Consider the following 129,199-nt stretch of genomic DNA (forward strand, 5'->3'; position numbering starts at 1 on the left):
AATACTAAATAGTCCAGTTTGGCTGGAGTGTCAATAAAGTTCATGATGAGGAGTTGTGTGATGAATATGATGTTGGCTTTTCTGCTTCTTCTATCATACAGGCTTCTGCCCAAAAAAGGACACTCAATCTCTTCTTCCATTATAGTAAACTGGTCTGTTTGATTTCCTTTTGCAGTGATGTGGAAGCTTGAATTTACAGTATTTCTTCAGTCTGTACTGAAATGTCCCATTACTTTAGGCTGCGGTACAACAGCTACTACTCATGTCTGCCTTAATAATGAAACCTGACATTTATAAAGTGTTTAGAGTTTAAAGCTTCTTACTTAGATTTACTTTTATTTATTATTTATTTGTTATTATTATTTATATATTACTTACTTTATTACTTATGAGGAAAGTGGATAGGACAAGGCAAGAGTCATTATTCCCATTTTAAATGAACTGTTATGGCTGTTGTCTGGGCTCGGAACTAGTTAAATTTGGAGGGGTGCAGCAGGAAGTTAGATCTTCCTTATTTCAAATCCAGCCTCATACACTTACTACATGTGTGACCCTGGGCAAGTCATTAAACAAACTGGCCTTAGTTTTTTATCTGTAAAACAAACTGGAGAAGGAAATGGCTAACCACTCTAGTATCTTTGCCAAGAAAACCCTAAATGGAGTCATGACTGAAAAGGACTGAACACAGAGAGAAATTTCTTCTGAATTAGCTACCTAATTCTTGGATCAATCTTTCAAGAAGCCTTTATTAAGCACCTGCTATGTTCTAGGTACTATGTTCAGTCCTGTAGATAAAAGTACAGCTGATGAAACAATTCTTACCCTCAAGCAATTTATATTCTAATAAATGCTAAGGAAGTAAAGAAAAAATTTAGATATGAGTTCTCATAATCATAACCACAGAACTTAGGAGTCGCAGATAACTCAGGGAGCTTCAAATGACTGCTTCAACCCATACACAAATGGGAGCCTCACTATAAAATATACAAGCTATCATATATTTTGAAGATTTCCAAGAAAGACCTCTAACCTCTGAAAGCAGCCCTTCAGATATTTAAAGACAGCTATCACATCTCTTCTGCGTCTTTTCTCCAGGCTAAACATGTTCTACCCTCACTTCATGGCCTCAAGACCCCCAGTATTCTAGCTGCCCTCCTCTGGACACTGTCCAGTATGAAACTATGCCACCAGTTTCTGGGGGTGTTCATTTGATAGATTTTGGAACTTCTGTTCTGGATCTTAGTTGTTGTGTTGGTTGGTGAATTAGTGCAAACTCGTCTAGGCCACTGTGTTTAGCCAGCCAGATGAGACCATCTTTCCTATCTCATCTATCTTTTGTTCTGTCCAGAAATCCTGAGGGTCATCTCCTCCCATATTGATTTTTTTTTTTGAGTTGGCAAACTGGGCTATCTTTTGCCTCATTTCTTATTCAGCTCTAAATTACTGAATGGATGTTGCCTCAGACAAAAGGAGACTTGGGAAAGACTGTAGTTTAAAAAGGCCAAAGACTCGTACTGAGTCTGGGGCCATCAGCAGTCCCGCTAATCTATGTCTTGCCATTGGACTCAGATAACTCTGGAGGAGACAGTGAGGCTGACTTGGCACAGCCCTGCTTCACTCAAATCCAATTCACTTGCAAGTCAAGACATCACCCCCTGATATCATTGGTCCTCTTCCGGAACAAAGAGAGAAGAAAAAACAACATCCATCCACATCATCTATCTTTGCCATTGGCCCAACTGACATAACCTAACACCTTAAGGTATAAGGAACACATTGCTTTGAACATATTAATCAAAATAAATACTAGAATTGCTTGGGAAAGAGTGCATCATCTTAGATGAACACATCATCCCTGTGACTCTCCAGACCAAAACTCCCTTGCCTGGTCACCTCTTTTTTTTTAACATCTTGTCTTCCACATATTAGAATGCAGAGGGAGAGACTGTCTCACTTTTGTACTTAGGTTGCTAGCACTCAGCAGAGTCTCCTACGAAGCGAGATGTGTGTGTATGCATACAGGGACAAAATCATTCACTGAGTACACTTTTCCAAAGTTCACAGAAATGAAACAGACTTTTGAGGCGTCATCGAGTCTAACCTTCCATTAAAGTGTTCAGGCGAGTCAAGGGACAAACTGCCCAAGGCCACAACCACAATCAGCAAATAGAACCTGGATAAGAACCTGGATTCCAAATTTGTTACTCCTTCCACTGCACCAAATTATTTTCTTCATATTGTGTGATTTCGCCCATAAAGGATGAGACTGGATAAACAGTGACCCTATTTGAGTTTTGTTTTGTTTTGTTTTTGCAAAGATACTGGAGTGATTTGCCATTTCCTTCTCCAGCTCCTTTTACAGAGAAGGAAACTGAGGCCAACAAGGTTAAGTGACTTGCCCAGGGTCCCACAACTAGTAAGTGTCTGTGGCCACATTTGAACTCAGGTCTTCCTGACTCTGGGCCCAGCCCGTACCCACTGAACTACCTAGGCACAGAGTAGTTAAGTGACTTGCCCAGGGTTACACTGATAATAAATACAGAAAGATGAATTATAATGTAGATCTTACCGACTCTAAGTCCAGGGCTCTCTATTCACATGAGAGTAGGAAACCAGTCTGCTACCTTGGAATTACCTAAAACCTTATTTTTGTTTAAATTTTCATAGTACTCTCCCCTAAAAATCAAAAATCTCTACCACAAAACAAACAGGAAGAATGCCTCGCCACGACAAATAAGGAATCTGGTGACCCTTAATCCCTGATGCCTTAAAGTCAACAGAAGGAATTCAGAACGCTGCTTAGCATGGAATGGAAGGCGGTCCAAAAGGCTTAGTTCAGTTTTAAGCTATTAAAGCTTAAAGACCCCTGAGCGCCCAGAATGGAACAGTGTGAACCTTTAACTGCTATTGCTTTTGACTTTTAACATGGCCGAGGCAGGAATATTGATCGAATTTACTGTAAAAGGGAGCCGTGAAAACTCCCCAGAGCGCTCTCAAGAATGCACCAGGGTTCCAAACCCTATCGGAAGTTATCAGTCTCCTCAACACATGCCCGCAACACACACACACACACACACAGACACATAGACACACACAGACACACAGACACACACACCAGACACATACGCACATAGACACACACACACACACACACCACAGACACAGACACACACAGACACACACAGACACACATAGACACACACACACACACACACCACAGACACAGACACACACAGACACACATAGACACACATAGACACACACACACACACACCACAGACACACACACCAGCCACATACGCACATAGACACACACACACAGACACACACACACACACAGACACACACACGCCCCAACAAGCGGGGCACCACAAAGTTGAGGCTCCAACGCCGACAAAAGCTTATTTCCCGGGGCTCACAGACGCGCCTCTGGGGGTCTCGTGTAGCCCCCTCCCCCACGCACACCAAGAGCCCCGAGGGCTGCGGAGGAGTAGGAAGGCCGGCCGAGGGCCAGCGGCCACAGGGGGGATCAGGAACCCTGGCGCTGCCCGGGGGCGTCCCGAGGGCCCGCGCCCCCCGCGCCGTCTCCCCCCGCCCACTTCCAGCCCGCCCCTAGGAGCTTTCTCCCGCATCCACGGTGCGCACGTCCCCAGGGCCGAGCCGGCCCACAGCCCCGCCAGGTAGGCCCGCACCCCCAAGGCCGCCCGGGGGCAGGGGGCCATCCCTCTCCGCAGCCGGAGTCGGAGCCGGAGGCTCGCTCGGGCCTGCGCCTCCGGCCGCCCCGCCCTGCCCGCCGGCCCGCCCGCAGCGGCGCGCTGACGTCACGCGCCGCCTGGAAGGCGGAAGCGCGAGCGCGGGCGCGGCTGCGGTGGCGGCGCGAGCTGCGGCAGGATCTGTTCCCTCCCAGAGAGAGGCGCTCGGGGCACCGAGAAGGATGCGCCCGGCCCCTGCCCCCGAGCCGGCGCCCGGCTTCTAGCGCTGCCCGCTGCGCCTCGGCTCGCCTCGCCTCGCCTCGCCGGGGTGGGAGAGGGGGGCGGCCGTGGACTCGATCCTCTCCGCCTCCGCCCTCAGTGGACCTCGGCGGGGCGCGATGAGCGGCTCCGGGGACAGGGCTCCGGGGGGAGACGCTGCCTCCCAGGCCGCGGGGGATCCCGGCGCCACCGCCGCCAAGTCTCCGGCCGGGGAGCCCCCGCCCGCGGTGCTGAGCGTGGACGTGCCGGGGCTGTGCGCGCAGTTCGCCCGCAGCTTCGTGCTGCTCTTCCCGGTGTACGTGCTGGGCTACCTGGGGCTGAGCTTCCTGTGGATACTGCTGGGGCTGCTGCTGCTCTTCTGGTGCCGGAGGAACAAGGGCCACAAGACGTCCCGCTTCTACCGGGCGCTGGCCTTCCTGGAGAACGAGGAGCAGGCGGTGCGGCTGAGCATCTGCACCTCCGACCTGCCCGCCTGGGTGAGCCTCGGCCGCCCCCCACCCCCCGGCCTCCCCGGGCCCGCTTATGTAAGCCGCTGTGCCCCCCTGAGCGGCTGATCCTCGCTGGCATCCAGCCCCATCCCCTTATCTGCCCGCTGCGAAGAAAGCGCCGCGTCCTTGGGGCACAGCCCTGGGCTCGGGCCCCTTTCTCTGGGCAGAAGGAGCGCACCTCGGCAGACCCAGATCTGCTGCGTGCGTTGTTGTGGCCGGCCGCATCCTGAGCGTAGGGCCAGAAAATCCGAGTTCTTCCTTTGACAGGATCCCGAGCTTGTCGGCCTCTGGGGAATGCCTGCCCCTCCTGGCTCGTTGGGCGCTGAGCCAGCCGGGATGCCACCCTCGCCCCCCAGGGCCTCAGCCCCATAGAACCGTAATGACTTCAGGCAGTCCTCCTTCTTCCTTTCCCCAAAACAGGATAATGTATTTCTTTTTGATCAGATCCTGCCCTGTCAATCTCCCCCCTCCTGACTTGAAATGGATCCGATTCCGCCCAATTCTATAGCTAGCGCTGCCTGCAGGACCTCAGAGATTCAAAGTTGGCAAGTCAGCCCTTTTTGAGTAACATTGTGACGCTTTGGTTTGTACAATCAGGGATAGAATTTCGAACTTAGTTTAAACTTGAATCTAGTGGGAAGTTTTTCAAAACATATGGGTGAATGAACTTAAAAATCCTGTTGACTGGATTTCATTGTATTTTCTGTGATTCTCTTCTGAGTTTATCTGATGTGGTTTTCACTTCTGCTTCGATGTAGGTCTTCCTCCAGTATGTAAAGAGCCAGAATTTTAAACTGCGGTGAATACAGTTCGACTTCGTCATAACACAAATGATAGGTGGATTTGAATTGAATTGGAAGAGAATTTTATTTCATAAGATTGCTCACATTCAGTGAATTTTAGGAGGGTCATTTGCCATTTGAAAAGAAAGGGAGTTGGATCATAAGGAGCTTTGTGAAGTAGGGGAAAGTAAAGAGAAAGGGGTAGCAGAAGCATTTTGAGAAGGTGTTTGTGCATTCATGAGAGAACTTAATGTGTAGTAAGTAGCAGGATGCATAAAGTGTATTAAAAAGGAGCTGACTAGAATTTGAATTTTGGAAAAGACACCGCCATAGTCCAAGGAAGGAACGATATTTTGGAGATTCAAGAGGGGAACTGATTTGTTTTCTTTATCTGAACAGGAAAGATTGGGGGAAATTAGAGAACAGGAAGTTGGAATAATCACGGTGGAAAATAGCAGGAACACATGTGCGTTTGGGAAGTGCAAAAGAATGAGTGAATTTTAAAAATCGAATCTTGTCCTCTGGTTATCCCAGGTAACATAAGATTAGAAAGATGGGCAACTATGGACATTGTTGTATTTGTAGAAAGTATTGTAAGGATGGTGATGACTTCCGATAGACGTATTAATTTAATAGCTATAGAAGACTCAGCGATTAAGATTTGGGTGCTCTCTTGACTTCCTGAAATGTATAGTCGCTTGAGTTTGTTGCTATGTTGAACAGCTGAAATGAAGCAAAACCAAGGAATTATAAAGAAAAGACTTGGAAAGGGCCTTCGAGATTATCTAGTTCAACCAGACACTCTTAATTATCATCCCATAGAACTCTCTTCCAAAATCTTCACAGTTTTATTTTGAAGTCTTGGGTATTGAATGTTCTGTTAGGCTGCTTGGCTTTGCATTGCAGTGTACAGGAGACATTCCTAGGTGTGTGCCATAGTGGAGGGATCTGAATGGGAGATCTGAACAAAAGGCCATTTTAAAGTTAAAAGAAAACAGTATTGCTTCTTGCCTATCAGCATTTACTTAATAAAGCATTCTTCCTAAGTACCCTCTCAGGTTTAGAGATGTTCATTGTTCACCTCTGCTTGTGATTCTGAATAGAGCTGAGGCATGGAAAACATGAACTGAATTTCCTGTATTTTGAACTTTGGATTTGTATACAGTCTTGTTCAAGCTATAATATGGAAGCTAATGTCAAGGAATGGAAGTAGACTAGTTGCCTAAGATTAATTCTTTTGAAAACATGTAAACTTAACTTTAAGTGGTTAAAAAAAAGAAGGAAAAGATACAGACTGTCACTTAACATGACAGTACTTAAATTTTTGCATATTTTTGTTTTTTAATAAAAATCTTAAAGATATTCTTATACCTGTGATTTTATTGGTGTAGAACAGTGGTGTCAAACTTAAATAGAAATAGGCTACTAAACCATACTAAGCACCCCTTGAGGGCCTCTTATTGACTTAGGAAACTGCATGTTAATATTGTGCAAGTTCTGTTGTCCTTTTATTTATTTGGTTCAATATTTCCCAATTACCTTTTCATCTAGTTTGGGCTGGCCTCCAGACTGTTGCCATGCAGTATATTTAACACCTTTGGCATAGAGACCTCTGGGTAAGGAAACTTCCTCTATCAGTGCAGATAGGCAGGCACCTGTTCAACAACTCAGATTCTTAGCAAGTTACCTGAAGCATTGAGAAATTGTGACTTAACCTGGGTTCCATGCCAAGATGTGTCACTTGCAGTATTTGAACCTAACTGTTTTGACTGGCCAGCTCTATTCATGAGGCTGAGGTAATTCCTCTCTCTCCGATGGATGAGACTTGGTATATAGATGATTTTGGAATTTAATACCAATACAGCCATGGAAAATTAAGGCCCACTATCTTTGTTCACTGCTTTAAGGGACGTATGAATTCTAGATATTTTAGCTTTCAGAGTCTTTAATGAAATGTAGACTTTGGTACATTAGACAGAAAATGACAGCTGAAGAACTGGGGATGAGAGTGGATTTTTTATTACTGACACTTTTATCTGTAAGATGCAGTTTTGTGGTTATTATAGCTGAGGGGAGCAATAGGGAGCCTCTGACTCAACCTGCTTGCCCCATTTAAAAATCTAGGTAAATGCTGAATTTTGGGCCTCCACAGTATTGGTCAGTCTTTTCAGTCAGTGGTTTCTTAGATGATTTTGAGATGGAAAATTTAATTCTGTCATGCTGTGGATATATTAAAAAATATGACTATAGCTTAACAAGTTCATTATATTATTTTATTCCATCTTGTTTAAGTCATTGAAGTTTTTCTCTAGAAAGAGCTGGGTTTTTTTTAACCTCAATATTAGGTTCTGTAGTTCTAGCTGTGGTTGCATATTGAGTCTATAAAGCCAAATGAACAAAAGCAAGAAGCAGTTTTGCTTTGACCACGTGTAAAAGGAAGGGCAAACATTTGTTTTTTTACCTAATGTGTGACTCATTGAGTTATACTTGACTAATCAGTTTTTGGAAGACCCTGTTAAGCCCAAAACAAAACAAAAAACAGCTAAAGTTCTGCAACTTTCCAGCTGTAATTGTAACCAATAATCAAGTTTCAATTTTAATGACTTTTTTGAACCAAAATTAGCTATTAAAATTTCATTACTAGTTTAACACTTAAATCTCAGTGTAGGTAAAATAGTAACTAAATTTCCATCATTTTTTAGACAAGAAACATGCTGCATTTTGGTATGTGATTATAAATATTAAATCACTGTCTTATTAAGCTAAATATACTACTGTTAAGTTAACAACAAATGGGCAGAACATTACTCAGTATAAGGCAGCAAATTCGGTTTTAAATTTGCCTAGGAACTAATACTATGTTATAGTTACACTTTGTATTTATTGGGCATCAGGTGTGCCAGGTTCCCATCTACTGGTTTATTTCAGTAAATACCATCCTTACTTGACTGCTTGGAGTTTGTGGGACAGTGAGAGGTGATTGGAAAAATACAGCACTTTCCATACAGTAGTTCCGGTTTTAAATCTGGAAGGGACTTCAAAAGTCATCTAGTTCGGTCCCCTCAGAAACTGAGGCTGAGAGAAATTTAAGTGTACTTGACTATTTCATCAGTATGCTTTGTGATGTACCACATGCCGCTTTCACTGGATCTCAAAACTGAGAGTCTGTGGGTGGGTGGGAAGAGGGGAATTTGCAGAAATTTGCGCCAATATTTCAATATTTAAAAGAACTGTGATTTTGTTGGTATGAGTACGTCCACCATTGAAGCGTGTCACAGTTCCTGTAGATAGTTTTTGGGAATTGCTGTGTCCAAAAAAAAAAAAAAAAAATCACCAGAAAGCAAGCAGTTCTTTACTGTTCGCATTTAGTCACCCTCTTAATTTTTAACTCTTTGTTAATTTTTGTCTTGTGAAGTATAGGTGATAGTACGATCATTAAAATTGTAAAATGAGGTTATTCACATATGAGGATCTACCTGGGTCCCTTTATGGTTCTAGTTAAAAGTTTTTGATACTATGGTACTTGTAAATTCAATCTTAGTACTCTTAGGATATTTTTGACAGGATTGAGATGGAAAACTAACTCTGGATATAGATTGATTTTTATTCTGAAGTTTTAATAAAACATTTCAGATGTTTTGAGGAATAGAAACCATAGAGACTGGACCTGTGATTCTGTTGGACAGGGAGCTTCCAGGTGAGGAAATCTCCCCCTCTCTGTACAGGCAGGTAAATGCCGTTCTGCACTGTCATAGGTTAGTTTATTTGCTCAGGTTCACATAGTTAGCATATGTCAGAGGCTGGACTATTAAAACCACACATTGTAAAGAATACACTTTGCACACCTGAAGGTTCTCTGACCTAGTTATAAATGTACAGGTTTTCATCAGAAGCAGACACAAATCTTATTGCTAACAATATTGTATCCTATCTGTTTTCTAAGTCTTAGGCAGGATGAATAGGAACCTTGAATGAGATTTGGATTGTGAATTTTTGTATTTGTGTTCCAAAAGGAAATATCAATAACCTGATGTTGTGGAAAATCTGTTTCAAGTCTCAGAAGGTGTTTGGATCTTTGATTACATAAACTAAAAAGTAAAGTAAATCTTTATTAGGGTATTAAAGGTCTAAATTGACCTGTCTAAAATCATAGTATTTAGAATAAATCTGTATTTGCTAAGGCAACAACACCCACTTTTTGATATCTGTCCAGATAAGCACTAAAGTGAAATTGCTAAGTTGTTTTTGAAATTGCTCATAATTAAGATCCTCAGATGTGAAAAAAACCCAACATACTTCTTTTTTTCTTTGAAACAACTCCTTGATCTCAATGGCCCATCAGGGGGTTCACAGGAAACCTTTTATAGATGGATCAGCAAATCAGTGCATAATATATGCCTGTCCTACTTGTTTGGGTCAGTAACATCTTTAAGAACAGTGGCATTTTTAAACTGGAAGTTAGTTTTGTAATGGGAACTATTGTATGTATATATGCATATATATATATATAATTATATAATTACACATAAAATACAGGGACAGCTGGTGCAGTGGATAGAGTGCTGGGCCTGGAATCAGGAAGTATCATCTTCTTGAGTTCAAATCTGGCCTCAGATGCTTACTAGGTGTCACTTGCCCTTGTTTGCCTCAGTTTCCTTATCTGCTAAAGAAGCTTGAGAAGGAAATGGCAAAGCAATCCAATATTTTTGCCAAGAAAACCCCAAATGGGTCATGAAGAGTTGGACATGACTGAAATGACTCAACAAAAATATAAAATACAAATAAGGTAAAGATAGGTAATACATATACATAATTACATAATTTTCTATACACATACATGTAATACTGTAGCTCCTGTTACAAAACTAAGTGTCAGTTTAAAAAGTATGACTATATATAGTACTTCTAATAGGATATTTCCACTGTAACAATTGCATGTTGTTTTTGTTTATAAAATTGTAATTATAGTATAAATTTCATGTTTTGTCTATAACTTCCCCCTTCTATTTTTCATCTTTTTAATAATTGAAGTTACTTTTTTCTCTTTCTCATAGTTGTTGCTGTTTTGCTAGATTTAAAAATAAATGTTTTTTGGAAACTGAATGATTTGTGAGGATCCCAGGCTTTGCTGCTTTCCTACCAGGGTGACCTTGGGCATATCTCTTAAGCTGTCTTGGCTTCAGTTTCCTCAACTGTAAAATGAAGGGTCCAGACTAGATGACCTTTCAGCTTTGAAATCCTGTGATCCTGGATATGATAAAATGAGCTGAACATAGATATAAAAAGTCTTATGACAGAATCTCAAATCATAATTTTAGTTCTCTTGTTTCCTGGGGTTCTCAAGTTATTATAAAAGCTCTTATCAAAACTTATTAACTGTTTGGAAACATTCAGCTAAGTAGTGGAACAATTATAAAGCCTAGCTAAGAGTAGTGTTTATTTTTAAATCATTAAAATACACAATATGTGTCGCCAGATCCCCTCTTACGTAAATAACCTTTGGAAGAATAACATTCCCCTGCACTGAGTCAGTCATTCCAGCTCTTTCTCTTACTCTGTGTCATACTGGATATTAAAGTTTTGTGCATTTTCAGTTAATTTTAAAAGGCAGATTAGAGGTTTCTTATATTCAAATCAGTAAACATTTATTAAACACCTGTGTGCCAGGCATTGTTATAAATAGCAAAATTAGTTTGAGGTATATGGCTAGATTGTAATTTTACTTTAGCTGAAAATAACTGATCATATGACTAACATCAGTGTCATTTGACCATTCTGTCTCACAGAGCAATATAGTTAATATGAAATATTGCTGGCCACTGCTTTTAAAAATGAATAAAATGTACTTAGATTCTAAACTTTTAAAATTTCTGGAATTAGAGTTTTAATGCTAAGAGATATCTTAGAAACATCATTTAAACATGGTAGGCAGAACCTGCCTTGAAAGCCTGTCTCAAATACTTACTAGGGGTGTGATCACTGGCAAGTACTTGTGAGAGCCTCCATTTTCTCATGTGTAAAAAAGGATAATTCATGTGCTTCCTACACTACAGGGTCATCATGAGGGAAAATTTAAAGTTCATCTCAAAATGAATGAGGCCCAGTAAAGAGGGTGCCTTACCTAAACATAAATGAGCTCTCCTTATTTCTAGGTGCTCCTTGTACCACATTGTTCTCAGTTTGTTGCACATTTCAAACTGTTTCAGAATCATCATTTGAAATCATAATATGGACACTGACAGCTCTTAGACTTATTGATGAACAAATACTTAAGAGGGTTTTTTGAGGCCCTCTGTTAAGCACTGGAGAGGCCACAAACACATGTAATAATTGATTCCTGCTCTTAAATCATAGATTTAGGTACCTTAGAGGTTAGCCCCCTCACTTTACAGATAGGGAAATTGAGGCCTAGGGATGTGACATTAAAGAGTACTAAGTGTCAGAGTTGAGAAATAACTTCAGATCCTCTGATCCCAAAGGCAGTACTTTTTTCCATTACAATATGCTGTTTTGTTAGCTTATAGTCAAGTTAGGGAGACAGACATAGTAGGGGTTAAGGAATTATTCAAAACTTAAATAATACTAAGCATTATTTAATAGAATGTGATTATCAGTTGAGTGAGATACACACACACGTGCATACATAAATATACAATTAAGGTGATAGCACTATGTGCTAGAATAGACTGTAATTATATCAAGCAGAATGGAGAAACTTTCCCTTAGAGGGTCAATATGCTTTACAAAAAAAACTCCAAATTTGTAGCTTCAAGTCATACTCTGCTTAGACCTCTCAGTTCATTTTATATTTTCATTATTTACATATCCACCTTATCTCCTGTTAGACTAGCTTCCTAAGGGCAGGGACTAAATTTTAGTCCCTTACTAAATTTTCTATTTCAACTAGTGCCTAGCTTAACAACTCTCTGTCTATGGTAGGTGGTTAATGATTTATTGAATTTAATTATATTGGATCCAGTCATTGATTACCTTAATGTAAGAGATTAGGATAAAATTAATTACTTTTATTATGCCATAAGGTAAAAGTTTAGTTTAAAAAATCTTAAATCTTCTTTTGAGATAGTGTTGTTTAATGAGTAAAGCAAAAGGCTGGCAATTAGTACTCCCTTGTGGATTTAGTTTAACTTCTCTGAACCTATTTTGTATTGGTATATTTTTGCCTTTATTTATATCTCAGTATTTTGAAATATTTGAAGTTCCTCAGATGAGGGGAATAATGTAGTGACATGTTAGGTAATTAAGATAATGCCCCAGCTATTATTTCATGCTGTGTTGCATTCAAGGGCCTCTAACATTTACAGTCTCTTGGTTGGATCAGCTCTTGTTACAGAGCACGTGTCAAGTTGCTTGAACTGTTCACTTCTAATGGTACTAATTGATTTCAAATTTTCTTCACTATTCTTTCAGACATAATGTAGAAATTACATTAGTACATATATATATATACATATATATACATATATGTTGAATAATGAGATTTTCTTAGACTTTTCTCATCTTTCGTCACCACCAGAAAGAATCCCAAAACATTCTGCTTTAAGGATTTCAGATTTCGGGGGTGAAGTAATAACAACTTGCATGTGTGGTAACAGTTTTGTTTTACTGAATACTTTCCTCATACTGACCCTATGAGGTAAGTAGGGAAAGTATTATTCCCTTTTTACAGACAAAGCAATGAGAATTTATTGTGTTTACTTTATGCCATGCATTGTGCCAAGCCCTGGAAATTCAGACACAAATGAAATAATTTCCATCAGGGAGTTTACATTTAGTTTCATAGTTGGAAAATGAGGCATGAAGAGGTTACAGAGGTGGGGAACCTGTGGCCTCGAGGCCACATGTGACCCTCTAGGTCCTCAAGTGCTGCCCTTTGACTGAACCCAAACTTCACAGAACAAATCCCTTTAATAAAAGGTTTTGTTCTATAAAACTTGGACTCAGGCAAAATGCTGCGACCAAGGACCTAGAAGGCCACAAGTTCCGCACCACTGAAATGATTTGACCAGAATTACAGTAAATGTCAGACACGGGAATGGAACCCAGGTCTCATCACCCAGAATTTAGCAGTTGCTTTACTTTAGCACATTTCCTCCTAGATAACTAGAGGTTATACTGATAGATGAAAAAATGCCTTTGAGTCATATAGGGTGTATTTTGAATCTTAAAAACAGAAAGCTATGTCTGAATATTATCTTAAGAAATCCATTTGGATTCTGTTTTGCTTTTTATTTGGATAGTTTGGCTAAAATTCAGTTCTCTTTGAGATTAATTTTAGCATGTTTCAATGCTGGGTTGAAAAATACTTGAGGAATTCTAATTTTGTTGCATAGGAAACCTTGAGGGAAAAGGGTGTGGTTACCACCACATGTTAGAGGTTATTTCTTTTCCTACCCCCTCAACAAGTTGGACGTATTCATTTTTCAAAGAGGGAAAAACCTAATAGAACCTAAAACCTAATAGACTCGTGTTTTGCATATTTTCGTATTATTATTTCTTTTACCCCATTCTAACCAGCCTAATATATGGTGATTCTAAATAAGTGATATCTCTGGGGAGTCAGAGCTAGAGCCAGAGATGTTTTTGACCTGTATTTAGTACTGAGACTACCTGATAGCCAGGTACTGTGGGAGCTGCAAAAGCCCTTGAGTATCTTATTGGAAAGATGTCTTAAATACATGACCAGCGAGAACACCTCTGCTTCTGAGATTCATGAGCTGCTTTAATGTTTAATTTATATTCTACTTCCTATGAAAAGTTTTTCCTGATCCCTCTAGTTACTAGCACTCTTGTCCTCCTTTAATTATTTTTATCTGTGTAAATGTATTCCCCTAATAAAATGCACATTTTTCCAGGGTAGGGCCTCTTTTACTTTTGATCCCTAGCTTCTTGCAGGGATGGGTTCGGAACCTGGCCTCTTAGGTTCTGAAGCGTGGCCCTTTGACCGCATCCACACTTCACAGAACATATCCGCTTTATAAAAGGATTTATTCTGTAAAACTTAAACTCAGTCAAAAGGCTGCACCCAAGGACCTAGAAGGCCACACGTGGCCTCAAGGCTGAAGGATGCCCATCTCTGATCTAGTGAAATGTCTTGTGCGTATTAAATGCTTACCAAATGTTTGCTGAACGAATGCACAAATTAAGGAGCAATACTAGAAACAGAATAACCAAATGCTAGATTGTTTGATAGAGTCCGAAAAATAACAAGAGTTAATAAAATATCATATGACATCAAATATGCCTAGATCATTGTAACCTGGAATAGCTGAAAGGAGATGGGTCTTGAAGTGGCATGAAGGAATGGGAAGATTCTACCAGCACATTCTAGCCGGGGAGAACAGATGAAGCAGAGTTAAAGCATTTGTAATGAGCTTCTTGGGTCCCTAGATATCTCTGTTGAATAGCTAGGTCTAGGTAATTGAGAAAGACCTAGTGAGTGTGTGCCGAAGATAGTGGAGAAGGGGGTTTATGTTGTGGTAGACAGTGAAGAAGATGGATTCATATTAGAGAGTATGTAGGAGATATATTTATAGGGGCAGAGGGTCAGGCAATAGAAAGGTTTAAATTTCAGTCTGAAGAAGTTTAGCCTTTATCAAGTTTTCTTAAATAGGGGAGTAACTGTATGAAAATTGTATTTTTAGAAAGATGACCAGCAGTGGTTTTTAGAATGGATTTGATAGTATAGAGATTAATGCTAAAGAAATCAGATAAGAGACTTTTAGGAGTGGGATTGGAGAGAAATGAACCAATCTAAGAAATTTTGCAGAGGAACCACTATTGGTTTTTTGTTAGAAATTATTGTTGTGTTCGACCTTTGTTTTCAAAGAGGACAGTGACATCAGAGAAATGATGACATGACCTGTACTTGACTTTGCTGAGTGAGAGAGGGCTGTGCATGGTCACCAGCCTCACTTTCTCCTCCTGAGCTGTCTGGATCCAGTGACCAGATATTCATCAGGATAACTGGAGTTGGCCCAGGATGCAAAGGGAGACCTTGGCCTTTTAAGAGAATAGTATTATGATATTTGAACATTGAGGCTATTGGATAGTGTTATTTGAACATGAGAGTATTCAGGTACAATTTCATTTTAATGAATCTGACCAACCAAAAAAGTGGCTTTGTTTGATTCAAGGACCATCCTTTAAACTTAAAAAACTTTGACATGCCTGTGTCCCTTAGAACACTCTGGCTTCCTAGATCATCAAATCTTAGACTCCTATTAACTTCCATCTTCACTCCATCTCAGATACACCCAGATATGTTCATATCCTCTATCTGACCATTACCCAAAGCATTTCTACTTCCTGGTTCCAGAAAGCTAAAATTCCTCTCCTATCATGACCTCATATTCTTTAATCTCTCCTTCTGTCTTATTTTCCTAAACCTATTCTTCATACTCACCATGACCCAGGTCCCTCAACTTTCTATATTCTCTCTGTCCGTCACCCTTGCTCTGGCTTCACATTTCTATCTTCATAGTCTTAACATCATGGTTGACCATTTCAGCCATATTATCAACTACACTTGAATCTCTTACTCCTTTTCCTATTGCCAGTTACACATGTCCAAACCCCAACTTTGAGTTAGCCCCTTATTTCACCTTCTTCCTATTTACGTTACTAAACATTGCTGGATGAAGTCATGACAACATGTCACCAGGCCCATTACAAATTGATGTTATCTATTCTCAGCTGGGCCTTCACTGCTTACTATGTGGCAATTCTTTTATTCTTTTCTGATTGAATCTATAAAATTTCACATAGTAGCTATTGTAAATATTCTTTTTCATTTCACATCTTTCTGTTTTAGTAGAAGACTTTGGTTTCTATTTTACTGAGATAATAGAGTCTATCCATCATATGTGAAGTGCATTGTAAACCTTAAACACTATTAAAAATTCTAGCTATATTATGATTATTCCCCCTGCTTCAAACCTCTAAACCTTTCTTCAGTATGGCACATCCTCTCATCCTTTGCTTCAGTTTCTGAAAAAAGGCTGTACCATTCTTTGCCAAGGAATTATATATGAAGTATAAGAGCCAAGCTAGAGAAAAGGCAACTTGTTGAAGTGGAGAGGTGTTGAAACTCAGAATAATTCATGGATTGGATGACTAATAATAATAATAGTAATTATTATTGTTATTGTGAGAACAATTACAACTAGAGATGATACTTATTTAGTGCCTAAAGTGTAAAGCACTTTACAGATATGTAATTTGATCCACTCAATAACCCTGACTGGTCAATACTGTCATACTTTGCATATGAGACTTAGAGAGATTTGCCCAAGGTCATACATTTAGTGAGTTTACAGAGCTTTAATTCTATTATTCTAGAACAGTAGAGAGCCACTGAAGATTTTTGAATAGGGAAGTGACTTGGTCAGACCTGTTCCTTTGGAAAATTATTTTATCAGCTGTGTGGATGATAGATTAGAGAGGTAGGAAACTGGAAGCTCCTTAAGAAGTTGATATAATAGTCTTGGTGAGATGGCATGAGTGCTTGAAATAGGGTGTTGATCATGGTGATGAATAGGAAACATGTCATTGATGTTGGATTGACAAGATTTAGCAATTGGATATTGGGTGTAAGGGAGAAGAAAATGTACAAATGACTCTCAGAAATGGATTCTACTTGTCCAGTCCAAACCTTGCCTCGTGACCTCCAGTCTCACATCTCTAAGCTGCCTCTTAGTCATCTTGAACTGAATGTCCTATTCTACTTAAAATGAGCAAGATCAGAACTGAATTAGTTATCTTTCCCCTTCCTTCTTCTTGTTATGGTTAGTACCACCATCTTCCTAATCACTTAGGCTCGCAACCTATGTGCCATCTTTAACTTCTCTTACCCTACCCACCTCCCATATCCAATCTGTTGCCAAGTCTTGAGATTTCTACCTTTGTAACATTTCTCATATAACACCCCTTCTCTTCTCACAACCTTGATACAAGTTCTTATTATCTTGTGCCTGGACTATGGTAGTAGTCTCCCCTCTATAGTATATCCTTTGCTCACTTGTCCATTTGATCCTCCTAAAGCGTAGGCCTGACTATACTACCCCTTCTATCCCATTCAGTAAATTTCAGTGACTCCCTGATACCTCTAGGATCAGATATAAAATCCTTTGTTAGACTTTTAAAGCCTTTAATAATCTGGCCTTTCCTATCTTTCCGGTTTCCTTATACATAGCCTACATACCTCTTTTCTACCATAACTTCTTTTGGAGCCTCCCAAACACTGAACTAGCTTTGGCAATGTGTGCATCAACCTTATCATCTATGTGAACATTCTGGGAAGTATAGTGCCAAAGAAGTGAACCTATCCATAGCATTCAAAATTGCTCCATTTGCTTTAACTAATAATTCCATGTATGGATGGTATGGTATGGTGCTGGCTGGTGGAGAACCTCTGTTTTCTTGGTGTTGATTGTCAGGTCAAAATTAGCACAAGTGGCAGAGAACCAATCCCTACTCTGTTGCATTTCAGTTTCAGAGGCTGTATTGAGTGTACAATCATCTGTGAACAAAAAGTTAGCACCAGCTCTCCCTCCACTTCAGCCTTGGCTTGTAGCCTTTTCAAGTTACAGTCAATGTGGTAGTTGACCTTGATGCTGTTTTGTCCTTATTGAAGGCATCTGACAACACTGCAGAAAACCTGTTAAAAAGCATGGAAACTAGCACACAGCCCTGCTTCATTCTGCTGGTGACCAGGAAAGCATGAGAGCATTGTCCTTTATCCAGAACGTGTGCTAGCTTGCCATCACGAAACCGGTGTACAATACTGATCAACTTTTCTGGGCAGCCAAATTTTCCATGGTCTCCTATAGACCTTCATGACCGATAGTATCAAAGGCTTTGGTCAGGTCATGAATGTTGTACAGACCTCTGTTGTACTCCTTGCATTTCTCCCTCAGTTGTTGGTCAGCAGACCCTGTGTTGACTGTTTTTGCCCTTTCTGAATCCACACTGGCTCTAGGGTAGATGACCTTCTTCCAAGGTGAAGGCTCAGCCTATTAAGGAGGACTCTGGCAAGAATCTTGCCAGCAATGACTAAAAGAAAGACCACCTGTGATTGTCTCAGGAAAACCTATTTCCTTTTCGTTTGTAGAGGACAATGGAGGCATTCTTGATCTCCTGGGCAGAGGTGGGGAACTTGTGACCTGGAGGCCACATATGACCTTCTAGGTACTAAAGTGGGGCCCTTTGACTGATCCAAACTTCACAGAATAAATCTCCTTGATAAAATGATTTGTTTTGTAAAACTTGGACTTAGTCAAAAGGCTGTACCCAAAGAAGACCATGTGTGGCCTCGAGGCCCCAGGTTCCCCATTCCTGTCACCTGGGGTATAATCTCCTCTTGCCATATAATCTAGAAGATTTCAGTCAGCTTCTGTACCTTACAAATCTCTGCAGGGATGGAATCTGTGTCAGGCACTTTGTCCCACGTGAGAAGCCTGATAGCATTTAATACCTCTTCTTCAGTTAAAACCTTATTCCCCTTCATGTACTCCTGTGACCCAGTGATACTGGCCTCCCTGCTTTTCCTCACATATTACATACATTCCATCTCTCAATTCTGAGCATTTTCACTGCCTGTCCTCCATGCCTAGATTTAATCTCCTTCCTCATCTCTGCCTTCCAGCTTTCTTGGCCTCCTTCAAGACTCGGCCAAATTTTCACTTTCTGCGAGAAGTTTTTCCTAGTCTTCCTTAATCTTAGTGTATTTCTCCTGAGACTACCCCCTAATTTATCTTGTGTGTACTTGGTTCAAAGTTCTTTGCATGTTGCATATCTTTTCCATTAGATTACAAGCTCCTTGAGAGCAGAAACATTTTTTGCCTTTCTTTGTATCCCTAGTGCTTAGTGCTTGGCCCTTAGTAGGTGCTTAATAAATGCTGATTGACTGACTTTGAGGTAAGAACCTGGGTGACTGGAAGAGTAATAATATTGTCAGCAGAAATAGGGAAGTCTGAAGGAAGTGTTTAGTGGGGAAAAATATGAGTTATATTAGTGTAGATTACAAAGATTGTAAGTGTATGTAGAAATACTACCTCTTTTCTAAAAATTGTGAAGTTTGAGGGCTATCTCTAAACTGGCTGAGGGAGGTGAAGTCAGGGTGGAGCAGAATAACAGGTAATTATTGTTAATTTGCAAAAATTAACTTTAAAATTAAATTAATTAATTTGCAAAATTATAAATAAATAATTTGCAGAAATTAAGTATAAGATTAAATTAATTAAATAAAAATAAATTTAAAAACTATACATATAAACCCTAAAAAAACGCTTTATCAGATGAAGGAAAGTTTGTGGAACTTGCTTTCAAAATACAAGTGCTTATGGTGAAGTCTTGAAGGAAATAATAGAGACAATAATGGCTAAAATGGGGGAAGAGCAGCCAAAGCAGCAGCTAGGCCATTTATGGGGAGGGTGGCACCCAAGTCATAGAGTGGTGAAAGCCCCTGAACAGAGCAGATCTGGAAGAAGGTAGGGTTGAAGAATATACAGTTGATTCCCAAATGCTCCAGACCTCTGGAGCATTGGTGTTAGGCTCAGGACTTGTTAGAATGGCTGAAGACCAGAAAGAGAAAAGAGACGGAGGAGCCTTGGAAGGATCTGTATCACAAGGTGCCTGCAAGTTCAAGACTGGTGGACTAAAGATTCACAACAGGCGCTGAACTTCATAGGTTTAGCACTTTAAAACTGAGTCCTCATTCCTGGTGGCACAAAGTGGGTTGCATGGTTTTAAGTCTTAGATTGGTTCACTGACAAGATGAAAGTAACTTGTGAGAGCTTAATTCTATACAATTTTTACCCTGAAGTTTTCATTGTAATAAATTTCAGTAATTTGTTTAGACTTCATGATCTCTGTAATAGATGCAGAAAGGGGAAGTTGGGACCCTGTTAGATAAGTAATAGAGAGTAGAGGATTTGGGACCAGGGGCTGTAGAGTGAGTACTCTTCCTTTTTTTTACTACTGACAATGAAGAGGAAACTCAGAAGCATCCAATAAGTGACAAGACAGGGAACCTCTCTCTCTACCTTGTTGGATGGCAGTTTGTCACAGGAAACACAAAAGAACTAAACCTAAAAACCTGCCTTGAGCAAGCTGAGATGTGCTGAGAATGGTGCTACTTCTCATGTGAAAGTCTTTGAAGAGGCTGGGCTGAGCACACTGGGATTGCCCTGTCAGTGTAAGGACCACGTTTTATACATTAACAAAAGGGTTGTTGTATATCTTCATTTTGTAGCAACTGTTCCCACTCTTTAGTAATGTCCCTTCTAGGGGGAATTCTTATAAAAAACAAAACAACTGGCCAGACCAAGCTACAGACAGTATCTTAGGGTTTTATTTGAGTACATTGTCAGCATCTTGGTGAATACTGAAGTAGTTTTGGGAGTGTTTGAGTGGTAAATTTTTTGCAGTTGTTTGATACAAGAGTAACCAGATCAAGTGGTTGTAGTGCTATTAGAAAGGAAGCTTTTGCTCACTTTTAATGCTAACCGCTTTCTGGTAGTCACTTATTTTAAATGAATTTCAAAAATGAAATTATGTTCTATAAACCAGTCACCCTGAAGAAGTTTGCAGGTTCATTCTTCCCTTTCTCCTCATTCTCTCTTCCTCACCACCCAAACCCCAAGCTCCTCTATATAATATAAATTATACAGTTACAGAGGATTTGTCCTGATAACTTTTTTTGATTGGGAACAATTGATAATATTGTCTCTTACGAAAAGAGTATGCTGTTATCGACACAGGAAGGGAGGCGGCACAAAACTTTTAGATAATGTGGGCTGGCGCTAGAATTAGTTGTGCTAGAATTCCAGTAATGATTTCACTAATGATGTAACTTTATACAAGTCAGTTTAGTTTTACAGATAGCTAGTTTATTAGCTTATGGTGAATAAAATCATCTTCTGAATAAATAGTGAGTAAGGAAATATACTTTTATTAAGCTTCTACTGTTTGCTAGGCACTGAGCTAAGTGATTTACAAATGTTATCTTATTTGGTCCTCACAATTATAGTAAAAATTATAATAACACATTTATATAGTGCTATGTGCCTGGCACCATGCTAAGTACTTTACAACTTCTATCTGATTTGATCTCCGTAAGAACCCCATATATAGCACTATATAGGTGCTATAATTATTATCCCTATTTTACTGATGAAGTAACTGAGGCAAACAGAGGTTAAGTGACTTGTCCAGTTACACAGATAGTGTCTGAGCTTGGATTTGAACTTAGGTCTTCTTGACTTCAGACCTAGTACTCTGTCAGCTAGGCCAATTAGCTGCCTCTACTGTTGGGTGGTACTGAATTAGTTTTTACTATTGTGTGTTCAACTCCAGGAACATCAGGTTGAAAAAAAAACATTGAGATATCACATTAATTTTATTTTACAGAAAAAGAAAATGGATTTAAAAGTTAAATCCTTATGTCAAAAGCATGTGTTGCATAGCCTAAGAAGAGAATGTAAGTTCTCATTCCTTCAAATTTTGACACTAAATACAGGAGAAAAGTAGAGTAGCAGGAGATCACTGACCAGTTTTTCTGAGAAATCTTCCAGTGTGTCTGAGAACTGGAAGTCGAACTCAGTCTTTCTTTCTCCTTTTTCTTATTTGCTTTTGACAGAACTATCAACTGTTACTTGTACCAACATATGATGCTTTATTATAATCATTAGAATTTTTGTAGTAAGCAAAATGTTGGTACGTGGGTTATGTGGGTAACCCTCATTTTTCCACTGGTTTTAAGATATATAATTTGTAACACATTTCAACTTACTAACTGACAGAAATGAGATTTTTTTCATCTTGATTAGTACTTGATGTTTTACTGTAATATACTTAAAATGAAGTGTTCTAGTTTAACTAAATTTGGTATACTAAGAAAGATGTTGAGAGCTACTTTAAATTTAGTTTGCCTTCTTAATACAAAAAGATGACTGAATTTTCAGGGCATGTCTTCTGTTTGTAAATTTTCAATGACATTTTACATGTAGAATTACTAGCCATATAATAATTCACAAAGAGAAATGCATCACAAGGAATAAATTTTTCCCCTTCCAGTTTAAAATCAAATTGCTTATCAACATTTTGTTAAATTTATCAAATGTTTATTAAATGCCTACCGTATATAAGACAGCAACCTGATGGCCCTCTGCTTCTAGGTACTTAACTATATAGATGTCCTGCTTCGTTTGGACGGTGATGGTCTTAGCCCCTGGGACTTCAGAATTCTTGAGCTCAAGAAATTTGCAAGTCTCAGCCTCCCTTGTAGCTGAACCTATATAGGTGTGGGACACCATACCTGAAAAAATTTTTTCCTTAACTACCCACCCCCAAATAGTATGTTAAGATAGAAAGAATGCCAAATTTGAAACCAAAAGACTGGTGTTCAAAACCTACAGTCAGTATTGGCCAGCTGTGTGACCTTGTACGAATCAGTTCCCTCTTTGGGTCTCAGTTTCCTCATCTATGAAACAGATTAGATGATTTCTAAAGGCTTTTGTAGCTCAAAAGTTATTCTATGATCCTGGTCTATAAGGGCATAAGCAGCTAATAGTAGGTAACATTTTTATGGTACTTTTAAAATTGCAAAGAATTTTACCTATATTATCTCATGATAGAAAGAATTGATTATATGTAGCGGGTTAAGTTTTTTAGATTTTTTTTTAACCAGACTAATATTCTTTAATTATTTTATCTGACTTACAAATAAAACTCATGTTTTCTTAAATGTACTAGCCATATAATAATTCAGTAATATTACAATGGAATAATAAATAATATTAGAAGAGAATAATAAATAAATATAAACCACTTACTTTAAGGTCTTAGAATTAGTAGATAGAAGAGACTGCTATCATCAATCACCCAGAAAAAAGCTTTTTTTCTGCTTGTTGTGAACATTGAAATTTAAGCAGTACATTGGGATATAAGTTGTTTGGATTTTTAAATTGCTTACAACAGTTCTTGCCAGCATATGCTTTTTTTCCTCAGAAACCTAGCCCCAAACTTACTTAATTTTTACTTTAGGCTAGCCAGAACACTGAAAAATGAGTATGTTAGAATGGTAGGAATGCTACTCAGAAACTGAGCCCAAATTGCCCTTTTGGTATAGAGCTCACTTGTTCTTCTTTCTTGAGCTTTTTTTTTTTTTTTTTTTTTTTTAGCAGGGGTAGATGGAGTAGGAAGGTCTGTGCTTGGTCCTCATCTTAAGATCTTTGGAGTCATTAAGAAAGGATGAAAAATTGTCTACAGAGGAGCTTTCTTTTTACTTTGTCTCAGTTCCTCAAAAAAGCAGGGGAAAGAAGCTGAATAGCTCTTATTTCTAAAGATTTTTTTTCCTTAGGGATTCTTGGTCTGTGCAGAATATACTAACTCTCTTAAGAGACTGACCTTTGAAGAAAATTTCTATATCCTTATTCCTTTTTTTTAAACTCAGCTAAAACATGATATTAATAAAGTCAAGATCAGCTATTCTCTTTTTGTTTTATGGCAGTGACTTATAAGATGAACTCCGGCTTGGGGCCACCCAAGAACCCCTTGTCTGTGTGCGCTGTGCACAAGTGCCTGTGTGTATGCAGGATGGGGAGAAGGGTTGCTGGGAGCACACACTCCCTGAGAAAGGGGCGTGTGGCATTTTTCCTTCCATGTTCAAGTGAAAATAAACGTATCCTGCAGCCCAAAAAAAAAAAAAAAGATGAACTCCGGCTTCAAAATATACACCTTTCTCCTGTGGAACATTGAACATGGATGACAACATAAATCTTTTGCTACTCCTAGAAAAACAACTAAGAGCTTATGTCCTCCCTAACAGGTTACTTATTTTATACTAGAGGTAGCACAGTTAAAAGATTGAACTTGTTCTCTAGTTTTTTATTCCCTGTGTAATCATAGTTGTTGCCATCTTACATCTTATTACATTTCTGCAGTAGCTTTTTAGATGACTTTACTCTGACTTTTTCCCTTCCATTATGTCTCATGTAACAGTTGCTAGGTAAGTCTTCCTAAAATGGTTCTTTTGTAACGCATGCTTTTAAGTCTCTCCTGGTGAACAATGAGCCTCCCAGATCAAGTCGAAGCTCATTGCCCAGGAATTTATGATCTTCTTCCACTGACCTTTTCTCCCTTCATCAATCTTCAGCTCTATCATCTAGGACATAATTACTTTTACTTTTACATTTGAAAGTGTAGGAGTAGGGGTAAGGGGATGGCAAGTATTTGTTTTCTTTGTACCTAGGCAATGAAGGAAACAGAAGGCATAGTGATGTGTCGTTGTTCAGAACTGCTTTAAGAAGTAGACTTCAGGAGAAGTGGGAATAGTCAGGAACAAAAATTAGAGAGAAAGGAGCACATTGCAATTAGAAATGTAATGAAAATTTTATTTACTACTCTATCATTTTGAAGCATTAACCCCAGAATTTGAGACCCTTCATAGAAATGATGATCTTCATTGCTGGACTTGGTCCCATTCAGTTAGAAGATTGTTACTTTGCCTATGAACCCTGGGCTTCAGTTAGACAGGTCTCTTTACTGTTTCCAATATTCAGTTATTCCCTGATTGAATTGCCCTTTCTAATGATATTATGAGCTATCTGAAAACGAGGACCATGTCTCATTCATTTATTCAGCAGATACCTATCAAGCACCATGCCGAACATGGTAATGGTGGAGTTTAGGGGTTTTTTGTTGAGCTTCTAGTCTAATGACATAGTTATTTTGAATAATCTGGGCACTTAGACTTTCAAAAGATCTTCTTGGATCCCTGAGTTGCTTCTTTTGTTCTGTTATAGCTAAGACTCTTTGTGAGAAGTGCCTTATTTAAAATAGTGAAGTGTTGGAACCAACTATTATTGTCTAAGGAGTGGGAAGGTTCATTCTCCTTGTATTAATATCAATGTACTTTCTTTAAGCACAGAATTAGCCACTGAGAAATAAAGGCTACTATTTGAATGATAGCTCATTTTTCAATAATGTACTACCATTGTGTTACTTACATCAGAATTACTCATACTTATAAAACCAAACACATTACATATTTCATATGTATAAATTCATTAAATCTTTTCCAAGACTGATTTTCAAAGGTTTCTGTTCTACTCAGTGACACAGTTTAAGGGTATGGTGCCTGTGGCCCTGACTAAGAAACTGTATAGAAGAATTTATGTTCCTGTTCTTGTCCAGAATTTCCTGGGGAGCAGAGGCTCTGAGACTGCCATCTATCTCACTTGAAGCACTTGAAGCAGCTGAAATGATTCTGGTGTATTGCTTTGCATTTCAATGACTTTTTGCTCCTATATTAAGACTCTGGATAACAGATTCTCAGCGTACATATTTAGTAATCTGTTTGTAGTGTGCCATTTGTCTACTTTTTTTATTCTTGGGGGGAAGAACATTAAAGATAATATAAAAAAAATCATCAGTCCATTTTTTGTTGAATTACCAATGAATTAAATATAATATTAATAATCTCTTTCCTTTTTAGTTTGTGACAGAAGAGTACAATATATTATTAACTGGGTATGTGTCAAAGAGTGAGGATATAAAATTGTTATTTTTATATTAAGTAAATATTATTATCATTAGTAAGTTGTGATCCTTTCATAACCAAAGGGTATTGTCATGCACTTTGCACATATGGGCTAGTTAATTTGGAGCAGTGATGGAGCAGTGTTTTAAGAGAAACTCTGTTTAACTAAAAAATTAAGAAAAGAGATTTAAATGAGTTGAATCTAAAGATTTACTTTCATTTTAACATCTGTGAAATATTTATAAGATTTTGGTAATGTTTGTTACTCATGGAGAGACAACCAGTACTTTATAACAGTTGACAGCAAAGTTGTTTAGATTTCAAGATCCTTTTTAAGGAAAGAATGTGATATTACTCAATCAAAGCTTAACATTCGCTGTACAAATGGGAGTCTCATGTAATAAAATTCTTGCTTAAATGTATCTATATAATTGGCTAGTCTCTATTACATTAATAGTTTCTAACATGGTCTTTTGAATCATTCATAAAACAAAAGGAATTAATCTTAATTGTCAGCAATGTCACCAGATCTTTTGTCTAAAATTCTTGAGTAGTGGGAGGGAGAGTGCTAGGGTTTAATTAAGAGTCCTCCTATTAGCTGAGAGAGCCAGCATGGTGCAGTAGAAAGTTTGCTTCCTGAGAAGTCACAGTTGGTTTAAGTTCTGGCTCTACTACTGAGTACCTATGTGAACCTAAGCAAATTGCTTAACCTTTATGGGTCTCAGATTCCTAAAGTCTCAAAAAAACAGAGGTGCGAGACTAGATGATGGCTGACATTCTTTCCAGCTCTAAGTGTTTGATTGTGTGATCTATGAAAAAAGATCCTGTTTTATTCATCTTCACCTCCCCTGTGCTTCCTAGCATTGTGTCTTGCTTGCAATTGATACTTACACAAGAATCTTTCAATAAATATAAATGAATGAATGGATTCAAAGATTGTTTAGTGGGGTTTTTGTTGTTTTTGACATTCTGTGGTCTAATATCAAGTATAATTTTTAAATTTTATTTTTTTGGTGATAGGAGATTTTCAACTTGTGTTAAAAATTGCAATTTGAAGGAATATCATGATATTTTACTGTGGTTCAGAATGGAGCACCATTTTTTTAGGTTTGTTTTTTTTTTTAAAGAATTCATTGGTGGAAGCAAACCTGGAACATGGTGTTATGGTAATCAAGGGATTGTCACATTTTCTCCTCCAGCTTAGGCAGTAGGTTTTCACTAAAGATAAATAATTATTTTTAAAAAAATAATAGCATTCCAATATTGGAAGGGATATAAGAACGTTTTAGGCAACATTTCCAACAAGTGGTCATGTAGCCTCTTCGTGAAGAACTTCAAAAATTAGGAAGAACTCATAAGGTGCCTCCCCAGGCAGCCTTTTGGAAGGCTCTAATTGGTGGAAAGATCAAGCTAAATCTGTTTCTCTGTAACTTCCACTCATTGTTCCTGATTTTATCTTCTGGGGCCAAATAAAACAAATATAGTCCCTCTTGTACGTGACAGCCCTTCAAATAGGTGGGGACATGGATGTCATGTTCCTTACCCCTAAAGTCTTTTCCAAGTTAAACATTCTTTGAACTGATGTCTGTGTGGCATGGTTTCAGTTCCTTCAGTCTTCCTCTCCTTTGTGTCCACCATCTTGTTCATTGTCCATCCTAAAGTGAGATACCCAAAATTAGACATGATGCTTGAGGTGAGGGCAGGGTACAGCAGTTCCGTCACTTTCCTTGTTCTGGGCTCTTAATTGTATGGCTCAAGTTCTGCAGCTCTTGACGTAACTTAAGATTTCACCGAGAAGAAGCATGGCATATTCGGTAGGGGGCTGGACTTGGTGTCAGGAACACCTGGGTTCAAGTTTTGCCTCTAATACAAACTCAGTTTGTAGGACTAGGTAAATCACTTATCTAAGTCTCAATGTGCTAAGCAACTCTCTGACAGTAAGCTACAGAAAAGTTCCTGAAACACATTGGCATTAGTGAGGTTCCATACTAAGTTCCCCATACTGAAGAGATCATCTTTGTTTTAAAAAATTACTTTTTGGGGATACTGTGTCATGCTGTTAATTTGTGTTGAAGTTGCAGTTCATTGACACTTCAGGTCCTTTTCACATGAACTATTGTCTTATTTCATTAGTCCTTGTCTTGTACCAGTATAATTGGCTTTATGAACTCACGTACAAGATGATGTATTTTTCCATATTACATTGCATCTTATTGGGTTTGGCCCATCATTCTAACCTGTTGAGACCTTTTAGGATATGAGTTTTGTTATCCAGTGTGTTGTGCTCTCTTAAATTCATATTATCTGTAAAGTTGGTAGTAATGTAATTTGTTTTCTTCCAGAGCAGGACCAAGGACAGACATTCCTTTGGAGATTTCCCTCTTATGTCAAAATATATTTATTAATCACTGCTCTTTGATTTTGATATTTTAACCAGTTATGAATCTACCAATCTTTACTGTTATATAGTTCATTTTTCTTAATTTTGTTTAAGAGTCTGAGAAACTTAGTCCAATGCCATGCTGAAATCCAGATACACAACTTTGTAGCATCTACCTTGTCTGCCAGTCTAATTTTGGTGTCAGAAAAGGAAATGAGGTTTGTTTGATATGACTTGTTTTTGATGAATCCATGCTGGTTCTAGTAATCACCAATTTATTTTTTAGGTGCTCACAAACCATCTTTTTGATAATCAGTTGGAGAACTTTGTAGAGAATCAGTGTCAGTTCTACTGATCTATCATTTAAAGAGTCTATATTCTTCTTCTTTTTGAAATTCAATAATGTATTTGCCAATCTTTTGTTAAGTATCTCCTCTCCTAATTCTCTATGATTTTTTTGACTGTCTCTTATGTGATTTAGGACACGCATACAGAATAGTTCTGTCCTTACCCTAGGGTGTAATTTTCTTGGACTTGGAGTTTTGGTTTCATTGAGGGCAGTGCTTTCTTAAAATTTAATAAGTTTCAATTCCTTGTTAGCCATTTTTGTTTTGTGATTCTCAGGCTAGAGATCTTCTTGGTAGAGGAAACTGCACAAAATAGGAGGTGAATAGTGAGATACCTCCTGGTATCAGTTATCATCGACTTGTCCACCCCAAACTGTAGTCTTGTCCCTTCCTTGATTTTCCTCCTCTATGCAGTGTATCTCTCTTCCCCTTACACTTACCACTCCCATCCTCTACTTCCCGCAAACGCCTTTTTGTTGTCTTTAATAGTCATTACAAACCTTTCTGAGAATGTTACAGGACTATCCCTCAACTGTTGTATATTTCCTTTACTCTTTTTTCCAACTCTGTATATGACTCTTTAAAAACTTAGTTGGTGGATGAGTTCCTTTTTTAATTTCAATGATCTCATCAAAATCCATCTACCCCATTTCTTCCTAATTGGAGTAAATTAGTGTTGCATCAGTGATGACATTTCATGATGACATCACTCCTATTGAACCTATTTCCCTTGCACAAATATGCAACAATAAGATCTTACTCATCCTTGTGTTGACTGAATTGTTTGAAATTTGATTTCCCAAATTTTAAGGTATATTGAAGTTATATAACAGGTGATGCCTGTTACTTCATTCTTGTCTTTTATGATCTGCAGTATGCTATGGCCATTTCAAGGATACTATATTCTCTTTGTATATTGACTCTTGTAATCTTTCTATATCCAGTTATCTCTGGATCTCTGATTACTCCAATCTCTGATTGCCCCAATAAAATCAGCCCCTCATTAGAGTCTTGCAGGGGTTGTTGATTGTATTTTGGATTATCATCTACTTAACATGATTTTCATTCCACTTCAAACTACTTGTCATGTTTTCTCCCCCCTCCCATCTTTTGCTTAGTACCTCCTTTGATTTGCCCTTTGTACTCCAGCAGTCTTCTCTAGGCAATAGCTTTGTATTTGCCCTACTAGACTATACCTCTAGTCCCTGCCCTATCTTGCCAAGATTTTTCTGCCCACTGCATTAGCTATCCAAATTCCTTCCTAACTGATTGAAACTTGAAAGTGATAGCAAATTGCCCTTGGTAATTTGTGTAAGGAATGTTTCCAGGGACTTTCCCTTTTACCTACTTACCTATTTCATTTAACCCTTTTAATCGGTGATGTTTGTTAAGCACCTGTCATGTTCCAGATACTGTGCTAGGTGTTGTGGATATGGAAATAAAAAAGGAAACTCTCTCTACCTTTAAAGAGTTTGCATTCTACCCATGTTTTCATTTTAAATTTCTATTTCCATTTGTTATGGAGTTATTTTCTTCTTTTTGGTAATCTCTGGATTTGCAATGCTTTTTGATACTGTTTGTTTTCTTTATTTTGTTTGTCCCTCCAGCTTTTTTGTTTCTGAATTGCAGCTTTGTGTTAGAGCCAGACACTATTCCCTGGTGGTCTTTTGGGTGGGGTAGTTGTCCCTATTTGGTCTCTCCTTATATTCTCTGGATTCTTGCTTCACTTCTTGGAGTTACTATCTCTCCTTCTGTCTCTCCCCCTTGCCAGTCTTTGAGGTTCAGGTCCTGGATATTCAGGTGCCTTAAGTGAGCCTCTGGGTGCCTGGGCTGGCATGGTGTAAACACTGCTCCCCCTTTCTGGTTACTACTTCTCCATGGTTTCAAAGGTTTTGCTGGAGGTTCCTGTTCTTCCTGAGACTTTCTAACCACCTTTGAGGCTTTCACATGGGACAACTTTGTGTCTGGACATCATAGTGAAGGCTCTGAGTGACTCTAGCTATGTCTGGTTGAGCTTGGGAGATTCTAGACTTATTCATCTGTGCTGGTGCTGACTTTGCTCCTATCCTTTTCTTTTGCCCTTGGGAGTCTGTCTGATTTGTACAGTTTTGGAGTGGAAGAAGTCCCTTATTGTAGTTCCTTGATGGATTTCTTGATTCTTCTTTTTAGTGCCAGTTTCAGGTTTTTGATGGAATCAAGTCTGTGGGAGCTAGGTGGCCTTACTTCCAGTCAGGTAACCCTCTTGGCTGGAAGTCAGTTTGTTCAGTTTGAGAGTAAAAACTTTGGATTTATTTAGAACTCCATTGTCTTTTATAGGAAGTTCTGTGTTATTTAGATGAAGGGTGAAGCACTGGTGATGTTAAAAACATAGGCTCCTTACGTTTGGTCTGCTCCTTCAGTTTGCCTTGGCACTGTTTGACCCATTAAAAGTGTCTTCATACTGGGAGTGGTAAATGGAAATCTTTACCATACTGGCAGTTGGCTGTAAATGTACTTTGTCTCTGGAAGAGGAACGATGATTAGCTCTGTCTGAGCACTCAGAAGTTGTGTGTGTGTGTGTGTGTGTGTGTGTGTGTTCGCATGCGTGCAGATATGTATATGTATGTATATATACATACATATACATACTTATTCGATCATGTATGCATAATTTTAATGAGAACACAAAATTCATTGTATTCTTTCACTATAAAGAATGAAGTCAGAAAGACTCAAATGTTATAACATCAGTATAAGTCAAATCATCAAGCATTTATTACGCACTCCCATGTCTCTTGTACTAAGCTAAGCATTGGAAATACCTAGAAAGGTAAACGGAATTCTTACTCTCAAGAAGCATTAAAGGGTGGAGATAATATGCAAATAACTGTACAAACAAGATACATACATGATAAATTAAGGAACACTGTCTTTCTAAGAAAGTCACTAGCATAGTGGGGAGACAAGAAAGATTCCTTGCAGAAGGGAAGAGTTAGCTGAAACTTGGAGTCCAGGAGACAGAGCTGAGAAGGGAGAAAATTCTAGTGCAAGGACCAGTCACTGAAAATGGCCAGATGGAGTGAAGTGTCTTGTGTGAATCACAGCAAAGATGCCAGTGTCACTGGACTGAAGAGCATGTGTAAGAGAGGACAGATAGTCTTGTTAAAACTAGTAGTACAATCAATCCTCCACATTCCTGCCTTTACCTTTGTGTTGTCAAGCATTCTCATAGTTTTTTCACTTTCATGTTGACAGCAGTGCACATTCATGGCTGTGTTCAGTAGAGAAAAAAATAAGCCCTATGTGTACAGGTTTATATGTGCACAATATCAACAATGTCTGTAGAAAAAAATCAGAACTGTTTCTTCATCTGTTTGAGGTTGTGTTTGAAAAGACTTCCAACTCCATATGGCAGTAGTAAAATACTCTGTAATTATATAGTTATTTTTCTTAGAATGTTATTTGTGTGGTTAGTACTAAATACAAAGACTTAAAAATTATATTGTAAAACTTTTTAAAGGTGTTTTAGATATTTAAGCTATATTTATTCCAGATTTTGATATGTATAATTTGTGAATGTATTTCCTTTCTGTTTTGCATAGACAGCCTTTTCCTTTTCCTTTTGTGGTGGGATTTTTTTCCTGCTCTGAATTCCTTGTTATAGAATCCAGGCTTGTGGCCTATAAATATGCATTTTTCTCAAGCAGATTTTTGATTTAAAGAAATGAATTTAAAACTTGATAACAGATTTCTTTCCTTTAAATTTTACATATAATCTACATTTTTGTGTAAGGAGAGTTTTAAAATCCTTTGTTTTGGTCATTTTTAATTGTCATTCCATAGCTTATGAAGCTAGAACAGATGTTCTTAACCTGGAGTCCATGGATGTCCAGGAATTCCATTTAGAGATTTTAGGGGTCCATGAACTCAGATAGAAAAAAGTCACATCTTCATTTTCACTTACCTTTAACTGAAATTTAGCATTTCTTTCAGTTATGAATTTAAAAAAATTACTCAGAGGCCTCCATAGGTTTCATCACATTTCCGGAGGGGTCTGTGACACAAAAAAGTTAAGAATTATCGAGCTGGAGGATAAACCCAATAATTCTACAACTAGAAAAATATTATTTAAACTTTTTTATTATAAACTGGCAAGTTTTCTGTGAAGCAGCTTCATTTCTATAGAATGACTTTGTTTTTCATGGTCTTCAGGATTTCTCTCTCAGAGATACTGTTAAAAATAATTCTCTGAACCTAAAGTTCTACATATATTAGATAGAAGGAAAAATGTATATGAGAAGTTGGGAATAGCACAGACATGACATAGGATGGGATTTAGTTCATTTGATAATTTCTTTTTTTTCTTCTTTTTTACTCATGTCTCTTTAAAAAGAACTATTATTTTATTTTATTTTCTTTCAGCATTCTTTGCTTTTAAATTCTGAGTTCCAAATTCTCTTTCTCTCACTTCTGCCCCGCCCACTGAGAAGGCAAGCAAAAATCAGTTATGCATGTGAAATCAAACAAAATATGTTTTCACATTAACCATATCACAAAAGACAGCAAGTAGGTTATATTACAATTTATACTCAGTTCATCAGTTCTCTTTCTGGATGTACATAGCATTTTTTCATCATGACTTCTTTGGAATTGTTATGGATCATTATATTGACCAGAATAGCCAAGTCTTTTGTTGTCATTACAACCTTGCTGTTACTGTGCACAATGATCTCCTGGTTCTTCACTTTGCATAAGTTCATATAGGTGTTGCCATATTTTTTCTGAAACCACATCCCTCATCATTTCTTATAGCACAATAATATCCCATCACAATCAGATGCTATAACTTGTTCATCCATTCCCCAATTGATAAGCATCCCCTCAATTTCCTGTTCTCTGCCAGTACAAAAAGTGCTACTATAGATATTTTTATACACATAAAATCCTTTTCCTTTTCCTTTTCCTTTTCCTTTGATCTGTTTGGGATACAGACCTAATGGTGGTATTGCTGGGTCAAAGGATATGTACAGTTTTTATAGCCCTTTGGGCATTAGTTCCACGTTGTTTGGCAGAATGATTGAACCAGTTCACAACTCCATCAAAAATTTATTAGTCTACCCGTTTTTCCACATCTCCTCCAATATTTGTCATTTTCCTTTTCTCTCATATTGGTCATGATTGCTACCTTTGTTTTTTTTTTTTTTTTTTTGTACTTCAGCTGAAGCATAATAGATTCTGCTCCAGCCCTTCATTTTAACTGTGTGTGTATCTTTCTGTTTTAAATTTGTGTCTTGTCAACAATGTATTGTTGGATGTTGGTTTCTAGTCTGTTCTGCTATCCACTGCCATTCTATGAATTAGCTCTTCTCCCTCACATTCACAGTTATGATAACTAATTGGATATCTCTCTGTCCAGTTTTCCTCTGTTTCTCCTTTTTTATTCTGTCTCTCTTCAAAAGATTGGCTTGCTTCTGACTACTGCCTCCTCTAGTCCATTCAACCTCATATGATTCCCCCCACCCCAACCCCGCCAGTATCTCTTATTCGCTTTCCCTTTTATCTCCCTATTGGGTAAGATAGATTTCTGTTCTCAACTGACTCAATGACTGTGTGTGTGTGTGTGTGTGTGTGTGTGTGTGTGTGTGTATGTGTATTCTTCCCTCTTTTGAACCAGTTCCAATGAAATTGAGGCTCAAGCATTTCCTACCACCATTTCCCCCTCCACTATAAAAACCTCTTTTGTGTGGACCTTCTTTGTGTGAGGAAATTTGCCCCATTCTGTCTTTCCCTTCCACCAGTGCATTCCCTCATTCTTGCCTCTACATTTTATATATATATTTTTTGCAGATCATCCCAACACAATCAACTCATACCCATCTATCTGTGCTGATTCTAACTGCCCTAATAATGATAAAATTCTTAGGAGTTATATGTGTCATCTTTCCATGTAGGATTATAACTTCTAGTTTAACTTTGTTGAGCCCCTTATGATTATTCTTCAGTGTTCACATTTTATGCTTCTTCTGAGTCTTCTCTTTGAATATCAGGTTTTCTATTCAGTTCTTGAGTTTTCATTAGGAATGCTTGGAAGTTCTGTTTTATCGATTGTCCGTTTTCTCTCCCAAAGGATTATACTCAGTTTTGTTGGGTCATTTATTATTATTAGTTGTCATCATAGCTCCTCTCCAGAATATTGTTCCAGGCTCTCTGCTCCTTTCACATGGAAGCTCCTAATTCTTGTGTGATCCTGTGACTCCATGATAATTTTTTTTGTTTGTTTGTTTGCTTGCAATGTTTTCTCCTTAACGTGGGAGCTCTGGAATTTACCTATAATATTCCTGTGAGTTTCCATTTGGGGACCCCTTTCAGGAGGTTATTGGTGTATTTTTCAGTTTCTATTTTACCCTCTGGGTCTAAGATATCAGGCCAGTTTCTCCTTGATAATTTCTTAAAATGCATGTCTAAGCTCTTTTTTTAAAAAAAATCATATCTTTCAGATAGTCCACTAAGACTTAAATTATGCAATTAAATTATCTGTCCTTGTTCTGTTTTCCAGGTCAGTTGTTTTTCCAATGAGATATTTCATATTTTCTTCAATTTTTTTCATTCTTTTGACTTTAAAGTCTCAGGAAATAACTAGCTTCCACTTGCCCAACTCTAGTTTGTAAGGAATTATTTTCTTTAGTGAGCTTTTGTATTTCTTTTTCCACTTGACTAATTCTGCTTTTTAAGGGGTTCTTTTCTTCATTGAAATTTTGTGCCTTTTTTTTCCATTAGCCCAATGCTCTTAAGTTATTTTCTTCAGTGTTTTGTGCCTTTTTAAAAATCAAGCTGTTAATTCTCTTTTCATAACCTTCTTTTATCACTCTCATTCCTTTCCCCATTTTTTCCTCTACCACTCTTAGCTCTTTCTTGAACTCTTCGAGGAATTCTTGCTGGGTTTGGATCCAATTAGTATTTTCCTTTGTGTCTGTTTTTACATTGTTGACTTCTAAGTTTGTCTTGCTCTTCCCTACCACCATTGTAGATTTTTATGATACAGTTCTTTTGTTGTTGTTGTTTGCTCATTTTTCCAGCCTATTTCTTGACTTCGAACTTTATGTTAAAGCTACCATTGGAGAATTTGTAGGGAATGGGAAGGCAGTGTCATAAGCTTGAGACTTTTTTCATGCTGCTATTTTCAGAGCTAGTTCTAGGGGTCTGCAAGTTTTCAGTGCTTTCAAGCAGCTATTATTCTGGGAGAGGTTTGACTCTTTCCCCAGGCAGGGGCCCTGCTCCCCTGCAGCAAACAGCAAGCACTTCTCTTGACCCTGGAACCTGTGGTCAAGTCACCTGATCCCCTGCTGCGAAAAACTTTCCTCTTGGTCCTAGAACTATGACCAAGGCCCTTGATCCCTTATGACCAACTAGTAGCATTCCTGTTTGCCATAGAACTTCAACCTAGAATTGTGTATGGGCAATAGAGTTGCCAGTCAGCACTAGCTGCATCCTGTGCTAGCAGAGGATCCCCTGTAATCTCTTTCTGATCACTTTTCTGACTCCCTTGCTGCTCTGACCTCAGGCTACAAAAATTGCTGCTGCTTCTGTTGTGCTGCTTCTAAGGCTTCTTGCTGATGTTTCTGCTGAACTCTGGGCCTGTGCCCACACTCCCATGTTACAGGCCTCTCCTGGGGATCTCCTTCTGAGTTGTCTGAGGTTAGGAATAGGTCTCCCTTGGATATTTTGTTGGCCCTGCCATTCCAAAATTAAATTGAGGCACTATTTTAAAGTTATTTGGAGAAATGAATGGGAGAGCTCAGATGGGTCCTGGCCTGTACTCTATCCTCTTGGCTCCCCTATTCATGTCTTCATCTGAAAAATTCTTATTTTACCTGAATGATAATTTCATCCTTCCAAAAGTGGAGATTGTATTCAGAATCTGAGGCTTACCAGTTCATTTTTGGGATTTGATCCACAAGTCTTCTCCTGGGAACTTCAGTATCTGACTAATTTTGCATACACAAAAGGGGCCTCAGCTTTTCAATGAACACTCAGGACGATAAGAGCATTAAACAAAGAAAAGGTTTTATTTATTCACCATTTTTAAAAATTCATAGTCAAAAAATTCTCCCACTCCCTTCCCACAGGGACCTATATAGTCCTTCTAATTTATAATAACATTAACCCTATATAGTTCAAGATTCCCAACATTTGTAGGCCAATAAGCCTCAGATTCTGAAGGTGAAGGGTTGTGTAGGGCTTAGAAGGAAATATTGGGGATTCCCAGAGATAGGAGTGAAATAGGAGAGCGCTCCAGGCTGGGAGATGGAATATACTGTGAGGTATGGCAAGGTGGCCAATATGTTTGACAGGAGTATGCAGGAAGTGGAGTTCATAGATTATTTGTCCAGTAAGAAGGGAATGACATGTGGAATCCAGAAACTGTGAAAAGCTCTAAAAGTCAGATGGAAGAGTTTATATTTGATATTAGTGTAGTAATTCTGAAGAGAGTGAAATGAATGGATGGGAGAGACGTTGTGGGCATAGAAATGGCAAGATTGGGCAGCTCATTAGATATGCAGGTGAGGGAGAGTAAAGAGTTGAGAATAATGCTGAAATGGGGAACCTGAATAAATGGAGAGTTGTGGTTCCTCTCTTGGAAATAGAGAAGTTGGGAAGACAGGTAGGTTTTAAAGGTGAAAATAATCCATTTTTAGACATTGCCAATGTATAGATTATGGATTTGTTTGAATTCATAGGGGATTTGGTGAGGATAGTGATGCAAATATATAAATATGTCTATGTATATACATAAATATGTCTACATATATGTACATATATGCATATATTTTTAGAAAGAAATAGGAGACAGCCAAGATAATGAAGTAAAGGCAGGGACTCTCCTGGACTATCTCCCAAAACCCTCCAAATACCTTTAAAAATGACTCTAAACAAATTCTAGAGCAGCAGAACCCACAAAAAGATGGAGTGAAACAAATTTCCAGCCCAAGACAACGTGGAAGGTCAGCAGGAAAGGTCTGTTGCACCGAGGTGAAAGAGGAATGCAGTCCAGTGCAGGCCATGCCAGCACAGTCTTGGCCCCAGCAAACCTGGAGCAAGCCTTGGGATGATGCAATCACTGGCAGCAATGGTGGTTTCCAGACCTTTCAGCCCACATGTGCCAAGACAACTTAGAAGGTCAGAGAGAAGGGTCTGTTGCACCTAGGTGAGAGCACAGCCCTGGCCATAGCAGACCAGGAGCAGGCCTTGGGAGCAACTGAATCAGCAGTGGCAGCTTCTGGAACTCTCAGTCCACAGATGGTAAGGGGTTTGAACAACTGGTCAGAAGGAGATTACAGGGATCTTTTTGCTAGCACTGAGGCAGGACTCTGTTGCTTTGCCCATATTTGTATTTATGTTATGATTCTGGGTAGCAGTCCCAGGACAAGGTAGAGCACTAGCATAGCAAAGTTTGTGGCCACATTGGAGGGAGGACCTTTGTCACAGTTTCAGGGCAGAAAACAGAGGTCATTCACAGGCCATAGCACAGGCCAGGAGAGTAGTAAACACCTCTCCTCAGATCATACCGCCTTGGAAGAACTGAAAACTTAGAGGTTCCTAGAAGTACTTCTGAAAACAGCTGCACAAAACCCTTAAAGTTTGGGACATTGTGCCTCCAGAAGCAGAGCTCCACTTTTAACAAAGAGTTAAAAGTCATCTAGTAGGCTGGGAAAATGGGCAAACAATGAAAAAAAAAGCAGCCCTGACCATTGAAAGTTACTGTGGTGACACCCAGAAGAAGACAACAAAGTCAAAGCTCCTCCATCCAAAGCCTCTAGAAAAAGATGAATTGGTCTCAGACCATGGAAAAACTCAAAAAGGATTTTGAAAATCAAGTAAGAGAGGTAGAGGAAAAATTGGGAAGAGAAATTGGGCAAGAAAATCATGAAAAAATGAGTCAACAGCTTGGTAGAGGAGCCACAAAAAGAATACTGAAGAAAATAATACCTTAAAAAACAGGCTGGGCCAAATGGTAAAAGAGGTCCAAAAAGCCAATAAGGAGAAGAATGCCTTTAAAAGCAGAATTGGTCAAATGGACAAGGAGGTCCAAAGCTCATCAAAGAGAGAAATAAGACATATCAACATAAATTAGTGATAGGGCAGTTCTGTGTTGTGCAAGTGAGTAAACTTAGTCCCTTCCACTTACCTATCCCTACTCTCCTGCTGTTAATCATGCTACTTTTTCCCAGTCACTCCCTCATTTTTTTGGAGGAGAAACAAAGAAATGTCCAAGGCTTTATCTCCCTTTGTTTACGTCCAGTTCCTTATCTGTAAATGGGAATAATAACACTTATCTTGCAGGATTGTTGTGAGGATCCAGTGAGATATTTGTAAAGTTTTTAGCACAGTGCTTGCACATAGGAGACAGTAAATGCTTGTTCCTTTCCCTTTACCTAATCAGTAAACTTATTAGCTTCCAGGATCAAATACAAACTTCTCTATTTAGCTTTTAAAGCCCCACATGATCTGGCTTCAACTTGTATTTCCAGTTTCATTGGACATTACTTTCCTGATGCCACCTTCCCCCTTTGCAACTGAGTGAAACCGGTCTTCTTGCTGTTTCTCATGGTGCTTCATCTCCCAGGAGTATACCTTTGCACGGGGCCTGCCTCATGCTTGGAGTACACTCTTTCCTCATCTCTGGCTCATGGAATCCCACTCTTCCTTCTAAACACACTTTACTTTAAACTTTTTCTGATCCTTGCAACTGCTAGTGCCCTCCCTCCCTTCCTAACCAGCTTTTATCTACTTTGTATTTTTTTGCATTCATTTGTGTTCTTGTCCCTCCCATTAGATAGTAAGCTTCTTCAGGATGGGTGTTGTTTTATTCTTTGCATTTTTACCCCAGGAACTTATATTTAATAACTGCTTGTTGATTGATTACTATGGTGAGGGTCTAGTTGATAATAGACCATATAAATTTGCCTGTTCCTACTGGGCTCTTGTGTGTTGTTTCCTTCAGCTCTATTCAGCATCATGTTAGTAGTAGCAGATAGATAAGGATTGTGGGAAAGGTCCTAGGTTGAGATTTGGCATTGCATGAGCAATGAAAAGACAGGGGGCAAGGGATTCAAGAGCAGGTGATACTGTACAATTTAACTGATTAATTTTATGATGGAGATGGAGAAAGAGGAAAGCAGGCTTAGAGTAGCATTGATGAACTGGTGAGCAAGTGCTACAGAGAGTTAGAGATCAGAGGGAGAGTGAAAACTGGTTAAAGCATAAAGAGAGATGATTATGACCACATGCAGGTAGTTCAGATTTTTTGAACTATTAAATAGATAGGAATTTTCTTTTTTCACAGTTGTGACAGATACCTTCCCTTTTTTAAACTGTAGGTGCTTTAACATTCATTTTAATAGGTGGGATTTGTTGTGTGACACTGTATAAAGTTATTTTTCCCCCTATGCTATGCAATTTTCCAAAAGCTTTTCAGTTAATAATGATTATCTTCTCCCATCTTTTTTGAGACTCTTCTCAATTTTTCTTTCTAGTTTAAGATCCTTTAGAACTGAAGCCCAGATATGAGCACTGTGTTCTTGGAAAGGGAACCCCAGGCCAACTCCTATGCGCTGCAGGAAACTCTATCTGTGGGTCTTTCTCTATCACCACTCCTGACTCCCTGTGTGTGTGTGTTGATTACTATATCATTAGATCTAAAATAAAAAATAAAGGAGAATGTGTATGCCTGTTTTCTTACAGTATTTAGCATATGTTAGCCTTATGACAGTGTGAGCTATATTTTATCTGCTTGATAAAGGGTAGTCCACTATAGAACTATAGTTCTAATGAAGGCTCTCAAATTAGAGGAGGTTTAAAATGAGAGGAGGTTTGATCATTTTCTCCTATCTGTTTCATTTCCCACATTTGAAGACAAAAGAAGTATGACAACTCAGCTTCTCACATAGAAGAGAACAGGAGAAAGTGCGCTCATAAAATTTACATATTCTAAGTGAGGTTTATTCTACGATGTGGTGTATGGCTGACCTAGGCTTCAGAAGAGCAAGCTATAGGAAAGGATGCTGCTGCAGTCCTCCCGATCCTGTGCTTGGATTGTCATGGTGGTGGGGCAGTTTCAAAGATGGCTTCCCCACTTTTCCTCTTTTTTTTTTAAACAGGAAAATTCCCATTTATATAACATGTTTTAAGGATGTTTCTTCCTTCTCGGTGGTTCCCAGAGTGATGATGGATGGAGAGCCAGGTGTGGTCTGTTACACCTCTTTACAGTTCTGCACTTTGGGGGCTTTGAGTTCTGTAATTGATTGCTAGGTATGAGAACATGGAATGGAATGTTTCTTGGACTAATAAGGGGCATAGGGAGGATCTCATTTATTATCCCAGGTGTTATGAAGCTATTTGGACCGGGTGGAAAGCTTCCTATGGATTTAGAATTGGGGAAATAATACAAAAGAAAGCTGGAAGCAGTAAAAACTGCACAGATACAGTGGTTAGTAAGCAATTATTGTGAACGTGAGTCTTCCTTTGGAATTCTACTTCTAAATTTCTTAGCCAGTCCTGGGAGGATGAACTTGGCTTTGTTTTCTCTAATGGGGATCAAAGGGCTTCTGATGGAAGTGTTTTCAGCCTGCTCCTTGGGATTCTGCAGATGAGTGATTTTGCAGGGCAGGGCAGAGGGCTACATAAAGATTCTTACACAGGGGAAAAGGCTTTGATTATTAATATTGTTATGCATAAATATATGTATGCACACATTTTCAAGCAAGCAATATCACTTCATTTGCATTGGCAAATGTAGTTTAAAATTCACATGATAGGAAAGGTCATAGAAACTTTAAACCAGACACCCAGCAATGAATTCTGATAGTTAAATATCTGCACAGTATGTTAAATATCAGCACAGTATGCGCAGCCAGTACATATTGAGTGCCTCCTGTGGCCTAGCTCTGTGATCACTACTTACTATAGAATTAAAAAAGAATTACTGCCCAAGATTTCTCTAGAAGTTCGTGCATGGTAGGCATATTTCCTTTAACTTTGGCTTTATGAACTTCCTGTTTTTGATTATAAATGTAGTAGATTCTTACCCAGTTCTTTACCCAACCTGCCCCAAGTTGACTGGTAAAATATTACCTAATGAACCTAGTAATCAGATACTAGAACCTTGCCACAGAGGAGCAAGGTTTAAATGAGAGGTGGTAGAGATAGTCACCACTCTTTAAGGGCAGTGTATCCCACTGCTGTGTGGGTGGGTTGTAGAGGAGGTAGTGTTGGTGAAGGTATAGGGAGGTGAGGAGAAGGAGGTGACAGGCTCTCGGTCAGGATCTGTGTATTAGTAGAAAGGCTGGTCACTGGTTGAAAACTTGTCAATTCTGTGACAGGTTTTCTTCATATTGTAAGGTCTTCAGGTTGCTTTAGTTTGGTAAAGTAAAAAGAGTCTGGAAACCACCCACACTTAAAGACCTCAAACAGTTATGGTTAGAGAAATTTTTTTTCCCCTAAGGCCCTCCCTCACAAAAGATACTGGAGGATTTAAGTTTTGTACTATGTTTAATTTTTAAACAGTAATTATATTGTAATATAATTAATAGGACATTAATTTTTATTATTTATTAAAATTATTGTAATATTTAATAAAAAATCATATAAAAGCCTAAATTGGTGTGGCAGTTCCTTTAACTGTACTAAGTATGATAATATATATTCATAATTTTGGCCAATTTGTTTAAGGACAAACTGGAGATTACTTTGACATCCTTTATCTTAGAGGTGTAAAAACTCAAATAGAAACAGACTGCTAAATGTACTTAAGTATCCCTGAGCATGTTGACTTAGAACACCACATATTAACACTGTCTTTGTTCTACTGTATCTTATTTTGTTAAATATTTCCTAATTACATTTTAATCTGGTTTAGTCATATATGTGTTGCATACGTACCTGACATTTTGCTTTAGCTCATCTTTGGGTAGGGAAATAATTTATTTTCTTAGCTTTACCAGAAGTTGAGCTTCTGTGACTTTATAAACAGCATCTCTTCATTACATCTCAAATCTTTTCCACAGTCCTATGGCTTTTAAAGGGAAGTTTTGAATATTGGCTGTCACTAATGGAAAGCAGCCTTTAAATATTTTTGGTCTATGTATAAAACACTGGATCTGGTAGCAAAATTTTACTTGTGAAAGAGTGTAATATTTGTTAAATTTTGGTATGTTGCTAGCCAACTGTTTCAGGGTATGATAGAGTTCTGAAACACCAAATAAACAAACCATTATTAAACCTACAAAGTGATTCACTTTTGGCTAGCCAGTAGTAGTACTTCATGTAGTCTTGAGCTTTGGGCTTTGTTTTGGAGTCAGCTGGAAAGATGAAATATGTAGACCCCTCTGGTTAGGATAGTCTCAACCCCTGCCTTCTTAATATCTTTAACCATGACAGTTCTCAGTAGTGCTTTTATTTTAGTTAACCAGATTTTTTATTGAATGTCTTCATTATGTGAAATGTTAGCCATTCAAGGGAGTCTTTGTCTCAGGCTCCCCATGTTTCAGAGCAAATAAATGCCTTAGAAAGGGTGGTGGAGAATATAGTCAGAAATTACAAAAGGAACAAATTCAGAAAAACCTGAGAAAACTTGTATGAACTGATTCAGAGTGAATTTAAAAGAACCAGGACAACATTTTTTATTACTACAGAATTTTAAAGGAAAACAACTGTGAAAAACTCAAGAATTATAATGAACACAAAAGACTACTGATGAATTATGCTTCCTACATTTTACAAGAGGAGTGTTGGAGTAGAAGTACAGAATGAGACATATTTTCAAGGAAAAATATATCTTTTTATATATGCATATATGTATTTACATACATAAATATCTTTACAGTTGTGAATTTAAGCAAATTTACCCATTCCTCCCAAAAGAAAATACCCTAAACATTAAATTTTAGTTATTTCTCCCACTCTAAACTTTCTTTAGATCTATGTGCATAACATTTTTAAATAGATCTAATTTATATATATATATGTGTATATATATATACACACTTGTGTTATTTTCATATGAATAAATTTCTTCACATCTGCACAGACTCATTACTATTTAAGAAAAAGAAAAACTTTTCTAATTAGTACTTCATCTTATCACCATGTTTTAGTTTGCTTATTGAGTGCTAGAGTTGTTTTACAATTTTTCACCATAAAATCATAGGTTTTTTTTGGATTCAAGTTTGCATATTTGAAAAATTACCTGTGTGACCCTGGACAAATGACTTAACCTCTTAGTGTCTCAGGCAACTCTATATATCTGTAAGTTGCATAGCATTTACCAGTCAGCATTGATGGAGAGATGGACAGGAGAAATCTCAGGTCCAGACCAAATGGCACACTTCTCCTCACCTCCACTTCAGTGCTTCATTGTGTTTTGGGAATGACCCTGGCTTCTTAGGAGGTGTACCTCTAGAGCTACAACCTTGGGGGGTTGCATGAAATTAGAAATCAGTCAGTAAACACATACTATATGGTACATGCTGGGATTTCTTTTACAGAAAGGAAATAGTCTTTGCCCCCATGGAGTTTACATTCTACTGATGGGATACAAAATGTTCATGGGCAGATACAAGCTTTATCTATCTATCTGTCTATCTGTCTGTCTATCTATCTATCTATCTATCTATCTATCTATCTATCTATCTATCTATCTATCTATATCTGTCTACCTATAAACTAATGATAAGAGATTGCTGTCAGCAACTGGGTGAATTTAAGAAAAGCCTCTAAAGGAAGGTGGCATTTGTGCTGAAACTTAGGGGTTCTAAGAGATAGAGGTGAAGAGAAAGAATTCCAGGCGTGGAGATCAACCTGCACAAAGACCAGTTAGTGAATGGCTTTAAATGCCAGTTTGTGTTTAATAGTCTACCAGGGTTGGGGCACCTGTGGCCTTGAGACCACGTGACCCTGTAGGTCCTTAAGTGCAACTCTTTGACTGAATCCAGACTCCATAGAACAGTTATGGCCTTGAGGCGGCAGGTTCCCCACCTCTGTGATAGTGGTGAACCATTGAAGCTTCCTGGACTTGGGGAATGTTGTAGTCAGACTGATAAAGCAATATTAGTTTGGCAGATCCATGGAAGGTACTTAGAGAGAGAGGACACAGGAAGCAAAAAGAGCAGTTTGGAGACCTCTTCAGTTGATCTAATGATCAACTCTCTTTGAATGAGTTTGATATTGCTAAAAAAAAAGGAAAGTTTCCAAAAGAATCGAAAGATCTATTTTTGTTCAAAAAAGGCAGCTACAAAGACATTAGCTGTCCTATATACCTAATTTATCCATATAGATATTTGACATCTACATAAATATTAAGTTTATCTTATGAAAATATAAGAAATGAGAAAGCAGGCTTTTATAAATTATATTCTGTAGTATTTTCTTTAGTTATCATGTACTTAAAAGTGTAGAGAATACTAAATCCTGCTGTGTTTGTTGCTAATTATAAAAAAAAACTGAATCAGTAGAACAAAATGAAACCTTACAGTCCGCACCTCTAGCACAGTGTTTCCTTTACATCTATCAAGATTATATAAGATTCTTTGGTAGATGTGATAGATGGTGCTGTAGATACAATGTTTTAATGATTCTTTGATTATCATCATCAAAGTGTGAAACAGAGTTCCTCAAAGATTTTTTCCTTATTATGCAACATGCCTTGCATAGAGACAACCCCTATGATACCTGGCTTCTTTCAAGTCTCAGAAACATTATATGGCATCTTTGATCACATGCAGAACCATGCCAAAGTAATTGGCCTGACCGTACATAGAGAAAAAGTCAGATGGGCAAAGAAATCCTTTTTGCCCATCAAATTGCATGTTGTAGTGCATTACTGTATCTGTCTGAGAGAGGCACTGGATTGGAGCCCAGAATCAAAGAGGAGATACTCTGAATGGTATTTGCAAAATCGTAACAGTGTTTCTGATGATTCTAAGTTGTTTGCACACAAGAAAACCCGATTTTTAAGCAATAGTATTCTCTAGTGACTCTGTGATTATAATCAAGAAACATCATACTTTTTAAAGAATCAGAATAATCGGTGACCCAGAGTTACTGCCCAAGGTCATGATAAATAAATAATGAGATTTGAACTCAGGTTTTCTGACTCTTAAGTCTGCTCCTCTTTAATATACATATATATGTATATATATATGTATGTATATATATATACACATATATATATATATACAGAGAGAGAGAGAGAAGTTATGCAAAACATATTTCCACATCATAAAAAAACAAAGACAAAAACAAAGAAAAAAACAAAAAAGAGAAAAAAATATGCTTCAATTTGCACTCTGAGTCTCAGTTCTCTCCCTGAAGGTGAGTTCTTTGGAGTTTTATGTATTACTGTATTGACAAACTTACTAAGTCTTTCACAGTTGATTTTCTTTAACAACAATGCTTTTACTGTATAAATTGTTCTCCTGACTTCACTTTGCATTGGTTCATATATGTCTCCCAAGTTTTTCCTGAAACCACCTCCATTCTTACAAAGCAGTATTCTGTTACATTCTTATACCATAGTTTTTTTTAGCCATTCCGTAATTGATTGGCATCCCCTCCTTTCTAATTCTTTGTCTCCACAAAAAGAGCTGCTATAAATGCTTTTGGACTTTTGGGTCCTTTTCCTTTCTGTATGATCTCCTTGGGGTGTGGACCTTGTAGTGGTATTGCTGGGTCAAAGGGTATGCACAGTTTTTAGCCCTTTGGGCATTGTTCCAAAGCCTTCTCCAGAATGGTTAGACCAGTTCATAACTCCCATCAGTAGTGCATTAGCACCCCTGTTTTCCCACATCCCTTTCAGCACTTGCCATCTTCCTTTTCTGTCATCTTAGCCAATCTGATGGCTGGTAGTGGTTGGTACCTCAGAATTATTTAAATTTGTGTTTATCTAATCAATAGTGATTTGGAACAGTTTTTCATATGACTATTGATGACTTTGACTTCTTCCTCTGGAAACTGCATGTTCATTTCCTTTGATCATTTATCATTTGAGAAATGACTTTATAAATTTGGTGTGATTCTCTAAATATTTGAGAAACAAGACCTTTATCAGAGAAAATTAGTAAAAAAAAAATTTCCTCTAAGTTTTCTTTCTTCTAATTTTGGCTGCATTGATTTCCTTCTCTTTCTACTAAATGATTCTGCTTGACTATCCACATAGTTCTTGCTCAGACAGGTGCTAAGGAGCTGGGAAACTTCTGAATACAGGCACTATAATGAACTACGGACAAAAACAAATCACAGTGATTGACATTTTTATATCACTTAAAGGTTTACAAAGCACTTGCATATTTTCCTCAACAACCCTCTACTTTTTATCCTGATTTTCTTTTTTTTTTTTTATTTTAATTTTTAATTTTTTTATTTTTATTTATTTTTTTATTTTTATTTTATTTTATTTTTTTATTTAACTTTTAACATTCATTTTCACAAAATTTTGGGTTACCAATTTTCTCCCCTTTTATCCCCTCCCCCCCCAAACACCAAGCATTCTAATTGCCCCTATCACCAATCTGCTCTCTCTTCTATCATCCCTCTCTGCCCTTGTCTCCGTCTTCTCTTTTGTCCTGTAGGGCCAGATAGCTTTCTATACCCCTTTACCTGTATTTCTTATTTCCTAGTGGCAAGAACAATACTCGACAGTTGATCCTAACACTTTGAGTTCCAACTTCTTTACCTCCCTCCCTCTCCACCCCTTCCCTTTGGAAGGCTAGCAATTCAATATAGGCCAAATCTGTGTAGTTTTGCAAATGACTTCCATAATAGTTGTGTTGTATAGGACTAACTATATTTCCCTCCATCCTATCCTGTCCCCCATTACTTCTATTCTCTTTTGATCCTATCCCTCCCCATGAGTGTCGACCTCAAATTGCACTCTTCTCCCCATGCCCTCCCTTCTATCATCCCCCCCCCACCCTGCTTATCCCCTTATCCCCCACTTTCCTGTATTGTAAGATAGGTTTTCATACCAAAATGAGTGTGCATTTTATTCTTTCCTTTAGTGGAATGTGATGAGAGTAGACTTCATGTTTTTCTCTCACCTCCCCTCTTTATCCCTCCACTAATGAGTCTTTTGCTTACCTCTTTTATGAGAGATAATTTGCCCCATTCCATTTCTCCCTTTCTCCTCCCAATATCTTTATCTCTCACTGCTTGATTTCATTTTTTTTTTAAGATATGATCCCATCCTCTTCAATTCACTCTGTGCACTCTGTCTCTGTGTGTGTGCGTGTGTGCATGTGTGTGTGTGTAATCCCACCCAGTACCCAGATACTGAAATGTTTCAAGAGTTACAAATATTGTCTTTCCATGTAGGAATGTAAACAGTTCAACTTTAGTAAGTCCCTTATGACTTCTCCTTGCTGTTCACCTTTTCATGGTTCTCTTCATTCTTATGTTTGGAAGTCAGATTTTCTTTTCAGCTCTGGTCTTTTCATCAAGAATGCTTGAAAATCCTCTATTTCATTGAAAGACCAATTTTTCCCCTGAAGTATTATACTCAGTTTTGCTGGGTAGGTGATTCTTGGTTTTAGTCCTAGTTCCTTTGACTTCTGGAATATCCTATTCCATGCCCTTCGATCCCTTAATGTAGAAGCTGCTAGATCTTGTGTTATCCTGATTGTATTTCCACAATACTTGAATTGTTTCTTTCTAGCTGCTTGCAATATTTTCTCCTTGACCTGGGAACTCTGGAATTTGGCCACACTAATTTTCTTTTTATCCTGATTTTACTGTTAAGGAAAGTGAGGCTCAGGGAGCTTGAATGATTTGCTCAATTGAACTGGCCAAATTTGGAGAGGCTTATCACTTGAAATTAGGTGAAAGGTTTTTGAACCTAACTTCATGAACCAGTCTGCTCAGATGGGTGGGGAGTTTTTGGTCTTTGGTGATTTAGGGAATTCTCACTACAGTGAAGTCATAGATCTTATCAGGTGTTAAAGTAAGGACATCTTAAAGGTGGTTTAAATTTCTGATGAGAAATATGCCTTGGGGAATTGTATCTTATTTTTTTCTTATTTTATTTTCTTATTATAACTGCTCTTCTTCTTTGCTTCCTTTTCTCTCTTAAAAAATTCAATATTGAACATCTACTGGGTGCAAGGTGATGTAATTGTGAAGTCCTTGTCCTTTAGAAACTTTGGCAGCTATCTCTGTTTTGCTGATACTTGAGTACCCCATTTGTAGCTTCGTTTCATACATTCCTTCCAAACTAAATTGTAGTAGTTCTAAGAGTTATCTTGTTGTAATTGTGTTTTTTCTACTCCAAGTCAAATGAGCCCTGAAAGGTATAGGTATCCTATAAGGTGCTAAGTGTATTAATAGATCATTTTGTGGTTGTTTTAAGACTGTATTGATATGGTATACCTCACATGATGTTTACTCAAAAGGAGAGCAGGTTCTGGCTGTTGTGTAAGTATTTAAAATAGATGTAAATTTAGATGATCCTGCTATGATAAGAGTAATAATAGCTAGCATTTATATATTTCTTTAAGATGTGCAAATCACATTACATATTATCTCATTCTCATAAGAACTTTGAGAGGGAGTAGATAATATCTCCATTTGACAAAGGAGGAAACTGAGGCAAACAGAAGTGATTTGGCCAAGGTTATGTGGCTACTTAAGTGCCTAAGTCTATTTGAACTTAGGTCTTTCTGATATTAGGTCCAGTGCTCTACATGTTATATCATTTAGCTGCCTATAAAGAGACAAAACATAAGTAAGTTGAAGAATTAGGACCAGTGAAATGTATTTTATGCTTAGCAAAAAACATTGATCACTAAGTACATATACAGTGTTTTATTATGTGCTCTTGGAAGGATAAACACAGATGAAACCTTTGGGTATGATTTTGTAATCTCCTTGGACACTTAAAAGAAGTGAGTAAACCTAATCACCCTGGCAGAAAGTTTAAACAAAGTATAAACCTAGAGCAAAAATGCTGAAGGGAATTTTTAAGGAATGGTAAGATTTGGGGGAGTAACTTCCTGGACAAAATGAGTTGAGCTGAATTTTGAACGTTAAGATATAAGTGAGAGGAGAACCTTTAATTCTCTCACATTCAAGTATAGTCTGGATGACGACTTGTTGAGAATACCGTAAAAGGGATTTTTAGTTGTGAACAGGTTGGATTAGAAGGTTCTGAGATCCTTTCGAGCCCGTAAGTTCTCTAATGTATAATGAAATCTGCATAAGAGTTTAAAAGGTAGAGTGATTTTAAAAATGTAGTTGATAAGATAGGTTGGTGGTGAAGAAAGTTAGTAGTTTCAAATGAAAACCAAGTTGAAGAGTTAGAATTTGATGCAGTATACATTGGGAAACCCCTCTTGTTTCTTTATCTGGAAGTAATGTGAGCAAATGATATTTTGAGGAAGTTAGGGTTGGAGCAGAGCAGATATTTTATCTCCCATCTATGCTTAAAATAACTTAAATGGTTGGGATTACCAGAAATATCAGAGGTGGTAGTTTTTAGTGGGAAAAATGAATTTTGATTATCTAATGATTGTTCAAAAGCAGTAGTGGTTCATTAAGTTATTTTTGCTTTATAAGGCATAAAGGTGAAATAAAATTGAAAGATTTACAGTAGACTCCAACATATAAGGTTACTCTAGTACAGCCTGAGTTTACTTTAATTCAGGAAAGATTGAGTATACACTAAGAATAAGTAGAAATTTACTAAACATAAATATGATGATATGAGGTCCTAGATTACAGTGGTCACTTTAAATTGGGAGAGAAAGGAATAAGTTCATGATTAACTCATTCTGGGTTCTGCGCGATTATTTTTATTTTATTTTATTTTTTGGGTCAATTACTATCCAAGGTCAGTAACTATCTAAGGGAAATGAAGCTTTTGCCATTTTAGTGGTGTAACTTTGGAACCAAAACCCAACTTCAAATTGTTCAACTTCATGACTTAATAAGGGAAAAAATAAATGAAAAAGCCTTTTCAAACTCTGTGCTAAGCATTAAAGATATAAATACAGAAGTCAAGTAGTCTGTGCTCTCAAGGAACTTCATGCTTACACAGAGAGATAGAGACATCTCTTCATTTCCTGTGGCCGGGAAGAGAATGTTTTGGTTTGTGAAGTTATTGCTATGATAAAGGGAGTCAGCTGACATACCCTTTCTCATAAACAATGGAAATATTAGATTGATTAGATACCAACAGTATGACCTAGCACAAATCACTTAACCTCTGTCTGCCTCAGTGTTTTCATCTGTAAATGGAAATAATAGTAACTACATCCCAAGGCTTTTGTAAGGATAAAATGAGATATTTGTAAAGTGCTTTGCAAACCTTAAAGTGCTATATAAATACTAGCTGTTGTTATTGTTTCAGCTGGAAAGGGATACAGAAAGGAGGAAAAGTAGGACAGAAAGCAAGATTGTAAGGGTCAAATGTGAAGATATACTGGTTATGTTACATACTTACCAGTCAGAGCATTGCAGGTCCTCGTGATGAGAGTTCCAAAGATAAGAGGGTTAAATGATTTCAAATCCTTCAGGGTATGTGGACTCTGGTCTGGAAGGTGCAACCACAAGACAGACTGTAAGGTCTGGGAATTCAGAGGTGTTAGGGGAGGGCAAGGTAAGAAAACAATTTTGGTGAAATGCTATTCATCAGCATCCATTTGGAATAAAGCTAATTTATTTCAATGTGATAAAAATATCAGACTATAAAATGTTTGTGTATGGGGAAAGGGAGAAGTAGAGGGGGAGGGAGGGAAGGGGAGAGAGAGAGAGAGATTTTTCAGGGTGGAGATTATTTAATTTTCAACCTGTTTTTCCTTGAGACTAACACATTTCTAAGTAAAGTTGGTCCTTTGCGGAAACTCAGTCCTTAGTTTCAGATTGAATTTGGCCTTTCCACAAATTACTGGAGACCTGTTCTGGTGGATCAGTTTCTACCTCTTCAGGGCTCTGTTTGGATAAATTTCTCCAGTTACTCTCCTCTCTTAATGGTTAGTCTCTTGTATTTCTGTAGCATCTTGTTAAGAATAACTTTAAATTATTTTATTTGGTTTTCATAACTACCATGTGGATTAGGTACTACAGATATTATTCTCCTTTCATAGATCAAGTAGGTGAAAGCCCTGAGATGCAGGTTAAGGAGCAGGCGCAGCACCTTATAGGGGCAGAATTGAGAATCACATCTTCTGAATCCACATTCAGTGTGGGGTTCACTCCCTCCCCATTTGTTATATTGCCATTTGCTTATCTTTGAACTGTTTTTTATTTTTTTTTTTTGTTGGGTCAAATAAGTAAAAATTCTTTTTTTTCTGTCATTTCTTAACCATCCCTAATTCCAAGTTTCTTTCAATCACCGACCAATTTGACCTGTAGCCATTCAGATTTTAGCATCTTTAAAAACCACATTTCAGTAGTACCCTTCAGATTATTCTTTCTGGTGAAGAAAGGTCTTCATCTTAGCTAGTGGCTCAGAAATGATCCATGTTGTTTGTTAACAGTGGATTTCATCCCAGGAGCCCCAGCTTTCTATAATGTTCTGTGTACCTTAGTAGAGGAATAGGGATCAAAAAGAATATATATTAAGTATCAACAGAATCCTTGTCTTCCTGTGAGTACTTTGGTGGATCCCTTATTCACCAGTTTAGATCCTCGTTATTGCAGATTGTACCCATTCCAAACTTTTATATGTACTTCCTCTGGAGAGGATCTGCTCCTAGGCACTGAAGACCTTTTTTTTTCTTTTAATGTTTTGGTGATATTAGTTTATCCCTTGGGCTGTTGATTGGCATTCTTTTTGAACTTACCTCCCTTTCTCCTGTGCTATTTACTGTCAATAATATTTTGCGTTCCTTTAGTCATAATTGGTAATGCTTTGCAGCATATCCCATTGTTTAAAGTTCCCCTCAGCATGATGTTGAAAATTCATAGCCACAGTGTGTCTGTGGAACAATTTTGTTATTAAAGAGATGGGATTTTGCAACATTTTTTCATTGTGGTCTTCCCCACTGTATGAGCCATCCAAGTTAGATGAGTGTGGGCTGCCTCTTACTTTGCTGAGACTGGGGAAAGTGCATTTTTTATTCCTCTTGTGATGTTCCATTAGGAATAGCTAGACTTACCACTTGGATTTTTGCTGTTGTGGAGGAGGAAATGTCAAAGAAGTGCTTGGTTAGATGGAAGATGATGAGTCCAACTTTTATGTTCTGTATAAAGTTTCAGATGTAAGCAGAACATTCAAATGAAGATGTCTATAGATAGTTAAAAATACAGGAGGTAGGTTGACTCTTTGGCACATAGAACTTTTGCAGATTTTTTTACTTCCTCAAAGCACTATTAAACTAAAATGTCAAAGGCCCAAATGATCATATCTTTATTTCACTTCTTAAATTATTTTCCTACTATTGTTAATAGAGTAATATAGCCTTAGTTTTGCAGCTGTAGAGTATATAAAAATAATAGGTTCTCTACATAACATTATATAAGCAGGGCAGGTATGTGTACATGTGCTAAATAGTAACCTGAGCTTTTTTGTTCCTATTAATATTCATATTAATCTGGCATATCTATTTTTTTTTTGTCATAGGTCCATTTTCCAGACACTGAAAGAGCAGAATGGCTAAATAAGGTAAGACTCAAGCCTTCCTGTCTTCTATAAGAATTAGAAAATGAGATGCTACTCTTTCCTGTTTGGGATTCTAAAGTTTACAGTATTAGAAATTGTGTAGTGGAATCAGTTTGTTTTTTTTTTCTTAGTTTTAGATAACTAGAGCTCAGTTATTTTGGGTTACTTGCTACACCTTGAGAAGTGTCCTTTAATTATGACTAAAGAAATGTCTAAGGGGATGTTGCTAGCATACTTTCTGTTTCTGTGACTTCCTGCTTGCTTTATTATTTTGTTTAAAGATTTTTTTATTCTAATTATAACTATACTTATTGAAACAAGAATTTTCATATGCATATATGTGTGTATGTATATATCCACACCATAGAACAGAAAAAGATGGTAGATGTAAATTTATTCTTAAATATAGAGTAAATTCCACTTTTGAAGCTCTCCTGCTCATTTACACCTTCTTCTGGAATATCTACTGTTTTCTTCTTGTGTTTAAAAAAATGCCACAATGACCCTCTTTTCTTTTTTGGGGTCAACCCTATCTTTATTCCACCTCCCCCTTTCCATTTTACTTTCGTACATTGAAAAAAGAAAAACAAAACAATCTCACTAAGTTACCATGCAGGTCATGTCTGGAAGTGTATGTCTCATACAGCAACTTGAGTCCATAACCTCTCTCAGGCAGTGGGCCACATGCATCATCATCGTCAATTATCTGGAATTGTGGTGCTCATTGAATTGACCATAGTTCTTTGAGGTTTGTTGTTGTTATTGCTTAAATTGTGCTCCTAGTTCTGTTCACTTCGTTATGCATAAATTCATATAAATCTCAGATTTCTCTGGAAGTTTACCATTTGTTATTTTTTTCAGTAGGGTAGTATTCTATTACACTCATATACCATAACTTCTTTGGATTTGATTGTGGGACATTGGAGACACTGGCACAGGACTGTTCAGCATGGTGTATCCATATCAGAAAGGGTGCTGTGCTCTATGAGCGAAGCAGAATTGAGACTGCACAAAGGAAACGTAGGATGCACAGATTTAGAGTGTCCTCCCCAAATGTTCACACAGACTATCTGTGCCCAAGCTGTGGTAGAGCATTCCAAGCACATATTGGTCTGATCAGCCACAGTCGTACACACTGAAACTTCACTATCATGGTGATGTCGTTTTGGTCTTCTTCGAGAACGAAGGACAAGGACAACAACCGTAACTTCTTTAGCCATTCCCTTATTGATGGGCACACCTGTAGTTTTCAGTTCTTTGCCACTATAAAAAAGTGTATTATAGTTATTTTCGTACATATGAGTTCATTTTCTCTTTCTTTGATCTCTTTGGGTTATGACCTTGGTAGGTGATATTGCTGGGCCAAAGGGCACACACATTTTAATAAATCTTTGTGCATTGTTCCAAATTGCTTTTTAGAATGCCTGATCGGTTCACAACAAATATATTGTACTTTGACTTGATGTGACTGATTCTTCACAGTAATGGACATACTAATGCATATGGAACTTTTTTTCTTTTGGTTTATGTGAAGGGACAGTCAAGACTCAAAACAAAATCTTGTCTCAGGCTATGCCTTTTAGTACATATTCTTCTATATGTCCTAAACCTTCTACATTTCTAACAGTTTACAGTGGAAATTGATATTAAATGATTACCTAAGGACATGTTAAGTGTTCCTTAGTCATAAAAATAGTTGTTTATTTTATATGGATGGAAAGTAGATTAAAATGAAAAAGTTTAGGAAAAAGAGTTATGTTAAATTTAATTCAGATATTAAATATCTATGATGAATATGAGAGAACCAAATAACTCATTTACCTGGAACACTTCCTGCCTGGAACATTCTGGTTTATTATAGTTGTACTAAGTAGTAACCAGAATCCTTTTAGCTCTCTCTCCACCCCACCCCCAAATCATCTGAAGTACAGCAAACTCTCTGGATATGAAATGTACAGGCAGCATCTAAAAATAAATCTACTTGAAGGTACATTGTTCTCAATGACTTAAACAGGTTGTGTTTTTGTAAACTTTTTTTTTCCAACAAATTCTTATTTTTCCTTCCTAGACTGTAAAGCACATGTGGCCTTTTATTTGCCAGTTTATAGAGAAATTGTTTCGAGAAACAATAGAACCAGCTGTGCGGGGAGCAAATGCTCATCTTAGTACCTTCAGTTTCACAAAGATTGACATGGGTCATCAGGTCAGTGTCTTTTGACTTATTCTTTTGTCTTTGGTAGGCACATAGAAAAAGATATTTGTGAAGTAGTAAAATAACTATTGAGCTACTTAGCAGTAGGAAACGTAATTATCTAGAATACTTTTAAGGTTTACAAATTGCTTTCCTTGCTTTCTTCTTTTATCATCACAACTAGTCTCTGAGTTAAATACTATAGGTATTATTATTCCTATTTTACAGATGAACTGATTATTTGCTGACTGATGTGCCTTATGCGTTCTGCTTTATCATCTTGTCTCTCCCATTTGTACTGTTGTTTATTCATTAAAGTAAGCTTTGAGCAAAATTGTGAAGGGCAGTTGGTCTTCAATTGAAAGATGAAAAATTCCTCTCTCATGTCAAAGTGCTTTCACCTCCCCTTCTGTACTCTCATGCTACTTAGGTGCTAACATTTTAGCATTCTGCCTAGCTTGGTCTTCTTCCCGTAGTACTCTTTGTGTCAGAAAATCTCTCCACCTCCCACATCTCTTCTCCACATCATTTTCTGTTCTCCTAGCCTTACTTTTGCTGTGGCTCCTTTCTTTTTTTTTAAATAGCTATTGAAGAAATTTGAATATATCCAGTTATAGAAGTATTGGAATGCTGATTTAAAAGGAATTCACACTTATGTTAAATAGTTGGTAATCAACTTTATGCAGTATTTCTTGGGAATATTTACATTTTAACAAAATATTTATTAAAAACTTATCCCAAGGGATGGCTGTCTCTAATGGTAGAGTTTCAAGCAACAATAATAAGTAGGATGAAGGAACTATTACCCAGAAAGTCCTCAAAACCAAATCATGTAAATAACCACTTACTCCAGCTGTATATCATGCTGACACAGAGAGCTGTTTTTTAACTATTCCTTACAAGGAATATTTTGATCCAGATTTACAAAATTTTCAATTAGATGATCTTTTTTGTGTGAAATTTTAGCATTCCTACCTTGCATACACATTCTTGCAAATTTTGTGTAACAGGTAAAATTCTCATTGTTTTCATTGTAGTCAATTGATAAGCCTTTAACAAAATGAGAATTACAAAGTATATATTAGCATTTTATTTGGATCTTTTAATAGAGTTCATGGGTTCTTAGAGCTAGGAAGAAGTTTTAGAGTCATACTTCATTTTGCATATGAGAAAATTCTGGTCCTGAGAAGTTGAAGACAAGGGTCCCAGGGCCAGTATTTTCCAGAGGACTGCAAGGCCTGTTCTGTTTTCACTGTGCCACAGAGGCCTCTTAACAGAAGCAGGAAAAAAGGCAATTTTTTAAGAGATTCTAAAAGTGAAAATTGTGGGAAATAGTGGGAAGGAAAATGATGGTAGCAGCAGTAGTGACCTGGCATCTGTATAGCCCTTAATACGTGCCATGTACTGTAATAAGCACTGGCTGTTACTATCCTCACAGCAGTCCTGGGAAGTATATGCTCATTATTACCCCCATTTTGCAGATAAGGAAACTGAGGGAGAGATCAAGTGATTTTCCTAGGGTCACACAGCTAGTGAGTGTTTGGAGTTAGATTTGAACATCAATCTCTCTGACTCCAGGCCAGACACTCTGACCACTGTGCCACTTTGCTGCCCCTTGATAGCATGTTATTTTTCAGGTAGTTCACTATCTTTCACTAGAGTCTAAATCTTATTTCAATGTGGAAGTGACTCTGGATTCTTGAAGACCATGCTCTTGGTCTACAAGGTCTTACAAGGAATAGACTTGGAGTATGAGCCCATGGCCCATGGATGGTGTGTGAGTTTGTTTCTAAATCTGAGACCCATCGAAGTAGAATTCACAAAGGTTCATTGCCAAAAGGTTGACCATCACGTGATGCTATTTTTGTTCCACCTGCTAAGGTCTGAAGAGATTGTAATTGGTATCTCTGCTAGAGGGAGTATCTACACCGATGAAGTCATGTTGCCTTGAAATTTTGAAATGTTGTCAAGGATTGGAATGATAAGGAAGCATTTGGGTGAGAGAAGATAAATCTTAAACTACTGTCAGTCTATCTTCTGGATCTTGTTTTTAAGTAACGGATACATACTAATTTTGATGACCTTACAAGAGATATTGATTCCAGAATAATTTTTTTTGAAAGTCTATAGATTCAAAACAAATCCTAAGTTGTATGGAAACTGAGGTTAGATGACTTGCTCACAAAATGCTAATAATTATTTAAGCATAGAACGGTAAATGAAGTTCTCTTTTGTTATGGTAATGTTCATTTATGAAAGGAAAATTACTGAATTGCTTGTTTATGCAAACCTTTTCCCTCTGGTATGTATTTTTTAAAAAAATCTAACTTACTTAAATAAGAACATCTATGAAACAGTGGTACAGAGAGGAAAAGCTAAAAATATGATAAAGTAGTAGGGTTTGGTCTCTGAGAAATTCTGAAATCTTACTTGTTTCAGCCCCTGAGGATTAATGGTGTTAAAGTGTACACTGAAAATGTGGACAAACGGCAGATTATTTTGGACCTTCAGATCAGGTAATTATTGTTTGGTCCTGTCACTAACTTAGGAGTTAGCCTGACCAGAAAAAGGGAAGATGTGCCCAACCAACTTCTTACCCACTAACCAATATAATGCCACCACTTGAAAATCTTCCTTGTTTTAGTGACCTTGTGGGTGTGGGTTTTTCTTTCCTGGGTGCAGATTAGAATCCGTCCATGCTTCATCACCCCCTGCTAGTTCATGCCTTTCCCCAGAGGATCAATCCAATGTATTAGAGTCCTTCCCTCCAGGCTTTAAAAAAATATTTGGTGGTTACCATCGCAACACATAGGCTATCTCTTATCTGGCTATGTGACTGGCTGATGTCATACTTTCCCTGAACAGTATTCTTCGCACAACTTTTTGCAACTATGGCATCATTTGAAATATGCTATAGCCTCCTTTTTCACACCATACATATCTCTGTTCCTTTGGGGTCATCTCCAACATTAATTTTTCAGTCCTGTGGTATTCTAAGATTTTCAGCTATGTAGAATCATTGGTAGAAAATTTGGGTTAAAAAGATAGGGTTTTGTGCTGTAGAGCCTCTTGGGATGGTTACAAGCTCTGTATAGTCACTTAGATGTAATCCAGCTTGTTCTCTTTCTCCTATTCAGATCTTGGTCTAATTCATTGTTCTTCTCTGTTACCCAATTTTCAACTTTTTAGATGATGGCTATAGATAAAATGATTGCATTTCTTTATTTTTTAATTAAATATTTTTTGCTGTGACTTGATTTAATTTTGGCTTGGTTTAATTTCATTTGAGTCTTAGACCTAAGAATATATTATAATTTGTCTGGTTACTGAAGATTATTGTTAATTGTTCTTATTTTAAATAATCTATTTTCCTCTTTTAGTTTTGTGGGAAATTGTGAGATTGATTTGGAGATCAAGAGATACTTCTGCAGAGCTGGAGTGAAAAGTATACAAGTAAGTTCTTTTTTAAAAATCTAAATGTTGTATATCAAAGATAGAACATGTTTTTTCCATTATGTCACTTTCTTTGAAAGATTTTTTTGTTTACAAGTTGCAGACTGTGGCACAACCCAGTATGTGTCATTTTGGAGAAACTTGAAATCAGTAGTGTTAGTCATTTAAACTGTAATGCTTTTTTGTCTTTGTATACTTTGTCCTTTATATGTACATGAAGGTATATAATAACTTTTTTCTTTATTTTAGATTCATGGAACAATGAGAGTTATCTTAGAACCATTGATTGGGGACATGCCGTTAGTTGGAGCTCTGTCCATTTTCTTCCTCAGAAAACCTGTAAGTCCATATCACTATTTTTTAATCTCTTCACTGACAAAGTAAAGTACCGAAGAGCAAATGAAGAGAAGTGTTCTTATTTACCTTCTTTTCTTTGTACCTAAAATGCATCCTAGGATTACTTCTTTGCCTCTTCCTAAAGAATCTCTTCTAAAGAGAAGATTTTTAAACCCTTGTGAAGTTTGTTGTGATAAAATTGTTTAAATAGGCTTAATATTTCCTACATATTAATAATATATATTTTATGAAAAATTATTTTAAAGGTCCAGTTTTTGCATATTAGATGTGATTTGTACATATTTATTATATTTATCTGAATGTAAACTGCCATTTTGTCTTAAATCTAGCTCAAATAAAAGTTGAACAGGCTATAATTTTACTTTTAGTGTTGTAGACAAAGCTTAAACCTAACTGGTTTCTCAGGTTATCACAATAGCTTCCTCACAGGGCCCCATCCATGATGAATGAGTCTCCACATATCACCCCAGCTGCTGGCATGGCAAGATAAGGAAAGATCAAATAAAGATAGATTTAGAGCTACAAGAGAGCTCACTGCCCACTTCATCCAACTTCCTCATTTCACAGATGAGAACTGGGACCCAGACAAGTTAAGGGAATTGTTTAAGGTCACATGTAGTGTTGAAGCACAGTAAATAGAGCTGCATTTTGAACTCAATTCCTCTGATTCCAAATGCAGTCATCTTTCTTTGCCAGGTTGCCTTCCACTGATGAATAATCTGCCTACATCCTTGCCATGAGTTGCTTAGAGATAAAGATAGCATTGTCAAGTTCATCAGCTTTTCCTTTTTGCCACATACCAGTGAGACTCTGGAGCAGTCCTGTAGATGTATAATAGAGAGGAGCTCCCTAAGCTTTACCTTTGCCAAGATTTTGTACTTGCTTCCTCCTCCTTGGGCTCAGCTCTCCACTGTTGGTAGAGAGATGATCCCGGGCCAGTACCTGGATCCTGCAGAGATGCCTTCATGGCTTACAGTGTGTCAGAGTGGAAAAGTGGCCCTGAGTGGGGGAGGAAGCCTGCAGAAGAGTACCGCGTTTCCAAGCTTTGAACTGATCAGGGATTGCTGTAGGAGTGGAGTGAGAAAAGACAGGAGGAGAGCAAGAGAGGGAGGGTGATTCATCATTTGGGTTCTTCAGCCAGGAAAAAGTTTTAACTTACCGTAGTTTTTGGCAAGTCCAAATTTCCACACTTTTCCTGGTTTGTTTCTTTGTTTTTTAGCTTGTAATGATGTCATACTTTTTGTGTGGCAAAAACACAGGTTCTTTTTAAAAGACAAAAAATAACAGGTTTATCCTAAATACCTCAATTGTTATATAATCTATTATGTAACTTATGTAAGTTTTTGTATTTAACAGAAGAAACGATCTCATTTTAGAGATGCAGTCTGTAGTCAAACCAATACATTAATACTTCACAGTTAATAATTTATCCATTGAAATGATTCAGTATATGGTATTACAGTCACATTGTCATGTTGTGAGTTTATTTAACCCAGGGCTTCTTAACTTTTTTGTGTGTGTAAATGGGCCCCTTTGGCAGTCTGGTGAACCCTCTGAACCCTTTATTGAAATAATGTTTTTAAATATATAAAATAAAATACATAGAATCACTAAGGAAATCAGCTCTATTGAAATATAGTTATCAAAATAGATATATTTTTTAAGTTCACAGACTCCAGATTAACTCAGGACTCATTTTTTAAAAGCAATGCCCTATTTCTAAATAGAACCAAAAAGTTTTTGCTGTTATCTTTGCTTTTTTCCAGTAAGGATTTCTGTTAGTTTTCAAAAATGCATTAGTATATTGAAAATTTAATTATTATGTTTTGTGGGTCAGTTTTGATTTGGTTAGATGCAAGGAACATCTAAAAGCTGGTAGATTGCTTTTACCTCTATATCGAAACTTGATTTACATGGTAATTTTTTTTAAAAGGAGGTCCATAATTAGTTTAAAAACTATTAAGTGCTTCATGAATATAAACTGTTGTGCATATTTTAAATAGCTTTTGGGTTAAACTAAAGTTCAGTAAATCACTCATTATTTTAAGTTAATGCTTTATTTTTTGTCTATGAAATGTAATCAACTTGTTTTTTCTAGTTTATATGATAAACAAAATTTAGTGCTTTACTCTTTGATTTTTACTGAAAAATCCATATTATTCTTATTTCATTTAAATCTACCACATAGGTATTTACCTGAAAAAAGTATGTGTGTGTATGTGTGTGTGTATGTATATATACATATGTATGTGTATATATATGTATATTATGTATATATACATATGTATGTGTATATATATGTATATTATATATACATACATACACACATATATTGCTATGAAGTATGTTTGCATATTGCTATGAAGACCTTGCAAACTAGCAAAAATGCTGAACCTTGCAGACAGCTAAAAAAAAAAAAACACAGCAAAAAAAGCTGGAAGCTGAAGGTTTAGAAGTCATTTATTTAGACAGCTCAGCCATATATGGGCAATAAACAGTTATCCAACAGATGCTACATACTGAAGGGAATTTTTGTCAGTTACTTTAAGCTGGAAAATATGAGATCAAAATCCACTGCTGGTTGCCAAGTAATTCTTTCTCTTTAATAAAAAATACTTTAAAGTTTTTTTGACTGTCTTTATTATTCAGAAACTTGATGATAGTAACATTGTTGAACCACTGTAAACTTTGAGCTTTTTAAACAATTTTCCCCCAATTAATAAGAATTTTTTTCATTTCCTCTTCTTCCTTTCCCCAGTAAAAAGTGGAAAAGGGAGGGAGGGAGGGAGGAAAAAAAAGGATGGCCAAACTCTTCTAACACATAAGCAAAAACTAGTTGTTTGCCTTTACAATGTTATAGTTATAGTATAAGTTCTCCTTCAGAGTTGGTTCCACATCATGATTTCTTACAACACAGTAATTGTGTTACATTATTGCATCATGTGTTTAGCCATTTCGTAATTGATTGGCATCCGAGTTCTTTGCTACTCAAAGAGCTTCTAATATTTTTGTACATATAGGTCCTTTTCTTCTTTTTTTAATCTCTTTGGGGTATAGGCATACTAGGATATCCTTGTGTCAAAAGGTTTGCTCAGATTTAGTGCTCTGTAAACTTTGGTTTTGAAAAGCACGTAACACATAAGCATCGTAAAGGAAAACAAATTTCTGCATTGGTAGGGATGGATTTAGAAAACCCATTTCAGATGTATACCAGGAAATTTCTGTGGCCTGGGGATAGTTGTAAAGATCTAAGGGCCCATGAGTGAGGATAATACTGCTGGAGTCCACTTATATGGATGATAAATCTCAGGGATATGTTTGTGGGATCTACTTAGTCAATCTTTTCAACTGGTTGGTTGTTGTCCTTTGTCTTCGAAGAGGACCAAAATGACATCACCATGATAAAGTAAAATTTCACTGTGTTTGACTGTGGCTGATCAGATTAATATGAGCTAAGAATGCTCTGCCACAGATAGTCCATGTGAATTTGTGCATCCTACGTTTACTTTGTGCTGTCTCAATTCTGCTTTGCTCAAAGAGCACAGCACCCTTTCTGATGTGGGCACACTATGCTGAGCGGTCCTGTGCCAGTGTCTCCCACGTTGCACAGTCTAATCCAAAGTTCTTGAGAGAGACCTTGAGAGTGTCCTTGTATCGTTTCTTCTGGTCATCATGAGATCGCCTGCCCCATGGGAGTTCTCCATAAAATAGTCATTTTGGCAAGCGTACATTTTGGATTTGAACAAGGTGGCTAGTCCATCGGAATTGCACTCTCTGAATCATAGTTTGAATACTTGGCATTTCAACTTGACAAGGACTTCAGTGTCTGGTACCTTATCCTGCCAGGTGATCCTCAGAATCTTCCTAAGACAGTCAGTCTTTTCAACAATTGATGATATGGAGCCACAACATAGGCTCCAGTCCATTCTTAGACTGGAGAAGGCCATTTAATATTCAGACGCATCTTAGTTTATGATTCGTATGTAAATCTAGAGTTTTCTAGAAGCAGAATGGAAATGATGATCCACTGACCAAAAGAACTAATGGTTGTCCATTAGGGTAGGGGTTACAGATGTGAAAAGTAGCAGATCGTTTATGTGGTCTGTAGTTAAGATATGAAGATGACAAATGGATGTTCTACAGACATAAAATGAAGTTATTTTATAATTATAAGGCAGAACATGTAGTGATAAACCTTTCTTGACTATGGCAACTCATGAAACAAGGAAAATTTTTAAAAATGGCGGTTTGTTTGCATTCTTTTGCTTCGGCAGTAGTAACAGAGTGATAGGAATGAGGACAGAGCGTGTAAAGAATCAGTTTTTAGACCATCAGCAAATTTTAATTTAACTGTTATTTCTCTAGATGTAATATCTTTGTCCAAGGACCAACAAGTAGACATTTCTAGGGGAACTGAGTCATAACAACCTTGATACTCTTGCTATAAACAAACCATGGAGAAAGAAAGAAGTATTTTCTAAATGAAAAGATGACTCAAAGCAATCTTTGAAGAAGCAAAGAAAAAGATTGATAGAGTGGATTTTGTAGTATGACCCAAAACTGGAAGAATGCCTCAGGACATTTGATCATAACATATTAGTCAGATAGTAAATTTTTATTAAGTGCTTTCTATGTGCTAGGCACTGTGCTAAATCCTGAAAATGTAAAGAAAGACATTTGATCATCTTTGTATTGCACGCAATAAAGAGGAAATAAACAGTGAAGGTAAGGCACTAGAATTAAGAAGGTTTGGGAAAGTTTTTCTATAGAAAGTGGCATTCAAGCCCATCTGACCTGAGGGACTTGAAGGAAGCCAGGATGGAGAGCACTTCAAACATGAGGGACAGCCAGAAAAAACACCCACATCCAAGAGATAGAGCTGCCTTGTTTTGGGAGTTGCAAGGAGGGCAGTGCCATTTGATCAGATAGTATGTTGGAAAGTGTAAGGTATAAGAGGATTGGAAAGGGAAGTGGGGCAAGTTATAAAGGGTCTTAAATATCAAATAGGATTTTTTATTTGATCCTGAAGGTGACAAGAAGCCATTCATTGGAGTTTATTTAATAGAGGATTAACATGATTGGACTCGTGATTTAGGAAAATATTACAGTACTAAAAGTATGATAAGTATTTCCAAAAATATTAACATGAGAATAATTGCAGCTTAAACACTAGCAATGATTGTTAAGGATAAAATGGTAGAAAAATTCTATGAAGAATGTGATAAGACACACCAGTCAACATGGACTCTGGTAGTTGGTGACTTGGTTGCAAAAGTGGGAAAAGTTGGAGATGAGGTGAAATATATGGGAAAGTGATTCAGAGGCCAAAGACCTTTAGGTTATACCAAAGCGTCACATCTCTAAATCATGAACATTTTCTTTAAAATAAAAAGAATTGGTAGGGACTGGACATGGGCAGCACTAAGTAACATCTCAAAGAATGAGAAATTTTGACAGACAGGAGAATATTTATTATGGACACAAAAGTTATCCCTGAGTCATCTGCATGTATTCATATCATCAGAATAAAGAACACACTTTATTATAAATTAGGAGAAAGAATGTCAATGAAAAAGATTATAGAATACAATTGAATTAACTTTCATTAAATAAGCTTTTGAAAATAAAAAAAATGGGAAGTGGACAACAAAAATGACATCAGAACCAACTTTAATAATGTCATCTAGAAGTTAGACCAATATAATTGGTAAAATGAGAAATTGATAGATTAAAAGAGCCCAGAAAATACTTTATAATAGTGATAGCTAATAATAGCTGTCATTTTTGTATAGCACCTGCTAAATGCCAGGAATAGCATATTATAAGTATTTTCTGATTTGAGCTGTACAAAAACTCTTGGAAAAAGGTGTCAGCAAATATTTGACTTACTTGTTAGGCAGAGAAGTGACTGCCACAAGCAGCAGTGGATTAGAATATAAATTAGTATGTAAAATCTTTTAAAAATCTTTTCCCCAGTTTCATGTAAAGACAATTTTTAACATTCATTTTAAAAAATCTTTAGTTTCAAATTCTCTCCCATTCCCCCTTCCTAAGATGGTAAACAGTTTGTGAAATTATGCAAAACATAATTTCATATTAGTCATGTTGTGAAAGCAGCCTAAAAAAACTCATGAAAAAATAAAGTGAAAAATAATATGTTTCTATCTGCATTCAGGCTCCATCATTTCTTTCTCTGGGTGTGGATAGCATTTTTCATCATGAGTCCTTTGGCATTGCCTTGGATCATTGTATTGCTGAGAAAATAGTGAGGTCATTCATAGTTAATCTGTAAACTCTTAAGGAGACAAAGAATGGCAGATGATTATGAGCAACATTTTCTCATAAAACAAATAGAAGCAGTGGAAGACAAAACTAATCTAAAGAAATCTTGGCAGGCCATATAGATAAGCATAGTCATCCCAAGGGTATTTGTAAGATGATCACCAGAAAAATAACTGCAGCTTATGTGCCATTATCTTTTGTAGATGAGGAGATAGACAGACTCTACAAAGAACTTAATAACACAACCTTAAAAGCTCTCTTCTAGCAAAGTATCTTCCATGCATAGGATATAGCAATGCATCTTGAGGGAAAGATGGGACATTATGTACCGGATGGGTCAACCACTCACAACCACCTAGACCACTTCTCCCCTGAGACCTCGGTAGAGGAAATCTAGGACTCTGCACCTAAGAACTGTAGGTGTAGCAGAGATGACCAACATCACATCTAGCCAAGTCCTCATGGCCATCATTCAGAGGAGTAACATTCAAGGAGATGTAACCTGGAACCTACCTGTTCAGGTTCTACAACCCTGCATTCTTTGACAGCCACAGCTACTGAAGACCCAAAAGAGATGATTCTCACCACCCAAGTCCTTGACACTTTCAGAATGTTCAATGGATGTGATATTTATGATGTTCAGTCCTTTTCAGTCATGTCTGTCCCTTCATGACCTCATTTGGCATTTTCTTGGCAAGGATACTTGAGTGGTTTGCCACTTCCTTTTTCAACTCATTTTACGGATGAGAAAACTGAGACAAACAGGGTTAAGTGACTTGCCCAGGGTCACACAGCTAGTAAGTGAGACCAGATTTGGAAGATGAGTTTTCCTGACTTTGGATAGTACTCTATCCACTGCGCCACCTAGCTGCCCCTAGGAAATGGCATTAAAGATGAATTACTATCTGCTTTGCTATTACATACTAATACCCTTGTGCCCTTCCATATGCCTTGAAGTTAAAACTTCCTCTATGTATTGTCTTCCTTTCTCAGAATTTGAGATTTTTGAGACCAAGGATTACTTTTTTCTTCCCCTTCTAATTATAAGATATGAACCTAGGTATTCCTGACTTAAAATCCAGCATTCTTTCTAGAGATTTTTCATTATTACTTCCATGTGTAGATATTATAGTATATTTAAATTTCAATTCAGAAACTTCATAGTTTCATTTTTATATGCTAAATTATGTTAAATCTGGACTATTATTTCCAGAGTGACTGAATCCAGTGTCTTTAATTATGGGAGTCACAATGTGACACACATTTTAAAGTGTATAGTAATTAAGAAAGTATCTTTAATGAATTGTCACTCATCAAAGAACTTCATTCAGATTTATGGAAGCATATAATTAATCAGATAAAAATTATGGTAGAGTAGAAAAGAGAAAAATCTCAGTGGAATGCTTCGTAGTCCAATTTCCAGTGTTTCATTACAGCTCTGGAATTGTTTGTAGCGACAAACCTAACATTTTGCATCATAAGATGTGGCTTTTCCAAGCGAAGCATAACAGTTTTTGTGGAATGAGTTCATGGCTTTCAGAAATGCAAGTCTCACTGACTCTACAGCTTCCCAAAATAGAAGTCTTACTCATGCAGTTGCATTGGCTTCAGTTGCTCTGAGGCTTGTTCTTTGTGTGGGAATAGGCATCCTAATTTTAGTTGCCTTTCAAGAGCTTTTTCCTAAAACATAGATTTTATCATGTCCCTCCACTGCTCAAAAACCTCCCACCTTGGTTGATGCCTTTTACATAACCTCTTCCCTCAGCTTGGAGTGTCTTCCCTCAGCTTGGAGTGTCTTCCCTGTAAAAGTCAAAGTGCTGCCTATTTTTCTCCAACTCACATTTCACTCTGCCTTTTCAGCCTACTACTGCTCCAGCCCACACGGTTCTCCCCTTTCTCTGACCATAGTCTGGCCCATTCACAGGGCACTTTGTTTGTAATTCGTGCACATGACCTCAAATGCAGGCCGTGAACTCTTAGAATAATGTTTTGCAGTACTTTTCAGATCTCAGAGCCATATTGAAAATGTGTTAAATAAAAACTGCTAAGAATATTCAGGTAGATAGCTATCTCTAGAATGGTTTTATTACAAATATTATTACATCAGTTTCCAGAAAAGTCCATCCATTTCTGTGATTCGCTATGTGATATCAACCCTTGAGCTTCATCTTCCTGTGCCTACTTCACTTGAAATCTGAGCAGGATGTAGTATCTTCAGAAATAAAGGTGTTTATTTTATAGTGCCTAGAACCCTAATCTGAGAACAACTGCTTTTTCATGGTGATGGTAACAATGATCATTTCTCTAAATCTTCTATTGCAGGGATTCTTAACCATTTTTTGTTTTATGAACTCCTTTTGTCAGTGCTAGCACAATATAGCCCCATGCCATACATTTGCAAGGCATCCTAGTGCAATATGGAACCAGAATCCTGGGCTTCTGATCCTGCACTCATGCTGTGACCCAGGAGCAAGTCATTTCACCTCTGTTAGCCTCAGTCTTCTAGGAAACTGCAGAATCCTATACTTAGAGTTGGAAAGGGCATTAGCCATCATTTAGTCCAGCCCTCTCATTTCAGGTAAAAAAATGGGTTGCAGAGGTTATAGCATGTCCAAGGTCACCCAAGGATGTGATAAAGCCAGGATTTGAATCCTGGTTTTCTGACTCCAAATACCTCAGTGCTTTTTGTCCTGTACCATATTACCCCTCTTTATCTATAAAATAAAAATAATGCTTTTATTCCCGGTGTTACACTGCTTTGGAAATTTGAGTTGTCAGTGAAAATGAATAGTAAAGTACTCTTAAAAGTGTAATTACTGGGGCATAAAGACAATTCAAATAACCTTTTCTTAAAATGTTTTTGTATTCATATCTTATGATTAGTTAATATTAATATTCTTCTAAAAAGAGAGGGAATATAGTATAATGAAGAGAATGCTGGAGTTAGAAAAAGGAGACTAGGACTCAAACATGGCCTGTGACATTTACTTCCAGGTGTAACCCTCAGGTTAATTTATATAATTTTAAATAATCTGTTTTATTGTGTGTAAAAAATACTTAATGCTAATAAGGTCATAAAATGATTGTGAGGAGCATGCTTTATAAACCTTAACTTCATTTTCAATCTGTAATTTTGTTATTTGCATAAACCTTCAACTGATGTAAATCTCTGCTCTTTCAAACTGCCCTTGATCATTGCTGAAACTGAATAGTTCATCATCTCACAGCTCTCCTAGTGATGAATCCCTTTGAACCAATGTAGGCTGGTATTCAGACAGCAAGCATACATTATCAAGACATCCTTAAAATGTTTCCAGCTTGGTGTAGGACTTGTCAGTTTATATTTCACTGGTAGAGCTGTCAGGACCTTAGCATCACCTCCATACCATAGTGAGGTATTGGAGAAGGACTTCAGGGGAGGTACAAAACTTAAAGTTTTATGTAAATGCAAGTTATTGTTATTACTCTCTCTTTAATCATTCAGCAAGGATTTGCTTAACCACTATTGTAATAATCATATCTTATTCTTAACATGCTGGCTTTTCATCTAGAAAATTCTTTATATATTTTATGTCTTTGAACATTAACATTAGTCAAACTATCATACCATATTTCTCCTTTTCACTACTAAGCTAGTATTTAGAATACATGGTCTATACTTGTGGCCTCCATTTACTCACTACTAATTCACTTCTCACTCTCTTGAAATCAGGTTTGATGTAGTGAAAAATTTCACAATAATCATAAGCTATCCAAAAATGGGGTGGGTTCCATTTAGAGGCAGTGGGTTTTCTTTGTGGAGTTTTTAAAACAGAGGCAGTATGAAATTAGGTGTGAAATGTTCTTAGGTTTTTTGATCACTCTTCCATACTCAGCTAAGAAAGTTATTGCTCCAAGGACTTACCCGACATTCCCTACAATGTATCATACTTACTTTTGTTTATTGTACCAAATACACAGTATTCTTTTTGAATAGTAACCTGTATCATTTTTTTCTTCATATACCTAATTTCTAGTACATTGCTTTCTGTAGTAGGTACTTAATTAAAATTTACTTGATCAGGTGAGTCTTGTGAGGCAGATCATAGATGTGTTATCATCCAGGTTTTAGGGGGTACAGAAGTGAGAATTCATTGTGGTGAAGTGACATGTCAGGTCCCACAGCAAATAGGAGAACAAGTGTTAGTCTGCTTCCATTGTGACTTGCTACTAACTAGACTTTCTGCTACACAACACTGAGGGAGAATAACTGAGAAGTGATCTTCCTGGCAGCTTTTGACAGGATCTCACTTTTAAGAAGTAGGATATGTTGCCACAAAAAAACTTGGAATTTAAATGCCTTTGCTTTCATTTTACAAAAGGTAAATCCAAATTTGAAGTGTTGTGTTTGATTTTATAATTTTTGCTTCTGAATTCAGGAGGAACAGGACTGCTACCTCTTTTCTTTGTTCTGATTCCTTTATAAGTAAAGTCAAATGAATGAATAAATGGGGAAAAAAGTTTATTAAGCACTTCGCTGTATGCCAAACATTGTGCTATGCACTGGGATTACGAATGTAAAACCAAAGATACCCTGTCGTCTCACAGACCAAATATTCTAATAGAGGGAGACAGTAGATATAGAGAAAGTGTATCCAGGTCTGGTTTAGAAGTCACTCAGGCTGTGAGTAAAGAACAAGGGAATAGGTTGAAATACCTTTCCAGGAACAGTGGCAGAATTGATTTAATTATGAATCTAAAACTGGTAGAGGGAAGAAGAATCACCAAGGACACAGAATGAAGCCTAGTTGGAGCCAGGCCTTCATATTATGGGTGATGTGAGGTCTCCATAAATCAGCAGGACTCTGCAGTCTTGAGTTGAAAGAGTGAAGTCTTCTGAAACATGATTTCCAGGTGGCTTATGAGAAGATAGAAGTAAACTATTGGTCCTTGAAAATGGAAAGGACTTCATTATCACTTTGGCACCATAGGCCACACTACAGAAATGATTGAGCTGCTTTATCTGTGTTCCTCTCTGCCCTCACCTGGACTGCTTCTTACTCCCTCATCTCATGTTTCTAGTTATGATGGTGACTCAGAGGATATTGAGGAGCCCACTTCTCCCACACAAGCACACTAGCCAAAGAAAATAAGAAAAAAACTCCTCTATCAAGCCAGGGGGGCTGCACAATAAGATGATCAGGTTCCAGAGTAAATTGGGAAAAACTATACCAAGGCAATGTAGTGCAAGTTCTTGTAAAGAATCCTAAAGCCTTTGAAACTTGAAAAAGGAGAAGTACTTGGGAAAATATGAATAAGCGGAAGAAATACTGAAAAGAGTGAGGGTGTATTATGGATGAATAAAAACCTAAAAGTTAATGCTAATGAAGAGCATTTCTTCAAATGTGACAGAGCTATAGAAGGAAAAAAATCATTTGACCATAAGGATGACAAGAGTGCCTGAAAGAGGGGCAGAGGCAAGATGATGGAGTAAAAGGAGGGACTTGCCTGAGTTCTCCCAAATTCCCCTTTAAACAATTTTAAAATCAAATCTCAAAATGAATTCTGGAGTGGCAGAGTCAGCAAAAGGATGAGGTGAAATAATTTTCCATTCTATGACAACTCAGAAGGTCCGCAGGAAAGGTCTGTTTCACTAGGGTGAAAGTGGAGTGCAGTCCAGCATGGGCCAGGACTGGGCAGGCCAGAAGTGGACCTTGGAACCATGGAACTTTTAGTCCACAGATGGTAAAGGGTTTGGACAACTGGTCAGAAGGATATTACAGAGGATCCTTTGTTGGCACTGGGTGAAGAAGGACTGTATCATGTTACCCATAGGTAGTTTAGGGTTGAAGTCTCAAGGTGAGGAAGAGCACTAGTATGTATAGCCTCAGGGGACTGGGGACCCTGGTCACAGTTCCAGGGAAGGAAAGAAAGTTTGTGTTGGCTCAAAGACTAGAGTACAGACCAAGAAAGCAGTGACTACACCTCCCCTTAGATCATACCACATTTGAAGAACTAAAAACTGTATTACAGATCCGCAAAACTCTCTGAAAACAGCAAAACAAAAAACTTGGGACAGTGCTCCCCCTAAGCTGGGGAGAAAGTCCACTTTAACATAAAGTTAAAAGTAAAGAAATAGACCTGAAAAAATGAGCAAACAACAACAACAAAAAGAACTTGACCATAGAAAGTTACTATGGTGAAAGGAAAGATCAAAACACAAATTCAGAAGACAGAAAAGGCAAAATGGCTATATCCAAAGTCTAAAGGAGAAAAAGTGAATTGGATTCAAGACCAAAAAAAAATTCCTGGAAGAGCTCAAAAAAAATTTTAAAAATCAAATAAGAGGGGTAGACAAAAAATTGGGAAAAGAAATTGGAGTGATACAAGAAAATTATGAAAAAAGTCAACAGCTTGGTAAAAGAGGCACAAAAAATACTGAAGAAAATAATATCTTAAAAAGCAGAATTGGCAAAATAGAAAAAGGTGAAGAGAAGAGCTCCTTAAAAAGCAGAATTGACCAATTGGAAAAAGATATACAAAAACTCATTGCAGAGAAGGATTTTAAAAAGCAGTGTTGGCCAAATGGAAAAAGGCACAAAAGCTCACTGAAGAAAACAATTCCTTGGAAATTAGAATTGAGCAAGTAGAAGTTAATGACTTTATGAGACATCTAGAAACAAGAAAAGAAAACCAAAAGAATGAAAAATAGATGACAATAGGAAAGATCTTATTGGAAAAACAATTGATCTGCAAAATAGATTGAGGAGAAATATTTTAAAAATTATTGAATTACTTGAAAGCCATGATCAAAAAAGAGCCCAGACATATTTCAAGAAATTATCAAGGAAAACTGCCCTGATAACCTAGAACAAGAGGATAAAATAGAAATGGAAAGAATCCACTCCTAAAAGAGATCTCAAAGTGAGATAGCCAAATTCCAGAGTTTTCAGATCAAGGAAAAAATATTGCAAAGCAGCCAGAAAGGAACAATTCAAATATTCTGGAGCCATAGTCACTATATCACAAGATTTAGCTAGTACTACATTAAAGGATTGAAAGACTTGAAATATGATATTCTGGAGGGCAGAGGTGCTAGGATTATAACTGAGTCACCTACCCAGCAAAATTAAATATAATACTTCAGAGGAATACATGGAAATTCAGTGAAATAGAGGACTTTTAAGCATTCCCGATGAAAAGACCAGAGGTAAATAGAAAATTTGACTTTCTAAAACGAGATTCAAGAGAATCATGAAAAGGTAAACAGGAAAAAAAATAATAAGAGATTAAATAATGTTAAGCTGTTTACATTCCTCCATGGAAAGATGATGCTTGTAACTTCTAGGAACTTTATCAATATTAGAGCAGTCAGAAAGAGTATACATATACAGAGAGCAAGGGCATGAGTTGACTATGATGGGATATCTTAAAACATAAAATTAAGAGATAAAAAAGAAGGATGCAGTGGGCCAAGCGGGGAGAGAGATGTAGAATGGGGTAAATTATCTCACATAAAAGAGGTAATTTACAGTGGAGGGAAAGATCACAGGGTGGCAGACAACACTTGAACCTTATTCTCATTGGAATTGACTTAAAGAAGGAATAACATACAGACTCATTTGGATATAGAAATCTCTCTTACCCTTCAGGCAAGTAAGAGGGGAAGGGTAAAAGAGAAGCAAGAGACTGATAGAAGGGAAGGCAGATTGGGGGAGGCAGTGGTCGGAAACAAAACACTTTTGAGGGAGGGACAGGGTGAAAGGAGAGAGAAGGATAAGTGGGAAAAAATAGGATAGAAGGAAAATGCACAGTAATCATAACTGTGATAAAAGTTTTTACAGCAAATTTCTCTGATAAAGGCCTCATTTCTCAGTTCTTTAGAGAACTGAATCTAATTTATAAGAATGAAAGTCATTTCCTAATTGATAAATGTTCAAAGGATGTGAAAAGCAATTTTCAGAAAAAAATCAAAGCTATCTATAGTAATTTTTTAAAATGCCCTAAATGATTAGAGAAAAGCAAATTAATACAAATTTGAGGTACCACCTCACACCTATCAGATTGGCTAATATGAAAGAAGAAGAAAATGACAAATGTTGGCTTAAATATGGTAAAATTGGGACACTAAAGCACTTTTGGTGTTTTGAACTGATCCAACTAAATGGAGGGCAGTTTGGAACTATATATCCAAAGGACTATAAAACTGTTCATACTCTTTGACCTAGCAATATTGCTCCTAGATTTACAGCTTCATATACAATCCTTTTGGTTTTTTGTATATGAAAATGCTTGTTTTATTTGGTGTTTTTAAAATTCAGAAAAATTTTTAATGGTTTATAGAGGAAGGAAAAGAATGCCTAGAAAAAATGAAATGGAAGATTTTAAAATAAATCAAAATTTAAACAAGAATTCTAGAATAAAAATTGGAAGTGGAATAACGAAGAATACAAGGTAGAAAACTTTGCCTAAGAAATAGATTTCCTAAAATACAGAATAGAGTTTTCAGAAATAAATGACTATAATAGACAGCAAGGAATATTAGAACAAAACAGAACCAAAAGGCTGGGGAAACAGGTGGGGTTAGGGAATATAGGGGAAAAAAATGTAACTTATCTACTTTCAAAGAAAGTTAAGACGCGAGAATTTAAGAATCATCCAAGTCCCTTAAACAAACAAAATAAAACTGAGTAAAAAACATTGGTACTATTTTCAAGAACTGAAAAAAAGAAAGCTGTGCATCTTTTACAACCAGAGGGTAATATGATAATAGGATAAGATGAGCTCGAGAAAGATGTAATTGTAATTGGGTGCCAAAATCCAGGTCTTCAAAGATAAAATATTTCAAGCAGCCTCTCTCCTTCCTTCGCCTTTCCAAAAGAAGATAAATTTCGATGGCCAGAAGCTGCTCACTTGATTTGGGATTTATTTACTGGCTAGGTCTTTCTCTCTCTCTCTTTCTTTCTTTCTTTCTTTCTTTTTTCCTTCCTTCCTTCCTTCCTTCCTTCCTTCCTTCCTTCCTTCCTTCCTTCCTTTCCTTTCCTTTCCTTTCCTTTCCTTTCCTTTCCTTTCCTTTCCTTTCCTTTCCTTTCCTTTCCTTTCCTTTCCTTTCCTTTCCTTTCCTTTCCTTTCCTTTCCTTTCCTTTCCCTTTTCCTTTCTTGTCCTTTACCCTTCCTTTCTTCCTCCTCTCCCTTCCCCTTCCCTTCCCTCCCTTCCCCTCATACCCAGTGCACTCTGAAGGCCATAGATTGAACAACGGGTCCCTGCCCAAGCTGTTTTTTGGACCCTCCTGGCTTAGAGTGAATATCAACAGTAACTGTTTCTCTTTGAAACAACGATGCTGAGGGTCCTGAGGCCCCTCCCAAGTTGATTTATTTATTCAAAGAACAGTTCAAATATTGCATAAATTATTGCACCGAAAGAAAAAGAAGACATTTTACACCAAACTTTCTTTCAGTTAAATATGAGCCTGATTGCTAAACTCGAAAGATAGAGCAGGAAAAGAAACTGTAGACCGACATTTTTCAATCTAGAGTCTGTGAAGCTGGTTTTAAAAAATATTTTGATAGCTGTATTTCATTGTATTTGGTTTACTTTGTAAACCTGTGGGTTTAATTTTATGCTTTTAAAAACACTTGTGAGAAAGGGATCCATAGGCTTCCTGCAAAAAAGGTGTGTCCTTGATGTATACTAATAGCTCTCATGAATATTGATAGGAAAAATATCTAATGAAATATCTGTAAATAAGCTTCAGTGTCAGTAAAAAATGTTATAAACTACAACTAGAACGCAGGAACACAGAGTAGATTCATCATTAGGAAAGCTACATACATAATATATCAGTAATAATAGCAGCAGTTTAAAAATAAGACAGCAAAGAGCATTGATAGAATATTTTAAGCATTAAAAATATTTTATACACAAAAGAACTGAAGGAAGTTCAGAAAGGTACAGAGACAAATAGAGCAAATACCAAGTTGAATTTAACATACCCTTTTTAAAAAATCTGTGAGTAATAGATATTTACACTATTTTATATCTTTTATAATATATAATGTGTTCATGTTTAGTAATGCTTATGAAGTTTGTAATAAACATTTTAAAATAAATTTAAAAGAAATCATCTAGTCCCAGCCTGTCATTTTACAAATGAGAATACTGAATCCCAGACCAGGGCAGTAACTTATCCGAGGTAACACCCAGCTGATTAGTAGCAGAACTGAAAAGAGCACAAACCCCAGAACTAGAGGACATTACTTATAGTCTCTGGCTCTGACATTCCCTGTGATCTTGAACAAATCACTTAACTTCCCTAGGTCTCAGCTTCCTCAACCGCAAAAGAAGCAGAGTATGTGAGAAAATAGTCTTAAAATTTTTTTTTAAAGTACTTTGACTGAAGCTTATTTACTGTACTTTAAAACTTCTGAAGTGGAAGGTAAACATTTAATAAAAAAATTTCATCCTTAATGTGGAAGTGTCCTTGATTTAGGCCTCCATATAAGTTATCCCATATAGCATTAACTTGTATTATGTACATATGTGTTTATTAGTGGTAATAAAAGATTATAGCAAGTTTGTTTTGAGGTGAGGATAGCTGTAGGGTGGGTGAAGGGATGTAAGGAGTTTGACTTTGGTTAGCACATTGAATGTCAGAAATTCAGACTTTAGTGGAAGGAAGCATTAATTGATTTGTTTATTTTTCACTTGATTGACTATTTCTGTTGTAGAAGTCTGAAAGTTTTTTGATTTTTGTCAGAAAATGTATAAAAGTTTTTAATATGCTTAAAGTAATAGTAAAAAAGATTTTCGCATTTTAATTTTATTGAATTCTTGAGGCATCTGAATATAACATGATTTGTTCAAGAATCTCTTCAGTGTTGGTTTTTCTGTGTTTAACGAATACACATTTAAAAAAAATTTATATGTGAATTCTCAGCAGCTTTGGATAGTTTGGCATAGAAAGTGATATCTTTTTAAGTGAGTCACACTTTGATGTTCTGGGGAACTTTAAGAACATGTTTATTTTTTTATTACTGTAAAAAATGTTTCTTAGAAAACTTCCTGGATGATGGACACATCTAGAACTTGAGATTTCCCAGTCTGAGTGATTATCTTAATGATGTTTAGGTCAACTGACTGAACTTGTCTGTGCTAATTTGCTTTTGTTGTTTCTGCTTCATGACTCAGTTATTCCTCCTTTTAATGTTGTGTTAGAATCATGAATTCAAATGTATATATTTTTTTTATTTTAAAAAAGAACTCTGCCTTCAACTCCATGCAATAGGGGATAAAACTCAATCATTTTTCAGTTTTCTTTAACTGACTTTGAACACTGTCTGTCACACTGGTGTGTATGGACATTTTTAGGTCAACAGATCAAGCTTGAACCTTTTTGGAATGCTTCTCTTTTTCATATGAGTTTTATTTCTTTTCTGTTATTGAAATACAAAGCTTATATGAGTTTGTACAACCAAGAGCAGTTTGGGTGCATTATGCCAATATTTTATAAAATTGATTTAAGGAAATGCATCTAGAATCCATTTAGAAAGAAGAAAAGGTGTCAAGAGCCTGAACTACGCAGCATAGTACAGAAACAGATCTACTAAACTTCCTTGGAATGAATAATTTTAGGTCTGAAAATAATGGTTTTCATCTTGAACATACTAGGGATAAACATTTTGTTATCGAATTATACCAGTAAGGAAATAGACTTCAATTTTACCTCTTTGCCTTAAAAAAATTATGTTTATTTTCCTCTGAATATAGAAAATCAAATTTTGGTATATATTTTAAGTCTAACATTCCAAATATCTGTGAAAATAGTTTTTGTTAATTGTTATATATTATATATATTATATAAAATAATGAAAAGTAGTTTTGCTTGAAATAAGCCCTACTGAAAAATTTATTTTGTTTTTAAGTAATTCTAGGTTTAAGTGTGACTTGTAGCTGTTTGTTGTGGCATGTGTCTGTAATCTTTGCTATAGGGATTACTAAATCTCAAGAAACCCTTGAGTTCCAGATTTCTGAGATGCAAATAAGGCTAACATCTGTTGGAAGTTCACTCTACTGCACAAATATGGTAAAGCCCTGGGCAGCAAAGGATCACCAGGCTGCTTGGGGAGGGCTGAACTAGTCTAAGTCAGAAAAACTCAAGTGCGTCAAAACTTCTTTGCCTGAACCTTGGAATTATTGGGCTGTAAGTGGCCACTGCATTTCCAACTTGGGCAACCTAGGGAGACCCAACCTTCCCTTTCCTCTCCCTGTAGACTTCATTTAAAAAAAACCCATTATAAACCAAAAGTTATGTATTTATCATCTTTATTTTTATAGTGTCAAGTAGAATTTTGTTTTTCTACCCTAAAATTTGGACAGACGATTGATTTTCATAATCTGACACAGAATCATTTTATTCTTTCAGTTCTGATAAATATTAAAATTTGAGCAGTTTTATTTATTTCTTCCAACAGATAGAACATGTAATTTAATTTAAAGTTTAATACTCTCTAGTTGACTCTTCCCTTTCACTGAATTGCTAGATCTGCTTCTGCAATATTTTTTACATTTTCTCCTTCTTTCTTTCTCAAAGCTAACAACTTACTCTAGACCCTCTTCACTTTCTTGTTAGCTTCCTATCCAGTTTCTGATTATCTCCCCTCCAATTCATCATTCACACTACCAGATTGCTTTTCCTTTTATTATCACAGAACTCCTCTACTCAGGATCCTTCAGTAACTTGCTATTAGGAAAACAAAGTACAAACTCCTGACCATTCCCTGTTTTCCTGTTAAATGAAATGCATTTCTCCACCTAGCTATGTGTGTGAATTCTTCCCTCCTTTGACCAATTCAAATAAGAGTGACATTCAGATGTCAGTGGCTTCCCCTACACCTTCTTCCTTGTTTATATAAACTTCTACTGGCTCAGTGGACCATTTCAGATCATCTTCCCTCACCTTCCCCTCCCTTTTTTGTCTCTTAGACTAAATTAGGGTTAGAATATAAACAGTTTAGCCTTTTTTAGTCCCTTATGATTGTTCATTTTGTTTACCTTTTTATATTTCTTTTTACTCCTCTGGTTGCACTTCAGAGTTTCTGTGCAGTTCTAGTCTTTCATCAGGAACGCTCAGAAGTCCTCTGTTTCATCAGAACTTTGTTTTTCACCCCACATAGGATTGTATTCAGTTTTGCTCAGTAAATTCTTGGTTATACGTCTATATCCTTTGTTTCTGAAATATCATGCTCCAAACTCTCTGCTCCTTTAAATTGGTGACTGCTAAATCTTGAGTAACCTTGACTGTTGCTTCTTGGTACTTGAACTCCTTTCTGACTAATGGCAATATTTTTTCTTTGCTCTCATTTTGGTTTCTTTTAGGGGGATGCCTGGTGAATTCTTATCCTGGTTTTAGGTCTGAGCAGGGGGCTTTTGGACTTGCCTTTTAGGAGATTGCTTCTGAACTTAGTTGCTTTCAACCAGTGAAATGCTCTGAAAAATCTGAGTGGCAGAACTTCAGGTTCCCCTTTAGTTTGGGATTTCTGCTCTGATTATTCTACTTAAGACTAGGTTAGAGGCTGAAAATGAGTCCCTGTTCTGCTTTTGGGAGTGAAAGCCATACAATTGCTACATGTTTCTGAACTTGAACCTTTCTTGATTAACAGCAGCTTAGGTGTATGACCACACTTCATCCTGCAACACCATTGCCCCCTCCTTAGTCCACCTTCCATCTGTGACTTGAAAGTGAGTAGAGCTGCCAAATACCTGTTCTTGCACCATATGCAAATTTAAGGTCCTTGTTCTGGATCTAGGACCTTCTCTTTCCTTAGTGTCCATCTCCCCACAGTGGGGGGTTCCATGCTTGGCTTCTGGCCAGACTCCACCCCCAGTGTCTGCAGACTTCTCTTTCTTTCTCACTCTGCCTACCTGGCCTGGAAAAATGACTCACTTTGATTTTTTTCCCCCAATTTCCTCATAAGTATTCAGTCTGGTGTGTATTCTAGATCTTTTTTGGAAGAAATTTTCTTCTTTTGAGAAATGGAGATTACTGTACTTCTTCCTTCTACTCTGCTTTTGACTCCAAGATACAGATTCAGTAGAAGTAGTAGATGGAAATGCAAAGGAAGAAGCCTGGCTGGCAAGGAATTGAGGAATTAGTAGGTATTAAACGTAGATTACTGTTTTGATGAATTTGTCAGCAAAATCAAAAATGAAAAACTAAAAAAGATTGAAAAAGAAGCAGAGTCAAGAGGCTTTGGTTTCTGGTGCTATCTAGACAGCTTTTCTTCCACCCTACTAAACCAGCCATGATAGATGAAGACCTGGAGGTCCTGTGGAAATAAAGACTGGCCAAACTGTAGGCAAAACATGGGGACCCTTCTGGTCATCCAGCACAGCAGGAGTCAAAACACAAGGAAGCAGAGATGAGAAACAGTATTCTAGCTCAAGTTCTGGATGAGTCCACATAGGTCAGGTTAAGTAATTTAGCTTTGTAAAGTCTGAAAAGGCTAGGGCAGGAGAGAACTACCTCATACAGATGGCAAGATATGGACAAATGAGTGGAAAGGTATCAGAGCAAGAACTGAAAGACATTTTTTGAAAAACTCAGCAAGAAGAAAAGAAGAAAACAGAAGAAAAGTAATGGATTCTGATGAAGTGATTAATATTGAAATCTCATGTTTAAAGACTCATGAACTTCTTGAAAACTTTCTAGAAAAAGATAATACTTGGCAGAAGTGAAGCTCTAATTAAATGGTAACTTTGCTTTCTGTGTACATTTTGAGAAAAGGGCAAATAAAAAGAACTTGTTTATGTTAAAAAAAAAAATAAGAGGCAATATGGTGTAGTGGAAAGAACATGAGATATCAGGAAACCTGGGGTCTCATCCCAGTCCTGCCAGCCCAGGCTTTATGGCCTTGGGCAAGTCATTAACCTCTCTGCATTTCAGTTTCCTTTGTCCAAGGGAGAGCATTATACTAGATGGCTCCTTCCAGCTCTAGAATTCTTTGATCTTGTTACTGTGGAAGTCAGCATGCTTCAGGGAGGTTTTTGTTTTTTTTTTTTCCTTAGGGCTGAGATGAAAAGATTTTAAAGAATGAGTGGATATATGAGAATAAGAGAATAATTGATAGTTAGACATAGTAATTCTTGAGACAGGATAAAGGAAAGGCCCATGGACATAAAGAGATTTGTGTAGAAGGTATATGGAAGAGGAAAAGGGGAGAACTTGAGGGAGCTCATCCTTCTCAGTAGGGTCAGGGAGTGAGGAGTTCTGAGTGAGACTGAGGAGCGCACATTTAGGTTTGGTAACTTGAGAGTGGAAAATTTTGGAAACAACCATTTCAAGGAGTATGGTAGTAGGCTCTTTAAGCAGCAGTGAAAATGTCCCTTTTCTTAGCCCTATGAAAGATTCCACTGGCTTCCTGCTAACATGGAAAACTGAAATTTAAGTTACTTGTCAGAACTTAAGAAGTGAGTGGGAATGGGAACTTACTGCTTTTAGTGTTCCCTTTAACTCCATGAGGTCCATCAAAGTGCGCGGAGGCATAGAGATTAGACTCATTCAGTTGAATCTTTATTTCATTTTGGCAAAAACAGCTTTCCCTGTAATGCTGGCATGTACTATTACATTTGTCCTATTAATATTTTTTCTAAGTTTTTATGATGAAAGCTTTTCTTTGGTTGTACTTTTTCCTATCCCCAAAACACTTTTATTTTGGTATTACATATATTAGTCCCTTTAATAAAAGGATTTGATTCAGTCAAAGGGCTGCACTTGAGGACCTAGAGGGCCACATATAGCCTCAAGGCCTCAGGTTCTCCACTCCTGTTTTAGGTAGTTTCTCAGATCCCTTCCAGTTTTATTATTTTATAATTCTAAGAAGTTTTGTCTATAAAATACTAATTGAATCTTCCCCTCCTAAGAAAGCTCTTTCCTGCTTACTAGATAGGGTGTATTTCAAATATATTACACAGTAGTAAGGTAAATTTCAGCTCATGTACTTCTGACTTACAGTGAAGACATATTTAGTAGAAGCACAAATCTAAGAGGTGTGTGTGTGTGTGTGTGTGTGTGTGTGTGTGTGTGAGAGAGATACACACACACAACTGGATGTTGACCATGCTATTGTGAATTTTGTAATTATTTATTTTCCATTAAATTTAAAAATGAATAACATGTAAAATGAGAAGAATGCATGTTTAAATCTTATTAATTAACCTCTTTCTTTTGTAGGAGAGCCTAAGTAACTGTTTTTTCTTTCTTGTCTTTTTAACAGCTTCTGGAAATAAATTGGACGGGACTAACTAATCTTCTGGATATTCCTGGACTAAAGTAAGCGTTAAATAATGTGACTTAATAGCTAATTTATTAATAGTTTAATACATTTCATTTTTAGAGATTAGTTGTTAAGCATCTATATTTTGCAAATAATGTTGAAGAAAGGGATCTTTTTCATATAATCTTCTGAAAAAGGAGGTTGCATCATAACAGCTGTGTAAGAATATAAGTGACTTGAGGATGCAGTGGCGTACATAAGGAGAAAGGGCACTAGAATTGTCAGTAGCCCTAGGTTAGAATTCAAGTTCTGCTACATGCTGCATGTGTGGTGTTGGGCAAGCCAGTCCATCATTTGGGACTTCAGTTTCCTCATCTGTAAAGTGAGAGGCAAGGGGTGAGAGTTAGGAGATAGAGGGAATCATCTCTGCTGACCTACTTAGCTCCAAGTTTGCTAGAATTGTAATGGTTTCAGAAGGTCTCTGAGCCCTACATTCCCCTCCCCCCCTTTTTTTTAAGAAATCTCTTGATGTTTTTTCATCACCAGGTCCTTAATGGGTTTCAGTGGTCCAAGTTTGAGGCCTGGCTACTGCTGGCTTTGTTACCTTGAGCAAATCACTAAGTCTTTGAACATGAATATCCTCATATGCTAAATAGGGAAAATTATACTTGAACCGCTTACCTCCCGGGATTATTGGTGAGCAAAGTGCTTTATAAATTACAAAATGCTAAGTATCAAGTATTGTTGTCATCATCATTATTACCTTTGACCTGACAATTTAAGAAAACAGCTTTTCAGCTATAAATACTCACACATACCTCTGCACGTATGTGTATTTGTGTGTATATAACAAATATACACACATATATTTAGATTTTAACAAACAAAAACCCAACATTTGAACATGTCATCAAAAGATGATCCATTGGTTTCAGTTTGCTTTTCAAGTTACTCTACCATTCAGGCCTTTGCCACATTTTATAATTTAAAATCACTGATTGCCAGAATGATTGCTTAAAGGCGTTGGGCACAAATTACATTGTACTGTCTGGAATTTCAGAGGGGTTGGTGTAAAATAAGGAATTTAAGAGGTCATGTCACCTATTTGGAGTGTCTTCACTAACCTGAAGCAGTGAAATGTGCACAGAAAGTGCAAGCCCTTTCATGCAGCAAGCATTTGTAACCTTTCCAGAGAACACACCCCTTCCTGATGAGAAAAATGTAACCAGTCTAGTTCTGTTGTTGTTCATCAGCCCCAAGCTTTGAATGGTGATTATTTGTGGCAAACCTGTAAGTCACTAACCAGAAAAGGAAGTTCTGTAATTATGGACAACAGTTGTGAGCGTTTTTGTGGTGCTACTTGTATCTGAAAGTTAATACTCATTATTCAGTTTACATATATTTCTGTATTGTATCAGCAAAGGAAATTTTTTGTCAGTTGCTTGCATATTTGGTTTTTATGTCTTTGAATTTCACCTTTGAAAGGCTCTCAGGCATAATTCAGGTATGTTACTGTTACATAAGTTAGGAATTTATGAAGTGTTTAAAAACATAGTTATATTATTACTAACCTATTTTATACATAACTTTGGTTTTTCTGGTATTAAACAGGCCATTGCTGTGTTTTCCTTCAAAATCTGTATTTTAGGGGAAAGGTCACTTCTGTTTTCTAAGTAAATTGGTACTTTCCCCCTAACTATACAGTGAATGAATAAATGTTTGTAGAAATATACTCCATATATAACTTTCTGCTTTGACATTGTAAGGGGACAAGAATACCAGAGTTAAAAGGGCTTTTAGAGGCTATTTGATAACCCTGCCCACACCAGAAAAAGAATCCCTTCTTCAGTCCAGTAGGACAAGTGTAGGTGTGATTAGTGCTTGAAGACCTCCAGCCTCATAGTTTCATAACCTTGGCCTCATCCTTGACTTTTCACTTTTTCTTCTCCTCTGCTCTTCCCTTCGGCACACTCTGTGGTCCAATTATACTGGCCTATTTGTTCTTCTTCATACATCATACTCCGTCTCCCATTCTATGCAGTATGTGCTGGTTTTCCACCATGCCCAGAAGGTTTTCCTCACCTCTGACTCTTTGCCTCACTAATTTCTTTCTGAACTCAGCTAAAGTCCTACCTTCTCCACCTCTTTCCTACCATTAACAAGGACAGTAGAGTTTGATAGTGGCTTAATAGCAGTCTTACTATTGTGATGCAACTGGTAACCAATGTACTTATGTCAGTAGGGGTTTTTTTGGTTTCCTTTTTTAGGAAAATTATTGCATTTCTTGTGCCAAAGTAGACAGGGAAAAGAACATCTGCTTTGCCAGTATGTAATGTAAAAATCACTGTAGCAAATAAGGGGGTGAAAGGAGAGGGAGACAGTCAGTATGAGTGTTAGATTAATTATCAGTGAGAGGAAAGATGTGGGAGATATACTATTATGTTAGTATTTAATAACATAGAGCTCTATAGTTGGAAGTACTAAAGTATATTAATTGTATACTGAGCATCTATGCCTTAATGAAGGTATGCTATTATGCATCAAAGAATAACAGCTTATATTGATACAGCATTTTTTAGTTAACAAGTGCTTTCACAAGCATAATTTCATTGGATCTTCATAAAAACCCTATATAAAACCATAGCAGGTATTGAAAATGGAGGGCAGGGTGGTTAGAAGTATCAGTTGAAGTAACTATTTGCTTTGTTTTTTCTTTAATCCACTATAGTACTCAAATTTCCATGGTTGTAATATAGTAGATAATGACAATTTCTATTCCATACTAGAATCAAAAGTTGATTATCTTTTAGAAGGATTCAAATGTGGAATATTCATTTACCTCATTCAAAGTAGAAATAGAAATTTAACAAAATATGTTTTCATTTTGAATGTTAAATATTTAATAATAAAACCAATAAGTTGTCTTGCACTTGGGACACAATTTAATCAAATTCTTTTGTTTCAGACCACAACATAGATTATAAGCAGCGTTAGTAGTGAGCTTATTTGTCTTCCTATTCACTGATTTTGAGTGTTATCTTTTAAAAAACTAGACTAAAAACAAGGGAAATTTTTAACTGTCACTGTCATGTGAGTTAATTATTACCTATGAAACCTCTTTTGATATATAATAGTTTTTCTTTTGCCTAACAGTGGCTTATCAGATACTATCATTCTGGATATAATATCCAATTACTTGGTGCTTCCTAATCGAATCACAGTTCCTCTTGTCAGTGAAGTTCAGATTGCTCAGTTGCGATTCCCTATACCAAAGGTAAGATATACTATTCTTTTTTAAAACAAAACTCATTTCTTTCTTTAAAATTAATTGATTAGAACCTCTTCTGATGTTAACATTATTTCTTGTTGCAATAAGCCCATTTCTTGCTGTGGAAATACAAAGTTAACCCATTCACCTTGGAGAGGAAGTTTTGAGCCAAAAGTGTAATGCAAAAATGTTAGGACAATTTATAAATGTTTGATGGAGCTTCAGTAATTCTTAAAGTAAAAAGGCTTATTATCAGATGTTTAATCCAGTAAATGTTACATGTGAAATATGATAAATTGGATGATAACTTTGAAAGTGACATTACTTATGTGATATACTAGAAAACATGTCTAGGAATCCAAATTAAATACTTTGTTTCTATGTTTACTTTTTCTTTTGATAAAGCATTCTAAGAAATAGTATTAGTAATAGTTTACTCAAAATGGAGAACTTTTCCCTATATTGTGATTTTGACAGCTGTCAACTAAACAGTAGAACTCAGTTCTTGTTTGAGTCTAAAAGAAGATCAGGTAATGCATATTAAATGATTGGCTAAAACGTTCTTATACTGCAGTTTTCTGAGTTAAACTTGGTACTGTTCACAAGATTAGTGTTTGTTAGGATTTGAAGAGATTTTGTCATTTCTGGTAGGAAAGACACATGAAGTTTTTATAGGCACATTTTTTGTGATGGCAAAGAATTGGAAATTAAGTAGATGCCCACTGATTGGGGAATGGCTAAACAAATTGTGGGATGTGAGTGTTAAGGGCACTATTGTGCTGGAAGAAATGATGAATGTGACGAATGCATAGAAGAAAGGAAAGAGCTACGAGAACTGTAGAACGAAGTAAGTAGAACCAAGAAAACAACACCCACGGTGACTATAGCAATGTCAGGGGAAAGAACAACTACACACACACAAATTCAATGTAACAAAAGTATACAAAACAAGCATGCTTCAAAAAGAAGTTACACAGAGCTGAGAGGTCCGCAACACAATGTGTTCATTACATATACTTTCAGACTTTTTAGATGTCTTGACCAGTTATGCTCATTTTTTCTGTCTTTCCTTTTTTGATCTTTAAAAAATAACAAAAGCATCATCAAAAAATTATTTTTTAAATAAAGAATTAGTGATACTCTGCCAAAGCTACCAAAACTATTCTCCAAAGTTGATAAAAATATCTTTGTATATTTTATTAGTACCCCATAAATTTTTTTCTGGTTTCAGAGAAACAATCCCTGTGATAAGAGACTAATATGTAGTTGATGGAAAAATAAGATGTAAGCATGATTTTATTTGGAATATACTTGAAATTTCTTCATAGGCTTCTTAAATACTCTCTTTGAGGAAAGTATACAAAATATATTTGTACATCTATACTGTTCATTAAACATTAATGACATAAAGTAACTGAAATATACTCTTTAGAGGTGGTTATATTAGATATTTCTAATTTGAAGAGAAAAGAATTCAGCTTAAAAATATATGAAAAAATTCAGGTCATAAAACAACTTTCTCACAAAAATATTTAAAGTCTAAACAATGATCTTATGGGAAAGGGTACAAAAGTTGTCCTCTCAAAATCTTATTCCATCTCCTGAAGTTTATATAAGTTGTTCCAAATTTTATGTCCTTTTCCCATTGATACAAGATGTTAATTTGAATTCTCCTTTCTTGTAATGATAAGGTGCCTCTTTATTTCTTTAGTAGGGTTGTTACAATACACACCTTTCTCTCAGAAGTCAATAATATTACCTATTATCTCTCTGGATTGTGGAATGATGAGTGATATAGGATATCATACATAGAATCCATTGTTTTCACTAAGATCAAAAAGAATTCAGTCCTTTTGGGAGGGGGAATAGAAATAATGAGTGCTTCATTGGTTCCTTCAGGGTGCCCTTCATATAAGTTGGATAAGCCTGTGTAAATGTTCTAATTGTGATCTAGTGATTACAGCAAGGAGTCAGTAAAAGCTGTAGTAGTTAGTTGTTTTTGATGGCAAGAGATGTAGTTTTCTGTCAGCTGCGTCAGATCAGGTATGTTCATGTTAAGAATCAGTCAGACAACAAGCATTTATTATGTGCTTACTGCATATTAAGTACTCTTAATAATAAGAATTCAAAGAAAATGCAGAAAATGTAGTTTTACTTTATTCCGCAGAATTAGTATAGTAGTATATTTTAAGAGCACGATGTTTTAACTTCAAATTTTCATCATTGAAAAGGCAAAAATTCACTTAAATTTAGAAATCGTTTCTTGATACCATTTAATCTGTGCTGACTTTAAGACTAGGCGCGTATCTACATTCACTCTATTGCCAAATTTAACTTTTTTTCATGTACTTGAAATTTATAAGTATAAAACTTGGGCAGCTGTATTTTTCTCTGGAAAAAATGTGAACAATTTAATTAAAAGGGCATCTTACCCTTGTAGAGAAGTCCTATTAAAGTCACAGTCTTGGAAAAACTAATGTGTAAAACTAAGTCAAGAGTCTACAAAATAAGCAACTATTTACTACTTCCATTTCTTGTCCTAATTAATTCTCAGGGTGTTTTAAGAATACATTTCATCGAGGCTCAGGATCTGCAGGGTAAAGATACTTATCTTAAGGGCCTCCTGAAGGGAAAATCAGACCCCTATGGAGTTATTCGGGTTGGCAACCAGATCTTTCAAAGTAAGGTCATCAAAGAAAATCTCAGCCCAAAGTGGAATGAAGTGTATGAGGTAAGTTGAGGTAATTGTATACACTGGATTTAATTCTGCAATATTGGTTCTGATGCTTCCAACTTAGACCATCAAAGTAGTTTAGTTTAGTGAGTGGGGTACTGAACTAGCCAGGAGTGTGCTGGAGCACACTCAGACAGGCTCACAAGAGCTGATTGTTAAATTTTCAGTGTAAGAAGCATTTATACTTTGGAAATTGTTAAATGCTACTTATTTTGGCTTGATATATCGTCTTGTTGGGGGTCTAGCTTTAAGAAGGTGATGGAGAAAATGTTAGTAGTGCAGATTAAAGTTAAAAGTGTGTCTTTTTTGTTGTTGTTGCTAATGAGCTATTGTTAAGCATTTACCCTCACAGCCCTTGAACTGGTAGATGTAGATTCAGATTCCAGCCCTGCCACTTGAAGTAGCTTTGTGAACTTAGACAAGTCCTTGCCTTATTTTCTTTTCTGTAAAGTGGAATTAATATCTGCCTTGCCTACCTTGCCATTTCTCTGTATGTTTGTGCAGGAAGATAACAATATATAAAAACATGTTTGGAATGCTGTTTGCATTTTGACATTTTAATGCTAGTTTATTTGAAATATATTTTGGTATAGTGGCAAGAAGATTGGACTAAGAGTCAAGACCTGATTTCTAGTTGTAGCTCCTCTCCCATGCCATTAACTTGGACAAATTACCCAAGTTTTCTGGTACTCAGTTTCCTCTTCTGTAAAACAGTACCTTCCCATCCTATTTCAAAAGGTCATTGTGAGTGTTAGAAGAATGAAAGTGTAAAAATTTTTAAAGTTTTTTAGAAATATATCATTACTATTAGCAATATAAAATAACAGTTGATATTTTATTTTTCAGGCTTTAGTTTATGAACATCCTGGGCAGGAGTTAGAAATTGAGCTCTTTGATGAAGACCCAGACAAGGATGATTTCCTTGGAAGGTAAATTCCTTGTATATATAACATTGGAATGTAATCTGTTTAATTATATTGTGATAAAATACCATATTTAGGTTCTTTTATTGTATAGACTGATAACCATAACTAACAGACATAATGTTTAGTTGATTTCGTATCTCTTAAACATATTGTTATTGTTGAATAGAAATGTGGTATAATAGTCAGAGAGCTAGCATTAAAGCCAGAAAGACCTGGGTTCAAGTACTGCCTCTTCACATGTCCTGGCTGTGTGACCCCGAGTGTATTCTTATTGCTCTAGAAAACTTCTAAGATTCTAACTTGAAGAGAAGATGTTACCCTGCCTTGGTAGGGGAACTTCCTAATCTTGGAGTTCCTTATATCAGTGAAATAATGAGTCCCCGTCCCTATTATTGTCACTGTTGTCATTAAATAATAATTTCACTGAGATGAAATTTATAGAGAAACTCAGTTGAAATGTAATTTTGAGGGAATATTCCAGTGTAGAAATAATTTCAAAATCAAATAAACTACTTCAAAACAATCTTATAGAAAAGCATCTTTTTGCCCTTATTGCATTAAGTGCTTTGATACCTGCTGTGATGCCAGTAATTCATAGCACTGGAGAATAAGATACTGTTTCAGACAATTAAACCAAAAAGTTCTTAAAGCAGACTATTCTCTACTAATATAGCCTAAATAGATGGATATTCTCCAGTAATAAAATTCAAAATTGTACAGTCCAATTTAATGAGTGTACATTATTAAAAAGAAAAAAATTCAAATTATGCTTGTTGAATTTTTCTAGGAAGCAGGTTTGAATGTGCACAGAGCCTGTCTTTTCCTTCTTTACTTCTGCTTGTCATTCTTCCATGTCTTAGTGTCTTGATTTCCTAAATGTCCTTTTCCTAGATTTTTAAAATTTAAATTTATTTTCACTTTTGCTTTGTCCTAACATCATATAGTTATATCTTCTCACTTAGATTTCCAGAGGCTCATTTCTGATGGTTCACTTACGTATGAACTATATAACATTTTGGAAACCATCTTCAACTACTAGAAGAATATTTTGTACATTTCAATTCTTTTTCCATTCATCTTCATCTAAAACTCAGTTATGTGTTTCTCCTAATTCCTTCTTCATACCCAGGGTCTTTCTCTTTTGTTTTCTAGTTTCTATTTTAAAAATTGAGCTTTTTAAAATTTTCAGGTGTTCTACACTTTCTAATTGGGGGGATGAGGTGATTCTTCTAAATATGAGCGCCCTTTTGGCAGGAAAAAAGTTGTTATTTATATCAACAATGAGGGCTTTTTAAATTTTGAGCAGCTGTAACAACGTAAAAATAGTATCTAGAGCAGCAGCACTTAAGAGAAATGCAACTTTTCTTGCATTTCCCCTTCCATCCTTCATAAAATCCCATCCTTGCTTACTCCTCTTTCTCCATAGCCATTGTGTTACTGCCTGGACATGTCAGAATTGAGGTGGATACTCATTTCCTTAACATAGTATTTAATAGATAGCTTTCTTAATTTGATTGCATTTCTGTAATGCCTTTCTTTAGCCTGTACTTAAGAGTGCTCCATTTGAGGTAAAAGCCTCTGCTGCTTTCTGGTGTCACCAGTTGTTAGTCACTTAATGTCTGTCTCTAGGCCTCAGTTTCTTTTTTTATAAAATAAAATAAGAATTGGACTAAATAACTTTTAAGATGCCTTCAAACTCTTAATCTGTGATCTTCATATCCTATGATTGCTTCATTTGTTTGAAAAAATATATGTTTGATTCATAGTTTTCTGAATCTGTGATATTATTGTTTCTTTAGTCTTATGATTGATCTGATTGAAGTTGAGAAGGAACGTCTCTTAGATGAAGTAAGTTCTCTTTTGTTGGCTAAATGCTTTGGATACCTTTCTGACAGTTTTGTCTTAAATCTCTTGATTTGATCATGTAATCTTTTCAGAGAAACACTCATAAGCAGAATTTTATGAACTAAATACTTATTTTGCTATTAGCAAATATACTTCTACATTTAACTAAATTTAATACTGCAAAGTTAAATACAAATCAATAACATTTTTGAATGCTTTATGTTAGGGACTATAGGGAATACAAAGAAGTATATGAAGGTTTAGGAGATAAGGTGTAAGTACTCATGAAGTTAAGTAATAAAGATTTAATTAATAGCCCAATTCAGTAATGAATATCTGAAGGCCAAATGAAAGGTATAGATAGTAAGATCTATAGGACAGAAAGAAACCATATTTTGGAGAGAGTTTAATGGAAAAGATAGAATTTTCAATTGTTATTGAAGGAGATGAAGGATTTAGCTAAGTAGGAAAAAAATACATTTATTCCAGACCTGTGTAATAATATCATGTTTTTATTTTTCACATTGTACTTGATGAAACAGGAATGAATAAACTTTTACTATGCTGCAGCCAGTGAAACAAATTGTAAACTTAGTTTTAAAACTTTTCGGCTTAACCTTTCTCGGCTTGTAATTCTGGTGTTCAGTACCATTATTGTTACTAGCACAACATAACCATTTAAACATAAGCATAGACATTTGAATTCTTCAAGTTGTGTCCCGTAAAGTGTTGATGCTTCAATGTAATGAGACTTACAATGTTTAGAGACATAATTGTATTTTAAGCTTTTTGATTCATTTCAACAAGCCTTTGTGGGAGAAACTTTTGTCTAAATCAGTTTTTAAAAATTGTCCAATATGTCATTTCAGTGGTTTACTCTGGATGAAGTCCCTAAAGGAAAATTGCATTTGAAACTGGAGTGGCTCACATTGATGCCAAATGTTTTGAATCTTGATAAGGTACTGTTTCTATATTCAATCACCCTCGTTTTATTTAGGTGCATTCCTTCCAAATTTGTTAAGTTTTTAAAAAAATGACAGCATTATTTTTGAGTTTTCATATGAGGCCTTTTTATTCCTAAGCAAGATTGTATTCCATGTTTAAGAACATTCAAAGTATTTTAAAATAAATTTGTAGGTCATGTATTTGGTTTACACAAATTTCAGCTTTAAGTGACTGATTTCATCTTAGTTAGAGCAAAAATTTACTAGAAGAGAATGAAGATCCAGATGTCAAGTGAGCCATTTATTTGACAGATACTAGTGAATAAAGGAGCATTTCTGTCTGATTTCATGACATTATGTTTGCTTCTGTACCATCTTATTCTTCACTGAACTGAAGGAAAGCATTAGTTTTAACTGATCTGACTGTGATTAGTCTAATAAAAATAATACTAAGGGTATTGAATAGATTGTCAAAACATTTCTAACAAGTACTTTCTTTTTAGGTGCTAACAGGCATTAAAGCTGACAAAAACCAAGCCAATGATGGCCTTTCTTCTGCATTGCTTATTTTATATTTGGATTCAGCAAGAAATCTTCCAGTAAGTTAAACACTGGTGACTCTTTCCTTGGATGCTTCTATTTCCTTCTAGCACATTTTGCTTAAGAATGTGTTCCACTGCTTCTATGAACCACATTGTGCCACATGTTCTAACCTTGCTCATGTTTTCATGTGCGCACTGTTAGTCACTTTGTGTCTCAGAAAAAAGACAGTGAGTTTTAATTTGGTTTAGAAAGCGTATTTTAATCTTGATACTTCTTTGGACTGATCTCATTTATAGGATTAGTGTATGGATTGATTTCTTGAACATCAGTAAACTTCTGTGCCTAGGAAAGTAAACGTTAGATTTTCATTAATAAAAGTAGGAATGTGACATTAATCCAGATCATGCAATGATCAGTGTTGACTCCAGAGGACTGATGATGAAACTTACTTCCCTCTTTTCATTAGCGAGGCAGTAGGCTGCTAATGTTCCTAGCTGGTACTGAGTGACTAGTGACAGTGAGGCATGTCTTTTCAGATATGGGCAGTGAATCCGTTGGTTTTGTTTAATTGTACTTTTTCATTTTAAGGGAGGGTCCTATTGGGAGAGAAGAGGAGTTAGGATATGACAGCAGTGAAAAAAAGTGTCAGTAAACCATGAAAAACCAATGAAAAGAAACCCTAAAGAAAGAACAAGAAATGACATTAACAATTATTAATAAAATGTGAACCTAAAGTAGAAATTATAATTCATTTCAACAGAAAAACAGTAAAAAGAGGCTACATTCAAAGTCTTAGCTCTATATTTGTTGCATTCTAGCTTAATTTAGATTTAGTAGCTAAAGTATTTACTCTTCCGTAGTTTCCAGACTGTAGAGTAGGCTGGGTGATGATGGCAGTTGTGGGTTGAGAGAATGTTTCTATTTTTATATCATGTTAAGAATCTTTGTTAATACTTAAAACCTGAGTTTTCATTGTTGCATATTAAAAGCGAAAAAAAGTAAGGCAGTCTTTTTTAAATATAGCTTTTTTAAACTTAAAAGTTCAACAATTTTTTTAAAATTTCCATAATTTTTGTTTAAAATGTTGCATATGTAAACATAGCCACTTGGCTATCAAGTTTTGAAAAAAAAATCTGTTACTTTCAAAATTTAAGACATGGAAAAGAAACGGGTTCCCTTAAAGTACTTAGTGGAAAAAAATTAACACATGCAATGCAACTTAGTGGCTTTTCTTATTTACAAAATGTAACATTAGATCTTTATAAATGTGCCATCTTGGTTGCCTGCTTTCATTTACTTCATTAAATGACTGTTTATACTTTGTTTCAATGTACAGTTTCATAAAATCTGATCAGAAAGAAACCTCATAGCCCTCAAATGATTGGTTTTCAACATTTTTCTTCATAGCACAGTTTGACATACTCTTTTATGTACTTTAGTAAAATCTTGTAATTTTCTATTAATCTTCTAATTAGCTTTTCAGGACTATTTCTTTCTAGAAATATTGGTGAATATTCAGCTAGAGAATTTTCCTTTTTTTCTTTTGACTCAGAGAACGTGTGTGTGTGTGTGAATGTGAATTAATATATAGTTGCTTATATGCCCATATGAGATTAAAATGGAGCCGTAGCAGAATTTGTTATTCATGTAAGTACCTCAGCTTGTTGCCTCTTTCTTCTCGGACTGGGATTCCAGTTTACTTGGTAGAAAAAAGGAAAAAGGTGCTCTAACCTTAGCAAAGGGCGACACCTTCGGTCTTGCTTTGCTTTATCCCAAGAAGGCCTCCAATACTCTGTTGCTTTAGTTGCTGCTACAATTTGATTATTTATGGTATAGTGGACATTGTTTCTTCTTTATAGTCTTCCCTTGAGCTTTTTAACATTTTACCAATGTGTTTTTGTGTGTGTGTGTGTGTTTGTACATTTTGTATACTTATCTTACATCAAAAGGAAGAAAATGTATTCTCTATATCTATGCCTCCGAGAATGCTTGTCTTCAATATTTTTTGGAGTCAACGTGTAGATTATGTGATGTAATATAATTGGGCTTTGTGAATTGTTGTTTTCTGATAACAGAACCTTGACATAGAGTTAATTATCCTTTTACTATAATTGTATTTCCATTAAAAACCCCACTTTAGCTACTTGAACCTTTAGAATATAGTCTGTATGAAAAAGAAATAGTAAGTTGAGTTAGGTAGCTTCAATATTATATAACTTCTACAATGTCAAACTGAAGTTTGGAGAATGTAAAAAAATTAACACGCTTAAAGATTTCACAAAGGGCACTTTGTGCATGAAATATGGCTGACAGAGGCAAAGAATTTTTGGAAAATATTTACTTGCTAAATTACTGACTTTTTAAGAAGCTTGCTCACTGGGTCTTTCTGCGAGCTGTTGTAGAATCTTTTGACTCTTTTTTCTTTACACTTTTATAATAGAAGGGCTTCTTGTGCATTCATTTTACCACAATCCATCACTCTTTGCTTTCTCCTTCCATTTTCACCTTCTTAAGAGTATCTACGAGGGAAACTTTGGGTGTGGCTACTTAAAAGAGAGGAGAGCATCGGGACTAGTCTTTTGTGAAAATACTACCTCAGTCTATAGAGCCCTATTTGTGAGTTCTTTGGTGTTATACTTTTTTCCTTTTTAATTGGAGACTGCTGGAGTGTGGACTGGTGCTTCTAAAGCAATCGACTTTGGCGGAATGACCAAGCATGCTTATTTGATTTCCTTGCATGGTTTCTACTATTATGCATTTTGTTGTGCTACTTAATTTTTTTTTTAATCTAACATTGGTAAGTATATTACATCTTATGATGAGAAGCACAAGCTGAATGAATTCTTGAGAAGTGGTAGATTCAGACTCCTAGGTTGATTTTGGCATACGGTAAAAGAAATTTTTGGAGGAATTTAAGATTTATTGTTCAAATTCTCCTTGTGATTGCTTTTCAAGTAAGATGTAAGGATGATTTTAGAGCTTACAGTTGTCCTTTCCCTTAAGTCCAGTGCCCTGCACCAACAAAATAAGTAGTTTCAAATATCAAGCTAAGCTATGACTCTATATTCTTTTGCTTTTTGTTCTTCTTAGATATAGTCAACTCTCAATTATCATTGACAAGAGTGAGGGGGACCACATGTACTTTGCACAAAACAGGTGTTGAGTAATGGTAAGAAGTTAATAGAAAACCAAAGACTTCATTTTTCCCCCTTCTTCCTCATTCTTAGTTTCTAATAAACATACTGTTATTTACATCTCAGCCCCCTTTTTACTCAAGTTTATTTTCTGATAGAGTTGGGTAGCCAGTAAAATAATCCCCAAATCCTTATTAGTAACGAGGAGATGTATGGAGCTTGGATATTTCCCAAAATGGGTGGTTGAGAGTTCACTAAACTCTGATTCTGATGCCAAATACTGGCTTCTTTGCCTCTTTCCCATAATCTTACCCTTTAATGATCTGATTTATTCAATTGGTTTTTTTCCATTGGTGATATATAGTTGCTTTCATTTTCTGGGAAAGCCACAGACAGCTTACTAAATACACACACACACATACACACACACACACAGAGCAAAATTCTATCTGTAAGAGTTTTTCAGTATTTAGCGAATGAATCTTGAACTTCATTTGACTCTTACACCTATGAGAACTGGATGTTCATAATAATTCAAATGAATGGGATACTTCATAGTCTGTAAAGGCATTTTCATATACATTACTTTATTTGGATCTTATAACAACCCTCTTGAGGAGAGACAAGTAGATGAGGAGATTGAGGTTAGAGTAGTTAAGGGACTTGACCAGTTTCTCACAACTAGTTAGTGGAATACCCATGATTTAAATCCATTGTTAACTGGGGGGAAAAAAAACTCAAAATAATCACAAAATAAATAGGATATTGTAAAATGAAATACATTGAAAAGATAGATGTATCATGTTGGATATGTCTCCTTATTTTTTCCACAGATTATTCTGAATTATTTTCTACTGTGTGAATGATTTTAAGGAAAGAATTTCTTACCATTTATATAGTTTTTTTTGTTGCTTTGCAAATTTATTAAAGTTATTTTCATTTCACATTAATTTCTGATGAACTATTACAGTAGCATCTCCGCAGAAGTTTGTCCTAAATGATATTGTTAATAACTATTACCAATGAAGACTTCATAATGGTGTCAGACCTTATGAAGTTTCTGGTTCTTAAGTGTGCCAGTGGGTTTCTAAGTTTCAACATGCTTTAGATTATTTTGCAAAACTTTTCCAATTCCAAGATCTCTTTATCACCACTAACTCCCTTCTGCAAACTTCATTGAGTGATGTAAGAATTTCATGTGTGGGAATCACTTACCTTTATACTCACAGCTCTCAGAATTTTATTTTGAATTCCTTTTTGATCAGTCTCTCAAGATTTAATATTAATTTAATATGAAAATGTAGCAGCAAATTTTGTCATCCAGTATGTGATGTCAGTGATCCTTAGAATTTTTCACACTTGTACCTTACTACATAAAATGAAGTAGTTTTCTGCAATATGAGTTCTTTAAATTCAGAATTCTGTATATCTGCCATACTTACATGAATGATACCTATAGATTAGTTAGAAGTTTCATTTATTACTAACTAACCCATATTATACTTTTACTTTTGTGTTTAGTTTAGCCCTTAGTATCTTTTCATCTGATTACTATTTTCCAGAGAGGTTAGCTTGGGAGAAATGCTTCTAAATTCTGTAACCTGAAGAGTATAATAGGGCAGTAATCAGTCCTTAGTAATTAGAGCATCTCAGTAATTAGAGTTAGTCAGAAATAATTACATCATCTTTTCTAAGTTCTTTTAAATTGCCAGGGTCATTGAGGATTGATAGATTAGTTGCCTTCAATTAGTATAAATGGGTTTACTAGAACAAAAATTATGTTGGGAATTAATTGCAACCACTATGATAAGAAAAGTTTGCATATAACAAAATGAAGTTAGCAGTTTAAATCATTTTGAGAGTATGAAAATAATGAGTTAAAAAACCACCCTTATCTTTAAAGGGGAAAGGGCAGTTTGGTCTGATTATTTAAGTTCTAACTAAAGTCAGATATGAAACTTATAATCATAGAATTTGCAAGCTAAAAAATACCTTCGGGTCCAGTCTTCTCAGTTCTTTTAGGTAAAGAAACTGAAGCCGCCCCAAATTATAGGTGATGTATTTATTCAAGGTCACACAGCTACTGGGGACAGAGTTAAGACCAGAGACCCCCCTCGGACATCTCTCTCCAGGCCCACTCCTTTTTTTTTTTTTTTAATGAAATTGGATGGCATTCTTGATTATAGTGTTTTAAATGTCTCATAGGATTCATTCAGGAGAATGATTCTAATATAGACCTTTAAGCAAGATACCATTTAATCATTTCACATTCTGGCTTCCTTTAGATGTAACTTTTTTTCCCAGTTGTGATTCATAGTTTAGTTGACCTTTTTATTTAACCATAGTTGGTGCAAACAAGGGCTAGGATTGGGACAAAAAAATACCTAAAAGCTTATTGATGTGATGTAGTTCTTGTTGTTCTTTAATGCAAAAGAAAAAGTCGAGCGTGAAAAAAAGATATTATAGAGAATAGTTATTTCAGAATATTTGTGGATTAAATACTTATTTTTAGTTCTTGTGCTTCAAGAAATGTGAACAAATGGCTTTTTTTGTTTATAGTTTGCTTTTTTGATTTAGTTGTTCTGGTGGTGGACTTTTTGTTTTTATTCTTAAATTTTGGGTTCCCATTTTTGTGTCATTAACCTTACATGAGCGCCTCATTGCATGTTGTATTAACCCTTGGTATATTCATTTTCTTCTGACTTGAAAGAGTAACCCATTAGAATTTAACCATCATGGCTTGAAGAAGGCTGCAGTTCAGAAAGCTTTAAAGGTAAACTAATACAGTTTTCCATTAAGGTCACAAAGTTAACTGAAACATGTTGAAAGAGATGAACCTTTAGTTTTCATATAGACTGATTCAGAAATTATGTAATATCATTTTTTGTAGTTGGCAAAATTGAAAATACCACAGTCTTTACTTCCAAGGGTTAATGGTCAAGAGAATTTAAATGAACTTTACAGGTAAATATCACTATTTGCACAGAATCATAGATTCTTCTAGTTCATTAGAAGTTACCTAGTTCAGCAACTACCTAGACAGGAATCCTTCCTCCATCTTTAAAGTCTCTTTCTGCTCTGAATCCCTCATCTTGTCATCTGTGACAGGAGCCCGTTCAGCCTCCATTTCAAGGGCCCTTGTGAAGGAGTAGCACCTCCTCAAGCAACCCAGGCCACTCTGGGATAGTTCTGAACGTGGGGAGTTTGTCTGCCTCTCTGCAACTTTCATCTGTCATTTTTAGCTTTTCCTCTAAAGCTAATCAGAACAAAGTCAATCCCTATTAATAGGACCGCCCTTTAATTATAATTTAACATCCTTTACGCTATAGTGAACATCATATAAGAACCATACCCCTGTTTTAATTGTTTTAAATTTCTCAAAATGATTAGATTCTATTTAAATCTCACCACATTTAGAGTATGGTTTAATCATTTTATTCACCAACTAAACATGAACACTAAAAGATCATTTCTTCCAGCATGTTGAGTTAATAAGCTGATAAGGTCCATCTTTGAATCTATAGTCATGTCTTCTGGTTCTGTTTCGTGGTAGCTTTTCTTGGGAAGCTTTAAATCTCCATTCAATGAGGTATATTGAAAACTGAGCTCCACTGTCTAAAAGGCGAAGTTTTGAAATTATGTTTGGTGGAAGTATCTTAGCTCTTGATATTGATCAATTTTGTTATTTTCCACTAGTTAAAAAACAAAACAGACCCATTTTTGTTGTGAATGTTTAGAGGACCTTAAATGTTTACATGTAGGTGCTGAAAAAATTAGTCTTTCTCCATCCTGCATCTTCCCCCCCTTTCTCCCCCTCAAGAAAATTCTGCCACCAAAGCTGTACATTCAATAAGTGCTAATTTATACTATCACATCTACAAAAGTCAGTTTAAATTTGAATAGTGTGGGAGAATCAGAAATCTGCTTCATATAGTACATAAATAGCTCGTATTTTAGAGGTGAATTCACTGTTGACTGTTTGGCTAGTGAACTGGAATAAGTAATAATTCTCCTTGGATTTGAATTGGATAAAAAGATTAAGGGCATCATTGAATATCAGACTTCTTTATTCTGTTGTATAATAGTGAGCTTGTTCTTACAATACCAATTTAGTCTTTATTGGTAAGCTGCCACTTCTGTGGCTCATGGTGTGTTTAACAAGCAATTATCCTCAAATACATCACTGTAGATGTAAACTGAAATTTCCTCCTAAACTCAATGTTCTTGATGTCCTTTTCATAGTTAACACAATTAGCTAGGTTGTCTGAGATTAGTTCTAGAACAGTGTGACTAGAAAGAACTCTTTGCGACCTTATGTGCTACAATTAGTTTCCACTAACAGTGTTTAATTCATGTTTAACTGTGTTAGTCTCTGGTGGGGCTGAGTTCTAAATAAACCTCATTATTGTGCATTTTGTATTTTTGTTGTATCTTCTTGTCAACTGCTTGTGCTGAAGTTTCATTTCTCAATATATTTTCTTATCTCTGAAGTTCCTCTTGGTTTACATTTACGTTTTTTAAATGTAAGTGATTTGAAAGTGGCATTTATTCTTCCTGTTAGACTGCTAAGCAGCTGGTAAGCATGATTCAATATTTAGATACACTTGGCAAAGTGTAGGAATGTATATATGATACCTTGGAATTTTTCTCCTATTCCTTCCAAAGGAACATTTTGGTTATTTTAGTATATTATTACTAACTTAGATATTAGGTTTTTGGAGGAAATATTTCTTTTAGATTATGCTTATTTCATGCATTTTGATCCATTTTCATCCATTCTGCTTTATTCATTTTGTCACCTTAACCATCCTAGCTTTAAAAAAGGTAATATACATTAAAGAATGAACAAGGTTACATTTTTTTAAAATTGCTTTTTCAAAGAAAAAATTGTTCTAAATTGTAAGTGAGCAGCCATTTTGTTCTTAATTCAATTACATGATAGATATAATTATGGCTTTGAACTTTGTTTAGAAATTGTCCTCTGGCTGATTTGTTCTTGTGTAATGTCCATCATGTAAGAATTAGGAAGTATTAGAAATGTGCAAGGACCAGGGAGAAAGAAGGCATTTACAAGTGAAAGATTAGCATTTTTAAGAAGAAATAACAAATGGCCATCTGGTTAATCTGTTTTAAAGATTTTAAGTGTTTAATTTTTTGTTATTCTTGTTATTAGTCTGGGAAGAAAATAAACAGCAACCCTAACCCTGTGGTCCAAATATCAGTTGGACACATGGCCCAGGAGAGCAAGGTAAGATAATAATATTTTCATTTAACATACTTTGATTTAACCTTCATTACATGCCTATTATGTGACAGGCACTAGAAACTAAAGACAAATATGAGATGGTCTTGTCCCTCAAAATGACGAAATTCTGATGGAAAGGATACACCTTGTACATAGATAAGTAGAGAGAAGATGGGATGGGACTGCCCTGGTTATTTATTCAGGGTGGGGAGCCCCTCCTTGGGGAAACGCTCCCTCCACCAAGGAAGATCTGGACTTTCCTGCAACTGAGAGTCTTAGGGAGTTGACCTGGGACACTGAGTTAAGAGATCTGCTCAAGGTCACGCAGCCAAGATATGTCAAAGGTGGATTTTAATCCAGATCTTCTTGACTCCTTGGCTATGTCTTTATCTACTTTGCTGTGCTTCCTTGTATGTAGTAATGAATTAATATAAAAATGTATGCACAAAAATAGATTCATATGAAATGAATATAAAGTAATGGAGGTGGGGCTAGCACCTGGGGGAATCAGGAAAGGTTTCTGGTAGCACTTGATCTGACCTTGAAGGGAGATGAGGTTCCACAAAGTGCAGCTTAAGAGGGAGCACGCTTCAGGTGTGGAAGATAGCTTGTGGAAAGGTCTATGGGAACAAAACAAGTAAGCTAGTTTGGCTGTAATGTACCATACAGTAGGGAAGCAGTAACGTGGCTATATGATCTGCCTGTAAGACAGGCTGGAGTCACACACTGCAAAAGGATGTAAATGCCAGGATGAACAGTTAGGAGTTTGTCTGAGGAGTATTTGAGAGTTTTCCCCTAAACTGTTGCTAGCATTAGGGATAAATTTTCATATTATAAGTAGCTAGTCTTAAAGTGGCAAGACAGTGTGGAAGTTACACTGTTGTCTATATAAAGCAGTGGCAAACATGGTGGGTTTTTTTCCTCATTATAATCACAAATTAATATATAAACTCTTAGGTGTACATGGCATTGTGCTAAAAAAAAACCAGTGGAATCAATTTAGTATTAAAATATATTTGTATACTTTCTTTTTTTTAAGACAAACATTTCTGATATTCATCATTTATAATTGTATTGAAAGGGAAAAATATATTTATTATAATATTACCTGTTTCTGACTAATAAAGTCATAGTAACAATATTCAAATCATGTTGGGTGCTCTTTTTTTATTGTATTGGATTCATCAGTTCAGTAATTTATGTTGATCTCCTGTATGTACTTTGCAATCAGTAGAAGAAGGTCTAAGCATAGATAATTGATGTCAGACAGAGTTGTGTCTCTTATAGTTAAGAATCTTTGGAAAGGACATTGGCATTTGCAATAAAAGAAATTATTTCCATGATGTCCTAAAAACAGTTAGGGCTTCTTTTCTATCTCATCTTCTCAATTTCAGTTCTCAAAGGTTAAAAATTTATCATTAAATTTTGTCAAGTTCAGTAACTGAAAAATAATTTTAAATATCACATAATATGGCTATTCCTTTCAGATTCGATATAAGACCAATGAACCTGTCTGGGAAGAAAATTTCACCTTCTTCATTCACAATCCCAAGCGTCAGGACCTTGAAGTAGAGGTATTTTGTTTACTTCTCATTTCCCCCTCGCCCTCTCTGCACCTCATTTCTCCCTTTACCCTCTCTTATCTGCACTACTTCTAAATTGTGGAATCATAAGACCCAATAAGAAAGCAGGAAAGGGGAAGGGGTAGGTAGGGAACTGACTCTTGGCTCTTGAAATTTGACTGCTGACCTGTACCTCCCAACTGTGTACTTAAAGATAAAATGATTTTTTTTCTTTTCTTGAAATTAATTCTTATCATACATTCCAGACCTTAGTTACCTTTTACTAGAAAATTTTTGGTTTCTAATTCCTACCATCATCTTTTCTTTTCACTTCATTTACTGCTCACTTAGTGTATATCCTAAGAGGAGAATAGTCACCTTTCTGGATTCAGTAATCCCTAAAATTAGTATCCTCCTGAAGCATCTTTCAGTCAGGCTCCTTCATAAACTTTTCTTTAATGAGTCATTTACTTACCTTTTATTCTTTTAAGATTTTGAGTTCTCCACTTTCTTTTTAAGCAGTGGAGCTCTAAATTCCATACATTAATTCTCCTAGGAGTCCAAAATACTTTAGTAATTTTTAAAAGATCTATGTTGTGATTTGTGATGATGTCATCACAAATTATTGCTGAGCATGGTGACACATTTGTAATTCCCACTACTGGGGAACCTAAGGCGGATGGATCACTTGTGCTCAGGAGTTCTCACCTGCAGTGTGCTAAGCTGACAGGCTGTCCACATTAAATCAAGTCTTAATAGGGCTACAATGCTGCCTAGAGACTGGTGAGCCAGGGCATTCAGAATTGGAGTAGTTCAAAGCTTCTGTGCAGTTATAACAGGGGAAATTGTTGTTTCACCTATATAAATTGTAGTAAAACAGAAAGGCTTTCCTATTACAAGTATGTATTTATTGTGTTATTCTTCCATTTTATTCACATGCTAAGAGTGATGTTTGAATGCTTTATGTTTTAAAAGAATCTCTTTTCTGACCTTCAATAGATTCGGATATCTGTCATCTCTGAGCACAGAACGCTCGGTGGCATAAAAGAGGGTATGGTCTGTAGACTGTACTTTTAGGACATATTAGTTCCCTGAAAATAACAGGTGTTGATTTATGTCTTAGTAAAGACCTTCTACAAAGTGCTAATCAGTTATGGAAGTATATGCCTAAATAAAAGCAGTTTTGTCAAAACTGTGATTTTCTTAATTTACCATAGTATTCTCCCTGCCTCCCCCCAAAAAGATCTGAAACATATTGTGCTTTTTTTATTTCCTATAGGTCAAAGATGAACAGCATCAGTGCTCCTTGGGGAACCTGAAAATTCCTCTCAGCCAGCTGCTGGCAAGTGATGACTTGACTATGAATCAACGGTTCCAGCTCAGCAATTCTGGTCCAAATAGCACCATAAAGATGAAGATTGCCCTCAGGGTATTTGTATCATCTTTGGAAATCAATATAGTAATAGAATAGGAATTTTAAAGAGTTGCTGTATGGATATTTTTTAATTTTTCCATCCAATACGTTAGATCAATTTGTATTTACAAAAAGTTTTGCAGGCTATTAGAACAACTTGAATGAATATGTTGTCATGGTTTGTATTTACACACTAGGTGACAATTGAACGTCAGTCAACATTTATTCAGCACTTCCTTTGTTTTAGGAACTGTCCTATGTGCTAGGGCTGCAAAGACAAAAATGAAATAATCCCTATTCTCAAGTTGCTTATACTCTATCAAAAGGGAAAGAGCGTGTGTGTGTGTGTGTGTGTGTGTGTGTGTGTGTGTAGTGTTATATACAGTAAATATATATTCAATACCAAATAAACCTAAGGTAATTAAATAACAAGGTATGTGACGGGGCACTAACAAATGGAGGAATTGGGAAAGATATCTTGTAAAAGGTGATTCTTGAGCTGTGGCTTGAAAAAAGTGAGGTATTCTTTGAGGCAGAGATAAATAAAAGAAGAGATTCCAGAGATTGTTTGCATAGACTAAAAATTACTAAGTACTCACATTTGAATTTGCATTAGTCCCTTGGCTTGACAGTTATAGGTGTCTATAACCTTGCTTCTTCCTCCTCTTCCCCTAACACAAAAATTTAATTTAAAGAGGTTAGTGAAAAGGAAGAAAAGACATAGGAATTAGAAAGTTATCGTATTAGAACAAATGTATGTAGATCTATAAGAAGTAAGTGAGCAGAGAAGTGGTTTAACGTGGTTTAATGAAACTTAATAAAATTCAGATAGTAGAGGCAGGTAGGTGGTGGAGGATAGTGGAGAGATCACCAAATTTGGAATTGGAAGACCTGAGTTCATGTGTGGCCCAGGCACTTAAAAGGTTTGTGACCTTGGGAAAGTCACTTAAACAGAGCATATTGCTACAACAAAGGGAGTGAAGATCTAAACTAGTAATTTTTTTAAAAATGTTTTCTATCAAACTTTTAAAGGCCATATTTGTAAATAGATGGTTATAAATGTGGCTCCTTTCGCCTTCTAAATTCTCTGTTTCCTTTGAGGTCACCACAGTCCTAGTCATACAAGTTTAAGCCTTCATAGTCACCTGTCATTTGTCACTCTCTTTCAATTCCCACATCTAGTGAGTTTATATTATAAGTCTTACTGATTTCTTCCCAGCCTCTCTCAGTTCTGTTCCCAGTTCTCCAGATACTGTTACCACCCTGTTGATCTTCACCACCTCATATGGACAATTGCAACCCTTTCATAATTGGGCAGTCTCCATGCTTTCATTCTTTTCCTTCTCCAGTCAGTCACCTATACACTTGCCCAAGTAATCTTCCTAATGCATATTTCTGACCATGCCACTCCCCATTCAGGAGTCCTCAATGTCTGTTGCCTCTAGAATGAAATACTGAGTTTTCTGTTTGCCATTTAAATCTCTTCACAGTGTTTCCTGTCTACCTTTCCAGACTTATTTCATATTACTCTTCCTCATGCATTCTGTGTTCTATCCATTCTTGTTCCCTGTACAAATCTTTGTGTCTCCCACCTCTCAGCCTTTGCACACTGTCCACCATGACTGCAATGCACTTCCATCTTAGTTGTGTTTTTAAAAATCTTTTATTCTTTCAAGACAGGTGCTACCTCCTACCTGTGTGCTTTCCTGATCCCCCTAATTGTTAATGTTTTCCCCTTCCTGAAATAATTTTATGATTACTTTGTATATATTTTGTTTCAACTTATTTTTGTACATGTTGCATCCCTTATCTACAATATAAATTCCTTGAAGACAGGGACTTGTATTTTAGTCTTTGTATCCCCAGTGCTAAGCCTGTCACATAATAAGCCCTACATAAAAGCTTTTTGTATTGAATTATTGGAATGTTTCCACTTTGGAATTTTGCTTTCTACTTACCTAGGTGCTATATCTTGAAAAACAAGAAAGGTCTCCAGATCACCAACATTCAGCCCAAGTAAAGAGACCCTCTGTTTCCAAGGAAGGGAGGAAAACATCTGTCAAATCTCACTTCACTGCACCTGCAGCTTCTGATTCCAGCAAGATGGTCTCAGCCCCACCAGTACCTGACAATATAAGAAAGACTGACGGGGATGAAAAAGGTCAACCTCCTAATGCTAGTCCTCAGTGGCCATCTGATCTCAGCCAAAGTTCCTCCAGCCTCCACACCTCCAATGTTACCTCTTCCCCAAGCCACCTTTCCATCAAGGAGCCTACCCCCAGCATAGCATCAGACATCTCACTGCCCATTGCCACACAGGAACTTCGGCAAAGACTTCGACAGCTTGAAAAGTAGAGTTTTCATTACTTGATATTTTAAAAAAAAACTATCATGCAACTTTTGAAATTCATGAAGAGAATGTTAGAAAATAGACATAGCCTGTTCTCACTTTGATTGTCTGTGGAAGGGAAAAGTTGACTGAAAGTAGCTTTAAGAGAGCAACTTAAAACATTAGATGACATGAACTGATTATGGTTTTTGAGCAGCATTGAAATTAAAGTTAACATTTCCTAAGAATCAAGAAATTAGCTTATTAAAATACAGAAAAACATAGAATAGGTTTCAGGAATAGGAAAGAAGAAGCAGAAGTAGAGGGCTAGCCAAAGCTAGTAAGGGCTATATGATAGCACAAGTCACTAAGAAATCTGAAAAGCTGGAATAACATTCATATCATGGGAATGTTAAAAGATTTGTTACGTGGTTCTTTTTCTTTCTTAAATGTTCAACTCCCCACTTGTTTTTATTTCACTTATATCTACTTTGTTTTCAAGGCTATGATTAGTGAATATCATTAATATTTTTTCATTAGATAAGCAGGAAAAATAAATAATCTGTAGTTAGCATAAGCTTAAGGTGTCTGACCTTTTTTTCTCAGTGGAGGGAATTAAAATTGACCTTTGAAAGTTCTCTTCACAGTATTATAAATAAACCTGTTTATCATCAGAATTGCCAGAAAAAAGGGAGAAGCAGGGATTAGATGATAACAGAAATCATCTTAATGTGTTTGTTGAAAAGTCCTGGCTCCAGAAGCTCTTTTTAGGTACCTCTTCCTTCTCAATCTGTAAAGTGCTTCCTTTGTTTCAGTTTATACTATGAGCTGATTTAATTAGGTTTCTCAACAGCTGATCATGGGGTCTTTCTTAATCATCCATGTCACTTCTACATAATGGACCTCATTTCAGAATGTCTAAGTGGTAACCAGTTTATGTCTTTAGAATGTTATTGTATAAGCAAAGTGGTTGTCTTATTTTGAAGTTTACTTCTAAATGAAAGAGAAAATCCTGACAAATGAACAGTAGGGAGGTGTGAGTATACAATAAGTTATGTTCTCAAAACTTGCCTCATATTTTCTTTGTACAAATTTCCCTATTATGTTTCTAATTAGTCTCTTAATAACTCTTATGACAAGTATAGTTCTTAATAGCCATATGATAACTTTTTACCAAATGAAAATGATTGTGTTAATGTATCTTTAGTAATCTGGGTTTTATGTGAAATGTTGATTGGGAATAACTAATTTCTCTGCTCTTTTTTTCTCTCATAGTGGAACAACTTTGGGACAGTCTCCTCTGGGGCAGATTCAGTTGACAATACGTCACAGTTCCCAAAGAAACAAACTTATTGTGGTTGTGCATTCCTGTAGGTGAGCATTATATATCCTGGTCCATGTCTATTTTTTTTTTAATAACTTAAACATGTTATGGCACCATTTAAATTTTATTTTTAAATAGACAACTTAAATACATACACTAGATAATTCATTACTGTATTTGAATAGGTTAATCAAAATTTGATTTTCTTATTGTAAGAATCATTCAAACTAGTACATAGGAAATTCTTTCTTTTAGTAGAACAATATAACATGACTATTAGTATTAATTTTTCACATATTTTAAGGTGCTAAATAGGATATATAAAATCTACTTCAAAAAGCACATATAAAAATACCTTGTTCTCATTAAGTATTTGCTAGAGATAAGGTGATTGGGCAAATATTCTGATTTTTTGTTGTTGTTGTTGTTGGAAGGAGGGCTTCTCCCTTTAGTTTATTTAGTGTTTCTTATATTCACTTTCATAAAAGAAACATGTCAAGGATAAAGGAGGTAGATAGTTTCATTAATATGACTTTGTAAATTGTCCAGGCATAGGAAATTATATAGAAGAAGAAACACTGATATTGGAAAGGAAGTGTGGAAAACCTTTGTCTAATGATGTAAAAGAGGGCGTAAGGAGGTAACGAAAACAATAGTGTATCTTTCTGTAGATATATATCAGGCAGAGAAGTCTTAAAACTAGAAGCCATTTGAATTTGATAAATAAGTATTAAGAAGTCAGATTAAAGAAATAATATTGGCTCTATAATGTAAGACTTGATAAACTTGAGGAATTAATGAAATTCAGATGTAAAATGATCAAGACTTAACAAAGATTTTGCTAAATGCTTCAGTTTGAATCAGCAAGTTACTTATTGATATACATAGCTAGTATGTCCTTGGCAATGTGCCATATATCTTTTATAGGATTTAGATAATAATTCTTGTTTTTGAAAAGCTTACATGATCTTAAATTCTGATATATAATGTCTTTTTGTTTTGTGTCACAGAAATCTCATTGCCTTTTCTGAGGATGGCTCTGATCCGTACGTCCGAATGTATTTACTTCCAGACAAGAGAAGATCAGGAAGAAGAAAAACACATGTATCAAAGAAAACATTAAATCCAGTCTTTGATCAAAGGTATGTTTTCATTGTCTTACTAGTACTACTAATAATAACCTGCATTAACAAAGCATCTTTCTCACAGTATCCCTATAAAGTATAGAAGTTATTTCCTTGTTTTTATAGCTGAAGACACTGATGGTTTCCTCCAGTGATTTATATAAGGTCACACAGTGAGTGTTGGAGGAAAGATGCAAACCCATGTCTAATGACTTCCCCCACAAATTCTTAGTGTTGCCTTGTATATTTTTTTTTGGTGTCACATTTGTGCAGGGAGACTGAAAACTCTGCTGGATGGTAGATAATATGATGTATAGTCTAGATTACCAGAATAAAAAGCTGAAGACTTGGATTCTTGTCCAACTATGCCACTAGTTAGCAGTGTGACCTTGTCTTAATCTCTCTGGATCTCTGTTTTCTCATTCATATGAGAAGAGATTGGCTATATGTTATTTAAATACTATCCTATTGGTTTATATTCTTTCTTACTCTACTCCTGCACTCCATCTTATACAAAACTAGACTGTGATCTATATTCCTTTTATAGATATTTCACTTTATTGTTAGACTTCTGATTAATATCATAATTTTATTGGACAAATATTTTTATTTTTTAAACACACAATATCATAATAAGCAGTTATTTGTAGGGGAAACACTATAAATAATCACTTCAAGTCATAATCAGTATCATTTGACAGCAGTCAGTTATTAAAAATCTGATTAATTGTAATTTTTTTTACCTTTATGATATAGGTACTTTTATAACCATAGTAATTCAGGAAAAAAAATTGAACAAGTATTTTGCAAACACCCACGCCACACCCTGCCACACCATGCCATGCCACGCCAACCACACCACACCAACCACACATCACACCATACCACACCCTCATTCTACATTCCCTTGTTAAGTGAAGAAATATGTACTTGAAGATAGACATTAGGAGAAAGAATAACAGTTAAAATGAATATTTATTTGTACAGTTTCATTTTACTTTAAAAATAAAATGATGTCAACTTCTATTAATTTCCATCTATAATTTAGCCATCTGAGTCATATTCCTTTTAAATTGTCTTTTTTTTAAAAAAGTTTGAAGAACTTAGGTGCTACTCATGTATCGTTTTGCAGATGCCAGTGACTTTGTTTATCACTACCACCACAGTGTGTTTTGGAGGCAGTGTCCCTCTTGTGAAGTCTGTTTCACTTCTTCTATAATATATATATATATTCATCTATATAAAATTACTTCTGTGCATGGCAAGACCAGGGCTTTAAAAGACTAAAGTCACTTAGAGAGAAATTTTAAAAGTAGCTTTGAATTTAGTGTTATAATGCATATCACTTTTTCCAGAATGACAACCCCTTGCCCTTAACAGTTAGAATTGTGTGCTGCCGTTATATTACTCATACAGCCATGAACGGAATTTTTGTCTTATTTACAGTGCCATGGCAACCCCTCATTTACGTCTGCCAGTTGAAACTAGGCTTGTAAGTTTCTATTTATGGACAGTGAAACAAAAATGCCTAGCAGTTGAGTTTTGTGGTTTAAAAAAAAAAGAGCTAAAATTTGGAAGGCTGTTTCAAGTTGAAATGGGAAGATTTAAGGTGTTTTGTTTTTATGATAAAATTAGGGAGATGCTAATAACATCTTTATTCCTGTTAGTTTTGATTTTAGTGTTTCATTACCAGAAGTGCAAAGGAGAACCCTGGATGTAGCTGTCAAAAACAGTGGTGGCTTCTTGTCCAAAGACAAAGGGCTTCTGGGTAAAGTAAGTTTTTACCGGAAATCAATATTGTCAAGTGTTTTCTTCTTTGTCAAAACTAAACTCATATAAAGATCATTTAAAAGCCGTCTGCCACCAGCTTGATGATGGTCTGTGTGACCTAACAAAATCCTGATGCTTGGTCATTTCTTCATGAGAAAGAAAGGACTGGACTGTATAAGACCATCCTGCAACTACTGGAAATTGTGCTTGTTATACATTGAGGATATGCAGCAGTGCATCATTGTACCTCTTCTCTGTGCTAGCTGGGTTGTCTCATTGATGCTGGAAACTTTAGGAAGTGGAAGAAGGGGTGAATTTTATGTTTAGGATGAATTTAGGAGAAGACTGAAATTGATAGAGAAATAATAAGGTTTTAAGTATATATCTCATTGATGATATTAGATTATTTATTTAAAGGTAAGAAAAAGATAGTTTTAAATTGCATTGAGATTTTTGGGACACCTTGTAAATGAGCTTGAGGAGTGTTGGTTGTGGAAAGAAACTGATGGAATATGATTCTCAGGGGAAGGTAACAGGTGATGTTACAGGATAAAAGCAAAAACATATATTAACAGAAAGAAGAAAACTCTACTCTTGACATATTGATGGAAAGGTATATGAGGAAGGCATAAAGCAGAAATGGAAACCTGAAATGGGAAATGCCCACTCCCCACTTAAAATAATGATGAATGATTTAACCTTTGAACTATCCATTTTCTTTCAGTTGTTGGTATCCCTGGCATCTGAGGATCTTGCCAAAGGCTGGACCCAGTGGTAAGTGGGACTTGGTATTTGTACATGTTTGCTGTTTTGATACAATTAACAAAATTAACCCTAAATATATTTCAATAAATCTTTATGTATTTCCTTAGGTATGACTTGACAGAAGATGGTACAAGACCACAGGCTGTAAACTAGATCCTCTTTTGACATGAAGAATTTCTCCTTGCATATTGTGCTTAACCAATCTTTATACACTTTGAATGCATCATTTTCACAGATGTTTCAATATTATTTTTATAGTTTTATGTATTTAGTTATTATACACCCCAAAGGTTTTATAAATTTTAACACATTGACATATTTTGCAGATTTAGCCAGTTTTATTGTTAAATTTCATATTTTAATTTACTCTAATATTTTGCCTATTATTACAATGTGCAATAGACTGGTAGGGTGACTTGTTGTTAAATGGAAACATTTGTCATTTGTGTCTTTTAGAAAATGAATATATGATATGCTTTATTATTGCCTTGTTTTGTATATCACCAAGGCACACTATGCCATGTAAATAGACTATTTTTTATAATCTCTTCATGCTGGTTTGAAGTCAGATGCAAATGGATCAAGGGAATATATATATATATATATATATATATATATATTTTCTTCGAGTTCATATTAAATTCTTATGACAAATAATCCTTTTATTTGGCCTTTGCAGCAAACTGGTCTCAGTGACTTATTTTTTGGGGTTTCTTTTTAAAAAAGAAAAAAACTGAAAAGACTATTAAAATTAGTGTTTTTCTTGCCCACTGTGGCTAGTGAAAATGTACAAAATATTAACATTTTTACATTAAGTTCTATTATTAAAAAGTCATGATAATGACTACTGTAAGAAGAGTGTTTTTAGTATTAAGAAATATAAAAGTATTATATTTGAAGAGAGGGTTGTCATGCTCCACAAATCAGTGCAGATCTGGGCTTTCTTACATAGAAATGAAGACATTTGCAATATAATATTTTGAATTCATTTTTAATTGCCTGTTTACTGTAACTTATTCATGTAATCTAAAACTTAGATATATATTATCTCTTTCCTAAAAGATGAGTAAAGCAGTTTTCCATATTAGAAATTAGATGTCAAAAATAAATGCTCATAAATCATATTAATTTTCATTGTTTTAACAGTCTATTAAAAAAAAAAGATTTATAAACTTAGCAATGAAAAGCTGAGAATGTATATTGTGAAATGTTGAATTCAAACCTTATCTTTTTCTTGACCCCACTTCAGTGAAGTGAAAAACTTGCTTTTAATGACACAGTTTGTCCTGAGTTATACCATGTATCAGACATTATCACCATTAAACTGAGACATTATTACATTCTGCTGCTATGTAGAGGTTACTGGTATGACCAAAGGGAATTTTAACATAGCTGCAGAGTTGTGACTAATACAGCTATTGGCTATAATACAAAATTTTGTTGGTTTTATTACTTTGGGTCATGAACATAGTTATGTAAAAAATTTAGAAGCCTCTTTTAAAGACTGAAAGCATGTTTCACACACAGGAGCCTGCTTATGTGTGAAGGAATATGCCACATACTTCATATACAAAAAGTGTGCACCTAGTTTAAAAATACAAAAATTTTTTAGTCAGGTGACACAAATGACTCCGTTACCTATGAAAGTAAATTAAGGTTATGTACTAAATTCTTTTAGAAACAGCTTTATAATGAACTCAGCTCAAGTTTTCATCAAACTCAACAACTTAGGACAGCTCACATGACCAAACATACCAAAGTGCCTGTTGTGGATATTAGATTCCAGAACCTTCTAATTTAACATCCCCTTTAGTTGATAATAAATACTTTGATTCCTGAGGTCTACTTGTAGGGAAATCAGTATCTTCATTACTCATTTTTGCTCTGGTAAAAATGATAGTGCCACGGTGAAGTGAAATAATTGTGTTACCTTTAAATGAAATTTCACTGGAAGACCTCATCATTAACAGGCTCTAATGTGGATATGTGTTGTGTTGTGACCATTCCAGAAGAAAGTGTGTTTATATATTCCGTATATATACATGTATATATATATATGTGTGTGTATATATAATATATATCTCACAGTCCTGTAGCATGGGAAAGATCTATATATTAACCTATTAAAACCTAGTTTTCCATCCATGATTTACTGAACACCACCTTTTTACAGTGAGTTCTTTTCTGGGCCTCTGGCAGAGCCTGAAAGAAGAGAGAAAAATGCAACACTTTTAACATCACAGTCATCTGGATTAAAGTTCTGAAACAAAGGAATTTTTACGTATAGTTATTTGCTTCTTTACCTAAATATATATCTATCTATATATATGCCTATATATATTTTTTCCTTTTTGGGACTAAGTGCTTCATTAGATTATTTAGGACAGTACAAATGCAACTAGAGGGGGGAAAATATCAAGAGAGAGAAACAAAAGATAAAGGTAAAGCAACTTGGCAGTACTGTATTTAGTAACCTAGCCCCAGAGCCTGATTTTGTGAGGTACATTTTCTAGTGCTGTTAGTCAAGTACCCTAGGGTTGCTGTCACCAAGGAGTTTGACTCCTAAATGGTGTGAGAATTGACCCTTTATCTGTAGAGTATGAGAATTCCAGTACCTGTCCTTAGTTTTTTCAAAGAAAAGATAATGACAGTTTAAGGTGGATGTTATAGCATCATAAAAACAATGGTAAGATTAGGAGCTAAAGGGGGAGGATCTGGTATGAAATGCCTGAAAGATTAGATAATGGGATTATCATGAAGACTAGATTGTTAGAACCATATTCTTAAAAGTGGAAAAATTCAGCTTGTGTTGATTTTTAATTTTTGATACATGTTAGGTGAGTAAAGAGGACTTAACACTTTTCATTTTGAGCCAAACAGGAAAAAAAATACCATTTTAAATGAGTTTCAAACAGCGATTTTGGTTAGTTTGTACATGTGGATTGTATATCCTGTGCCTTAAAGTATAAAGTGCAAAAGTATATTGTTTTCAATGTTTCAAAAAATTAAAGGAAAAAAATTTTTTGCTGTACATAATCACCATTTATATTTTATGCTATGAAAATTTCTATAAAAATTCTTTTGCTTTGGTGAGAAGGGCTTTAAAAAAACCAATGAAAGTGTACTCCAAATGTGATTCAGTGTGGGTAGCACTTGTAATTTGGACTAAATGAAGTTGTTCTTTTTTATCACAATTCCTTCTATTTCAGAGTTGCAGAAATCTGTAAAATTGGAAATTAGTGAAGAGGGACTTTTTTTATTATAGGTTATCCTTTTTTGCTTAAATAATTTACATGACAATGCATGTATTTATTCAATAAACAGTTCATATGGTGGATGGTTTATGACTTTTATTTTTCTATAATCTTTATTCTAAAACAAAACTTTAGGATTAGTCCAAGTGATCCAAAGGATGGCTATTTTATTACAGTACACATTTTCTGTCAGTTATTTTGTTTTCACAGTTACATGAAAGAAATGATATGAACTATTCCCCTTCTTTTCCTGATTTGATCCCTTTCTACCTGGCTTTAAACCAAATACTGTGAAGTTGTGTAGGGTAACAGGGAAAAATTGCCTTAAATATGACCTCAGTCTTTTCAGTAAGCATACAGTAGGTTGGATCCCACCCAATCTGAAGACCTTCAGATTAAAGATAACCATCCAAGATTGGAGCAAACTAAATGGAAAATTGGACCTTTGGTTGTTTTAATGAGAACATAGCTGGGGAGGGAGTGAAGGAGTTCAGTTCACTTAAATTGTTTAGAAACCACTGCACAGTGCATCCACCAGGAAGACTTGAGGTCCAATTTAGGCAGCTATCTTTTTGACTCTTGCATAGAAGCTGAGGAAACATACAGATGGTTAGATCCTTTACATTGGTGTGATCAGGTAAGTGAACCAAAATCCCATGCCCAAAAGCTAAGAAAACACTGTGAAATAATTCATCTTTTCTCATTACTTAAGATATCAGTTATCAGCTTCAGGACTATCTGCTTTCCATATTTGTTCTAAAGACAAATAGAATAAAAGTCTAGCATACTTGAAATAGTATTACACTTCTTCCCAAAATATCTTTGCTCTCAGAGGAGGAGGAGTTGAATAAAAGTAGTTATCAAGAAGAAATATAATTTGGCTATTTTCAGCCTTTCCACTTATTACTAAATAACTAGTTGGAGTTCAGAGTTTCTAATTGCAGGATTGAATCATTAAATGAGAGTCAACTATAAAAATTTTACCTAAATGCTAGCCTGCCTCTTAAGAAGAAAACTACTTTCAAGTAACATTTAAGCACCTGGAAAATCTGATATAATTCTCTATTCTTTTCCTCTACCTGAATACCAGTCATGATAGATTCATAATTTTTTCTAGATTACTGTAAACATGAAAAGGCATTGAATAATCTGGTCATAACCTATTTCATTCATTTAAATTAAGAATCCTTAAATCACCTATTTGTGGATTATCCACAATATTCTTATTTCTAGATTTATTGCCTTCCAGCCAACATTTTTCACAAAGAAAATCATTTTTAGTATTAGTCTAAGCAAAATGTGAATAGGATACCAAATCTATAAGAATAAGAACGACTTTCAAAAGAGAGTTGTCTTTCGGTTTAGAAGAGGCTTTGGGGGAAATCCCACCTTTGATACTGTAGCTACATGATCACAGACAAGTTACTTAACATCTCTGAACTAAGTACATTTGTTCATCTTTTTTGATGAGGATTGCTCTGTCATTTTTTTTCAGTCACATCTGACTGTTACTCCATTTGGGGTTTTCTTGGCAGCAGTACTGGAGTGGTTTGCTATTTTCCTCTCAAGGTCATTTTTACATATGAGAAAACTGAGGCAACCAGGATTAAGCGAATTGTGCAGGGTCACCCAGCTATTAAGCATCTGAGGTTGGATTTGAACTCATGATGAGTCTTCCTGACTCTAAGCCTAATACTGCATCCACTCTGGGACTTAGCTGTTCTTGAGGATTATTAGGATATGGTGCAAAGATAAATCTCTTATGCGATGTATTTGACATAGCATCATACCACCAAGAAATTTGGTCTGATACCACCTTTTGACAGGTAAGATAGTATTGCTGTTTCTAATGCCCCCCAAAAGTTTAAGTACCTGTCCCAATAAATACAGCAACTATCATCCAAGTCCCTAATCTTTTAGTGCAAAGGTCTTTCCATCACAACCCCCAACACCAAATTGAAGGAATGAAAAATATTTGCTAATTTCAAGAAATGTGTTCCCTCCAGTCCATCCTCCATTCAGTAAACAAAGGTGAAATTCTTAAAGCACAGGTTTGATCATACTGCTGTACACCCTATCCCACTTCCAAACATGCATTCAACTGCAGTGACTTCCTATTATCTCCAGCATAAAAAATAGAATCCTCTGGTTTTTAAAGCCCTTTATAATCTTAGTCTGTTTGTACTATTCCAGACTTTTCTCCCTTTAACTCTTCCCTCCTCCCTGTCCTCTAACAACATACTATATAACATCCAGTGACATTCACCTGCATGTTCTTGTTAGTACACAATCTCCTTATCTGGGCATTTTTACTAGACTCTCCCTCTCCTGCAGTTCTCCATCTTTGCATCTTTGTTTCCCTGGCTTCCTTCAGTCAAAACTCCACCTTCTGTAAAAAGCCGTTTCCTAGTCCCACCTCAGTGCTAGTGCCTTCTCTCTGTGGTCATCTCTAATTTATCTCACATAATAACGTGTATATAACACTGATTGTATATCTCCCCCATTAGACAGTGAATGGCAGGAAGGACTAGTGTTTTTACCTTTCTTCGTATCTCCAGGGCTTATCACTGTGTGAGGAACAGAATAGGCACTTAATAACTTGTGGCCTCTATGTGCAAGGTGCTGTTCCAACTTCAAATGACTGTCCCTGCCTTTAAGGAACCTTTTAAAAAAACATCGATTTACAGTTTTCAACATCTGCTTTTATAAGATTTTGAGTTCTAAATCCCTCCCCCCAAATCTCCCCTTGCCAAGACAGCGTGCAATCTGATATAGGCTCTATGTACATGATCATATTAAACATATTTCTACATTAGTCAAGTTGTGAAAGAAGAATCAGAACAAAAGGAAAAAACCATGAGAAAGAAAACAAACACACACAAAAGAAAATATTATGTTTTGATCTGCTTTTGGACTCCATAGTTCTTTTCTCTGGATATGGATAACATGTTCTCTCATGAGTCTTTTGGAATTGGCTTACTCATTACACTGTTGTTCAACAGAGTTAAGTCTAACAAAATTGGTAATTGCACAATGTTGCTGTTACTGTCTACAATGTTCTGGTTCTGCTCACTTACCATCAGTTCGTACAAGTCTTTGTAAGTTTTTCTGAAGCCCACCTGCTCACCATTTCTTATAGAACAATTGTATTCCATTGTATTCATATACCATAACTTGTTCTCTCATTCCCCAATTGATGGGCATCTCCTGTTTCCAATTCTTTGCCACCACAAAAAGAGCTGCTGCAAGTATTTTTGTACATCTGTGTCCTTTCCCCCTTTTTAAAATCTCTTCTGTGTATATACCAGGACAGCCTTAGTAGTGGTATTGCTAGACCAAAAGGTGTGCATAGTTTTTATAGTCCTTTGCACATAGTTCCAAATTGTTCTCCAAGATGGTTTGGATCAGTTCACAACTGCACCAACAATGGATTAGTGTTCCAATTTTCCCACATCTTCAACATTTTATCATTTTCCTGATGGTACCTCAAGAGTTGTTTTGATTTGCATTTTTATAACCAGTAGTGATTTAGAGCATTTTTTCATATGACTATATAGCTTTATTTCCTTCATCTGAAGCCTGTTCATATCCTTTGACCATTTATCAATTGGAGAATGATTTTTATTCTTATAAATTTGACTCAGTTCTCTAAATGAGGCCTTTATTAGAGACACTAGTTGTAAAAATTGTTTCCCAGCTTTCTGCTTCCCTTCTAATCTTGTTTGAATTGGCTTTGTTTGTGCAAAAACCTTTAAATGCAGCGCAACCAAAATTATCCATTTTGCATTTCACAATGTTCTCTGTCTCTTGTTGCATCATAAATTCTTCCCTTCTCCATAGATCTGACAGGTAAACTGTTCCTCTCATAATTTGCTTGAAGTTTCATCCTTTACGTCTAAATCATTACCCATTTTGACCTCATCTTTGTATATGGTGTAAGATGTTGGTCTATCCCTAGTTTCTGCCATACTGTTTTCCAGTTTTCCCAGCAATTTTTGTCAAATAGTGAGTTCTTATCCCAGAAACTGGCATCTTTGGGTTTATCAAATAATAGATTACTATAGTCAGTGACTGCTGTGTCTTGTGTGCCTAACCCATTCCACTGATCTACCACTCTCTTAACCAATACCAAGTAGTTTTGATGATTGCTAGTTTATAATACAGTTTTAGATATGATATGGCTAGGCCAACTTCCATTGCATTTTTTTTCATTAATTCCCTTGATATTCTGGACCTTTTGAGGACTTAACTTTTAAGTTTCACTGATGTATTTGGCAATTTCTGTTGCTTAACAGTGCATATTTATTATTCCAAGGTGTTTTTGTTTTTAGTTAGGGGAGAGGAGGGAAATAATGAAATTTTTAATTTTTTAAAATAAAACCTAATTTTAAAAAGTTTTATTGATCTTTTGCTTCTCCATTCCTGCCACTTCTAGACATATCTGTTCTCAACCTCATTTTTTTTAAAGCTTTGAACTTTCCCTATTAACAATAAATAACAAAAACATACAATGAACTATCCGATAATATATGCAACATTGTGTCTCTGAGTGTACCCCTGAAAATCTTCCAAAAGAAGTTGCATGTTTTATTATGTATTCTTTGGGACTATCAATTCTGAAAAAATTTGGCTTCCTTTTGGGGGTTACTTCATTTACATTGCTAGTCATTTGTGCTTATTTTTCTTTAGTTACATCTAATTCACTCTTTCCATTCATTACACATTTTTCCATAATTTCATGAATTCCACATTTCAGTATTTCATACGGCACAACAATATTTAACAGTTCATTCAGATTGATTGCCATCACCTGATTTCCAATTCTTTGGATCTTTCCATTTCTAGTGTTGGAGTACATTTCTCTTAGTTGGGTCCCTGGGTCAAAGGGTATGAATAGTGATCACATTTTTGAAATAATTCCAAAATATTTTCCAGGACAGGTGGTCCATTTTACTCCAAGGAGCACATTACCCTCACTTGACTCTACCAATCCCTGGAACTATCATCCTTTATTACATATACTTCCCTATCAGACAAAATCCTAGAAAAAGTCATCTTGTCTTCTTGCCTCCATTTTCTTTCGTCTTGCTAAATCGTTTTAATCTAGTTTCTCACATCATCCTTCAAGTGAAACATCTCCAAAGTTACAATTGCCAAATCCAGTAGCCTTTCATCAACATTTATCCAGTACAAAGCCTCAAATAAGACCATCTCAAGTAAGAATGCAATCTTCCAGCATTGTATAATTCTTATTACTCCTGATTTTTCCAGCCTATTTCCTTTCATGGTTATCACTCCTCCTAAAATAGGGTGATTGAAAGCATGCTCCTTTGAAATTCCATAGTTGTCATTTGTGTAGCTATCACCAGGGGGAGGTGGTGCCTGGAGCAATGGAGCCTAGCCTTTGCTGTTTACTATTTGAGCATGATCAGGGCCTTTCAGAAACAATGTTCACGACGCAACCATTTGTACTTAAATCCCAACAATATATTAAAAATATATTAATATATAATATACACATTCATAGATGTAAATATATAGAAAATATATACATATGTCTATATAAATTGGGCACCTTTTTAAATGAAGGCATGCAAGAAATCAGTGAAAAGATTCTATACAACTTACTGCTATTACGTTAGCTTTACCTATTAATTATCACTTTAATCTAATTACTTTAACTATAGATTGGCTACACAGCTGATATAGCTATATAGATTTAATCACTTTAGTTATAGATCAGCTGCCGAATAAGCTGCCTAGCTTTGATAAAGTAATGTAAATGAAAAGAAACAGCCACAAAAACAAAACCCAAATGCTCTAATCAACGTTGTTTCCAAAAAGGAGAGAAGATGCAACTCCTTCTTTGTTAAAAAAGGAAACTTGGTGTGGAATATTGCATATGATGTCTGACTTGTTGGATGTATTGGTTTTCCCCCCACCCTCTCTTTGTGTTTTTCACTCTTTGTTACAAAAGCTGACACTCTGGGGAGGGGTGAAAGGAGAACTATATTTGGAAATTAGATTTTTAAAACTTGATAAAATTGTTTAAAGAAACAATGAAAAAATAAACTTCAAAAATGTACTAACTGGCCAGAGCTACAATACACTGTGTAGAATATGTGAAGACCCAGGAAGCTTATTCAGCTTGTAATATTGTGCTTTACAATTTAAATGAATGCCTTGGGGAAAATATTTTAGCAGTTACTGTAGACATTAAAAATGTCTTAGGGGCAGCTAAATGGCACAGTAAATAGAGTCAGGAGGACCTTTGTTCAAATTTGGCCTCAGATACTGTGTGACCTTGGGCAAGTCACTTAAATATGATTGGCTATCAGCAATCAATCACCTTTAAAACTGAGGATATGGACCTCATCTGAGAAGAGATGAGAACAGCTGGGCCTTGCTCCTAGGGATCTATACAGGCACATGTACAGGTTTCTAATTCAGAACCAGAGATAACATCCTAAATAGGAATCAGAGTTATATCATGAGTGATAGTGAAGTTCCACAAAAATCCTTTTTAGAAGCACTCCATTATCTCGAGTAACCTCTGAAATCAAGTTATTTCTCAACCTCTTGCAAGAGGGAGACAAGGTTACACTTTGAACATCATGGTGAATAAGTGGGAGAAGCTGGAATAAATTACCCAGGCAAGTAGTTCTGGGAGAGGGGTGGCGCCTGGGGCTAGGTGCTTTGTTTTTAATATCCCTTGTAAATTCAGTGAGTTTCAAAGAAAATGATACACAAAATTCTGTCATTTATAGTCAGTATAGATTAATCAACCAAAGCACTAAGTATCAAAAACAAAATATAATTAAATTTTAATGTAACTCTTAACAAAATATACGTAAATATTTTATATTCAGTACACCCACAATTCTGAAAATGGTTTACAAACTTGTACTCTGAACCAACCTTTTCCAGATAGTCCTAACTATACAAACATCTGCTTTGGTGGCTTGACTATGAAAATGCAGTCTCATCCAATTAGTTGAATCTGCAACTTTCCTGAATTCATGGTTTTGAAGACATAGCTTTTTGTGAATAACTTCAATCTGGGAATTTGGAGTACAATTTTATTTCTTGATAAGTTGCATATTTCAAATTGTTTAGTTATTTTGGAATCATGAAAATGAGCTCAATTGCCACCTTAGAAAATAGACATTAGCTATGAGACTCAGGCAAAGTCACTTAACTATCTACTTCAGTTTCCTCATTTGTAAAATGAGGATAATAGTGCCTACCTCTCAGGGTTGCTATGAGGATAAAATTAATCAATAGTTTTAAAGCACTTTGCAAATTTAAATTGCTATATAAATGCTATTAAGACAATGTTTCTGGTGATAAATTTGAATCATTCCTTTACATAACTTGGAAATGAGAAAATTCTTGCAAATATCTTCCCCCAGTTAACTTTCTCTTCTAATTTTAGATGCGTTGACTTTACAATGTAACCAAATTGTCCATCTGGTCTGTGAGATCCTCTGTATCTCGTTTCTGGGATACTTTTCTCTTATCCATAGATCCAGAAATTCCTTCTTTGCTCCTCTATTTTTTTAAAAAAATTATAAGTTCTTTTATATCTAGGTCATGTATATATTTGGAGTTTATCTTGATTTATGGAGTAAAGTGTGGATCTAAAATAGAATTTCTGCAAGACTCTTTTCCATTTTTTCCCAGAAGTTTTTAATTGAATAATGAATCCTAACCTAGTAACCGAGGCTTTGAATTAATCAAACACTATGCTACTGTGTTTGTTTGCTTTTGTCCTTTTTGAAATTGATCTGTTCCCCTGGTCAACTTCTGTTTTTTAAGCATTCCAGTCATTTTGGTGGTGACTGTTTTGTAATAAAGTTTGAGATCTGGTACTGTGATGCCCACATCCTTCCCACATTTTTTTCATGGTTTTTCCTTGAGTATCTTGATCTTTTCATCCTCCAGATGATTTTTTTCCTTGCTTTCTAAAGCAATCCTTTAGTAGTTTGATTGGTGTGGTACTGAATAAGCAAATTAACTTAGGTAGTATCATTTTTACTCTATTAGCACAGCTAAACCGGAAGCAATGAGTACATACTTCTTTGTTTATTTAGATGTCTTATTTCTGTAATGTTTTATAGTTGTATTCATGTATCTTTTGTGTGTTTGGCAAGTTGATTCCTAAATATTTAGTACATTCTCTAGTTATTTTGAATGAAATTCCTTTTTCCATCTTTTCTTGCTGGGTATTGTTAATTCTATATGAAATGACAGATGATTTTTGTGAGTTTATTTTACATTTTGCAATATTCCTGACAAATTGTCAATTAGTTTTTAGTTGATTTTCTAGGATTCTCTTATATAGTCCATCAAATTATCCACAAAAGTAATAATTATTTCCTGTTTTTTATTATTATTCCCTCAATTTCTTTTTCCTTGTTTTATTGCTATAGCTAGTATTTCTAGCACTTTTAAGTAAGAAAAGTTATAATGAAAATACTTGCCTTCCCATTGATCTTATTGGGAAAGCCCCTAGTTTATCTCCATTATTATATAATTCTGGATCTGTTTTAGATATTATTTACATTAAGCAAAGATTCATTTGTTTTTAACAAAAATGATATTGCATTTTGTCAAGAGCTTTTCTTGCACAGGAGCAAACCAATGCAACAGCATACCAAAATCCAAGTTACTAGGAAAGGAGAAAAACTGCTGGGGAAAGTGGGAAACAGTCTGGCAGAAATTAAGTTTAGACCTACACCTTACTCCACATGTCAAGATAAACTCCAAATGGATACATGATTTAAATATTAACATAATTAGGTGAATTTGACTTTTTTTGGTTATTAATCTCATTTAACTTATATTCCTGCTATATTACTCCTACCTGATCATAATGAACAATCTTTTTGATGTGTTGCTGTAGTATTTTGCAAATATTTATTATTTAAAGTTTATGCCTCAGTAGCAATTAATGATATTGGCCTATGGTTTTCCTACTCATTCTTTAAAGTGTTACTGAAACATCTATATGAAGCCTTACTTTTGACCCCTTCATGACCTTCTGATCTGTCCTCATCAACACAGTGCCTTGTTTTACTTCTCCCATGGAAGAATCTTTATTAAAGTTCTCATTCTATACCTAGTGCAATGCCTTTTATATATTAGGTGTTTAATGAATGCATGTTGATTGATTTTTCTGAACTTTACTGGAGTAGCCTGTACACTCCATTAAGTTTGGATAAAGGTTGTTGTCTCTCTTAGGACCAGCACAGTGCTCTCTACTCAACAAGCTCTAAATCAATGATTCTCATTTAGTGGTTTACAAATCCCTTTTGGGTTCTCAATACTGGTGCAAGGGATTCATATTAAAAATTCTTTAATGACCCTTAAAACAATAAATAATTACCTAGTTATGTTAAAAATGTACTTTTCCTCGGTGACAACAAGCAGGTTTTGTTTGAAGCATTATAGATTTATTTCTGTAGAAATTCAAAACTGTCTTGATGATATCATGTGTTCAGTTTTGGGGTTTGTTCAGTGACTAAGCTCAACATGTTCTTAGTGTTTCTCAATATGTCACCAAATTATCCGTAGGATGCCATAAAATAATGGCATTCAAGAACAAAACTATTTCTAAAGGATGTGTATGCTGTCTTTTGTGTTCTCTATCCATGGCTTCTCAGACTTTTCCCACTCATAACAACCCCTTTTTGTCTGAGAAATTTTTATGTGACCTCTGGGTATATAAAACCAGTGTACAAATCAAACATTTACTGTTATTAAATCATAAAAGACATTTATTTTAAGACAATTCTTTGTTATAATTTTACCATTTACTCAAGATGAAAACAAATTTGCATACTAATGAGACAGATATGCTTGTTTATTTTTACATACAGAATTTAATCTTGGCAGAATATTTGATACTGCAGGACATAGAGCATCTTCAGTTTTTTTCAGAGTTGATTGATATTTTGATATTTTATATATTTATGTATTTTTATATTATAATATATACCATATATAATATATGATATATCATATAATATATAATAATAATACATATTATTATTATATATTATATATTATCTATATCAATATATATTTACGTACATATATTGATATTTTATAATTGTCAATGCTGAGAACTCCATAAACATGGAGTACAAAATTGCAGAAGTATATTTAGGGCCATTTCAGAAATTGTTGGAAATTCTGTCCTAAATCAAGCTAAAATTCATTTAATGATTTTTTAGGAAACAAGTTTTAAACATGTGTCACTTGATAACTTGGCAAATTCTTCTTGAACTTTTAATGGCAGATGACTGACGTTTTTTATTTTAATTGAGTATGGTTTATGAATCCAACTTAGTTTTTTTATAATCAAAATTTGGAGGGAAATATTTCTGAAACTGTTTCCAGGCACTTCAGATGATCAAGTATAACTCTTACAATTAAATCTCTGGAAAGGTTATTTTCAATTATAAAATCATTTGTGGCTGTAAACACTTCTAAAGAACCACTTCCACCCTATTCTTCCATGTTAACTTTTTTAGTAAAACTTTCAATTTTATCTTTTAACATGTTACACATTTTTTTTTTCTGGAAGTGACATGTTTAAGTCATTAAGTTTTTCAAAAATACCTGACAAATAACAGTTTTGAAAGCTGTAAGTCATCGTGAAAAAAACTGGATTCCTGCTCAGTCAAAAATATAACAACTTCATCTTTATTTCAATAATTTGTCTAAGCTTCACCCTCTTGAGAACCACCTGACCTCTGCATGTAATAATAAGCTTTTATAATCAGAGTCTGTGTCTTTGCAAAGGTTTGAAAACAAACAATTGTTATGGCTTCTAATGAAATTAATGATTTTGATGGTATAATATCTAAGTCTGGTGATGTTTTTTTGGATATGAGTGCTTCCTGAAAGATCATACAATGAGTAAAAGTGGTGTTTATTGCCACCAGCTTTAACCACTGCTGCAAATCCATCCTTCTCACCCATCATTGCTCCAGCTCTGTCTATAGAGACCCTTATGCAATTTTCCCACTGTAAACCTTCATTGATGAAAAATTCATTAACTTTAAGATATACACCTTTCCCTCTTGTGTGTCCTTTCAAAGGATGATACAATAATTCCTTCATAAACATATCTTACATAAACAAGTGTACCATGTTAGAAATATCAGTTGTTTTATCCAACTGAACTGCAAACTTTGGGTTACCCTTAACCCTAGTAATAAGCTGTTGGAATTGGTCATTACTCATTTCAAAAATTCTTTTGGAAACAGTATCATTTGATAAAGGAATTTTACAAATTTCATCCCTACACTTTTCCTCTAGAACTATTTCTGGTATTTTAATAGCAGCAGGGATAACTGTAAGCAAAGTAGGATTTTTGCTATTTTCCTAGATTGAGTTTTAACCAGTCATATATATGCATGTGGGCTCTAGCCAATCAGATATGTATATGTAGGTTCTAGCTAATCAGATACTGAGTAGAATTGTATATAAAGAGAGCTGATGTTGAGAAAGCAGACCTGAAGAGTGTGCCAGCCTTGAAAGGGTGAACCAGTGTTGAGAAGAAGAGAGCTGGGAGGAGACCTCTGATGGCAGAGACTTGCTGAAGGAGCTTGGAACTTAGAAAGCAAATAGAGATATAGGGCAGAAACACACCCATGAGGCCTAGCCCCTTTTGAGAGCTGTTAAAGTGAACTGAACTGGTAACATAAAGCCTCTGGACTTTGGGGGTGAATTGAGATGAAGGTGCTGGTAGTCCATGTGTCAGTGTTATTGTCCTGTTGAACTTTGTTTTCCCAGAGGCAGAAGCTGCAGAGTTGAGCAGTCTCCCTCAGCTGAGACATGGAACAGGAGTGGAGAGCTGCCTACATGTGAATCCAGGTGAGACTCGGGAGTGGTCAACCCATAGAGGAAGAGCCATGGGACTTGGAAGTCAATCTTGAGTTAAGATGAAAGAAGACTTTAGTTGGATACTTGGTATGGATTAAGTATGTTGCTATGAATGTTATGCTTTACTTTATTGAATAATGTTTAGTTTATTGCTGAAAAAATCGAGTTCATTATACCATGTGATTAGACCCTTGAAATTACTCACAGCAGCAGTCCTCAGGAGTGCTGTCATGATTGGTGTTACAGCAGGTGACATGAGATCTTTTCCTTTCACATAGGGCTTTTTAGTTTTTGTAATTAAATAAGAAGTTACATAAGATGCAAGTAAATACTTTTTTGTTGATAGTAACCAATGTTTCAAAACATTTTTTTTCTTTATTTGAAGATTTGAGAAGTTGTTCAAAACATTCCTTTGGCTTATTGCAGTACATGCTTGGTATTAAGATATTGTTTCGTTTGGCTGATTTCCTGCTTTCCACAGCCAAAACTTCATTACAATTAAGCAAAGAGGTTTTTCCATACCATCATAATTATCAGATGTAAATCTATATTGCAAAAATGATTCCATTATTTTCTTTTTCTTGTCAGTTTAGGTGTAGTATAATCTGGTAGCAAAGACTCTGCTACACTGTCATCAGTATTTTTACCTCTGCTGTCTAAATTTAGGTACTTGTCCATAATTGAAAAATATTTTTGTCCTAAAATATAAATACTACTATTAATTTCTTAAATAATAATTAGCTTTAGTTTATGAAATTAGATTTGTTTGCTTAATTTTAAAAAATTGATGCTCACACATACACATATAGTTGTGATGGTAGAGAGATATTAAAGAGCTTTTGACTACTTGCTGAAATTAAGTACTTATGTTTCTGTAAAAGAAGGCAATAATGGCAATTTAAAAAATCAAATATTCTAACAAAATAGAATCGAAGCAGAAAACTCTGCATGTACAATGAAAACATTGCAATTCATAACATACAATAGTCTTGAATCTGAGCAGAGATGTTTCTGGCAGTATTCATTGGTGCTGAGTAGCTTGATCACATGCGTGATGCAAAGTGCACATGTTGTATATTCAGAACCAAGGCTGCAGTGAAGTTGTGTGATGCCACACAGGCAAGCGCTGCCAGAAACACCTGATTCATTACATGTTTGATTTTGAATTAATTTTTGGTCTTTGCATTGTTGCTACATTTTCCATGACAGCCGCATTTAGGTACATGACCCCAGATAGGGTCTTGACCCACAGTTTATGAAGTTTTGCATATTCTACACCAGAGTAGCTTCCTGTTTCCTGTTACCTTGAAATCATACTACATTTAATGATTGTGCATAAACTTAATTTTAGTGTTATACTTTATTTGAACAAAGGTTTGCAATATTGAGCTTAATACTGGACAGTCTTAAATCTGGTTCTGTATTGAGGTTTTTTTTCTATATTTTGATTTGAAACAAGAATAAAGTGAATATGCTCATTCATGAAAATATGTGGCAAAAAATTTTATAGACTCCCTTGCTGAGATGGAAATTAAAAAAAAAGTTTTAAACATTCTTGCAGTGCAAATGGTACAGTCTAGTGGTGCTGGGAACCCCGAAATTCAAGAGCAAGTGATGCAGATCCTGTCTCAAAAGAATTCAACACAAGCAAGTGTTCTTTCAGTCAGAGACAAGGTTTATTAAAACACAAGTTAGGGTGGGCAAGATTTTAAGAATCTGTGCTATTGGTCAGATTTTAAGAATCTGAGCATTTGTGACACTTATACTGACAAGTGGGTCAGACTGAATCTGAGCTTTTGTGATGCCAATACAACTGTGAGTGGAATAGGTTTAGTGAAGGCTTCTCAGATTGTAATTCTTCTCCCAGAGGAGAGGTAAGATCGAGAGGCTCAAGATTACAATATTTTTAGAGTGGAATAATTCCATATAAGGATATAAACTATGTAGTGCATTAGGGTCTCAACGATTGGATAAAACTTACATAATTCTTCGATATCTTCATTTCAAAAGGGATTGGTTAGATTTTGCATCTAGAATGTAAGATCATATTCTCAGCTAATGAGGATAATGGTCAGTAGGGAGGGAGGGACTTGCATTAAGAGTCTATATATATCATTGCTTCTCCTTTGTCTTCGGCTTTTCCTGGTAGAGGAATTGCCCGATTCTCGAGAATTGAATAAATAAACTTTCTGTCATCACTTTGAGAGGCCTCTGAGTAATTAAGTAGGAAATCTTGTCATCCCACACAACTGGATCAGACTTTTAAGGAATCTGAGCCTTTTAATGGAGGCAACATGGACCTTTTATACAGAACTGTGGGAAGATTTGGATGTGATCTAGGAGTGGTCAAGTAGTCTGGGGTGACTGAGAGGTAACAGAAGGGGTCTAGGGTGGGGCCAAAATGAAAGGGCAGTTGAAAGGATTATTAACTGGGAAGAGCCGGGTGTCCTAGGTTAATGCCCAGGACCTGGGCCACGTGGGACAGTCCAGAGCCGTTTAGGAATCTGAAACAAGCATCTTACCAAGAACTCCATGTGGTGAAGGATTTTTATTTAACATTCTTAGAACTGGTGACCTACAAGTAGGCACACTTTAAGACAAATACACAGCTTTTTATTCCGTTCCTGATTAGAATCTCCCTTCTATTTCCCCATTGGCTGGGTACTGCAGGGTTTACAGTCTATCCAGAATGCCTAAACCACCCCACATGAGTGTCCATTTCTGCTTCTATCTCCCATTCCCCACATAGGTGCCCCCTTCCCTAATTTTCTTTATACCTTGTTTGGTAAAACAATGACAAGCCTTAAATACTTTTTAGTAATTGAAAATACCTTTCCTTTACCATTAACATAAGAAAAGTCCCATTATTTAACAGTCTTGGGTTAAGGTACCTTCTCCTTAAGGGACCTTCATCTGGTCTAGTAGTTACCAACACAGGAAGAGGCATTGTGTGGGTTTTCTCAGAGAACAAAAAAGGGCATGTCTGCTCCTAAAAGATGATCATTCTCAAGTTGGTAGATACGTAGGTGTCCACATCCTCATGAGTGGCACTCAGAAGCAACATCCCCAACCATATTTCTACGGGGTCCATCGTTAGTGCCCCATCACAAACGTCAGGTTGCTTGAAACCACCATCCCTGCACTTACATACTACAAACCATCCTGAGATCATTACAGACTGTCACCAATGTTCTGTAAAAATGAAACCTACTGGTGCTCTTGGCAGCGTTGGAGCTGTTTTCCAACATTTTAAACCCTCTTCCGCTGTTACTATTTTTCAAGGTGGCAGATTTTCAAATGAACTGGTTGGCAAGACTGGTCAGTAAACAAATAGAGTTTCTGTGAGAGTGTGGCCAGGGTGCTAGTGGTAATAGAGAAGAAAGGACCATCAGAAGATTCTTTCTTTTTTACGAAGGTTGGTTTATATATAAACACT

The 129,199-nt window shown here is 36.0% G+C and overlaps 1 protein-coding gene and 1 pseudogene across 2 annotated transcripts; both read left to right on the forward strand.

The window, feature by feature from the left end:
• Positions 1 to 3,834: 3,834 nt before the first annotated feature.
• ESYT2 (extended synaptotagmin 2) lies at positions 3,835 to 110,846 on the forward strand. 2 transcript variants are annotated; one of them, XM_072652075.1, is made up of 23 exons: positions 3,835 to 4,447; positions 53,115 to 53,156; positions 55,222 to 55,356; positions 57,784 to 57,860; positions 58,725 to 58,797; positions 59,047 to 59,136; positions 81,688 to 81,743; positions 84,841 to 84,961; positions 87,510 to 87,686; positions 88,536 to 88,618; positions 90,415 to 90,463; positions 91,330 to 91,419; positions 91,908 to 92,003; positions 97,792 to 97,854; positions 100,255 to 100,329; positions 101,814 to 101,900; positions 103,168 to 103,317; positions 105,265 to 105,653; positions 106,907 to 107,005; positions 107,966 to 108,097; positions 109,747 to 109,852; positions 110,574 to 110,623; positions 110,722 to 110,846. In XM_072652075.1, exons 1-23 carry the CDS (start codon positions 4,091 to 4,093, stop codon positions 110,765 to 110,767), a joined length of 2,643 nt encoding a protein of 880 aa, XP_072508176.1. In that variant the 5' UTR covers positions 3,835 to 4,090; the 3' UTR covers positions 110,768 to 110,846. The 2 variants fall into 2 exon arrangements, with proteins under 2 accessions (XP_072508176.1, XP_072508177.1); XM_072652076.1 differs by lacking the exon at positions 97,792 to 97,854.
• On the forward strand, positions 79,627 to 80,247 carry LOC140532930 (programmed cell death protein 5 pseudogene; annotated as a pseudogene).
• Positions 110,847 to 129,199: the final 18,353 nt, after the last annotated feature.

This window comes from Notamacropus eugenii, chromosome 3, assembly GCF_028372415.1.
Source record: "Notamacropus eugenii isolate mMacEug1 chromosome 3, mMacEug1.pri_v2, whole genome shotgun sequence".
Classification (NCBI taxonomy): domain Eukaryota; kingdom Metazoa; phylum Chordata; class Mammalia; order Diprotodontia; family Macropodidae; genus Notamacropus; species Notamacropus eugenii.

Coding starts and splice junctions, on each gene's coding strand:
- ESYT2 (XM_072652075.1), top strand. CDS start 4,091: ATGAGCGGCTCCGGGGACAGGGCTCCGGGGGGAGACGCTGCCTCCCAG. Junction 53,157..55,221: donor GAGCAGAATGGCTAAATAAG/GTAAGACTCAAG, acceptor TTTCCTTCCTAG/ACTGTAAAGCACATGTGGCC. Junction 105,654..106,906: donor AGACTTCGACAGCTTGAAAA/GTAGAGTTTTCA, acceptor TTTCTCTCATAG/TGGAACAACTTTGGGACAGT.